General features: G+C 41.8%; 1 protein-coding gene across 1 annotated transcript; it reads left to right on the forward strand.

Annotated features, from left to right (window-relative positions):
• Positions 1 to 11,099: 11,099 nt before the first annotated feature.
• On the forward strand, positions 11,100 to 85,958 carry PDE6D (phosphodiesterase 6D). The gene is made up of 5 exons (XM_063442849.1): positions 11,100 to 11,230; positions 71,790 to 71,878; positions 74,610 to 74,735; positions 77,108 to 77,213; positions 83,040 to 85,958. The coding sequence occupies exons 1-5, from the start codon at positions 11,184 to 11,186 to the stop codon at positions 83,119 to 83,121; spliced, it is 450 nt and encodes a 149-aa protein (XP_063298919.1). The 5' UTR covers positions 11,100 to 11,183; the 3' UTR covers positions 83,122 to 85,958.
• Positions 85,959 to 144,179: the final 58,221 nt, after the last annotated feature.

Raw genomic sequence — 144,179 nt, forward strand, 5'->3', positions numbered from 1 at the left:
CTATGTTTACATTGCAGGGTTAATCCAGTCTCTAGTGGCTGTCTCCCTGACAGCCGCTAGAGGTGCTTCTGCGACGCTGGATGCGAAATTCGCATCCAGCGTGCAGAACGTCCATAGGAAAGCTTTGAGAAATGCTTTCATATGGACTGTAGTAAGGCGCGTGGCTCTTACCGCGCATTCTGCTCCACTCGGGAGCTGATGTCAACGGGGTAGGAGAGGTCACCAGCGCAGAAGGAGCCCGGCACTGGATTAACCCCTTAAGGACCAAACTTCTGGAATAAAAGGGAATCATGACATGTCAGACATGTCATGTGTCCTTAAGGGGTTAAGGGTAAGCGGCTGAAGGGGTTTTAATCACTTCAGCCAGGAGGGAGGGGGACCATGAGGGTGAGGGTCCCTCAAGGATTTTATAGTGATCCTTTAATGTCTGCCCTATTGCGCAATATGTTTGAAAAAAATTTTTTTTCTTCAACTATATATTTTAGCTACACACACTACACAAGTTGTACAGAAGCAGTTTTATTTTCACTTAACTGTGAATGTTGGTGTATAAAACCCAAATTGCAAAACACAGGGTTAGCCATAAAAGTAACTCAATAGCATTAGGAATTTAAACCTGTATTCCTAACACTATAGTGTCCCTGTCCTTTTCCAATTTATTGCCCACACCATTTGCCAAGAAATTAAAGGTTTCACCTTTTTCCAGCGCACAAGCATTGCTCAGCTTCGCTTGCCTCCCCATCTTCTGCAACGTAATCGGGGAAGCATGGCCTCCTCCAGCGATGGTCCAGTCTCCTCATAGTGGGAACCATATGCGCATGAGAAGCGAGTACCACTCGCATCCATTGCTAGTCATAGGGAAGCATTGAATTCAATGCTTCCCTATGAGCTGCCATGTCACATGACTGGGTTTTAATTGGTCAGTGCAGTGCCTCTCAGCAAGACAGCCACTAAAGGGGTGTTTAAGCCAGCAATGCAAACATTGCAGAGCTGTAAAACTGCAAATGTTTTATATTGAAGGGGTAAAATGACAGGACCACTGCAACCAGACAGACAACTTAGTTAAAGGACCACTCTAGTGCCAGGAAAGCATACTCGTTTTCCTGGCACTAGAGTGCCCTGAGGGTGCCCCCACCCTCAGGGACCCCCTCCCGCCCGGCTCTGGAAAGGGGAAAAGGGTTAAAACTTACCTTTTTCCAGCGCTGGGCGGAGAGATCTCCTCCTGCTCTCCTCCTCCGATCCTCCTCTTCTCCTCCCAGTCGGCTGAATGCGCACGCGCGGCAAGAGCTGCGCGCGCATTCAGCCGGTCACATAGGAAAGCATTCATAATGCTTTCCTATGGACGCTGGCGTGCTCTCACTGTGAAAATCACAGTGAGAAGCACGCAAGCGCCTCTAGCGGCCGTCAATGAGACAGCCACTGGAGGACATAGGGGGAAGGCTTAACCCATTCATAAACATAGCAGTTTCTCTGAAACTGCTATGTTTATGAAAAAATGGGTTAACCCTAGAAGGACCTGGCACCCAGACCACCTCATTAAGCTGAAGTGGTCTGGGTGCCTAGAGTGGTCCTTTAAGATGAAGTGGTATGGGTCCATAAAGTGGTCCTTTAAACTCTGATTTGAGTGAATTGAAAACTGAATTGCAAATTTTAGGATAAAATAACCAAGCTGTTAATACAGCTGAAATTAAGAATTTTTCCCAAATCATCTATTACAGCCCCAGCTTTGCCAATTGGATATGGGGGAAGTTTATCAAGGCAAAACAGGTGCTAATCTGGGACAAAGTACTTTATAAGTCACCTTGGAAACCATTAGAATATCTTTCCGCATTTACCACTTTGTACCAAAATTAGTTAGGGTTTTCATATCGGCCATGCTTTCTTGGACACACATAATGTCATCATGTTGATTGGCAGCAGATGATAATGCTGCCCTGTATTATGGATAATGTATACACTGCAGAATGTATTACCTGATTTACTACCTGTATCATTTAACTGCTACATACTGCAGGGCAGTACTATCTGTATGATGCCCATCAATTTGTATAAATCATATGTGTCCTGGAAAACATGGTGGATATGGTATCCCTAAAACTAGTACCTGGTTTACTTTTGATAAATCACTTAAAGGGACACTCCAGGCACCCAGACCACTTCTGCTCATTGGAGTGGTCTGGGTGCCAACTCTCACTACCCTTAACCCTGCAAGTGTAATTATTGCAGTTTTTTTTAAACTGCAATAATTACCTTGCAGGGTTAAGTCCTCCCCTAGTGGCTGTCTATTAGACAGCCACTAGAGGGAACTTCCTGCTCTTTAGCACAGGTTTTCTGTGCTAGAGCGTCGCTGGACGTCCTCACGCTGTGTGAGGACCTCCAGCGTCGCTCTATTCCCCATAGGGAAGCATTGAAATTAATTTTCAATGCTTTCCTATGGGGTGCGCTAATGCTCATGCGCGGCATTGCCGCGCATGCGCATTAGGTCTCCTCGGCCGGCGGGCGGGATCAGTCTCGCCCACCGGCCGACGTAAGCAGAAGGAGGATCGGCGGGGGAGGAGGAAGCAGCGACGTGGGACATGTCGCTGCCTCTGGTAAGTCACTGAAGGGGTTTTCACCCCTTCAGCAACTGGGGATTGGGGGGTGGGAGGGAGAGGGACCCTCCAGTGCCAGGAAAACGGATCGTTTTCCTGGCACTGGAGTTTCCCTTTAAAGGAACACTATAGGATCAGGAACACAAAAATGTATTCCTGACACTATAGTGTTAAAACCACCATCTAGCCTCCCCTGGCACACTTTGCCTACATAAATTTAGTAAAATCTGATTTGTATGCAAGTCTGCAGCTGCTGCCTCTGCCCCTACCCCTGATCTGCCTGCTTAGCTGACATTATCAGAAGTGATTCTCTGAGCCAATCACAATGCTTTCACCTAGAATTGTCTGAGACTGTCAAGGAGACAGATCAGGGGCAGAGCCAGCACATGTCAAACACAGCCCTTGCCAATCAGCATCTCCTCATAGAGGTGCATTGAATCAATGCATCTCTATCAGGAAAATTCACTATCTCCCTGCAGAGGGTGGAGACACTAAATAGCAGCACTGCCCCATGAAGCACCTCTAGCAGCCATCTGAGGAGTGGCCAGTGGAGGTATCCCTAAGCTGTATTGTAAAATAGATTGTTTACTGCAAAAAGCCTAAAGGGAATGATTCTACTCACCAGAACAAATACAATAAGCTGTAGCTGTTCTGGTGAGTATAGTGTCCCTTTAATTAACTTATTATCTAAAATGTGTCGTTTACTGAATAACCCTGATTATATGTGTTTGCAGCGGGTATGCGAGTTGTGCATAGGCACATGAAAATGTAGGGATAAATTATAATTACTCTCCCCTCTGTCAGTTTCTATTGGAACTTTTGTGTGAGTTTTGATAAGCAACTTAAATTTCTAAAGCAAACCTATATATACAAATCGTTATCACTAAAGCAAAAATGAGAATGTTCTACTTTTTGTTAAATTAGTTGTTTTATTTTATTACAGTTTAGATAGTCGTCTTCTGAATGCAATGTATTTCACACACCTATGACATTGTTAGGGTTATTCACCTGACTCCAAATTGAACTGAGGTCCAAATAGCAAAATGTAGGCATTGTATACAATGTACACACACATTTCTCACACACAAAACAGCTCTGTATCCATCTGCAGTCTTTGTATTATTTGTAAAGACCCTCGACGATGACATCACTGCTGCGTGTCCAGGGCCTGAGGGGGCAGGGCAAGGTGAGAGGGTATGGGACACATGGCAGGGCTGTTGGGAAGAAGGGTATGGGACACATGAAGGGACTGGGGGGAGAAGGTTATGGGACACATGGAGGGGCTGGGGGGACGAGACACATAGAGGGGCTGGGGGCAAGGAAATGAGACACATGGAGGAGTTGGCCCAGGCCAATTTTCGCACCGGGGCCCGGTGGTTTGTAGTTACGCCTCTGCCTGAACCTGTGCCTCATGGGTGCTCCCATGCTCTTAGGTACAGTTCTATTCAGCTCCTGGCACTTCAGCTGCCAGGAGCCAATGTCAGCGCAGTACTCTTGCGCATGTGCGAAAACATAACTGTAAAAATATGTATATGTTAAGAGTGATTGGAGTAAATCTTTTTATGTATACATATTCTTCTATCAAATGCTCCCTGTAAAAAACTTCTATATCACCCAAAATATATTAATACGCAATCTGATATTCTTTATAAAAAAATATATATTTATTCTACTCCAAATGTAAAAAGCAATACATACACAAAACGTAACAGATGGTACAGCTTAACTGATGTTACAGATAGAGAGATCTTTGATGGAGAGTCTTTGTCCAGATAGTCAGGTGAATGTTCCTTTCTCTACTGTTCTATTATAGACATTATTTAAACTCTGGCTATATAAGGACACAAATGAAGACCCTTGACCCTCTCATTATACATCAACATTCCAAACTTCTCATGGTACAGCATAGCAACTTACCATTAGTTCTATTTAACCCATTAGACATCCATTCCCAATATGCATATAAATAGGAACATAGCATATGTAATATTCTACAACACTGAGGTCTATGGTGGGTCAGGTGGGATCCTTCATAAACATAGCCTTTTCCCCTTGACCGTCACTGGTTGACAAAGCTTGATTCCACCTTTTTGTCAAATGGAGGAAAAATACTAAGACAAAGAAGTCCTTGCTTTGTCTTAATATATAATTTGACTGGGTGAAATTCTGACACTGTCAATGTAAGTATACCATAAAGATTTTTAGAAATATTAGGTGACTTACTAGTAACAATTATTTATTGAACATGTAATTTAGAATAAGAACAAAATATTATTATTTACAAGGTATGATTTTTAAACTCATGTATCACAGTTTAAACACACATTACTGGGAGTAATGTGCCTGCCCCTGCAGGCTATCTAATGCTGCACTTGCACTGTGCTGCTAATATCACCAGATGCGTGACTTCATAGAACTGAAGCGGGATTACGGGGCAAGACCTCTTTGAAATGTTGGGACAACCTCTAGTGCGTACCTACCTAGTGTCCATATTTAGAAGGGACAATCTATATTTTGGGCTCAAAAATCTATCTGTCCTTCTTTTCTATTTTAACCCCTTAAGGACACATGACATGTGTGACATGTCATGATTCCCTTTTATTCCAGAAGTTTGGTCCTTAAGGGGTCAAAGTCCCTCTTTTCTAGGAGCCCCAGACAATAATTAAAAAGGGTATTTAACTCACCTTTTTTCCAGTGGGGCACGGGTCTTTGCTCAGCTGGCTCCACCCCCACTCTGCCTCCTTGGCTGAGATATTCAGATTCGATGATCTCAGCCAATCCGATGTTTCCCGGATGAAAGCATTGGGATGCTATTGTGCATGCGAGGCAAAATGCTGCTCCAATCAACTTCTCCCCATAGAGATGCATTGAATTTCTGTGTTTGGCATCTCCATGCAGAGTGTGTAGATGTTGAACGTCAGTGCTGCCCAGAATGCACCTCTAGTGGCCATCTAAATGACTGCCACTAGAGATGATCCTAGGAAGTAATGTAAACACTACCTCTTCTCTGAAAAGGCAGTACTTACATTCAGGGCTGGCCTTAGGCATTTGGGCGCCCTGTGCAAAAAATCTTCACAGCGCCCCCCCCTCCCCCACTCCTTACCCCTTCCCACACACCCTGTCACACACACACACAGGCAGGCAGACAGCCATACACACACACACAAACACACTCAGGCAGTCATACACAGACAGCCACACACAAACACACACACAGACATAGAATGTGACGGCAGATAAGAACCATTCGGCCCATCTAGTCTGCCCAGACAGTCACACATAGGCAGTCACACACAAACACACGCACACACAGGCAGACAGCCACACACACAGCCACACACAAACACACAGGCAGACAGCCAAACACACAGAGGCAAACAGCCACACTCACAGTCACACGCACACAGACAAACACACACACACACACACACACAGACAAACAGTCAAACACACACAGACAAACAGTCAAACACACACTGTCAGACAGCCACACACACACAGTCATACACAGACAGACAGACACACACACACACACGCAGACAGTCACACACACACACACATGCAGACAGTCACACACACACATGCAGACAGTCTCACACACACATGCAGACAGTCTCACACACACATGCAGACAGTCTCACACACACACACACATAGGCAAACAGTCACACACACACAGGCAGACAGCCACACACACACAGTCAGACACACACACACAGTCAGACACACACACTCACTAACAGACAAACACACTCACAGACACACACACACTAACATACACAGACACACACTAACATACACACACACACACTAACATACACAGACACACACTAACATTTACACATTTTTTTAAATTTATTTAGACACCCCCCCCCCCCCAGCCTCCTTACCTTTGGGGATGCTGGGGGGGGGTCTCTTCCTCCCTGGTGGTCCAGTGGCTGCTGGGCTGGGCGGGCGGCTGGCGAGGGAGCACTTCCTCTGAGCTGTTTGCTCAGCTCCCTCGCGCGCCGCAGAGTGAGGCTGGGAGCCGGAATATGACGTCATATTCCGGCTCCCAGCCTCACTCTGCGGCGCGCGAGGGAGCTGAGCATACAGCTCAGAGGAAGTGCTCCCTCGCCAGCCGCCCGCCAGCGCCGCCCGACCGCCCAGCAGCCCGGCATGTCTGTTAGCCGCAAGGCTAACAAGACATTTGCCTTGGGCATTTGGGGGCGGCTTTTTTTGCCGCCCCCTGGAAAATGCCGCCCAAGGCAAATGCCTTGTTAAGATTGCGGCTAACAGACATGCCGTGTGAGCTATGCGGCCGCAGGGCGCCCCCTGCACCATGGCGCCCTGTGCGGCCGCACAGCTTGCACACCCCTAAGGCCGGCCCTGCTTACATTAAAAAGCCTGCAGGGACACACTATACACACCAGAACAACTACATTAAAGGGACACTCCAGGCACCCAGACCACTTCTGCCCATTGGAGTGGTCTGGGTGCCAACTCCCACTACTCCTAACCCTGCAACTGTAATTATTGCAGTTTTTTATAAACTGCAATAATTACCTTGCAGGGTTAACTCCACCTCTAGTGGCTGTCTAATTCCTGGATTATAGCAAGGATTTTCCTTGCTAGAGCGTCGCTGGACGTCCTCATGCTGTGTGAGGGCCTCCAGCGTTGCTCATTTCCCCATAGGAAAGCATTGCAATTTGTTTTCAATGCTTTCCTATGGGGAGACCTAATGTGCATGCGCATTAGGTCTCTTCGGCCGGTGGGTGGGATCAGTCTCACCCACCGGCCGACGGAATCACAGGGAGGAGCGGCGCGGAGGAGGAGGCAGCGACGAGGGACATCGCCGCTGTCTCAGGTAAGTGACTGAAGAGGTTTTCACCCCTTCAGTAACCAGGGATTGGGGGTTGGGAGGGAGAGGGAACCTGCAGTGCCAGGAAAACTGCAGTGCCAGGAAACTACAGTGTCCCTTTAAGGACCAAAGCAGTTTTTGCATTATTGGTATGTGTGTTCAACTGCAATTTCTATCTTTCTTATTTATTGCACCAACACATAGGATAAAAAAGTGTTTTAAATTGATGTGACAAATACATATACATAAAAAAATACAAAAGTAATTCAGAATAAATGTACGTATCTGTCCTGATTTACAGAGCATATATCGTGGGTCTAGGATTTCAGTTTATTTTTAGTTGTTACAGGTCACAAAATACAAGTAAAATACAATTTCAAAATGGCACAATTTTTAAATTAGGTATGTTTCTTCTAAGTTTAAAAGCCGTAACAGAAAAAACATTGCCAATTGCCACACAAAATACATATTTATATAAAGTACATTTCACAAACTATTTATATAACCCCTTAAGGACCAAGGCGTTTTTGAGCTACAAAGTGTTTTTGAGCAAGGCCTTTTTGGCACTTTTGGTATGCATTTGTTCTCTCACACTTCCTCCTTTTCCTTTTAAGTGTACCCATGCATAGTACACATCATTGTTTAAAGGAGAAATGTGGCTCTCTTTTGATACCCTACATGTATAACGCAATATTAAATAGGAAATAATATGTAAATAAATGGGGGGAAATAGAAAAACAACAACACTTTTTCTCATTTTAACATTTAATAATCTCTACTCATGAAGTAAAAATAAAGAAAACTAACATAAAATAGATTCACCAATTAGTCCAGAGTGTTAAAATGCTCAATAATTTCAATTAATTTTTAAAAGTTATACGGTTTTGAAGCTAAAACTTTGCAAAATGTAGCATGCTGAGATTACAAATTTTATTGTAGCCACATAATCCAAAACTGCTACACAAAAATACAAGGTCTGTCTGGAAAGTATCCAGCCATGTAATATGAAAAATAGAGACATTTATTGAAGAACATACAAGAAACCTTGTACATAGGACAATGACGTCTCAGTCCCCTTCAAAGTAGGCATCTTGGAACCTCACAGGCCTCCCAGCATCTTCCACTGTTCAAAATACTCTGTAAAGTGCTTTGTTGGAATCGCCATCAGCTGCCTCATTGTATTTACTTGAATCTTATCGACGGTCTGAAATCTCTTTACTTTCAAAAGTGATTTTAGTTTTGGGAAAAGCAAGAAGTCCCAGGGCGCCAAATCTTTCAACAGATTTCCGATCAACTTTAATGAGTTTGTGCCACACTTTTATCTGTTCTGCACTCATTGCATTGTCCCTGAAAGTATTCTGAATCATCCGAATACTTTCCACAAAGGAGTGCTCTAGCTTAATTCAAAATTGTATGCAGATTCACTGCTCTACTCACTCAGCCACACAGTACACATGCTCACTCAGCGGGATCTAGTACAGTCTAGTACAGAGAAGTTGTCATTGTTCAAGCATGCGCATCACAGTCCATTCTCCTTGGCTATCATGTTATATTGATGTCACGCAAACCATTCTTGTTATATTAACAGTGACTGGACTTTTGCCTCATATATATTTGTAGAAAGTACATCCTCCAGGCTATGTAACTAAGAGCATTTTGGCACTTTTCATTTAACCATATTAATCACTTACCTAGATCAAATTAGTTTGCTTTTTTTCTTTGTGCTTTTTCCACACATTGTGTTTTGTGGAAATTCACAGACCACACATGTCCCACTCCAGCAAACACCCATATTTGTACTACTATTCTGGAGTATGATATCCTACATATACTGTATACCGTTTGCCCTAATCCTACCCCTAATATTGCCCCTAATACAACCTATAATCCTACCCATAATCTAACCGCTCATCCTACCCCTAATTCAACCTCTAAGCCTACCAATAATCCAACCTATAATCTCAATCCTAATCATACCCTCTAATCCCATCCCTCAAGGGATTCCCTCTGCTGATGTCAAAACTGACATCAGCAGAGGGATTTCTTAGAACACACAATGCAGTGGGTTTTGTGAGCCCTTCGTATAGTGTGATTGCAGCATGAGAAGTAAAGCAAAGCCAGCTGCACGTCAGGTGGTGGCATAAGGGAGGTTGTATTGATTCATTTATTTATTTATTTTTTTAATTTTAAACTTTTGTAATGTGGCGGCTGGCTAGCAGGTGTTGGCCAGCGTCCACATTATTGACCTTTGCCCCACCAAGTTTTTTTTTTTAATTTTAAACTATTACCCATTGGCTGCTACCTTCGTGAGCGTGTAACTAGTTTAGAATTTATTTGAATAAATTTGAATATTCGGGTTCAGATTTAAAGAAGCACCCAGGCCCGGATTTTAAAAACATTTCAGTGGTCGAGCAGCATTCAGTCATGGGTGAAATCTGAACCACATTGAGGCTCATTTGGAGCATTCTCTGCGAAACGGAGACCATGTTGGATTTTGCACTCTGGATTTTGCCCTGTACCAGTAGGATGGTTTTGCCCCTTTCAGAGTTTAGCGAGTTACCCTCTATGATGGCTAGAACTGCCTGACAGAGGTATCTGGTTTTAGGGCAGAGATCCCAAATGGAAACTGCTATTTCTGAGGAAATACTGAAAGTTAAACAGTAACTAGTTTATTTTTTCATATTCCTTTAAGCATAATACGTCTATAACATAACAAATCCTAATAAAACAAATCCTATCTACGGTTATAAACGATATATTCACAATAAAAACCCCCACAGTTTCCACACTTTCCGCGTTTAGCTGCATGTCTGTGTAGTTTGTCCCCTCTGGCCACCAATAGCGCTAGTTACCGTTTCTATGCAACGTCAGGTTGCTGGGCAGAGTGACGCGCTTACCTTCAACCAAACTTTTGCTGTATGCCCCACCCACCGCGAAGGGATTTCAGCCCGATTCGTGAGCGCTGATGTCAATCATGCAAGCTTCGAAATCTGATTGGTTGATGTTAAAGTCTGGTTTTATCTTTGAGGGTGTTACGGATAGAGATAGGAGGAGTTACAGTGGCTTCAGTTAATCCGCTTATCCGGACCCTAAACTGATGTCCTGAGGATCAGCGGCCTTTGGAGGGGAATACCTGGGACCTCCGACATTACTGTCACAGTAACTGTGTTGTCACTGGCTCCGGCCTCTACCGCAAGGCGAGAATCTGGTCGGACCGTGGCAGAGGCCTGTGTTACCTACCTACCTGTCCTGCAGCCGGACACCGACCGCTGACTGACATGCAGACCCCGCTCTAGACCTGGCGACTCAATAAGGTGCTTGTTGTGACCTCTCTCACCTACCTGAGCTGGTAGTCACCACACGGCCAGGTGCCAAATCACTCTCAGCCAGCACAGAGAGTGCATCAGCTTCCTCATTACTCTCAGCCAGCACAGAGTGTGCATCAGCTTCCTCATTACTCTCAGCCAGCACAGAGTGTGCATCAGCTTCCTCATTACTCTCAGCCAGCACAGAGTGTGCATCAGCTTCCTCATTACTCTCAGCCAGCACTGAGTGTGCATCTGCCTCCTCATTACTCTCAGCCAGCACTGACTGTGTACCAGTTTCCCTGCCACTCTCAGCCTGCACAGACTGTACATAGAGGTCTACAGTAAGCAGACCCCAAGTATTTATAAAGGCAAATCTATCTTAACATAACTCTCGGGAACTTCACACAGACACTTTTGTGCATAAGAATTGAAGAATCCGTCAGAATGTCAAAGGATGAGCGAGCCATGGAGATCCTGAAAGGATTTAAACTGTATCCTGCTTTGGGTAACATGAGCAGATAGAGGCATATGTCAAGGGGAGCTTGTTAAAACCGTTGCACATGTTAATAGTATTGAAAAGCCATGAAGGGAGGTTGGTGGGTAATTTTGTTTTTATTTGGCAGATCAATATACAAATGGCATGGCATCTTACCAATGTAAGTTTCTAAGTCACTCATTTGCAGAGTTGGACGTAAAATTTAGTTTGTAACGAACAATATTGTATTTTGAAAGTATATGGTGGGGGAACTCTTGAAGAATTATTTATGAAGATAATCATAACACTATTTCTAGTTAAAATAACTGATTTCCATCATACCTAGTTTACTTTCTTTGACCATTTAATACCAGTTTGCCTGGTGGTATGTGGAAATTACCATGTTCCTCTATATATTTGTTAATAGGAATGTTCACACAGAAGGCATGGATCATAATCAAATAGGAACTTATATAAATACCACATGTAATGCAGAAACAGGGTATTGTAATCTTCATTTTGACATAGGCCTTTATTTAAAAGTCCACAGAGGAAAATCAAATTGTGAATTTACATGCATCAGGTAGGCCATGATGCAGTATAAATGCCATACAGAAGCAATTTAAAAAAAAAAAAAAAGCTTTTATTTTGATAAATCCCAAGCCCCAGATGTTTGGGTTGAACTAGCAAAGTGAGAAGGTCTGTTGTATTGAGGATTTTGACCCAACATTTAACACGTTGATTGTTATACCAGCACAATTTTCTATCTGATGAATAGATCCCTTAGTTTGCTGCTGGATTAATTCCGTATCTTTTACGCTTAAATGGTGTACACGTTCATGAAAATAGACTTTTTGAGACTTCTACGTAAACCTTCCCATCACAAAAACTGATATGTATTCACTAAACTGCGAGTTTTGGTGACTTGATAAGGACTGCAATATACAGGCATTCTCCATCCTAGTTATTTTAAACACCAATATATTGTCATAAAATGTACAGTCTTGTTTAGTGAATAATCCCATGAGATTGATGCAAGTTTTGGATGTAAAAAAAACACCCCCATGCTGTGCATAGATTTGCTTTCTACTTAAAAATAATAATAATAATAAAAAAAAATAGCAGAGACTATCAGTATTTTTCATAGATGTTTGATCACAGGCACTTGATTTTTATTAAATGAAATCTGAACAGCAAAACATTAGCTAAAATTGCCAAGTTGTGACCTACAAATGATTTTAAAATCTAGGAAAAAAGGCAAATGTATTATTCTGTATGTGTGTGTGTGTGTATATATATATATATATATATATATATATATATATATATATTACACACACATTCTTACATAGGACAAAGAAAGTACACCCTCTTTATTCTATGGTTTTACATATCATGACATTATAACAATCATCTGTTCTTTAAACTAGGTAAATACAACCTCAGATGAACAACAACATATGTCATATATTACATCGTATCATGATTTAACAAAAATGGTGCCTTGTGTGAAAAACTGAGTACACCTTGTGATTCAATAGCTTGTAGAACCACCTTTTATCAGCAATAACTTAAGTAATTTGTTTTCTGTATGACTATCAGTTTTTTTACATCATTGTGGAGGAATTTTGACCCACTCTTATTTAAAACGTTGCTTCAGTTAATTGAGGTTTGCTGGCCAATTTTTACTTTTTATTTTTTATACAAAGCTCTCTTAACGTACCACCACAGTATTTCAATTGGGTTAATGTCTGGATTCTGAATGGGCCATTGCAACACCCTGATTCTTTTCTTTTTCAGCCATTCTGTTGTAGAATTGCTGGTGTGCTTGTGATCATTGTCCTGCTGCATGACCCAATTTTGGCAAAGTATTGGTTTTCGGACAGATGGCCTCACATTTCACTCCAGAATACTTTGATATACAAAGAGTTCATGGTCAACTCTATGGCTGCTCAATGCTCCATACAGTAAACTAGTAAAACTTGGCTTTTATAGAGGTAGTCACACTTGCTGATGACCAATTAATCAAGGGCATATGATCAGCACCTGTCAGCTACTTAACCTCTTAATTCCTATGGAAGCAGTAAGGGTCTTTTTCACACATAGCTTCTCTATTTTGGTTTGATTTGTGTTAAAAAAATATGACAGTGTATTATGTCATGCATTTTTGTTCATATGAGGTTGCATTTACCTCATTTTAAGACCTGCTATGGAACAGATGCTTGTTATGTTCTGATGTAAAACCATGGAATTCAAAGATGGTGTACTTTTTTTAAATGTATTTATTTTTTTATTTATTTTTATTGTGCTGTGAGGGAAAAGAAAAACATACAAGCTCTTGGAGCCCCAATAGCATTCCTCGAGCACATTTTCAGACATAACATTTGGAGCATAAGATTGACGGCACATTTTTTTTTTTTTTTTTTTTTTTTTTTAAACGTTAGAACATTAGAGTAATGCTGAGTAGATCAGGATATTAGTGTTAGCGGGTTACTCTAGCAAAATTTGTGGTTACAAAAAATTAATTTACATGACTGGTGGTGTGTGGCGTCTGAATCGGCGTGGACTGCGTGGCCCGTCTCCAGCGGCCTGTGGGATAGTTGCAGCACGTTTGGTCATTTTGTTGAGGCCACATGGTAGTCATTGGCGGTCAGCGCTGAGTCACCCGGGATCGCCTTAAGGGTGTTTGCTTGCCTGGTGGGGACCGGTATAACCCCCACCGGTCCAAAGGGGGTGTGAACGGGGCCGGGAGGGCTCCAGTCGCGTTGTGGTTCACTGTAGCCAGGATGGAAAGCGAGGCAGCGGCCGTCTGCTCCACTCCCCTCCCGGGTAGGCCTCAGTCCCCAATCTCCAGAGCATCTCACCGCGACCCAGATCCACACGATTTCAGGTACTCTAGCTGCACCGGAACACTCCAGGAGCTTGTGCCACAAATTTCCAGGGTGTTTCAGGATGCGTTTAGTGGGTATTTGCCCAATATTAGCTGATTTCCTCAGGAGCGCTGGCGACTTGCAGCCTGCTAGCATGGTCGCCTGGCCCCGCCCGGTGTACTTTCTTTTGTGTGTGTTTTATTTTTTGCTAAAGTGAGAAATGAAAGTGAAATTTTAAAGGGACACTATAGTCATCAAAACAACTTTAGCTTAATGAAGCAGTTTTGGTGTATAGATCATGTCCCTGCAGTCTCACTGCTTAATTCTCTGCCATTTAGGAGTTCAATCACTTTGTTTATGAACCCTAGTCACACCTCCCTGGATGTGACTTGCACAGTCTTCCTAAACATCTAAAGTTTATCCTTCCTTTATTGCAAGTTCTATTTAATTTAGATTTTCTTATTCCCTGCTATGTTAATAGTTTGCTAGACCCTGCACGAGCCTCCTGTATATGATTAAAGTTCGATTTACAGAGAAAGCGATTCAATTGTTTAAGGTAAATTACATCTGATTTGAAAGTGAAACCAGTTTTTTTTTTTTTTTTTTTTTTTTTCATGCAGGCTGTGTCAATCAGAGTCACGGGATGTGTGACAAGGGCTGCATAAACAGAAATAAAATAATTTAACTCCTAAATGGCAATGAAACCTGAGAAGCATTAACTATACACTAAAACTGCTTCATTAAGCTCATTAAGCTAACATTGTTTAGGTGATTATAGTGTTCCTTTAAATTTAGGGCCAGAAAAGCCTGAGTTGGGGAAAATAAAATCTGTCAGCTCTCCTTCATGTTTAGCTACTTTGGCCTAAAATGTAAATTCACTTTGAGTTCATGTTGAATTCCCACTTTAGTAAATAACTCTGACAGTGTGAATAGTAAGGAATTCAAGCTGTCTGCTGTGAGTTTATTGTGGCTACTTTGGTCTTAACTTTAGAATTCAGTTTTTATTGAATAACCGTTATGGTTTCGCTGTTAATTTGTTTTGTAATTGTGGCAGTCTGTCTAGCGCATTTGGCTTTCAAGTGTTATAAGAGCTTTTACTGGATCAGGATTTAGTTATTTACCGACAGACTCCCTGACTATTTTCCTGCCTTTTATACACTTGCTATATAAGCATATGACTTCTCAAATGATGATGGGAAACTAGATATGTAAGGGCATATTTAATGATTCACCTAATCTTAATTTCTTTCATTCATTTTGAATGAAGGATACAAATCAGCATGTGTCTATTGTAACATGCTCATCTAGAGAAATCTTATAGGTCAGCAACGGAGGACGTGTTAATTACAACAGATGGCTGACCTTCAGCTCCATAGTCTTTTAAATTACAATGGATTTCTCTGGATTTCTTTTAAATAACCTGCTAATCCAAATGCCTGGGTAGTTGACAAATAAGTGCTATATGATAAATGGAAATGTTTTGTTTAGCAGTTGTTTGTAATAATTCATATTGGAAGCATTCCCTGGGATGGCTGCCATCACCAACTATTGTATCTTTTCTTTTATATTCGTGTCAATTTGAAAGATAAGTAGCTTCATAAAGTTTTGAATTGTAAATATATCGTCATACACAATTGTCTTGTAGGATTACAGTAAACCTACAATTTCTGCTTTAAATATCTTTACCAGTAAAAAAAAAAAAAAAAAGATGTGCCTGTTCAATAGACAAACCATTTGCTTTTGCAAAATGCATTTTGGTTCTGTTTGCCTTAAGTTGGCTATTAAAATTAACCCATGGTTAACTGCATTCAACAACTGAATGGTAAATTAATTTATCCAAATGGAGCTCACTGCCGAAGTGAGATCAGAGCGGAATCGGGACTGAATGGTAGCCAACTAAAGTTAGGGAATTGCTTTTAGATGAAAAAAAAAAACTGTGTGTATATATATAATGGAAAATTCCTTCATACTTACCGTAATTTTCATTTCCTGATAATTATACATGGCAGCATTTACTCTTGGGGTAGCTCCTCCCCTCACAGCAGAAAGGACAGGAAACAGAACTCTGAAACTGGTATATATAGATCCTCCCCCTACCCATCAGGCAGTCTTTGTAACTAGCTTCACCTCCTATAGTATATGGGTGGGACCGTAATGCTGCCATGTATAATTATCAGGAAATGAAAATTACGGTAAGTATGAAGGAATTTTCCATTTTCCTGACCAATTCTACATGGCAGCATTTACTCTTGGGGAATACCCAAGCAATACACAGAGGGAGGGACAGAGTTCAAAAACAGCCAATAGCTATAAAACCATTATTGAGCTGTATAAATCGTAGAAGACTTTACAAAGCCAAACAAGAATCAATAGGAAATTGTCATAAAAATCTGCTCAGACAAGACAAATTTCCCCTAGAGGCTGCAAGGTCAGCAACCTCCTGGCATTCAATACCAGAAATATCCTGAATAGATATAGAGTCAGATAGGAATTAAGGCCATAAAAGCACAAACTAGAGAAGAAAAATGTTACTGATATAAAACCGAATTGATATCATCAAATCAAAAACTCAACAAAGGCATAACTTCCAGTGATCATACTGTAACACGCAGATAAATGTTGGATGAGAACGGAGACCCCATGCTATTAAACATGGGGAGAATAACATTGAGAATCTTACTACTTTCTGGATGTATTTAATAAAGACGATTCACACCGCTTCCTCTTGCCTTGTGAACTACTTACCTGAAGCAACAGGAACAAATCAATACCTGCCTGTCAGAAAGGGGCAGAGCCTAGTAGAGAAATAAGAGTCGGTCATTAAAACACTGCAACAATTACCCGATGTTGCAAAATTCAGATTCACAACCTCACACAGTGGACGAATTGATACAGCAATGATCAGCCACAGGAGATAAACTAAATCACATTACTAGGCAAAAGGCAAGAAGAACCATATACAGATTAGTTGAGGAAAATAAAGAAATATCGGTATGAACCATAGAATTTGTGGCAACTAATAATCAATAAGGAGGCTAACCATGTCAGTACCTATATTTGTAAAATAGTACAGGTTATGCCAAACAGTTTAATCACATTTACTAGAGACTGTTGTGCAACATAAGTAAGATATACATGGTAATAGAAAATATACACACACATATTAGGCAAGATACTGATGGGAAGGTGGTAACCAGAGGCACATTATACATTGTGGCAACAGACACAATAAGCAGGGCAGTAGAAGATATTCAATTATCCCTAGGAGAACAACCACATACTTCCTCTTACCTTATCCTCAGACAGTGAAGAAGGACTTATGGCAGAGCCTATGGTGATAATAAGCAGCTTGTTATATCTGCAAGATATCAACCCCAATCCAAACATATAATCCACAGGTTGGTCGCAATTACAGAACCTGTTTAGGGATTTCCACTATTGTTCAGGTAGCAGGTGAATTTTTACCTAAAATAGAAAACCTGGTAGGAAGGACTGGGGACTGGAAAGACCTTAAAATACGTGCAATCCACAGCATCAAAGTTACCTGAGCATATGAGCCTAAAATAATACCATTATTGCAGAAAGGAATTTATAATGTTCCCCTTCACAACAGGGGAATTGGTCAGAAGATTCTGATCATTAACACATTAAGAACCAGAAGCATGACACTCCTGACATATACGAAAGGGATTGCCAATCTTTCAGGAGCCCAAGGGATAAAAGATAATAAGATTTATGCTTTAAGGAAATGAATTCAGATTTAAAGACTAAAAGGTTATGACCAGGTGAGAGAAAAAAACAATATTAACAGCTTTTAAATCAGGTAATGGCTTCAGCGTTACCTACTTGTGAGATCAATTATTAGCCCAATTTGTACTCTTGCAACTAGTATGATCTACTTAGCTGTGAATTAGTAATCAGCATATATCTAAAGGTAAAACACTGTCACCAATTAAAAAAAAAACATTCCCTATCTTGGACAGAGAGGAGAGGATACCTGGTAATAGAAAGTCTATTGTCTCATGAATAATTACATAGATGTGCACCCAAAAAAAAAAAATAATTAACATTGATTCTGTGAAACAGTACCATGCTTCATTTTGGAAAATCAGGTCTCCTTCTCTCCTGGGAGAGGCACTCAGACAGGTTCAGTAACACCTGCACTCTACCTGAAGTGATAAAAATGTGTTAATTGCTTATCCTGAAACACCTGTGGGAGAAGGAATCTAATACAAAGCCAACAGCAGTATGTTCCCTTATTTACTTCATTTAAAAAACTGAAATAGAAAATCCACAGTAGGCAATAATTACTTATCCAGTTACTAGTGCATTAGTATTTGCTAGAACTGGGCAGTGCTACATTTCAGCGCAAAACAGACCTTAGATCATTCGTATATACTAAATCTACCAATGCCGTATATAAATTGGGGTTATATAATAATACCAACCTGCATACAGATTATATGAATCACATACATTGTGAGAGTTACTAACAGCACCTTATGCACAGATATATCAGTTACATATACGGAGTCTGTTTAAACAGAAATCATACATAGCCTACCTCTGCTATATATAGTGACACTATGCCTGTACACATATTAAGATTATATGAATGAGCTAAATTGAGGCTGTGTTCTAACCGAACTTCATGCACATATTACACCAGTCATATATACTGAGGTTGCGACTCACAACCGACATAGAACCAGTATTAGCTTGGATTCATATAGCGGATGTGCCCTTTATCATTCACACATATTGTGTTTCCACTAATACATCAATCACATAGGGAACAGATACACTGAAGCAATGTCTCATATAGAGCATGTAGAGGACATATACTGAGGCTGAGTTTTCACAGCGACTTAGAGCATATAAAGAACACACACTGAGGCAGAGTCTTCAGATCAACTCATACACAGCCAATATAGTGGGTACAAATACTAAGGCTGTGTCCCCACAGCAACTCACACACAGAGCATCTTTATAGTAACTCACACAGAGCCTATAGTGGGTACATATACCTAGGCTGTGCTCGCACAGCAACTAACACATAGAGCAGGCATAGGCAACCCCCGGCACCCCAGCCATCCCGGACCACACCCTCCACGATGCTCTGCCAGCCTTATGGGTGTAAGAGCACTATGGGGGATGCAGTCCACAACACCCGGAGCGCCGAAGGCCGCCTACCCCTGACATAGAGCATATAGTGGATACATACACTGATGCCGTGCCTATACTGAGGCTGTGTACACACAGTAACTCATACATAGAGCATATACTTAGGCTGTGTTCTAATAGTAACTCATACATAGAGCATATAGAGGATACATATACTTAGGCTGTGTTCTAATAGTAACTCATACATAGAGCATATAGAGGATACATACACTGAGGCCGTGTTCTCATAGTAACTCATACATAGAGCATATAGTGGATACATACACTGAGGCTGTGTTCTCACAGTAACTCATACATAGAGCATATAGTGGATACATACACTGAGGCTGTGTTCTCACAGTAACTCATACATAGAGCATATAGTGGATACATACACTGAGGCTGTGTTCTCATAGTAACTCCTATAGAGAGCATATAGTGGATAAATATACTGAGAGTGTCCTCACAGTAACTCATACATAGAGCATATAGTGGATAAATATACTGAGGCAGTGTCCTCACAGTAACTCATACATAGAGCATATAGTGGATAAACTGTTCATACATTAGAGCATGTAGTGGAAACATACCGATGCTGTATCACCACCAGTTCATGTACAGATACTGAGGCCTGGTGGTCTCCTGTGCAGCATATTCTTCCAATGTCTGCAAAAGCCTGCTTATTTGTGATAATGCACAGATAACAGCAATCAATGCCACATACCTTGATAGAAACAAGTGTGTGTGTGGCCTTGGAGCTAGGTTTTTCAAAACCGGTCATATACATATGTGTACTTCAAACAGACACCCAGGAAGGTTCTCTTACCTTGGATATTCCTCTGACCCCAGGCTGTGGAATTCCAGCAGACTTTGTACAGCCAGGATATCCATTATTAGCACTCTTTATCATAGCGTCTCATTGCATTATCAGCACTCCTTTGCACAATGCCTCCTTGTATTATCAGCACTCTTTTTGCATTATCAGCACTACTTTGCCCAATGCATACTTGTATCATCAGCACTCTTTTGGGTACATATACCTGCACCAAACAATATAAACTTACCTAAAATGCTCACCACACAAATCTCCTAAATGTGACCTATTTGTTAGAAGGAAGCCTAAAATAAGCAGCTGGGAGGGACTGAAAGAACAGAGACCCAGGTGCCTATACTAGTTTTAATCCAAACTACTAATGCACTCACCTGAACCGTTGCAGGACTGAGTTTCAGCTGAAAAAATGGGGATTTGAACAACTGACAGCCTAAACTGTTTAAACTATAGGCTTCCATCTGTACCCCATATGCCATTCATCATCACCATACAAGGTGGAACACAAATAATAGGTATACCCCGGCAGTCACAACTCTGTTGGGCCTCATGTAAGCAGTGTACCGCTGTCAACCCTTCAGGGAGAGTTATGGGTTAGACTCCTGATTGCTGAAGGAGGTACCCAGGCTGGTAACTCCTACACATGTACCGTTTGCTGGGTCTTCAGGGATAAAGTCTTAGACTCAACTGGGCCACATATATGCAGTGGACAACTGTCATTACTTCCAAGAGAGATAGGACAGACCCCTGGATGCTGAAGCAAGTACCCAGGCTGGAAACTCTTACCGGTATGCTGTTTGCTGGGCTTCATGTATACAGTAGATCACATACATCCCTTTAGGGGGTACCCAAGCTGGCCTGCTGCTGGTTCTTCAGGGATAAGAGGCTGAACCCTGGCATGCAGTGGACCATTTTCATCCCCTTCAGGGAGAGTTTGGGTCCAACCCCCGGTCACTAAAGGGGGTACCCAGGGTAGCAGCTTTTCATCTTAGTGCATATTGCTGGGTCTTCAGGGCTTAGAGGCTGAACCCTGGCATGGCTACAAAAATATAGCCTGGTGAGCATAAAAGAAAACCTTGGCCTGCATAAGCAGACTCCTTCCAAACTGCTTGTGAAGGACAGGAAAAAAGACTGCCTGATGGGTAGGGGGAGGATCTATATATACCAGTTTCAGAGTTCTGTTTCCTGTCCTTTCTGCTGTGAGGGGAGGAGCTACCCCAAGAGTAAATGCTGCCATGTAGAATTGGTCAGGAAATATATATATATATCATAATCTCTGGAGTCAATAAAACACGCCCTAAATAAATGTGTAGATATATTAAATCCTCTTTTTTCGCGGGGAAATGAGCAGGTTCTGCTAATAACATGAAGCTTTACTGAGAGGGTAGTGGATGCATAGAATAGCCTTCAAGCTAAAGTGGTAGAGGTTAACACAATGAGGGAGTTTAAACATGCGTAGGATATGCCTAAGACTATCCGAGGTATAAGAGACTAATGAAAGTATTTAGAGAATTGGGCAAATTATATGGGCTGAATGGTTCTTATCTCCTGCCACATTCTATGACTCCGATGAAGTACTGGTAAAGTTATGGAACAAATCAGTTAATCCATTGCTTCCCCCTGCATGTCTCAGCCATGATAAGAAACTGTTCTAAAACAATCTAGACAGATAACATGTCAAACTGTTCATAAACAAGCTATAGTGATTGAAGAGCTGCATTTTTGGCGATGCACTGTTTTCTGAAAGAAATGGTCTGAAAGGCAAATGTGAAACCACATATTTAGGAACAGTAACCAACAATAAGGAAGTAAGACACAGTAAGCCGAATCAAGATACAGAGTGCTTCAAAACATTTATGTAAAAATTTATTTTGAATTTAAAAAACAAATGATAATCCCCTGATCATTAATGGAAAAGGCTATAACATGGAAAAAAGCTGTCTGTGCTTGGAGTGTCCCTTAAAAGGGTCCGTATTGTATAGATAAATTGAGACCCTGGTTCTTCACCTAAGCTACATGTTACACACACTAAAGCCAAGAGTGTATTCCCACTGCCAGTAGGGAGATAAAGATATATCTAACTGGCCCACCCCAGCCTCGATTATAATGGGTTTGGCTGCACCTCCAGCAGGTGTACACACAGAGGCAAAACACTTACACACAATCTGGGAATACACATGGATTGTGTGAAAAGAGAAACTGACATATAAATAGTGGGAAAGAGACAGGAAGTTTGATAGCAGACTTGACATATGAATTGTATTGACAGATATCAGAAAAAAACAAAAACTGAAGAGAGACTGGTTAGTCACCCAATTGACTTATGAGATTCTGAAACTTATCCACCAACAAAAACATAAACTAGTCTAAAATTAGTCAAAGATGTGTGATCTGTGAGTTTAGACGCATGTTCTATTACACAGAACTCTGTTGTGCATAAAATAAGCTAAAACAAACCCAAAGCATGATTTCATCAGCCATAAAAAACAAAACACCAAATAATGAGTCTATGGCAAGGGACTAAGACTCAGTGGATCAATTAACCATAAACCAGTAACCATGTATGTATAATGCCATAGGGAAAATTATATGCATGAACTTGGAAGTTCTATGATTAATTACTAAATGATTGTTTCTTCAAAGAAAAAAAAGCCAGCGAGAGCAAAAATGAAATTGTGATGTATGGTTCCTTTATACCCCATATAATCATGTGAGGTATAATAGTCTTGTTTTATTAATTGACTGCGTATAAATATATAAATAAAAATAATGAGGAAGGGGGAAAAAATTATTTATTTTTATATATATATATATATATATATATATAATTAATTTTTAATAGTACATTTACATAACAGACTGTCTGTGAATAATAATTACAATGATAATCTGAAAACCAGTCTTGGACTTTTTTTTATTTTTTTAACTAAATGGAGGACTCTTATTGAATTTCATTTTTTTTTGTTTTCCAGTTAGCCTACTTTTAAATTCACTTTGAATTCTTACTTTAGCAAATAACCTTCTTAGTGAGCATGCCTTTTTTTTTAAATTTATTTCTTATTATCTCACATGTAGTTGGTCTTTAATCATGCAAAAATAGTAATGGAAATGCTGGGACACATATAAGCTATCCTTACCAGTGGCAGGTCTAATGCCTGGTGCAAAAGACTTTTTCCATTTGACCATTTTTGCAGGGTTGTTTTTGTGAGCAGTGTTTGTGCGTTTGAATGTCAGCCAGTCACAGCTGCCCATTGCTGTACAGCAAGCATGTCAAACCCGCGGCCCGCTGCTAGTTTGCCATGCTTACTGTTAAAGCAGAGTAGGCACCTGCTCGTCCCACATTGCAGGTGCCTACTCTGCCAAAATTACCTGGCTGTGAAGGAGAAGTCCCTGGTGGCAGCAATGGAGCTCAGACTCTGCTCCCTCGTGCGTGCCCTCTGTAGTGATGCCGGAATATGACGTCATTCCGACACCCAGCATCACTAAACTGCGCGCGTAAGGGAGATCAGGGAGAGGCCCCACACCAACTCCCAAAGGTAGGGAGCAATAAGTGTGTGTGTGTGTGTGTCTCTAAAGTAGAAGAACACAGGCAGCACTCCAGGATAATGAAGATAAGTTTTATTCGTGGGTTCACCACCTCACCAAAAAATAAGTGTGATGTTATATATATATATATATATATATATATATATATATATATATATATATATATATATATATATATATATATATATATAATAAAAAAAAAATTCTTTTTTTTTTTTTCATTAATTATTCCCCTCACAAAAAACTGTATCTGGATTTATAAAAACAAATTGAGTTTTTTTTTGTCATATAGATTGCATGGACATAATGTGTAAAAATGTGTTCCTTTAAATTTACTGAGTATTGCCACTAAACATTTTTTATGAAGTTGTCATTTTCTGATTTATGGACAACAAAAAAGTTTACTTGAAGCAGAGATGATTTTTTTTGGTTAGATTACAGTTGAAGGTACTGTTAAAGAAACACTGTAGGCACCCAGACCACTTCAGCCCATTGAAGTGGCCTGGCTGCAATGTCCCTTAACCCTGCAATAGTAATTATACAGTTATTGAGAAACTACAGTAGTGGGCGGAGCCTATAGTGTCAGCATCGCGGGAGGGGGGCACTGCTGGAGCCTGTAGTGCCAGGTAAACGTCTTTGTTTTCCTGATACTATAGAATCCCTTTAACCCCTTAAGACCGGAGGGCGTACTATTACGTTCTTTTTAAAGCTGCTCTAAACGCCGCAGGACGTAATAGTACGCCCTCCGTTTTTTTGTTACTTACCCGGTCGCCGGCGATCCCACGCCGGCAATCGCGGTTGGGGGGACTCCCAGGGAGCCCCCCGCGGCACGTCTGCCCTCTTCAGTCCCCCCGGGCCATGTGAGAGTGAGGTCCTTGCGAGGACCTCACAATCACGTGGCCGGGATAGCTGGCTGTAGCAATGCCAGCAGGGGGACTAACTGTAATGACAGTTAGTCCCCCTGCTGGCTGGAAATAAAAAAAAAATAATAATATACTTAATTATATATATATATATATATATATATATATATATATATATATATATATATATATATATATATATATATATATATAAACAAGGCACTCCTCCTGTATAAACTCTAATAAATCAACAGCCTAGGTGCAATCCCGCGTTCCAAATATATAACAATCAATGAAGGGAGCACTCCAGGTCTTCAGTTTAGTGGAAAAAATATATTTACTGTATCAAAACATGGTACAGGTTCTGTGCAAAACGAAATCAACGTTTCGACCCTGCTGGGGTCTTTATCAAGATCTTGATAAAGACCCCAGCAGGGTCGAAACGTTGATTTTGTTTTGCACAGAACCTGTACCATGTTTTGATACAGTAAATATATTTTTTCCACTAAACTGAAGACCTGGAGTGCTCCCTTCATTGATTGTTTTATTTATTTATTTATATGTATATGTATATGTATATGTATGTATTAAGGCCGTTTGGCCTGTATTTGTGGGAGGGGCTTAAATTAATTCACTCCCCTATATAAGGGACACCCCTTACCTGACTCATATCGCTTGAGGTCAGCATCAGAATGATTTCCACTTCCGGGTCATCCAGACGCCATTTTACCTGATTACTCCATGAGGTTTTCTAAGCAGAGCTGTGTCAGGAATCCAGCCACAGGCTTTTCCGGCCTACCACCTTCTTAATTCAATCCATCGCCGTGGATGGTGCCCAAGTGACTCACAAACTGTAAGTCGACCTACCCGTTACGCCAGGCATCAGTCCCACGGCACCATTCACGGGTCAGGTCCTCACTTTACGGCTGCATTTTGTCTAAGTCTGTTCTAAAACTATTGCATGTTCATGCATATCATTTGTTTAAACCCCCTACCAGTCTTTGGGTGTACTACAGGCTTCTTAGACATAATCACATTTCATGTACAAACCAATGAACCACTGCATTTTCGCCTACACACTGACCCCTACCGACCATTAGGTGTACTACAGGCTTCTCAGACATTATTGCATTTCATGTACAAACCATCAAACCACTGCATTTTCGTCTGCACACTGACCCCTACCGGTCATTCAGTGTACTACAGGCTTCTCAGACATTATTGCATTTCATGTAAAAACCAACCAACCACCACATTTTTCACCTACACACTGACCCCTATCGGTCATTCGAGGTACTACAGGCGTCTTAGACGTTTTTTGCATTTTCATATACAAACCAATAAACCACTGCATTTTCACCTACACACTGACCCCTACCGCTTTTTGGTGTACTACAGGCTTCTTAGATATTATTGCATTTCATGTACAAATCAACGAACAACTATTTTTTCGCCTACACACTGACCCCTACTGGTCTTTTGGTGTACTACAGGCTTCTCAGACATTATTGCATTTCATGTACAAACCAACAAAACGCTGCATGTTTCACCTACACACTGACCCCTATCAGTCATTCGGTGTACTACAGGCTTCTTAGACGTTTTTGCTTTTCATGTACAAAACAATAAACCACTGCATTTTAACCTACACACTGACCCGTACCAGTCATTCAGTGTACTACAGGCTTCTGACATTATTGCATTTCATGTACAAACCAACGAACCACTGCATTTGCGCCTACACACTGACCCCTACCGGTCATTCAGTGTACTACAGGCTTCTCAGACATTATTGCACTTCATGTACAAACCAACTAACCACAGCATTTTCGCCTACATGCTGACCCCTACCGGTCAATCGGTATACTATAGGCTTCTCAGACTTTATTTCACTTCATAAGCAAACAAACTAACTACAGCATTTTCGCTTTTATACTGACTCCTATCTGTCAAACGGTAGGATTAACCCCTTAAGGACACATGATATGTGTGACATGTAATGATCCCCTTTTATTCCAGAAGTTTGGTCCTTAAGGGGTTACAGGGTATTTTAACATACAATCATCATTTCTGACCCCTACTGGTCAACAGCAAAACAGTCTTCACATGTCATATACAATTTACCAGCCAATATAAATTACACATAAGATTGTTTTAAACATAAACCATAAACCATAAATTAAACTCCAGCACGGGCTCAACTTCAGGTTTAATTCACAATAATTTACATTTCACATCAAGACCACCAGTGGTTCTATCAACACTGCCACCTACAGGTCTGTCAAGTACATTGACAATTTTCATGGGGTTTTACAAACACCAAAACACTGACACCTATAGGTCAACAGGCAAACAACATTTCACATACCAATCAGTATCCAACTACACTGCCACCTATAGGGCACTCGGCAGATCTCCAGTGCACTTGCATTTTGCAACACCATGTTCACTGACCCCTACCATTCAATAAGACATCCAACAATTCACATAGCAAGCACTATATCAACATCTGGTATAAATACATATATTATTACACAATAGCAGACGCATCTGTATATACGTAACTGGTAATATAGTTCACATACATTTTTCACAGCACGCTGCTCACGCAACAGACTTTCCCCTAGCAAGGGGACATACAACATACAAGGTGGAGACAGACCACATTTTCACTTGTACATACGGCACTTAATGGGTTAAGATTGATACATATTTAACCAGTATGGCTACGATGTTTAATATTTACACATCACGGCACTTTACTTTTCACATATACTGTACGTATTAAGATAAGCTTGGTCTATGCCATATTTCCTTATGCCATACAGTTTTATCCATTCAGGTTACAGTTACTACTAAAAAACCTATAGGGATTGTCAGGTTCAATACCATACTACCAAGTACATAGACCTGCTCACGTAGTTATTCATTTCTTACCTTCCCTGGAATAGTAATAGTATACTGGCAATTAGGGTTCTAGGGCCCAATAGGTATTACCCCCTTTTTTCTCTGCATTATGCTTCGGTTAGTGGTCCCGCGAGGCCAACACCCCGCCTCACACTCTGAGGCATACACCCCTCGGGCCACTCATGAGCTAGCCGCCTCGCATTGTATCATAGAGAGGGCCTCACCTGTCACTCCCCTTCCTATTTTCTGGTTACTGTCACCGAGAGGCCAACATCCTGCCACAACGTTCGGTGGCCACTCAAAATCCCCTCGCGCCAAGCATAGATAGAGCCTCTCAAGCCACTTGGCAACTAGCAGGGCCTCACCAGTCACCAAAAAACACCAAGCCTAATCGTTTCGCCTTACGGCTTAGCTAGCAAGCCAGTACAAGAACTCTGGGTACAAATAATAATTGTAGTCTTTATTGTTATTTAAGTATTTCTCAAAAAGATGGTGAAGAATCACCTCTTCCTAGCACCCCGGCTAGAATTGATACACCTTCAAGCAGAGGAGATGTTGCTTGTCCAGCAGCAATCCGATCCTGGACGATCCCACACATTACCACCGACCTAAGGAGGTGACAAATCCCCTACCCTGCTACAGCAAGGAAAGCAGAGTTATTCAAACTCCTCCATACATCAATGGACAACACGGAGGCAGGGGAAGGCCCAGCTACATCAACTCAGGTGACACCCAGGCTATACTAGCCTCACTCATAAACTCATGAGCCAAAAAATTTATGACAGACTGGCAATCTCGAGTTGGTCACCACAGCCCTCACAAGGCTGGGCCTCACGCTACTGTACAACCAGCACCAACCAAAACTCTGTTACCTGGTACAATCAATTCTTATGACACACAAGACGTTAACCCTGCACGTATGATGTCCGCACATTGGGGAAGCAAGGCATATATATATATGTATGATGATGTATCTGTGGTGGTCAGATCCAGGGATTCCAGGTAAATCGGGAACTGACCATCCCTTTGTTGGGTTGGCAATTGGAATATGTAGAGATGTTTATTTTTGCAGGTACCCATACAGAAGGGATTTTGTCCCAAACAAATGGACGAGCGCTCTCAGGCTCCAGGTACCAGCACCTCTGAACTACCAGAGACCATTGATATGAGTAGTTGCATTGCATATAGACTTTTGCATATATGTTCAAATGGTTCAGGGCACATGACAAACCATGTGTCCCAATACAACTTACAAATAACGTACTCACCATCTGTACACACCAATGCATTTTCAACACTACTGACTCATCACCCTTCCAGACTTGTAGTAGATTTACTAAAGCTCTGGAGCTTCAAAGGGCTCCCATACAAGTATCATAAACACACCTTCAAGGAATATAGCATGCCCTCACTTACAGTCAGCACAACAAAACCATTGGCTGTAAACACACTCATAGCCAAGATTTGCAGAGGGGTCTTCCAATCTCCACCATTTACAGCAGGGCACCAAACACAAACACATTGGTATTGTCACAAGGAATCTTCCCTTAAACAAAGACTAACCATAGACTTATTGGCACCACACACCTCCGCTACCCCAAGTCTCAACTCCCTCATACCCTCCGAGGAGTTTTCGTACTATACAACACCATTGATCTACCTTTACAGCTATCACTCAAGCATGGGTTGAAGCTTGGTTAAGTAAGACCAATATCATCAACGCAGTAAACGGCTACCATCCATCTACCCTACACACTGGCACTTACATGGCATAAATTGGGCAATCCTTTCCCCGCTCAACTTTCGAGCTACAGATTAGCCTACTATCGATATTCGCAGATACTCTGTGCTGGTTATGACAACATATCCAGAGGTCTTACAGTCATACACTATCTAGAAGACTTCTTGTTGATCAAAGATAACATATTTTTCACTAGAAGCCTCACGGCAGCTTAGTCTGGTTGACCACTTGGGCGTCCCAGTACCCCATAAGAAACAGAAGGCCCAGACACTATCATCACATTACTGGGCATATGACTTGAGTCGGCATCCATACACGCAAGTTACCACAAGACAAATAGGGAACATTCTCATCTACATCAATCACTACCTCCTGCTTAGTACTTACAACTGCAAGGAACTACAATCCCTACCAGGTTCCTTAATTTTGCCATGCCAATCATACCACAAGACCACGCTTTCATATCCAGAGTACTTTCCCCTTTTTTCCACACTTCCAACATGATGATCAGAGGATGTCCCTAGACACCTCAGCAACAGCAGACCTGCACATGGGGGGAAATTTCTTAACCACTTGGCATGGTAAAAGCATGTTCCTTCCAGGATTGTCTGACACTTCTCCAACCAGATGGTCAGACGCGGCGTCTACCACGGGTTTGGCAGTGGGAACGATTGCTTTGGAGCTGTTGGCCATGGCATCCAGGTTTGGAAATTTTTCCACCACCTCAGCCCCTTTGGGAGATCTACCCCATTGTAGCAGCTGCTGTGGCATGGGGTAAATCATGGTCAGGATCATCAATCCGTTATTACTCTGACAACTAGGCACATGTCATATCATCAACAATCGCCACTGCTCATCCATAAGGTCATGATATTTCTGGGGAACTCACTTGGTTGGCCACTTATCACATTTCACTTTCATGTACCAGACGGGGGTATACATCCCTGCCGATAATTGTCTCATTTATATTCCAGGCATGTTCATCATACGCTTCCTACAGCCGCCCATACAGTCACAGCCACGCTTTCGTTCCAGAGACAAAATCATGGATTAGACATACTCATGCAGCATAGCATGCACTATCCCACCTTGCACTTTCGTCCCATACTTGTAGAACACATAACACAGCTTTTCACCTGGCTTAAAGAATCTCATTGGAACACGACATAGCTCAACCTGTGTCATAACATTTCTCCTAGGTTTTGCTTCTTTTTGCCACCTTAAACTTAAACTATCTCACACACCATTAATTATATAGTTTACAGGCATTCAACAACACAGGATAACCTATGGCCAAAACTACCATAACTTCATGCTATCATACCAGACAAGAATATACTCAGAGGTTTTCAGGAATCCATTCACCCACGTTCCTCTCAGAGATTACCAATAGCCATCCAACTTTTCATCCTTATCGGACCTATTAGATCTACAACCATTCAATTATACTACCAAGTCGGCCATTATCAGCCATGCACATTGCCTTTTATGCCTTTCTCAGGCCAGAGAATTCACTACCATCACCACCACTCAGACAGATCATTGTCTTTAATGATCCCACGTACGTAAACACATATTTCATTACCTATTGGCTCTACCACATTCCGAAACGAGTCAACACGGACCAACAGTAGAGATAACATACTATCCTACCCACAACAAATGGTGTTCACTTTCGGTCCTAGATTCCTACCTTCAAAATTCTTCCAGGAATTAAATACTGTAATGCATTTAAGGAAATGTCTGGTTAATTTGTATATATTTGTTGACTGTATTAAATCTTTGATTATTCATTTTTGCCCTCTTTATTTACAGGCCTACCGTATCGTCGGTCTCGGCACACCACAACCGACTTGCTCCCTTTATACTATCCTACGCTTATGCTGGATCCTTACTCCATATACGGCTATTTGCCCCTTACACAAGTATTAAGGCCGTTTGGCCTGTATTTGTGGGAGGGGCTTAAATTAATTCACTCCCCTATATAAGGGACACCCCTTACCTGACTCATATCGCTTGAGGTCAGCATCAGAATGACCCTCCCACCCACTCCTCATTTCAACACTTTCTCTTTTCTTTCCATTTACTTTACTTTCTTACTCCTTGGTGGGCCCTCTTTATTTACAGGCCTACCGTATCGTCGGTCTCGGCACACCACAACCGACTTGCTCCCTTTATACTATCCTACGCTTATGCTGGAACCTTACTCCATATACGGCTATTTGCCCCTTACACAAATATATATATATATATATATATATATATATATATATCTAAATATCAAATTACACGTAGACTGATACTGATTAAATATATATATATATATAATTATTGTTATATATATATATAATATAAAAAAATATGTAAATACGTAAAAAAAAAATTAAAAATAAAATATTAAAAAATATATAGATGTGTTTTATTTCGTTCTAACTGTATTGTGATATTAATATATATATTTTTATATCAAAATATACGTAGAACGAAATAATATATATATCTATATACATAAATATATACGTAATATATATAAATAAAAATATTAAAAAAAATATATATATATATACACAGGACCATTTTACATTATGTAAGAACTACTACATATATATATTCTACACATATATTTATGTAATAATTTTACATAATTAGGTATCATAATTAATTACAATTAGCGGGACCTGCCTGACAACCCATGCCGAAAGTATAGGGAATTTAATTTGCTAGCACTATATTTAACCCTATAACTTTCCAAGACACCATAAAACCTGTACATGGGGGGTACTGTTTTACTCGTGAGACTTCGCTGAACACAAATATTAGTGTTTCAAAACAGTAAAATGTATTACAACGATGATATCGCCAGTAAAAGTGATGTTTTTTGCATTTTTCACGCACAAACAGCACTTACACGGACGATATTATTGCTGCAATACTTTTTACTGTTTTGAAACACAAATATTTGTGTTCAGCGAAGTCTCCCGAGTACAACAGTACCCCTCATGTACAGGTTTTATGGTGTTTTCAAAAATTACAGCGTCAAATATAAGGCTTGTGTTTCATTTTTTTCACATTAAAATTCGCCAGATTGCTTACGTTGCCTTTATGACCCTATGGTAGCCCAAGAATGAAAATTCCCCCTATGATGGCATACTATTTGCAATAGTAGACAACCCAAGGTATTGCAAATGGGGTATGTCCAGTCTTTTTTAGTAGCCACTTAGTCAGAAACACTGGCCAAAATTGGCGTTTTTTGCATTTTTCACACACAAACAAATACTAACGCTAACTTTGGCCAGTGTTTGTGACCAAATGGCTACTAAAAAAGACTGGATATACCCCATTTGCAATACCTTGGGTTGTCTACTATTGCAAATGGTATGCCATTAGGGGTGTAAATTTATTTCCTGGGCTACTATACAGTCTCAAAGGCAACTTAACCAATCTGGCGAATTTCAATTTCAAATGTAGCACGCTATATTTGACCCTGTAACTTCCCAAAACACCATAAAACCTGTACATAGGGGGTACTGTTTTACACGTGAGACTTTGCTGAATACAAATATGTGTATTTGATTGCAGTAAAAGCAAACAGTATTATGACATTGACAGTTAAAATGTCATGTAGAACTAAAAAAATAAAAAATAAATCTTATTTTCTCCCATTTTTTTCATATTAAATTATGTTTCATAGCTAAATATTTGATATTAAATGAAAGCCCTGTTTCCCCTGAATAAAATGATATATAATAAGGGGGGGGGGGTGCATTTAATATGAAAGAGGTGAATTACGGTTGGACAGACATATAGCGCAAATGCCAGGTTTTGTTTACGTTTTGTTTCGTTCACAACTTGTACATTTGGCTCCGTCCTTAAGGGGTTAAGGTTGAATCTGCTGTTAAAGGGTTACTCCAGCAGTAATTTAATAAAACACCTATATTTTTTTTAGAGTAACTTTTTTGCTGGCATGCTCCCCCCCCCCCCCCCCCCCAAAAAAAAAAAGAATAAAATTGCCTGCATGTTTATGCTGAAGCAAAGTTTTCCCTGCAGCCTGATCTTCTTCCAGTGATGTCTATCCCTTTGCTGCAGGGATAGGGATTTCTCAGAGAACAGGCTGAGGGAAGGACTTTGGTGTCTCATCGTGGTGGGGTGTTTGTTTCACTCACTAGCATGCTATTGGTGCTGAATACAGTCGTCCAATATGCACAGATTTAACATAAGCTAGCTCAGATCCATCTAATGATGCTTCCAGAGATGGAGTTACATCAACCTCATATAGCCTATATCTTTCAAATGGAAATGCTGCACATACAGATCCCGAGTACCATGAGTACTTCAAAACTGAAGTGAAGATGTTGCTTGGAATAACCCTTTTAATTTCATTACTTTTAGACCCAGCCACACTCTTAAAACTCTGCTGACTTCTATTTTTCCCTAGATAGTCCCATGCTTGGTACCTAAGAAAATGTGTATATGTGGATGTATATTTAGATATATATTTAAATATAAATTTGGAGTATATAAAAGTCTTTTTAATACTGTTTTTTTATTTCACTAACCGTTTTGTTTCCCGAACTGTAATAATTGAAAATCTGAATTATTAGGAGATCAACACACTAAAATGTGTTTATGTTTGAGACTTCAGTATTTGGCAATATTTGCTAAGACTGTGATGTTACAAGAAAACTTACTGATTGAGGATTCATAAAATATCTTGGTGGTTCTCAGCGTAAAAAATTCTGTGTAGGTCATCATTCTTTCAGATATATTTTAGTGCAGTACAGTATAGGTAGATGCTTCTTATGTACCAGATCGTAAGTGAGGAATACACATGGTAATTTGTGTACTGAACTACTGACAAAGGAGTCTTGCTTATTATGCATTTTGTTCCTATTGACTGTGTTCCTCTAAATAGATTGTCTTCTGGAACCATCATGCAAGGCCCATTCTTTAAAATGTGTATCTTTCTTTAACCCCTTAAGGACGGAGGACGGTTCAGGACCGTCATCGGCATTTTTGCGTTGCCGACCGGTGACGGTCCTGAACCGTCCTAACCGTCCAATGTACTTAGCCGATCGCCGGCGGTGCTCCCGGTGTGGGGAGACTGCCTGCAGCCCAGACAGTCTCCCCATGGCGGTTTAGGACCCCTGTGGCCATGTGATCGCCCAACAGGGTGACCACATGGTCACAATAGGTGTCATAGTCTCTGCCTGCAGGGGGACTGTCTGTGCTGACAGGCAGTCTCCCTGCAACTGTAAAATCAAAAAAAAAATTAAAGTTATAGTTAATAAAAAAAAAAAATTATTATATATGTGTGTATATATATGATATATAGACATATATTATACCTATATAATATATGTCTATATATCATATATATATAATGTCATGCTAAGTGTATTTTTATATTAATATGTACATATATTAATATAAAAATACACTTATAATTAATTTACACACATATATATAATAACTATATATATATTATATTATTATAAAATACGAATAATAAATAATTTAAATTAAATTTAAAAAATTAAAAATAATAAAAATTAAAAAAAAATTATATCTATACGAAATTTTATTCTAACTGTATTTTGATATTAATATATATTTATATCAAAATACACTTAGAATGAAATTGTGTATATATATATCTATGTATATATAAATAAATAAAAAGAATGCGAACTATTCATATGTCCATATACAAAATTACATAAATGATTATATAAATATACACGTAGACTTCAAATATATAAATATGCATATATATTTAAATTCTACGTGCGTATTTATGTAATATTTTTACATAATTAAGTTATTTTATTGATTGCAATTTAAGGGACCTGCCTGCCAACCCAGGCCGAAAGTACAGAGAATTTAATTTGCTATCACTGTATTTTACCCTGTAACGTTCTACGACACCCTAAAACCTGTACATGGGGGGTACTGTTTTACTCGGGAGACTTCGCTGAACACAAATATTAGTGATTCAAAACAGTAAAACATATCACAGCGATGATATTGTCAGTGAAAGTGACTTTTTTTTGCATTTTTCACACACAAACAGCACTTTTACTGATGATATAATTGTTGTGATACATTTTCCAGTTTTGAAACACTAATATTTGTGTTCAGCAAAGTCTCCTGAGTAGAACAGGACCCCCCATGTACAGGTTTTATAGCGTTTTTGAAAGTTACAGGGTCAAATATATGGGTCAAATATTTTTACATTGAAAATGGCCAGGTTGGTTACGTTGCCTTTGAGAGCGTATGGTAGCCCAGGAATGAGAATTACCCCCATGATGGCATACCATTTGCAAAAGAAGACAACCCAAGGTATTGCAAATGGGGTGTGTCCAGTCTTTTTTAGTAACCACTTAGTCACAAACACTGGCCAAAATTAGCGTTCAATTTAGTTTTTTACTTTTTTCACACACAAACAAATATGAACGCTAACTTTGGCCAGTGTTTGCGACTAAGTGGCTACTAAAAAAGTCTGGACATACCCCATATTGAATTCCCTGGGTTGTCTACTTTTAAAAAAATATGTACATGTGGGGTGTTATTTAGCAATTTATGACAGATAATAGTGTTACAATGTCACTATTGATACATTTTAAAAATGTATGTTTTGAAACCGCAATATCCTACTTGTACTTATAGCCCTATAACATGCAAAAAGCATGTAAACACTGGGTATTTTTGAACTCAGGACAACATTTTGAATCTATTTAGCAGTTTTTTTCATTCGCTTTTGTAGATGAGTAAAAGATTTTTCACATAAAATTCAAAAAACGTGTATTTTTTTTAAATTAAATTACATGAGATTATATAAATAATGGTATGTAAAGAAAGCCCGTTTTGTCCTGAAAAAAACAATATATAATTTGTATGGGAACAGTAAATGAGAGAGCGGAAAATTACAGCTAAACACAAACACCACAAAAGTGTCAAAAAGATGCCTGGTCGCAAATGTACAACATCGCAAAAAAAGTCCGGTCCTTAAGGGATTAAAACTTGTATCTGCTGACTATTTGTTTTGGCGTTATTGGCAAAGTGATAGAAGGAAGCCTGCATCATGCAGAGACTGGGGAAAAGGGATTAGTACACTAAGTAACTGCTGTATGTCTTAGCCTTCCATTTACTACTCCCATTGCACCGAGCCTGGGAGAACTAGACAAGTCGGGATGTGGTATTGTCAATATGGCACTGAAAGAAAAGGGATTTTTATAATATATAATTATATATAAAAATCCCTTTTCTTTCAGTGCCATATTGACAATACCACATCCCGACTTGTCTAGTTCTCCTATGTATATGTGTATATATGTATGTGTGTGTGTGTGTGTGTGTGTGTATGTATATGTATGTATGTATATGTGTATATATATATATATATATAAACAAAATACCAAAGCCAGGCACTCCTCCGTGTATGTAGTTTAGGTATTCTGAGCCTAGGTGCAATCCCGCGTTATATATATCAAAAGGTAGTAAAGGGAGCACACTAGGTCTTGAAAATTGTGCAAAAAGTATTTATTGCATTCAAAAGGAATACAACGCTGTGGTACAGCAAATCAACGTTTCGACCCTGCTGGGTCTTTATCAAGATCACAGTGCAAAACATAAAATACTGACAATTTATACATAAACATATGTGGAGCTTACCAATTAGGATGATCGGACAGCCTGTAGACTGAAACCCGGAAGTGAGGAACCACCACGTGATAGTGTGCGTATGACGTGTTGCGTATTGCGTGGATAGCGTAGATGCTAGGTACTTACGTCAAAAGAGTGAAAATTGTGTTACATGTTACGTAAATGGCGTGGTCACCGAGTACCTACGTCCAAGAGTTAAAAACAAATGCCCGGACAGGGCAAATTGAAAATACAGAGGCTACATCAGCCTGCCAGCTTGTATACATGAAGCCCTTAAGCCCCTTTCATGAAAATCCCCTTATGTGCATCTATGTGTGTATTAAAGTAAAGTGCCGTGAATAAGTGAAAAAAATACATAGAAAAGCTTACAGTGCGTCAACCGTGTACATATACTCACACAAGAGGTTGGGAGCGGGGCTGGACCATATAGCAAACAATAAAGTAGTAAGTACTATTGTATCATCTACCCCTATGAGGTATATGGGCTTTGTACTAACTGCCCCTGAAGGGGTATACGAATTAGTCTTAGTTGCTATGCCAAACTGCAGGTATTGAGCTGGGGAAAAGATGGCTACCTAGATATTAGTCTTATCGTATACATAAACGGATAAAGATATATCTACATAAAAAATTGATCAATAAAGAAATTGGTACATAAAAAAATTAATTAATTAATAAATAAATTTATATCTGATCCTCTCTCTAACTATCTAAACTGGCCCTCTGCGTTAGGGGCTGTATTGCCAATGTACATTAGACTCCATTTATATATATATATAACTAATGAGAATCAAGTTCTACTAATTAAGGTGTTTATGGTAAGAAAAAAATTGGGTGGGATCTTTTCTTTATAGACTAATAGGTAGTTCCATCCAATGGGGAGTGGGTAATATCACTTGTTTATCAAGTGGGCACTGTACTATAAGGTTGCAGCGATAATTTTTGACGTACTAAATACTGTAATGTATAAACCTAATACAGATTATAGCAATAGAGGTTCTGTTTCAAAGGAACATGGACAATGCAAGGTGTTCATTCAATCCATTCGGAGTCACTGTGTTGAGATGATAAATCCAGTAGGCCTCGCGTTGTAGAAGTAGCTTGGATCTGTCACCTCCTCTCGGTTGTACCGGGACATGGTCAATGGCGATGAATCGTAGTAAGGGTAGATGATGGTTGTTAGCTAAGAAATGTTTTGCAACGGGTTTTTCGGTCCGTTTGTCTCTAAATGCCGTCATTATTCCTGACCGGTGTCCCCTGATCCGGTCCCTCAGAGTCATATCGGTTTTGCCGACGTACGAGAGTCCACAGGGGCATGTGATCATGTATATGACATGTGTGGTCATGCACGTAATGTAGTGTTTGATTGCCATTCTTTTGCCACTGTGGGGATGAGCGAATGTTGATCCCGTAAGCATATGGCTGCAGGTAACACATCCGCTACATTTAAAGCAGCCTTTTTTGTGAATGAGAGGTGGTTTCGCATAGCAGTGCCGAGGGTCGTTTCGAACCAATAGGTCCCTTAGGTTTCGGCCCCGTCTATAGCTGATCATAGGACTCTGTTTAAATTTTTTAGGAAGGTTTTGATCCGCGTGGAGTATGCTCCAGTTTTTAAATATAGATTTTTTGAGTGATGCAGTTGCGGTGTTGTAAGTTAGAGGAAGAAACAGTCTGTCCTTTGTGTTGGATTTAGTAGTTTTAACTTGTTTGGATTTGCTTCGAGCTTTATCCAATGCAATATCCAATATCCTGGGATGGAATCCCCTTGCTAGGAAGCGGTCACGGACTTCGTGCAATTGCTCTTCGCATTTACTTAGGTCGCTATTAAATCGTAGCACTCTTAGAAACTGTGATATGGGTAAAGAGTCCTTGATGTGTTGAGGATGGAAACTGGTAGCCGATAGGAGAGTGTTACGGTCAGTCACCTTTCTGTATAGGGTGAACCCCAGCTGACCCTTTTCCTTAAAGATCGAGACATCTAAAAATTCAATGTTGGTATTATGCCAACTAAGTGTCAGCGTTACTGGTATTGGTAGACTATTGATATTCTCCACCATTTCCTCAAGTGTAATCGTAGTCCCTTTCCAGATCATGAAGATATCGTCAACATATCTTAAGTATTTAATTATCTGATGTTGGTATATAGGGAGAATGTACGTATTTTCAAACCAGTACATGAATCCATTGGCGTATGCCGGTGCCATGGCCGCCCCCATGGCCGTACCGGAGGTCTGCAGATAGAAGTGCTCCTCGAATTTAAAGTAGTTGCAGGTTAGAGCAATATCGAGCCATTCCATTAAATATGGGATCGGAGGACCTTGGTATGCTTCATCTTGCTGTAAAATTTCACTGATGGCTTCCATACCTTCCTTCTTTGGTATTATCGTATAAAGGCTTTTAACGTCCATAGTGGCTAGAATGGTATCTGTGTTGGTTAGCTCTATGTTTTCTATCTGACTAATGAAGTGCTGGGTGTCAAGTAAACATGTCGGTAGCTTCCTTATGCTGCTGTTGATGTGGAAGTCGATGAATTGAGCAATGGGCTCTATTAACCCTTCTTTTGCTGACACAATCGGTCTGCCCGGTGGACGATCAGCATCTTTGTGTATTTTTGGTAGGGTGTACATCACCGGATGTTTGGGATGTTTCACAAATAAAAATTCAGCAGTGCGTTCATCCAGGTAGCGGTGTGCTAATCCTTCCTCAATCACGGATGTGATCCTTTTCTGGAATTTTGAAACTGGATCAAACGTGAGTTTTAAGTATGTTGATTCCTCCTGTAGTTGTTGTAAAATTTCGGTTCTATAATCATCATAGGCTTGGATTACCACAGCACCACCCTTGTCCGCAGGTCTAATTATTATATTGGGATCCTGCATAAGATCTTTGAGTGCTGTGTGTTCCTCTGGTGACAGATTATCACGATGGGCTGGTGGTATGGTACATGACGTTGTGGTTTCATGGCGTATCGTTTGCATGAAGGTTTTGATTGAAGGGTTCGGTGTATATATGTCTTTTTTGTTCCGTGTAGGGAACCTATATGTTTTGGTTGTAGGTGTCTCTTTTATGATCTCATTGCTGTAGAGGGTTCTTTGAAGTTTGTACAAATCGATTGCCATCTCGAATGGTTTCGGATGGGTAACCGGTATAAATGTGAGCCCTTTTTGTAGAACCGAAAGATGGTTATGGTCCAATACTTTCTGGGATAAATTAAATATCGGTATTATCTCCGTTGTCTGGGAGGTTTTCCCATGTTGCCTGTATTTCTTGTGACCCTTTTGTCCACGTCTGGGGTGTCTCTTGCGTCTCTTCCATCCCGTCTGTTGGTATTGTATACTCGTGGTGGATCGTTTAAATGTTCTCCCGTTTTTAAAAAAGTAACCTGTTTCGCAGATTGTTGATCGGTACGAGTGTCACCATCGGAGACAGATTCCCCTGAACTGACGTCTACAGTTTGTAATGAAGGCTTCCTAATGCGTGTGCGGAATCGTGGAGGCGGGTTGCGCGTGTTAGAGTCTGAGCCGCTGAGCCAGCGGTACACCTGGTGGAACTTATAATCATGATTTACCTTTTCCAGTTTTACTTTCTTGAAGCGAATCAACTCATCCTGATATCTTTGTATATCGTCCTGGAGTTTTAGCATAAAATCTGTAGATGGTATGGACTGTAAAGCGCTTACATGTGCAAGTTCAAAATCCTGTATCGACTTTTTAACTTGCACCAATTCTGTTCCAACCTCTTCAATAACGATCACCAGCCAGTCTAAGGAACATTTATTAGAAATGTTCATCCACTTTTTGCAGAACTCAGGGTTTTGTCTCCCTATAGTGGGAGCATTTTTGATGCGGAAGCCCCTCGGGATCCGCTTGGATCTGTAATAGTCCGATAGGAACACACCGTGCAGGTCAAGGTCCACCTCTCGTTTTTTAAGTCTGGATAGGTCATTGTAAAGATCTTTTGCTGTGTGTCTATGTGGTAGATCCTGTGAGCTGCGTGGCCATAGTACAGATTGAGCCTTTTCATCCGTAATAGATAGTGTTTCTGCTACCTCTGTTAGAGCCCCAGCTCTTTGTAAGAAATCCTCCATATTGAAACGATCTTGATGGCTATGTCCAAATCACCGTTTAGATAATAAATCCAATTTCAATCGTGGGGGTGCTCAAGCAAGTGCTCCGCCAGCACTTCCATATATAAACAAAATACCAAAGCCAGGCACTCCTCCGTGTATGTAGTTTAGGTATTCTGAGCCTAGGTGCAATCCCGCGTTATATATATCAAAAGGTAGTAAAGGGAGCACACTAGGTCTTGAAAATTGTGCAAAAAGTATTTATTGCATTCAAAAGGAATACAACGCTGTGGTACAGCAAATCAACGTTTCGACCCTGCTGGGTCTTTATCAAGATCACAGTGCAAAACATAAAATACTGACAATTTATACATAAACATATGTGGAGCTTACCAATTAGGATGATCGGACAGCCTGTAGACTGAAACCCGGAAGTGAGGAACCACCATGTGATAGTGTGCGTATGACGTGTTGCGTATTGCGTGGATAGCGTAGATGCTAGGTACTTACGTCAAAAGAGTGAAAATTGTGTTACATGTTACGTAAATGGCGTGGTCACCGAGTACCTACGTCCAAGAGTTAAAAACAAATGCCCGGACAGGGCAAATTGAAAATACAGAGGCTACATCAGCCTGCCAGCTTGTATACATGAAGCCCTTAAGCCCCTTTCATGAAAATCCCCTTATGTGCATCTATGTGTGTATTAAAGTAAAGTGCCGTGAATAAGTGAAAAAAATACATAGAAAAGCTTACAGTGCGTCAACCGTGTACATATACTCACACAAGAGGTTGGGAGCGGGGCTGGACCATATAGCAAACAATAAAGTAGTAAGTACTATTGTATCATCTACCCCTATGAGGTATATGGGCTTTGTACTAACTGCCCCTGAAGGGGTATACGAATTAGTCTTAGTTGCTATGCCAAACTGCAGGTATTGAGCTGGGGAAAAGATGGCTACCTAGATATAGGGGTAGATGATACAATAGTACTTACTACTTTATTGTTTGCTATATGGTCCAGCCCCGCTCCCAACCTCTTGTGTGAGTATATGTACACGGTTGACGCACTGTAAGCTTTTCTATGTATTTTTTTCACTTATTCACGGCACTTTACTTTAATACACACATAGATGCACATAAGGGGATTTTCATGAAAGGGGCTTAAGGGCTTCATGTATACAAGCTGGCAGGCTGATGTAGCCTCTGTATTTTCAATTTGCCCTGTCCGGGCATTTGTTTTTAACTCTTGGACGTAGGTACTCGGTGACCACGCCATTTACGTAACATGTAACACAATTTTCACTCTTTTGACGTAAGTACCTAGCATCTACGCTATCCACGCAATACGCAACACGTCATACGCACACTATCACGTGGTGGTTCCTCACTTCCGGGTTTCAGTCTACAGGCTGTCCGATCATCCTAATTGGTAAGCTCCACATATGTTTATGTATAAATTGTCAGTATTTTATGTTTTGCACTGTGATCTTGATAAAGACCCAGCAGGGTCGAAACGTTGATTTGCTGTACCACAGCGTTGTATTCCTTTTGAATGCAATAAATACTTTTTGCACAATTTTCAAGACCTAGTGTGCTCCCTTTACTACCTTTTGATATATATATATATATATATATATATATATTTAATTTTTTTTCAGCATTATTTTGTAATATACGTTTTTCCTTCATTATAGAGACTGGCTACATAACAAAACCACTACATTTTGGTGCATAGATGTCCACACTTTTCTTACATAATGTAAAACGGTCCTGTTCTTTTTTACATTTGACTGAAAACGACTCAGTGAGAAGCATTTGAATGGTAGCTGAGTGGTTCCCAAACTTTTTAGGTTAAAGGCCCCCTTTTTATATTTCAATATTTTTTTCAAAGAGCCCCAAGTCAAAACAAATTTCTAGGTAGTATGTATGTACAGCGCTGTGGCATATACTGGGCCCCTGTTCAGCAGAAATGTTTCCCGGTCAGTGGCGGATCCAGAACCTAATCTTGGGAGGGGCACTGGTAGATTATTTAAAGAGACAATCCAGGCACAATAACTACTACAGCACTCTGTAGTGGTTATGGTGCTAGGAGTGTCGTGGTGCCCTCCCAGGGTAAGTAGTCAAACTGTTTAAAAACAGTTAACTTACCTAGGATCTGCCGGGATAGGGGCTGTAGTATGGGAAAGGGGCAGTAGTGTGTGTGTGTGTGTATGGGGGTGCATTGTGTTTGTGACGGATGTAGCGTGTGTGAGAGAAGGATGTAGTGTGGTGCAGTGTGTGTATTTGGGGGGCATATCGTGTGTGTGTGTGGGGGGGGGGGGCATTATGTGTATGTATAGGGGGATTTATGTGGGAGGGCAGATAAATAAATATATATTTATATATATATATATATATATATATATACCGTGTGTGTGTATATATATATTTATTTAAAAACAAAAAACAAAAAAAAACTAATTTTCATACCTTCCCTTCTTACTGTTGCTTGGGAGGCGTGACAGTACTAATCCCTTTTGGTCCCAGTGGTGAGAGTGAACTCTAGCCTGCAGCTCAGTCTAGAGTTCACTTTCGCGAGATTCAGAGCGTTGCTGTGGTAACCGCGGGAACGCTCCAAGCTCGCGAGAGGAGAACCTGGTGGAGCTGCAAGTTAGAGCTCCCCCAGGTTCTCTCTCCCCTGCCGGCTGTGAGCATTGCCAATTCCCCGTGCTATGATCATAGCACTGGGAATATATCTTGCGGCACCCCTATGTGCACACAGTTTGTGAACCGCTGTGGTAGCTTGTGCTATGGATCCTCAATGAGAGACATCTATACTTGCCAGCAATGGGAGAATGGAATCAGGCCTGTCTGGAAAACGGGTAGGCTCTCACAATGAATGGCTCAAGTCCCTTGAGACAGCCAGTCTTTAGGAACATGCTGCAGCACTCCCTGCTCTCGCATTAGCATTAGTGCCTGCTGCCCAGGGACAGTTTGGGACACAAGTACTGAAGCACTGGGACTGTTGGGAGGCCTGAACACTTGATTGGACTGTGATCATCAGGACTACTGATCTCACTGCGTGTGGATGGAGCTGCATAAAGAAATGAGTCTTGATGCAGGATTACAGACACTTTTTAGTTTTTTTTTTTTTTTTTTTTTTTTTTTTTATTGCTACCTGAAGATTTTATACTTCTCATTCCAATGGTGCTTGAAGCAATGATTTATTTAATGTATATTTTTAGCTTACCGTTTTGAACATTCAAAATGAAAGACCTTTGTAATCCGATAACTTTTGCCACAATTAGAGAGACTTGCACTTTGTAAGTAACTGTAGTTTTCTGGCCCATGTAAAGGTACTTGTCCAGCGTCTATCATCTGTGGGAGCGTTGATGTGGAATTTATGTAGCACTTAGACACTAACCATGGTGTGGAGTGTTCATGACAGGCACACATTCTCGCTATAGTTTCTTACTATGCAGGTGTACATCGTGTTGTCATTTATAGCTGGAGTGAATAGCGCCAGGTCTGATCTCTGCAAAGCCAGGGCCAAATTTTATTTGGACTTTTAATGCTCTCAGGAAGATTGCTAATACATGCTGTCATTCTAGGATAGATGGAGAAAGACAGATAATATTCCAATAAATTGGGCTGAACCTTGTGTTGAGTCTCTGTCAACTGTTTGGATTTATATATTCAAAATGTATAATCCTTTAAACATGTCGGAAAAAAATCAGCTACATCTGGTTTTGTTTTTATTTAACTTTTTTCTTCTTCTGGGGCCGTGTCCAGTGCAGATTAACTTTGAAAGGGAAAAACCATCCCATTGTTGATCACTTGAGAGAGTCTGCGCTGTAGAGGATTTAAATTTTACAGCATCTCCGACATGGGTTTGTTAACTACTTCTTCACTATATGAAGTTCTACGTTTTGCTATATGTTTACTTATTTTTATTGTTTTTGACAAGGTATAGCAAAAACGTTCATTACCTGAGAGTGATAACTGAAACTCTCTACAAAATATATCATATATATTGCTGTATTTGTTGAGTGTCACATGCGTCTATAAAATATATTGGAAAATATGGAAAGAAATCCCTCCTCTAGACTGGAAAAGTGGTTGAAACCCACAAATCCGAAGGTTTAGTTTTCAGTCCACTGCTGTAAGCTTAAAACATGTTTACATTATATGAATTATGTGCATTAGTGCAAGACCAAAAAAGTTGTAAAAATAATGAATAACAGAAATGTGACCACCGTATGTGTTGCTAACTTTAAAGGGACACTATAGTCTCAAAAACAACTTTAGCTTAATCAAGCACTTTTGATGTATAGATCATCACCCTGCAGTCTCACTGCTGAATTCTCTGCCATATAGGTTAAATCACTTTGTTTATACAGCCCTAGTCACACACCCCTGCATGTAATTTACACAACCTTCCCAAACATTTCTTGTAAAGCAAGCATGTCAAACATGCGGCCCAGTGCCAGATTGGCCTACTGGGATACCAGGAAATTTCCCGGGAAGGCCACCTGCCCTGGGGCCACTTTGTGCTGTGGGCCGCGGCCAGTCGAGTGCTCCTGCTGGCGGCCGCAAGAGCACAAAGCAATCTTCGATGCCGGATATGCGCATACAACGTATGGAGTAATATCCGACGGCGCTACAATGCGCAGAGTGACTGGCTGCGTGCAGAGCAGGCCAGCCACTCCCCCTTTTCCTGTTGCTTGAGCAGAGAAGATCATGTAGGGCTGGACTGGAAAACAGCTTAAGGTAGGGGAAGAGGGGATTGAGGGGGGCAGTGTATATTAAATTGGGGAAAGTGAGGCGAAGGGCAGTGTATTAGAGTGGTGTGGGGATGGAGGGGAGGAAGTGTATTAAAATGAAGTGGGGACAATGTATTAAATTAGAGTGGAGGGAGTAGGGGCAGTGTATTAAAGTGGGGGCTGGGCCGCGGGAGGCTGTGCATTAGATTAGGAGGGTATAGTAAGTAACTTCAAGTGAAGCTTTTGAGTAAATTATACATATGTACTCAGGATTAAATATTGTTTGCATGAGAATGATACAAGTAATTGTAGTTTGTGTTGATCCAGGTTGAACTCTTTATTTGTGGGGGGGGGGGTTGTTTTTGTTTTTTGCATCCCACATAAACTTAAACCTTGTTTATTTAGCCCTTGTTAGCCTTTGAGTTTGACATGCTGGCTGTAAAGTGAGATCTAATGTTTACACTTATTTTATTGAACATTCTGTTTAAATTATAATTTTGTATCTCCTGCTCTGTTAATAGCTTGCTAGACCCTGCAGGAGCCTCCTATATGTACTTAAAGCGGCACTATCATGCTGAACCTACCTTTCTTTAAAGGACCACTCTAGTGCCAGGAAAGCATACTCGTTTTCCTGGCACTAGAGTGCCCTGAGGGTGCCCCCACCCTCAGGGACCCCCTCCCCCCCGGCTCTGGAAAGGGGAAAAGGGTTAAAACTTACCTTTTTCCAGCGCTGGGCGGGGAGCTCTCCTCCTCCTCTCCGCCTCCGTTCCTCCCCGTCGGCTGAATGCGCACGCGCGGCAAGAGCTGCGCGCGCATTCAGCCGGTCACATAGGAAAGCATTCATAATGCTTTCCTATGGACGCTTGCGTGCTCTCACTGTGATTTTCACAGTGAGAATCACGCAAGCGGCTGTCAGTGAGACAGCCACTAGAGGAAATAGGGGAAGGCTTAACTAATTGATAAACATATGTTTATAAGAAAATTAGTTAACCCTAGCTGGACCTGGCACCCAGACCACTTCATTAAGCTGAAGTGGTCTGGGTGCCTAGAGTGGTCCTTTAATCGATTCCTCTTCTCTTCCTCTGTCAGGATCTGTTCTTCATTTCTTCCTGTCTACTCTAGTTTTCTTTAAAACATAAGACTATTTGTCTTATGGAGGTTTCCTACGCCTGACCATCTCTGACCAGCGGAGGAGCAAAGTGTGCTTCATTTCCGGTGGTCAGAAAAATTTCCCCACAATTCTTACCTTTCCTCCATGTTCCCACGATGCTTCCTTTCACTTTTCCTGAACGTCCTGTCATTTAGACAGAACTCCGGCGAAACTACCGAATTGCGTCTTAACAGAATGAGAACAGTTTCTCCATTAGTGTTGGGATGCAATTCGGGACTTTGTTCGTATTGGAACCTCATTTAAATGGTATTCAGGAGCTATCTACCAAAAGGCTGAAAGACCTAAATTGGTCTTTTAGCCAAATTTACTAATACGAAGTAAAGATTACTTAGTATTAGTAAATTCTGTCCCTACTCGCTATACCGTGAGTTGGGGCATGTCTATTAAACAGTGAGCATCCTGTGGCTGCTCACTGTTTAAAAACAAAACAAAACTCCAGTACCCCCCTCCCAAGCCCCCACCCGTGCCACGCGAGTGGGGGCTATTAAACTGAAGGGGGGGGGCCAAGAGCCCACCCCTGAACGCCGGGTAGGGGCCCTAAATAGCAATGAGGTGGGGGAACCAATTGTCCTCCCCCCTGGCCCCCACCCCTGAGTGCTGGGTGGGGACCCTAAATGAGAATGGTGGATCTATTGTCCTCCTCCCGGCCCCCACCCCTGAGTAGTGGGTGGGGGCCATAAATAACAATAAGGGGGGACCTATTGTCCTCCCCTCCCCCTGGCCCCCACCCCTGAGCGGCAGGTGGGGGCCCTAAATGAGAACAGACCGGTTTGAAATTTCATACCGTTAAGGACCAGGGCTGTTTTTACATTTCTGCGGTGTTTGTGTTTAGCTGTAATTTTCCTCTTATTCATTTACTGTACCCACACATATTGTATACTGTTATTCTTGCCGTTAAATGGTCTTTCTAAAGATACCATTATTTTCATCATATCAAATAACATACTATAACAAAAATTATAAAATATGATGAAAGAATTAAAAAACAAACACTTTTTCTAACTTTGACCCCCCAAATCTGTTAAGCAGCTACAACCGCCAAAAAACAGCCGTGCTGAGGGGGTGGAGCCAGCTCTCAGCGAGATCAGTCGGATGCAAGCGGCGCCCCTACAATCGAAGCCCACTACTGCTTCAAATATAGCCCCACAAAGCACCTTACAGCACCACAGACAAACTGCATACGTACCTGCAACGATGGGGAGGAAAACTAAAACGCAGCGTCCAGATCGGCCCTGGTACACAGCTGATATAGCCGACCTGCTGCGGAGACCGCTTGGCGCATCTGGGCCTAACTTGGCAGCCGAAATGGAGGTATACTCCGGCAGTTCAGAAGACATCCCCCTCCAAAGCCCTGAGACTCTGTCGTATAAGGGGCCTCCCAGGCCCACACAGCGGACAGTGGGGCACCTGGTCACCACGGAGATTCTCACCACTCTCCTGACAGATCTCCGCCAGTTATTCTCCCTGGAGATAACCCAGGTGAGGGAGGATGTGAAGGGGTTCACAGATTGCCTTACGACGTTGGAGCACACCACTCAATTGCATGAACCACAGGTGACAGAGCTCCAGGAGCAGGTCAAGGACCTTCCCTCCGCTCACACTACACTCATAGCCTACTCCATAGCCACCAACAGCTATGGAGGACATGCGAAGTTGGAAGCAGGTAAAAATTTGCGGCTTCTCTGACAGTCACCCCAGCCGAAATGCCCTAAGCAAGTGAAGTGAATGCAGCTTGATGGCATATTCCCACTGCCCAAACCATCACTGCTTACAGACACTACTACAGGTGACCTCTAGGTCAAATTTCAAAATGGGCAGGATAAGCCAGCCTTCATAAGCGCCATTACAGGGACAAACCCCTACTGATTTGAAGATGTGGACCTAATGATCTTTTCTGACATTTCTTGCAATACACTACAGTGACGAAAGTCCCTCCGACCGCTGACATCAGTACTAACAGCTAAAGGGGTAAAATATCAATGGGGACCATCGCACGTACTCCTCATATATCATCAGGGCATCGACTACAAGGTCGCAGAGATGGACACTGTCCTGGAGGCTCTGGGCCTCAACGCCCCATCCACCACCACCGCTTGGGACCCAGCCAACATTGTCCCGTTTGTTCCCGCCTCTAGTGGCGCAGTGCGGAAAAAGAACACCTGAACCATGGACATTTATGGTTTTTCATGTTATTTTGCTATTTTTCTTCCAAATTCGTGTTGTTTTACCCCTAGTGTTAATCCCACTGAAATAGAATATTACATTGTTTCAGTATTCCCACATACTCACAACGTGCTCGTTGGCGAGAGAGAGAGAGTCATGTAACTAAGTAGAGTTAAAGGGACACTCGAGTGCAAGGTTTTCCTGGCACTGCAGGTACCCTCTCCCTCCCACCACCCATCCCATGTTGCTGTAGGGGTGAAAACCCCTTCAGTGACTTACCTGAGACCCCCGCCGATGTCCCTCGGTGGTGGTTTCGGGTCCGCCCATGCTCCTCCCCCGCCGACGTCATCTGGGGGGAGACTGATCGCGCATGCGCGCCTGCCGGCGGGGTAGATCTAATGCGCATGTGCGGCAATGGCGTGCACGTGCATTAGACCTCTCCATAGGAAAGCATTGAAAATGCTTTCCTATGGGGAATTGAGCAACGCTGGAGGTCCTCACACAGCGTGAGGACGTCCAGCAACGCTCTAGCACAGAAAACCTGTGCTAGAAACCAGGAAGAGCCCTCTAGTGGGTGTCCAGCCACTAGAGGAGGAGCTAACCCTGCAATGTAATTATTGCAGTTTATAAAAACTGCAATATTTACAGCTGCAAGGTTAAGGGTAGTGGGAGTTGGCACCCAGACCACTCCAATAGGCAGAAGTGGTCTGGGTGCCTGGAGTGTCCCTTTAAACATTTTGACCTAAAGGAAAAGCAGAGCGTAAGAGAACAAGCTGAAAGGAAACATTTCCACTATTTTACGCATTCTAGAAAAACAAGGCATGAAATGTAAAGTTACTTGCCGCTTTATTCTCCCAGGAGGCCCCCCGTCACGGTCGTTATGTACACTCTGAGGATATAAAAAATGATTTGAACCAGCAAACTCACAAATGAAAACTAAAATAACCAAAAAGAAATTGTTGTCGGGGATGCAAAAATCAAAGACCTGTTACTTTCAGTTAATAAAAAAACAGGATGTGAGAAAATAAACAATCATGAGTCCCAGAGAGTCCTATCACATATTCCCATTCAGCCTACTTCTTCAAGAGGTAGAGCACAATCCAGCGCCATGCAGAGGGACTTCAGGCCCCACACTATAGGTACTTGCAGCCCGTGCCAAAAGCATGTTGCGCTTGATAGTTTCACACTGTGTCATCCGCGATCTTCGAGTCATGCCACAGCAGACCAAGATCAAGTGGCCAATTTCTTGTGGTGAAATCTAGCTGTATTCGGATTCCACTCTTTTCCCACTAGTATTCTCGAGAAAAATCAGCATAGTTCCTGAAGGCTCCTGCAATATGTGTCTGTTCTAGTCAGGCTCCAACCCCCCAACCAGAGTGTTTTTTTCTTTTTTTTGTTCCGGACTGCCTAATGTGTATTCTGTGCATATTTATGTCTGTTATTGGCAAACACTACACGCTGGCAACAGGCGTAATCTGCTTCTCCTTAATCTGAGTCTCCCCTTGCAGTTAGACCATCCCCACTGCAGCCCTCTAACTTCCCTAACCCTTTTGTTAAATTTTTGTCCGGCTCCCTCCCTATCTCTTCCCCACTCCCTCTCCTGACTCAGAGCGCACACATGCACTCAGAGCCAGCTGAATGCCAGTCAGCTCTATGAGTAGCATTTGGACTGCGCTACATCATGCATGACATCACGAGAGGTTCATAGAAAGCTACACTGGGATTCCAGGTAGGTAAACTTTTTATTTTGTAACGTTCAAAATTAATTATTAAAAAAATACTAATTTTGACTGTGTTGTAATTTCACTGAGATCCACAGAGACAAAGTAAGGGCTACTTGTCTCTATTTCTCATCCACCTGCCTTTCTTAGACTCAGGACGGAGTCTTAAGAGTCAATCCTACAAGCCATCACCAGGATCCTGTGAGACGAAGCATGCAAGCACAGCAGTGACATAATCTCACCTTTACCTGCCCCCTGTGGCTAGTGGAACCACAGTGGCGATGTCACTGTGGAGGGACTTTGCCATTTTGGCAAAGTCCCCAGACAGTGACAGTGCTGCCTTAAGTGTTTAAATTATACATATAAACAATTCTATACATGTTCCTGTCAGCAGCATATGAAATTACAATTATGTTAAGTGTCCAGAGCTCATTGTTTCTCATTAAACTTCACAAATTCTCCCAAGACTTCTCCATTAGTTATATGTTTTGTTTTTAAGTAATGGATTTATTTTGTACAAATAATACAAAGCCTCTCAGTTTCCCTACTGGAGTGGTCATTGTATAGCTAATAGGACTAAGAATCAGTGTTTTTTTGTGTGTTTTTTTTTGTTTTTTTAAATCATGTTTTTATTAGAATTTTTAAGCAGTTCAATCTTCATTATAAAGAATGCCACAATAATTTAATTACAGGGCAGAGCTACGTACACAAAGCATGTCAAATTCAAAGGCTAGCATGGACCAAATAAGCAAGGTTTAAGCTCAGTGGGCTGCAAGAAAACTCCCCAAAACTTAAATTTTCATACAAACGTAGGTTTATTTTGAAAAGTACAGTAAAAAAAAAAAAAAACGCATTTACCTCTTCTAAACCCCAGCACCCTCCTCTACTAAACCCCAGCCCCTTTTTAATAAATCCAAGTCCCCCCCTCTATTACAACCCGGCCCCTGTTTAAAAAACTCCTTGAAACACTGCGAAGGTGGAGCACGTCGATCTCATGTCTGAATGTGAAGTGTCCACTGACCAGCCGCGGCCATCGCAACACTGACACACTCACTGACAGACATAAACACTTACTGACATACACAGACACAGTCACTCACTCACACAGACACAGTCACTCACTCACACAGACACAGTCACTCACTCACACAGACACAGTCACTCACTGACACAGTCACTCACTGACACAGTCACTCACTGACACAGTCACTCACTGACACAGTCACTCACTGACACAGTCACTCACTGACACAGTCACTCACTCACACAGACACAGTCACTCACTCACACAGACACAGTCACTCACACAGTCACTCACACAGTCACTCACACAGTCACTCACACAGTCACTCACACAGTCACTCACACAGTCACTCACACAGACAGTCACTCACACAGACAGTCACTCACACAGACAGTCACTCACACAGACAGTCACTCACACAGACAGTCACTCACACAGACAGTCACTCACACAGACAGTCACTCTCACAGTCACTCTCACAGTTACTCTCACAGTCACTCTCACAGTCACTCTCACAGTCACTCTCACAGTCACACACTCACTCTCACAGTCACACACTCACTCTCACAGTCACACACTCACTCTCACAGTCACACACTCACTCTCACAGTCACACACTCACTCTCACAGTCACACACACACTCACTCAGACTCACTCACTCACAGACTCACTCACTCACTCACTCACTGACAGACTCACTCACTCACTCACTCACTGACAGACTCACTCACTCACTCACTGACAGACTCACTCACTCACTCACTCACTGACAGACTCACTCACTCACTCACTCACTGACAGACTCACTCACTCACAGACTCACTCACTCACTCACTCACAGACTCACTCACTCACTCACTCACAGACTCACTCACTCACTCACAGACTCACTCACAGACTCACTCACTCACAGACTCACTCACTCACAGACTCACTCACTCACAGACTCACTCACTCACAGACTCACTCACTCACAGACTCACTCACTCACAGACTCACTCACAGACTCACTCACTCACAGACTCACTCACTCACAGACTCACTCACTCACTCACTCACAGACTCACTCACTCACTCACAGACTCACTCACTCACTCACTCACTGACAGACTCACTCACTCACTCACTCACTGACAGACTCACTCACTCACTCACTCACTGACAGACTCACTCACTCACAGACTCACTCACTCACTCACAGACTCACTCACTCACTCACAGACTCACTCACTCACTCACAGACTCACTCACTCACAGACTCACTCACTCACAGACTCACTCACAGACTCACTCACTCACTCACAGACTCACTCACTCACTCACTGACAGACTCACTCACTCACTGACAGACTCACTCACTCACTGACAGACTCACTCACTCACTGACAGACTCACTCACTCACTGACAGACTCACTCACTCACTCACTGACAGACTCACTCACTCACTCACTGACAGACTCACTCACTCACAGACTCACTCACAGACTCACTCACTCACTCACAGACTCACTCACTCACAGACTCACTCACAGACTCACTCACTCACAGACTCACTCACTCACAGACTCACTCACTCACAGACTCACTCACTCACAGACTCACTCACTCACTCACTCACTGACAGACTCACTCACTCACTGACAGACTCACTCACTCACTGACAGACTCACTCACTCACTGACAGACTCACTCACTCACTCACTGACAGACTCACTCACTCACTCACTGACAGACTCACTCACTCACTCACTCACAGACTCACTCACTCACTCACTCACAGACTCACTCACTCACTCACAGACTCACTCACTCACAGACTCACTCACTCACTCACTCACAGACTCACTCACTCACTCACTCACTGACAGACTCACTCACTCACTCACTGACAGACTCACTCACTCACTCACTCACTGACAGACTCACTCACTCACAGACTCACTCACTCACTCACTCACAGACTCACTCACTCACTCACAGACTCACTCACTCACTCACAGACTCACTCACTCACAGACTCACTCACTCACAGACTCACTCACTCACAGACTCACTCACTCACTCACTGACAGACTCACTCACTCACTGACAGACTCACTCACTCACTGACAGACTCACTCACTCACTCACTGACAGACTCACTCACTCACTCACTGACAGACTCACTCACTCACTCACTGACAGACTCACTCACTCACTCACTGACAGACTCACTCACTCACTCACTGACAGACTCACTCACTCACTGACAGACTCACTCACTCACTCACTCACAGACTCACTCACTCACTGACAGACTCACTCACTCACAGACTCACTCACTGACAGACTCACTCACTCACTCACTCACAGACTCACTCACTCACTCACTCACTCACAGACTCACAGACTCACTCACTCACAGACTCACTCACTCACAGACTCACTCACTCACAGACTCACTCACTCACAGACTCACTCACTCACAGACTCACTCACTCACAGACTCACTCACTCACAGACTCACTCACTCACAGACTCACTCACTCACAGACTCACTCACTCACAGACTCACTCACTCACTCACTCACTGACAGACTCACTCACTCACTCACTGACAGACTCACTCACTCACTCACAGACTCACTCACTCACTCACTCACAGACTCACTCACAGACTCACTCACAGACTCACTCACAGACTCACTCACTCACTCACTGAGCTACACATTTACACATTCTTGCACACTTGCAAATCTTTTTATTTTTTTGCTCCCTAACCTTGGAGTTCTTCCTTCCTGCTCCTCACGCACACAGTTTAGTGATGCCATGCTGGAATGACGTCATATAATGGCACCCGGCATCACCACAGAGGCCAGCGTCCTCTCCTCCCTGGCCGGGTACATTTTTAGCAGAGTAGGCACCTGCAATGTGGGGAGAGCAGGTGCCTTCTCTGCCTTAACATGTCAAACTCGCGGCTCGCTGGGCCGCAAAGATACTAATTGTGGGCCGCGAGTTTGACATGCTTGACGTACACTATTTAGCTCGAGGTGAGTGGGGTTAAAGAAACATTGTAGTCCCTTGACCACTTAATCTCAATGCAGTGGCCCTTTAGTTTTAATCCTGCAAAAATTGTTCTTCTTGGGACTGTAGGTTTCCTTTCAAAACCATGAGAAGTTGTAATGAGATAATGCAGGAGGGCTGGGGTTTGGTAGCCAAGGGTGCTTGTGTCTGGGAGCAATAGGTTTATCTCATCCAGGTTATTGGGCATGTTTGATGCTTGTCAAATGCAGAGAGAACAAATTCCTTCCTCTAGTGCAGGGGTTCCCAATTAATTTTTCCTGTGGAACCCTTTGACATAGTCTACCAACATCGTGGAACCCCCCCCCAAAAAGATTTTTTTGCCGTAGCGCAAACCTTTTAATGAGTTTCTTTTTCATGATCATTTTTAAATATTTTGCTCATAAACAGTTTAGTCTTATGATACTCCTGAACTTTTGATTAAAAAAGGCAGTGTCTTTATCTTTGTACTTTGGGTGGTTTTGCTCAAAATGATGACACAATTTAGCAGGTGCTAACAAACTGTTTGGCAATATTTTCTAGCAAAGTAAGCACTGTGCTTGAGGAATATTTTATTTCTGGCACTTGGGAATCCAAATTTTTAAGTAGCGGTCATCATATTGGCTTTATCTTTGTTTTGAGAAGATTGACTTGTCACTTGTCTCCTTTATTTGCGGAACAGTAGATTCAACTATTTCAGATCTGTTTTCTTAATTTCTTGTTGTATCGTCTTTCTCAGTTTCCATAAGTGTCGAACACTTAGAAGTAGTAAAAAAATTTATCTTGATAGATCCTTGTTTTAGGTATCCAAATTTATGGTTGTTGGTTGGTAAAAAAAAAAAAAAAAAAAAAAAAACAACAAAAAAACACTTCTCTAACCTGAAAAAAATACAGATCTCACTACCTAACTGCAATGGATACTGTTTTATAGTGCTCTTAGAAAGAACTTAATGTAAGAAGGATTTTAAATCAGTCTTGGAGCAAAAAGATTAGAACACTTTTAAACAGGTCTCACTAACTGACAGCAAATGATGCTGTTTTTTTTATAAAGCGCTTAGAAAGAAATGAACATAAGTAGGATTTTGCCTCAGTCTTGGAGTAAAGAGAACACTTTACTACAGATTTCTCTACCTGTCTGCCAAGGACACTGTTTTGTTAACAGCTCTTAGAAAGAATTTTTTTTTTTTGGTATATCACAGATTTCTACTGATAGTATGCAGAAAAAAATAATTAAATTATATATATATATGTGTGTGTGTGTGTGTGTGTGTGTGTATATATATGTAGAAAATGTGAAAAGCAAAACCCAAATAACTTATTTTCAGCCGCAGACCTTTAACCCCTTAAGGACGGAGGACGGTTCAGGACTGTCATCGGCATTTTTGCATTGCCGACCGGTGACGGTCCTGAACCGTCCTAACCGTCCAATGTACTTACCAGATCGCCGTCGTTCCCCCGGCGGCGATCGGCGGTGCTCCCGGTGTGGGGAGACTGCCTGCAGCCCAGACAGTCTCCCCATGGCGGTTTAGGACCCCTGTGGCCATGTGATCGCCCAAAATAAAAAAAAAATTAAAGTGAAAGTTAATAAAAAAAAATATTATTATTATATATGTGTATATATGTGATATATAGACATATATTATATCTATATAATATATGTCTATATATCATATATATACATATATATATATAATGTCATGCGAAGTGTATTTTTATATTAATATGTACATATATTAATATAAAAATACACTTATAATTAATTTACACACGTATATATAATATATATAATAACTATATATATTATAAAATACAAATAATAAATAATTTAAATTAAATTAAAAAAATTAAAAATAATAATAAAAATTTTAAAAAAATTATATCTATACGAAATTTTATTCTAACTGTATTTTGATATTAATATATATTTATATCAAAATACACTTAGAATGAAATTGTATATATATCTATGTATATATACATAAATAAAAAGAATGCGAACTATTCATATGTCCATATACAAAATTACATAAATAATTATATAAATATACACGTAGACTTCAAATATATAAATATGCATATATATTTAAATTCTACGTGCGTATTTATGTAATATTTTTACATAATTAAGTTATTTTATTGATTGCAATTTAAGGGACCTGCCTGACAACCCAGGCCAAAAGTACAGAGAATTTAATTTGCTATCACTGTATTTTACCCTGTAACGTTCTACGACACCCTAAAACCTGTACATGGGGGGTACTGTTTTACTCGGGAGACTTCGCTGAACACAAATATTAGTGATTCAAAACAGTAAAACATATCACAGCGATGATATTGTCAGTGAAAGTGACTTTTTTTTGCATTTTTCACACACAAACAGCACTTTTACTGATGATATAATTGTTGTGATACATTTTCCAGTTTTGAAACACTAATATTTGTGTTCAGCAAAGTCTCCTGAGTAGAACAGGACCCCCCCATGTACAGGTTTTATAGCGTTTTTGAAAGTTACAGGGTCAAATATATGGGTCAAATATTTTTACATTGAAAATGGCCAGGTTGGTTACGTTGCCTTTGAGAGCGTATGGTAGCCCAGGAATGAGAATTACCCCCATGATGGCATACCATTTGCAATAGTAGACAACCCAAGGTATTGCAAATGGGGTATGTCCAGTCTTTTTTAGTAGCCACTTAGTCAAAAACACTGGCCAAAATTTGCGTTTTTTGCATTTTTCACACACAAACAAATACTAACGCTAACTTTGGCCAGTGTTTGTGACCAAATGGCTACTAAAAAAGTCTGGACATACCCCATATTGAATACCCTGGGTTGTCTACTTTTAAAAAAACATGTACATGTGGGGTGTTATTTAGCAATTTATGACAGATAATAGTGTTACAATGTCACTATTGATACATTTTGAAAATGTATGTTTTGAAACCCCAATATCCTACTTGTACTTATAGCCCTATAACATGCAAAAAGCATGTAAACACTGGGTATTTTTGAACTCAGGACAACATTTTGAATCTATTTAGCAGTTTTTTTTCATTCGCTTTTGTAGATGAGTAAAAGATTTTTCACTTAAAATTCAAAAAACGTGTATTTTTTTCAATTTTTCATCATATTTTTTCATTTTTTTTTAAATTCTTTATTTTAGTGTGCAACACAGAAATAACATACAGGCTGGTAGCGCCACAACAGCATCTACCAGCTTAATGCGTTCAAACATTCGTAAACAGCGTCCTGGCATGAGAGACAGTTGCACTTTTTTCTTTTTTAAGTGAAAGAAACAGGCTTCATTATAGATAATAGTATAACACTTGAATAATAGTAATGCAGGCTCTGGTAACGGACGTAAAGTGAAATAAAAAAGAGTAATTGATGCTTAACAGTAAGCTGCGTATATCAAGCTGTATCTCGATGACATAGTGCGTTCTATATCTGCCTTAGGCAGTTGGTCGAGTATCCTTATGCTGCTCTAGTCTATCGTGTATGTAGTGTGGGTACAGATCGCTAGTCAGTTAAATATGCTAGTGTGATTAGTTTAGGTGGTCGCTTAAGTTAAACAGTGTGTCTAAACTGCTATCCAAGACATGCTATGGTCCTGTGTGCGGGTCACTCTTTACTGTCTTCTGACGTTGTCAGTTGGTATCGACTGCAAAAGTAGCCACCGTGGTTTGGATCTGCAAATACTATTTGAACGCTATGCATAGTTATAGACATTTGTAGGCAAGTAAAAATAACATAAAATAACAGAAGATTAATTATATAGGTAATCTAAAACATTGCTTCTCTGTCGTATAGTGCCAACACTGCTAGGACAATTAGTCAGTCTAACAAGTGGGTGTATTAAGTATGTGAGCTAAACATAACTTTGTGTTTAAGTAATAACAATATGGTTACCAACAGTAGGTAAGGTTGTAGTAATAACAGACAAGGTATAATAAACATTAAGAGTCATGGAGCAGAAATTTTAAGCTGGTGATAAAAATAAACAAGATGTGTCACTACATCCTCAGATACATGAGGCATGAGTCCACCAGGTGGCAATACGTGGAACAGGTTACGTAACATCGCCAGTGTGACAAAAAAAATAAAAAAATTCTTGTAGTAAAAATAAAAGTAAATAATGCAAGCCAAATGGGAGCTATGGCTTGCCTGTAGGGAGATTGTCAGCCTATGCCTGTGTCAGGCCTCAGTAGTGGATACTTGCTGTGTCCATGACTGGGAGCTGCTTTGGTCATCTGCTTTCTGGGCAGTATGGACTCTTTGGTGAGTGTTCTTAATAGTTAACAAGTCAGCCTTGGCCCGCCACGACAGAATTAGAGTGCATCACAGGTATCTGGGCGCCTTTTAGCCGGTTGTCAGGCGGCTCAAGTTCTTGGGTGAGTCAGTAGGTATGGTGCCCGGGGGCGAGTGGCACAGACGTCCAATGCTCCGGCTAGGCATGTCCGTACGGTTCCCGGGAGAGTCTCGCCTGGAAATATAAGGTTGTGGTGCGTGGACAGTCCTTACCCCGTCTTAGCGTTAGAGCCTCCAGTGAGGTCTAGGTCATGCTGTCGTTCAAATTTGGCGCTGACTTCGGCTTCCAGGCTGAATAGATCTTCCTTGTGAGTAAGTCAGTTCGGAGTCCGCTTCGAGTGGCTTGGGGTAATGGTAGTTGCTGTCGTGTGTCCATAAGGTGAGTGTACGTAAGTCGCCTAGTCGCTTAGGGGAGATGTCATCTCGGTCCGATGAGTAGAGGTTGTCAGGTTCTCAGGGGAGGCAAGATCCCCAGCGGGTGTAGAGCTGTGATTAGGTGCGGGTTGGTTGTGAGGTGGTTTGGGGTCGGAATGGAGGCCCAGCCTAGGTTGTGACCGATGCGTAGGTGATCGGGGTTGCGTTCCTTGGTATAAATGGAGCGCTCCTCTCCGGATCCCAGGGGTACGCCGGCGTGGAGGGAGCTTGGGGGTCTGCTTGTGTGGGTGAGGCCTGCGGCAGGCCCAGGGTCAGTAAAAGGGTCGCTGCCTCCTGCGGGTCGCGGATCTGGTAAGTCGATGTGCCCTGCATCACAAGGAGTGTATGGGAGGACCGCCACCGGTATTGGATATGGTGTCGCTGAAGTGTGGCGGTGAAAGGTCGGAGCGTTCTGCGCCAGGCCAAAGTACCAGCGGACAGGTCGTTGTAGAAGGTTATCTGAGTGTTTTCAATTTGCATGGGGGTTTTACCTCGGAGAGCGGTGAGAACTGCGGCTTTGTCCGACCCATTTTTGAACTTGAGGATAGTGTCCCTTGTGGCTTTGTCCGGTGCCCCAGCGGATTTCGGGATCCTGAATAGATCCACGGGTGCAATAGGTTTAGATTGGCCTGGGGGTAGTGCGGTAGCCAGCAGGTTCTTGATCGTATGTGACAGTTCAGTCTCTGGGAGCCCCTCCGGTATCCCTCTGACTTTTATGTTGCACCTTCTCCGCATGTCTTCCTGTACATCCAGTCGCCGTTCGAGTGTTCTGTTATTGTGGTTCAAGTCTCGAATTTCTTTCTGCATCGTGATGATAGTCTGCTGGTATGTTTGAGAGGAGCCCTCCAGTACCGCAATACGGCCTGTCAGGCCCTGCAGCTCTCCTCGTAGTGCAGTTACATCCGCAAGGATGTTAGTCTGCAGATCCGCTAGGAGGGTTTTGAGCACCCCGGTGGTAACCAGGTCGGCATCAGGGTTATTCTTGGGCTTGCCGGGTTTTGTCACCGGTTTTGGGTCTGGGGTGTACTGGTAGTCCTCGTCGACGTCTTCCGAGTAGTCTTCGGAAAAGTCTGAGCAGCCTCCGTGAAGCGCCGCCATCTTGGATTCACTTGGGCCTCGTGCCTGCCGTCACATTTCCCCGATTGTGAGACCCGGGGCAGGTCTGTCCGGCAGTTGTTTTTTATTTTTGCGACCCATGGCGTGTTAGATGTTCTTGCTTGTGGTTTGTGGTTAAAATGGGGTAATATTTTCTATGTTTCAGCCTTGTTATCGTCGATTTCGGCCCGGAGCTCTTGTGCTGTGCGTCTGCTTGCCTCGGCAGTTAGGCTCCGCCCATTTTTAAAAAAATTAAATTACATGAGATTATATAAATAATGGTATGTAAAGAAAGCCCCTTTTGTCCTGAAAAAAACAATATATAATTTGTATGGGAACAGTAAATGAGAGAGCGGAAAATTACAGCTAAACACAAACACCCCAAAAGTGTCAAAAAGATGCCTGGTCGCAAATGTACAACATCGCAAAAAAAGTCCGGTCCTTAAGGGGTTAATAGTCTCTACATGACAATAAAAATAAATAAACCTACCTCATATGCCAAAAAAGGGCAGTAATCTATAGGGCAGTAATCTCCAAATGGCAGTAAAATAAATCATTTTTCTTGTGGCCAATATTGTGAGCTGAATACCTAACAGAGGCTTTGAATGCTTCCACTCTATCAGAAGCAATGTTGTGTTTTTTTCTTTCTTTGGTATGATTTTATACAGACAGTAGACATAAATCATATTTTTTTTTTTTTAAATACAATTATTTGTAAATAAGTTTAACAAAAAAAGTATGAGAATCCCAACTAAAATAACTAGGTTTCTAATGCAGACTTTTAACACAGTCACAAAAACATATCCACGGAGGGTGAGCTGACACCAGGCAGGCTGACGGTAGGCATGCATAATTGTGCTGCAATCTCGCAATCACTTAATAAGATCGCGGCCACACTATCTCTGCTGTTTCCAACCTTCTGGGTACCGCTGGGAGCAGCCGCGATCTTGGATGTGGCGATTCACGGCAGAACCCCAGTTTTTTTCTCGGTTCCGCGGAACACAAATTGGGAAACTCTGATCTAGTGAATTTTCTTAGCACTTGAAGACATACCATTGTTCAGATTGAGAAGTCTGCTTGTAGAGGAGGAGGCTGCTTGTAGATCTCAAATGTTACATAGCAACCTATACAAATGAATTAGTGAAGTGGATCTTTGAATTCAGCATTTTTATGGATTTTAATTGTATAAGGGAAACTGGGGGGTGTACCTCGTTACAGGACAAAATGGAACGTGTCCGTGTACTGTAGTGACCGACTCCCAGGGGCTCAGACCATAATTTGTGTATGTGCAGTAAATGAGAAACATTTTGGGCAAATTACAATATTTTTTTTCTCATGGGGAAGCATAGCCAATTCTTACCTATGTGAACACTCACTAGGATAGAACTGCAAGTTCTCTCTTACTGAGAGAGGAAGCACTGCTGGCTGTGTGCTTGGCAGCCAAAAGGTAGATCACACCCTGTTTTATTAAAGTGACTTATCATTAAATAGGCACTTTAACAAAACAGGACTAAGTGGGGCTTTCTCTGTTTAGTACCATGAGTCAGTAAGAGGATTAGAGGAGACAAAGTCATGTTCTTAGGTTTCTCATGTTGAGGGTTTCTTTGTTTTTTCATTGTTTGGGGGTTGCAGGTTGTCTGTTCTCATGTACTGGTAAAAGTGGTTTCTTATGATTCATGTTTTTTTTTTTTTTTTTACTGTACTTTTATTTCAAGCATACTTGCTTTTTTACACACAGCATTGTATGTTCCCAGTGTACCACAATGATCCTCAATTCGTAAGAATTCTCTACATTTATTTATTTAAATTTTCTGGGAAAAAAAATCTGTTTTATTTTTTCCTGGAACATACAACACAGGGAAAGTTATTTTCTATGGCTTAAACATTTGTGGAATCCTACAACTTTAGGTCCCTCCCATGTGTTTTTCATTCAGATTGAGGAAAATCAAAAAATTTGTGCTGAAAGCCAGATTTAAAATATAGTCTCTGGGTCATATCTCAAGTTGGTCACAGAAACTTGAAAATTCATACTTCCACAGCTTTCCCAGGGTTACCAGCTTGACATAAAAATGATCACAGATTGGGATAGTGTTTTGATTCCACTCTGCATTTCTGCAGGTACCTTTGGCAATAGATGCTGTTTTTAAGATACCAGCCATAGAATGCATAGTTTTGACCCTATGGGTCTCATCAACATGGTGCCAGTTATGATTTGGAAGTTGAAGTCTCTCTGAGAGCATATTGCTTGGTAGCAGAAAGTTTGTGTTGAGACAAAACATGATAAAACTCCAAGCAGTGCAAATAGAGAAATTACTACTGCACATCAAATGCATATCTCACACGCAACATTGACGATTAGTGACCCAGAAGAATAATTACCTGTCCTGTAGCGCCCTCTTTATTAAAGTAAAAAGGTATGTACATTTCTGATGAATAGAGAGCTACTGATTGGTTTAGAGTTTTAGCTGACCGCTCTAGCCATTCAGAAGCGCCCCTGCCCAGCAGCACTCTAGGCTTCCTGAAACTCTGTCAGACGGCTGATGCTGTCTGGGGGACCTGGAGATCTAGCGCTGGAGGTAGCCTTTTTTGGTTATCCCCTTAAAGTAAGATAATTTAGATAAAGTTAAGTTGACCGGCGTGCTCCTTCAATGTAGGTATAGTTCTCACATACTTTTTTCAAGGTATGAAGATGGGCTTAGCCCTGTGATGAGCCTCTGTGTTATTTCTTAACAAATTTACACACATGGGTATTGTATTTCTGTTGTATGGTGCTGTGCAATTTGCTGGCCATTTTGAAGCTCAATATTGATGTTAAACAAATAATTTTATTTTAAATATGTAGATTACTTCTGCATCATGTCAGAAGAGTGTTTTAAATGTACAATTCAACAGCTGAAAAATGTGTGCAATTACCAAATAACAGTGCTGGTTAAAGAATTTTAGATACGTTGTAGTAAAAAGTAGTGGTTATGTATATGTATATGAGTTGCAGTTAGCACCAATAATGGTTACAATAAAAGGACTGATAGCACATTGGCCAGAAGACTTTTGGGTAATTGAAACAAATTTATTTTTCACTTCCACTTTACTGCTTGGCTGTATGTCCGATTAAGCATTTATTCCAAGAACACTACAGTGTGCAGTTCTGTCAGACACTTTGACATTATCCTTGTGTTAACCATTTTTCCGTGTAAGCTGCCTTTTTTTTTTGTTTTGTTTTTTGTTTGTTTTTTTTCTCCTGTTATGTTTAAATCTCATCTCTTAACAGACATTTGGGAAGAAAGCTACTTATGTTGAAGTTGGTTTTTAAAAATAAGTTTTTATTCAGTATTTCAAACATATGTATTCCATAAACCCCACGCACATAATCCTCACACTGTGGAAAAATGCTAATCTGTTCTGGTTTACCAGTTTTCCATCTCGGCAACAAGTCAGAATTGTTTGGCTGTTGGCTCCTCAAAGTCCTTCAAATTCCAGCATCTGGGAATGCTATTGCTACCTTACAAATGGTGTAGCCCATGAAGCATTAATGGTTTTATACAATATTTAATGGTTTAAGCAGTCCAGCTTAACTTTTATTGTCAGCTTTCATGAGACAGTTTGGTTTAACTAAGGTCATCAGAAAATGTTTTAACATCTTAAGCACCTGCAACATTTTGGTATTTTTGCAATGTGTCATTATTTTTTTAGCATGTGTACATTTTTTTTATTCTTTATTTTTCACTCAGCAGGCATAGCAAGTAGACAATAACATTTGGGCTTGCGCAGAAGCCAACGTGTATTTCACTCTTGATAACAATATGCAACTTAAAGTGGTACAAGCCAATTCTTTAACCCATTGGGTACATATTTTTTCTTAACCCCTTAAGGACCAAACTTCTGGAATAAAAGGGAATCGTGACATGTCACGCATGTCATGTGTCCTTAAGGGGTTAAGGGCATCCATAGGTTTCTTGTGTTTTATCAAATTTTTTCATGTATTTTTTTTTTTTAATAAAACTATTTAAAATTTAGATTTTCTTTCACAGTATATTTTATTTTTTGGACGCTAAGTGATAAATGTTACCATAAACCCCACTATGAAGACTCACAGAAAACAAAAAACAAAACATTCCTTGAAAGGCCCATTTATAAGAAATAATAGTGTATACATGGCATGATCTGACAATGATAGAGGCAAAGACAAACACATAAAGAAGAATCTTTGCAACTGATAGGGTGAAAGCGAAAATAAATCCTAGAGAAATATTGAACGCTGTCCAAAGGCAGACATTTTATCATGACCCTATACGTGCAGCATATCAAACATATACAGATCTTTGCACTTTCATGCTGTAGGCTAGTTTCATTGTGGCACACATAACTTTGGCAGTCTTTAACTCTGTTCCTGGCTGCCTGATGTAATTTTTTTGTACATTTATGTGTCGTCGGCATACACTGCATGCTGGAGGCAGACAACGTAAGATTCTCTGAAAGTGCACCTGCAAGAGGATACCTACATCTCCCTCCCTCTGTGCACTCCCTCTAGTGACTCTATATATTTTTTTTCTTGTCAGTCAATTGTTTAATTGTTTTTTTTATAATACAATTACATAGCAAGTGACAGTTTGATAGTGCTGTACATATGATTTTACAATCACTTGCTTAAAGGACCACTCTAGGCACCCAGACCACTTCAGCTTAATGAAGTGGTCTGGGTGCCAGGTCCCTCTAGGATTAACCCTTTTTTTTTTTTTAGAAACTGCTATGTTTATACTGAGGGTTAATCCAGCCTCCAAATCCTCTAGTGGCTGTCTCATTGAAAATCACAGTGAGAGCACGCAAGCGTCCATAGGAAAGCATTGTAAATGCTTTCCTATGCGACCGGCTGAATGCGAGCGCGGCTCCTGCCGCGCATGCGCATTCAGCCGATGACGTCGCAAGGAAGAAGGAGAGGAGGAGTAGAGCTCCCCGCCCGGCGCTGGAGAAAGAGGTAAGTTTAACCCCTTCCTCCCCCCAGAGCCCGGCGGGAGTGGGTCCCTGAGGGTGGGGGCACCCTCAGGGCACTCTAGTGCCAGGAAAACGAGTATGTTTTCCTGGCACTAGAGTGGTCCTTTAATACAAGTCATCACTAACGTTGAATTACTCTTACATGTGCGAACATTTAACTGCAATCGTAAGGTGGGACATTTAGTAGGTTAGCTTGTGCCCCACTAATAATTCAAGGGAAAATAACATTTTGTCATGATATGCCAACTCACATGCTGAGAGTAGTACTTCATACAGGGTTGATTATACCTCGGTGTGAAAACAGTGTATCTGGTACCCCTGATGGTTTTATACGGGCCTTGGCCGTAATTACCTCCTCGGAAATTGCCTTATTCCTTGAACTACCCATAGACCCGTATCCGGGCATGTTATGTTTTAAGTCAGCACATCGTGGTGTTGTAATTATTTGACCCCAGAGGACTGTACTAAATTTGGCATCATATTGCTATCGGTCCCCTCTAGTTCGTCTGTGCTTCAAGTATATAGTCTGTTTGTGTCTCGGGTCCCGTTTGTGTCCCCCATATTCAATGTTTACTGTGAGTTGTGCTTGTCCACTTGTATGAGCTCGATGATTAGAACAAGTAAGAGAGAGATAAGGGTAGTTTGGAGACAGGGAGAAGGGGGTGAGGGGGGGCACCTCCCACACAACCGTTGATGGTGTCTCAGGATGGATGTTCTCTGAGAAATATTGGGCGAGGGACTCTTTGATGAATACGCTTCTTCCTCCACCAGTAGTGATTTGTTCAATCGCCAAGTCCTTTGGCTGGGCTTGAATAAGGGGGATAATATGCAGATTCCTACTGGGGAATAATCCGACCAAGTGATATTTTCTACCTACTTTTGAGTCTTGAAGCGTCAAGAAGGGCTGTGAGAGGAACATATAGTCAATCCTGGAATCAGACTTGTGTACTGCCGAGTAGTGCGGGAAGTCCTTGCTGTCGGGGTTCAGCGATTTCCAGTAGTCTATCAGGTGTAGTCTCTGCAGGGCTTTTTTTTTTTTTACTAGACGAAGAAATGGCATGGTGCTATGACTTTGTGACGTATCCATTTTGAGATCCAGTGGCATGTTGAAATTGCCTCCCAATACCAGGACTCCGGCTGCGAAGTTGGCCAGTTCTTTCAGTGTGGATTGTAGGAAGACGTGTTGCCTGTTATTTGGCGTGCGGGTTGAGATTTAATCTGTCCCTTTACAAATAGGAAGCAGCCTTCTGGTTCTTTCTTCTGCTCTATGAGGATAAACAGAGTCGTGTGTGATAAGAGTATCGCCACTCCAGCCCTTTTACTCATCGCATTGGAGGCAAAGTATTCATTGGGATATCTCCGGTCCGTAGGGGTGGTTCTTCGCTCTGTTGGAAGTGCGTTTCATGGATCATTGTCACTGATGTGCTTAACGCCCAGAGTTCCATAAGGAGCTGAGCTCTGGGGAAAACCTTTGTTTTTTTTCCCATCGTGTTCCGGCCCTTGGTGCTATGGAAAAATTAGACTATGGAGAAGTATTGTTGAGATAATGAGGGGAAAGGGAAGAAGAGTGAGATTTGAGTGCCATAGTGGTAATCCATTTAATTGTTCCTAGCCCAGGTCCCTGCCTCCCAAATCAAGAAAGGAGTCCCACCCCCCCCCCCACCCCCCGTTCTTGAAACTAAACGTGTGGGGCTCGGAGGTATCAGAGCGACTGTGGTTGTTCCCTGTCTTTATTATCGAGGTCTTCCACTTGTCTTCGGAGATCAAGCAGCATATTCCCCTGTCTGGTAGCTGCTATCTCGGCTGCCACATGTTGGGCGTTTGATCGTGCCGTCTCCGGTCCGCGATCTTTTGCTGCAGGACCGAGACATCCTGACGTATCGCGGTCAGTTCCGCCTTGATGGTAAGTTTCAGCGACAACTACAGGTTGCCGGCATCAGTCTTTGTGAACATGGAGGTGGTGATCTCCCAGAGGTCCATCCTGATCTGTTCCATCTGGCTGTATGTGCGGGCCGCCATGACCTTGGGCGTTGAGAGGAAACCATCCATGGGATCCTGTCTCTGTGCATTCAGCTGGTGTCGGGGTGTGCCAGCTTGCTTGGTCCTACCCATTGGACCCACAGAATTGCTTTATAGGGGATAAGGTGGCGGGAGCCTTCGTTCTGTGTGACCATCTTGTCCGAGCACCAGGACACGCCCCTCGACAATATTTACTTATTTATATATTTTAAGTTATCCCCTCACTGTGCTGGTGAAACGGTCTAAACAAATGCTGTAAGTTCATATAAAAGCAAGAAGGAAGGCTGGGGGGACCTGTCTTTCTTGCTTTTATACGTAGACTATAGTGTCCCTTTAACATATCGCCTGTTGCTTTTCGTCCTATGAACATACACCCCTTCTCGTTAACATAACAGATTTATCCATCGTTCCATCAATACTACTACAGCGCCCTCCAGTCGCTACAGCCACTGTGGTTGGTTTTTACCCTTGACTTGCAGCTTACATCATTATTATGTCTCAGTGGGTAGATGCCAAGTAAGGTACTAGGGGAGATGGATATATTGGATATACGGTGTCTCTTTTTTTTTTTTTTCCTCCCTAACATTTCCCTGTAATATCAATAACTGGAGAGAGACAAATTGCAGTTTCAGTCCTGTGATGTGACTCCCATTAATCTATATTATAGCCATGTTTTATGCTTATCACAGACCTCATTCTCTATTGTAAATGTTACATTGATTATAGCCGTGGTTTCTTGCAAAATGCCTCTAGTTTATATCTCTCTTCCTTGCAGGATGAAAATTCTAATTATAGTGACCCTGTGCCCATAGTGGAGATAAAACTATACTAAGCTGTTTAATCCCATTATGAGAACTCCTAATGACAGAGTTACATATTGTGGTGGTGCATATTGTTTATTTACATTATTAGCAACGTAAAGGTAGTTTATTTTATTTTATGTAGCTATTAATGTATGATTGTGCCATACCTCTCTGAAGCAAGGAATTGATGGTGGCACACCATCCATTGTGGGTTACCATGCCTGACATTCTATGGTGGGTGGATTCTTACTGAGCCAATACAATACAATTCCATTGTCAAATTTAGAGGAGGTAAATATTGGTTTTAGTACATATCTTTTGTTGTTATGATGAAATATACTTTTACTGATAAAAGGTCAGTCTCCCTAAATGTTTGACAACATTCTTTAGTCTATATTATATAGCCCTTCTTCTGATGGAGTAATGCAAGTTATAACTGTTCCATTTTTTTCTGATGTGATTTGTGTAGACTCAAACAGCATGTACACTTGTTAAGCCACAAGTAAAACATGTAAAGGACAGCTATCTTGAAATTTTCACTTCTCATTTCTAAAAACATATTATTTTTAATAAAACTTAAAGGGGCACTATAGACACGAAAACATTAAAACTAAAACTTTAGTTTTAATTTTGGTGTATAGCTCATGCCCCTGCAGTTTCCCTTCTCAATTCTCTGACATTTACGAGTTAAATTACTTTGTTTATACAGCAAAACACTTTCTGTAAAGAGACATCTAATGTTTAAACTTCCTTTATTGCACATTCTGTTTAATTTATGTTTTTTTTTTTTTGTTTGTTTGTTTTTTCATCTGCTGCTCTGTTAATAACCTGGCTGCAGGAGCCTTGTGTGTGTGATTAAAGTTCAATTTACACAGAAAGAGATCCAAATTTCTAGAACAACTTAACATCTTGAAAAATTGAAAATTAAACCATTAAACCATTTTAATGCAGGTTGTGTCAGTCACCGCAAAGAGGGGTGGGGCTATGGCTTCATAAACAGAACAAAAGTTATTTAACGCCTAAATGGCAGAGAATTGAGCAGTGACATAATCTATACACAAAAACTGCTTCATTAGGCTAAAGTTGTTTTGATGCCTATAGTGTCCCTTTTATATAGATTTTTTGTAATGACTTAATATAGATTAAAAAAAAAATATATATATATATATATATTACAATGTTAAACAAAAATCTGCACACCAGTTAAGCCATAATACTTGCTTTTTCCACAGGAATCACAAAAAATATAATATATAATTAGAATTTTTTTTATTTTTTTAAATCTGTCTAAACAGCCATGTTGGTCAGACTCTACTATTATCTGGCTGACGGCTACTAATCCTAACCTACCTGCTGCTGCAGTTTCACACAGAGCAATCACAAGGATCTTTGTCATACATCTAATTGTAAAGCTTCAGATTTGACTTGTGTAAATAAACAAAACTAAGCATAACTGTACTTTAATTTACAGTGAATTATTTTATATGTGCACCTAATAAGCACCTTTATTTGTTTCTTGAGAAATATGTTTTATTACTGCTTTGTCACTTGACTTCCAGATTTGCAATGATAGAAGTAACACTCTTTGTGTATAGTTTATGCCCCTTTTTTTCCGGTCTTGTGTATAGAACGTTCTGCTTCTGTATTCTGCTCTCTCTTTGTTTCATCATACTCCTTTTCTCTTCCTTTTAAGGGGAATAGTCACTTCTCTGGGAATTACACCATTTAATAAACATTGGAAATCCCCATATCCTTTTGTCATCTGGATAATCCAAATGTAGCAATTGATACCAGAGCAATTTTATGAATGCTGGATTAACACACCCATAGTGGCTGACTTCCAGCCACTAGGAGACACTTCCCTGTGAGAAAAGAGTTAGACTTTGTTTTCAATCAAATGCTGCTTCTGGAGAACATTTGATTGTCACAGAACGGTGTGCGTGTCCTTTAGCCTCCCAGTGCTTCCCTATGGGAAAGCATTGGGTTGGCTGAGATCATCAATCTTGATGATCTCAGCAAAGGAAAGTTCAAAGAAAGCACCGGCACATCCATTAGCTTTCTCATGTAGGTAGGCTTTATTTAGGAAAAATGCACAACAATGTTTTGGCCCTAAAATGGGCCTAGTACAATAAAAGAACACCACAGTCTATATAGCTTTATGACATTAAATTAATAATCATTGGGAAGTTCAAAATTATACTTGCCCTATTAGGAAGAGAGCACAAAAGGTGATTACAATTGCCCTTGAGAGCGAGACATTGAGATGCCCGACATAATGCGTATTGGCGCCATGAACACCAAAAAACTAAATTAAGAATAAATTCACAATAAAAACATGGGGAGCAGGGGGAGTAATGTTGTTATGACACTATAGCTTTAGGAATACAAGTTTGTATTCCTAATGCTATAGTATTCTTTTAAACGTCAACATAAATTACCATTCCCTTTTAAAGTGAACTTGTTATTTTTTATTTTTGTTTAATTAAAAATTTAGTTTAAAAGATAGATCTATCCCTTGTTTTGAAAGTTGACAAAGGATTGAACTTTGGTCAAGCTCTGCAGCCCGTGTCAACTTTTTATTGACTTTACTCACTTGGCAGGTCACTGGCATACTTTGTTAACTTTAGTGTGATTTATTAGATTCAACACAGGGTTATTGGATGCCTCGAGAAGGAAGGACAGGGCAGCCATCTTAGGAACACAAGATGGTGGTGTTGCGAGTGAAGACCTGGCAGGATCGGCAAAACACTGGAAAACATAAGTTGCACTGTTCCTTGGGCATAAAATGTTGGTGTGGTAGGGGGCAACAGGAAGTCTACGGCCAGACCTTTTTTTTATTTTTCTTGTACATGAGAAAATAAAGCATAGACTACTTAGATTTACATATAGGTTTTTCAATGCATGTGGAAGGCACAGAAGATAATTATGCTTGGGTACATAATATCTCTCTCTCTCTCTCTCTCTCTCTCTCTCTCTCTCTCTCTCACACTATAGGGTCAGAAACACAAACGGTATTCCTGACTAGTGTTAAACTATCTAGCCCCGCCCATGCCTTCCCGTGCCCCCCTTAAAGCTAGTAAAAAAAAAAAAAACTCACCTTATTTCCAGCGCCTCACAGGACTGCCGGCGCATGCTCTGCCCCCAGTCCGCCTCTTTGGTTGACATCATCAGAATTGATGTTCTCAGCCAGTCACAGTGCTTTACCTTCGGAAATGCCACTCTGGCCAATAAGCATCTCCTCTTAGAGGTGCATTGAATCTATGCATCTCTATGGGGAATTTTCAGCGTCTCCATGCAGAGCGTGTCCCTTTAAGACATTATTATACGTTTATATCTTGTGAATATTATTGACATGTTGTTTGTAAACGTTGAACTAAATCGGTGGTTATATGTAGAAACCTACATGTGCTCTTGAAGTTTGCTTTCCTTAGCTTTAACAGAAATTGGATGAATCTCCGAGATGCAGAGACTGGAAAAATCCTGTGGCAGGGAACAGAAGATCTGTCCATACCAGATGTTGAACATGAAGGTAATGGCTAATACTCTGGACCTATTAAGAAACTAAATTTATAAAAAACAAACAATTTTATTGAGGATACATGAGAGGGTCAAGATGTTGTACAATTCTTCCTGGATCTTTATTACAGGATAAGGGTATTGGTTCTGTTAAGGGAGACCTCATGCAGATTAAGCCTTTGGATGAATTTGCTTCTTGAACTTGGCTGATAAGTGCAGGAAAATATATAGTTAGACGGGGCTTGTTCAGGTAGTTAAGTCTGGAACAGAGCAGGGCAGCAGCTGCATGCGCAGATATGGATCAAGAAATATCAAACCAGCAACTAGCTACATCCCTTATACTAGCCACAGTAAAGTGAAGGTGTACACTACACAGAAATGCTAACATGCACACATCATGTAATTTACTGGCGGACTGGATTTATTCCTCCACTGCTTAAAAAATGTAAAGTGCCTCTGCAATACCAGCACCGGCCAGTACGGGTCGCAGAGTGTGTGGAGAGAGGCAGGGATAGGAAGTTACAGCATATACCTGCATCTCTCTACTCACTGATCCGCAGGGGAGCAGCTACACAGAACAGAAAGTGTAGACAGCAGTGTCCCTAGCGTCTGTGTCCCTATGTCTCCTAGTGTCTGTGTCTCCCAGTGTCCCCTAGTGACATGGGGACAGAGACACTAGGGGAGACTTGATGACATGGGGAGACCGGGAGCAATCCATCTATACAGCAGAATCAAACTATAAGTTGTTTTTGGTGATTTTACTGAATTTTCTCTTATGTGACTCCTTGTGATTTACACACATACAGAATTAGTTATGCAAATTAGTAAGGCCTGTATTCTTAACGACCAAAAACACTAAAACGGTCATACCTCTCAAGCGTTATCTATCTGGTGGAGATGTTGCTGGAGGGAAACATAGGATGCAGCTAAAAGAAAACGCAGACTCTATTAAAATATGCTAATCTCGCTCTAATTAATGCTTTCATCTTTCAAGTAAATCCATACCCCCTAACAGCAGTGTTCAGTGAAGCAGGAAGTCAATGGGCCGTGTAAAAGGATGGGCCACTGACGCGGATCACGTAACCAGAACTTCAGAAAGGGACGAACATGCCCAAAAAGGAGGCATGTCTGCCCAAAGAATTGGAAGCCTGGCCTGGCATGAATGCATGTCAGGCTGCCTTCCAATCATGCATGCTGACCAGCATCCAGAGTTTGGCATAAATGCGTCTAATGATGCGCTCGCTCCATGCTTTCTAAGGACTGTCCCCTAGCACTCACATGTCCACTTGTCTCCTTACCTTCTTACTAGCAGGTAGAAGCTCCTGGTATACAGCCTAAGACAGAGAAAAGGTGGATGTAGTGAGTGTAGAAGAAAGGGAACACGCCACAGTGTTAGAGAGACCAAAGTCAGCATTACCTTAACTAATTTAATTTCAGCCTGTCCACACAAGTTTTGTTTCCATATATCCCTCTTAGGTTTCCATACTTAAGCAAGAGTATGTGAGAGTTAGAGTTGAGCACCTTACTTGGGGGGAAAAAAATTACAGGCTTTACTAATTTGCATAACTAATTATGTATGTGTGACATCAGAAGGAGTGACCACAAGAGAAAATTCTGTAAAATCACCAAAAAACTACTTACAGTTTGATTCTGCTGTATAGATGGATTGCTCCCTGTGTCTTACTGTCTCCCAGTGTCCCCATGTCACCAGGGGACACTGGGAGACTTGGGGACACTGAGACTATGTATCAGTGTCCCCATCTTGCTCTGTGTCCCCATGTCACAAGGGGGCACTGGAAGAAACATGGGGACACACACAAGGAGACATGGGCACACAGACACTTTGGACACTGTGAGACATGGGAACACTGAGACACTGGCTGGGAGACATGGACACACACACACTTTGGGACATTGTGTCCCTAGGGTCCCAATGTGTCTATGTGTCTCAGTGTCCTCATGTCTCCCTGCAGCCTTTACCCCATCCCTCACTTCCCTGAGCTGTAGACTGTCTCTGCAGGCTGGGTGCTGCTGTCTGGACTCTCTCGGTGCTGGTATTGCAGAGTAATCTCTGTTAATACTGAGAAATATACAGGCATTTGTATTGCCGGTAATACTGCACTGACCAGGCAGCCTAAAAAAAAAAATACCGGGAAGGGGGCAACCCTAAGAGTAGTGTGTGAAATTATATTTTTTTTAAAAAAAATATTATTTTTTTAAATCAATGGGCCTATTTCTTGGGCCTGGAGCTACAGCTCCATCAGCCCCTATGTTAATCCGGCCCTGTTCATACCAACAGGGCAGGGTAATTTCCTGCATGATGGTCTCTAGGGCGTTAAAGAACCTGCACGGCATGACAGTATAGACAGTCATGTGGTCTTTAAGTGGTTGAGGAATAGACCCTCAATGCTCAGTGTTCTGAGATGATGTTCCCTTTCTTTGTTTTACCTTACGCTATTCCATTTTGTTTGAAGAGTTAGATACTTGTTCTCAAACTGATATTACAAAGTATCAGATTACTATGAGCCATTCTTTTTACTAAACTTAACTTATTAATATTATTGAAAAATATCTAAATGACTGATTTTGTGTTGTTAAAACCTTAGTGCTTAGGAAATATTTATTAAAATTATTTGAAAGAAATGGAATTGTATGGAATTTGCTTCTATTCTACACCTCAAAATAATCTATTTGTCTCTATTTTATAAACATTTCTGAACAACTGGTGTGATATTATCTTTCAGCACGTGTACCCAAGAAAATCTTAAAATGCAAGGCCGTGTCAAGGGAGCTAAATTTCTCATCTGCAGAACAGATGGAGAAATTCAGGCTAGAACAAAAAGTATACTTCAAAGGCCAGTGTCTAGAAGGTAAGTGCCGTTTCTTTTGCTGTATTCTTTGTGTACTTTGCATTAAATGCAATTGGCTTTATGGTGTTATCAATTTTGTTAAAGGGACACTGTACTCACCCAGACCACTTCAGCTAATTGAAATAGTCTGGGTGCAGTGACCATTTTGCACTTAGAGCTGCAATGTAAAACATTGCAATTCCAGAGAACTGCAATGTTTACATTGCAACTCTAAGTCTGCAATCTGTGGCTGTCTAACAGACCGCCAATGGCTTCTGGAATCCAAACGGACTTTTGGTCCGTTATCTTCACTGACCTCCGGCGTCAGTTTTTTAACCATTGGAAAGCATTGAATAATGCTTTCTTATGGGAAGGTCTAATGCGCAAGCGCATTAGGCCTCCCCCGCCGGCTGACATGGGTGGGGCCTGATCCAGCGCCAAGGGACATCGTTGCTGGAGGGGGCACTCCACCAGCCTATAGTGCCAGGAAAACCGGTTTGTTTTCGTGACACTATAGGATCCCTTTAACTAGGAATGTAAATTTCCTGATATTTTTGTACTTTTTGGAGTGCTTTTGGAGTATTTCTGTACTGAATAAATTGGAGTGTTTCTTCATATCTTGTATGATATGTCTAAAATCAGCTCATACTCTCAGCCTATGCAGTGCAGGACTTGGCTCTGGTGAACTAATGAAGCTCCTGAGCAGTAGAGGCAGGGAGCACAGTGCACAGAGCAGTCCACACCAGACATCAGAGAAAGTATTTGGTTCCACTCCAGCTCTCCTAGGTAGCGAGACTTGGTGGATCTAAGAAAAACAACAAAACGGCATTACTAAAAATATTTTGAGTTTGTATGTGTGTTAGTATTTCTGTTTGTGTGTGAGATTGTCTCTGATTGTTTGTCTTTTTGAGTGTTTTGACTGTGTGTATGTGTCCACACAATAAAGTCCCTATGCAACCACGATACTGCCCCTAGCCCCAGACACGAAGCACCTATATCATCCACAATACTGCACTATCTCCTCCAAAATGCTGCACCTACTTCTTCACAATATTGCCACTATCCACAGACCCAAAAGCACCCATATCCCCCACAATACTGTACCTATTATCTGCACATTAAAGCATCTATCTTACCCTCAATGCGGCCCCTATTACCCAACAATACTAGCACTAACCACAGGCACTAAATCGCCTATATTTCCTACAATGCTGTCCCTATCCCACCACAGTAAAGCCCCCTATCCTTCCCACAATGCTTGCCCATAGTCCCCCCACAATACTGATGTTGCCCCTATCCCCAGACACTAGAGCACCTGTATCCACCACAATACTATGCATATCCCCCCTCACACTAAACCTTTATTATTTTTTTTAACATATGGTTTTTAACATGACTGACATTACAGCCCTTATCCCATCACACTAAAGCTCCTATCCCCACCATACACAATACACCCTATATTCCCACCCTACACTACCTCCATTATTCCCACACACTAATACACCTATACCCACACACACACAGGACTTAACCCCTGCTTTTGAGGTACATTCTAAGCTCCATAACCAAAACAACATCAGAATTTATGGTGCCTGGAGGCCCCTCTGAGGCTAAGTAGAGACAGGATTTGGGGTAGAGCTGTACAGTGGGACCTCGGTTTACAAATGTAATTCGTTCTCTGGGTCGTTTTTATTGCGAAAAATTTGTAAACCGAAACGCAGTTTCCCATAGGAATGCATTGAAAACCAATGAATCCGTTCTGGAGGTCAGAAAAAAGTCAAAATGAGTTGGCATGGAAACCAACCCACAATGCAGAAAACACAATAAAAGGCATGCAAACGACGAAGCTCAGCTCCCTACCTTTCCACAACTTGAGAAATGCACCAAAAAGTCCCAAAACAACTGCAAACAATTTCCAGAATGGCTCCAAAACTCGATGCAAAAGCCGCTCCAACACCTCCACACTCTATGCCACGGGCTAACCACAGGCTCCAGCATGCACAGGGGCGGCGCTATAATCCTCCCAGGTGCAATGCATCCTGGGGAAATTTGCTTTGTATTGCGAAAAAAAATTGTAAACCGAGGCATTATTTTTTATGGATTTTCATTTGTAAACCGAAAATTATGTTAACAGAGTCATTTGTAAGCCGAGGTCCCACTGTATATACCTTTTGGATGGGTATATGTATACAAAGTGCTAGATATTTAGTGTGGAATGCAACAGTTTATATTTGTATCCTGATTTCAAAAACCGGTTACATTTTAATCCATTATGAAGCTGTTTGGATTTTTAAAGGTGAGGAAGAGGTTATTTTCTTGACTGTCACTTTCAGCAGATTTGACTACTTAACCAAACCTTGTTCTTAATAATTCTCTCTTCTACATTACAGAATGGTTCTTTGAGTTTGGCTTTGTGATTCCCAATTCCATGAACACCTGGCAGTCCCTAATAGAGGCTGCCCCTGAATCCCAAATGATGCCAGCTAATGTTTTAACGTAAGTCTCTGAGAAGAGAAACTTTGTTGGTACTAAAATTGAGAGTGACACATGGCCCAGATAAACAGAGTATGCTTTATGAGAAAATGCCTTTAATCTGGCACAATGATGGATAATCATATCCCTACAAATGTATTTACACAGTGTGGTTTTCCTTTTTTAGTACAGTTATACTTTCATGCAGTGGTATAATGTTATAATACTGGCACCTAATTTTTCCTAAGAAAAAATATTATTTGTAGATTAAAAGAGCAAACCTCTTTAACCCCTTAAGGACACATGACGTGTGTGACATGTCATGATTCTCTTTTATTCCAGAAGTTTGGTCCTTAAGGGGTTAATGTAACTATGTGAAAGCAAATGCAAAAAACATAACCGGGTACTAGCAGTGTGGAGCCCAGACATATGTCCCTTGTGAAACATTTTATAAGATGGAACTCCTTTTAAAGCAGGGCCTGACAAACCTAAGCTGCTATTCCTGCCAAACAAATTTACAGCTGGCTCATAATATTTATCCATCTGACTCACAAATTCTTAAATATTAGTTAATCCCTAGTCTTTGACTGCTCAACAGCAGCTATAGAGATGTAGAGAAAATTAATATATGCCAGTAGTTCTAATTAAAACAAGAATTTTAGGAAACACAGTGGTCTAACAATACGTGCACTTATTTGAATGTACCGGTGCAAACCAGGGTGGATTTAATATTTTAATATCTTATGTACTCTACAGTTAAAGGAACACTCTGTTGCAAAAATGTTTTGTTTTGTTTTTTTTGTGGGGTTTTTTTTTTGTTTAACACTAGTAGATATACCCCTAATGAAAACATGCATTCGTTAATAATGAAGTTCTTAATTTTGGGTATATCTAGAAACCACTTGTAAAAGCTGCAGCTTTCTTGTTTGCAACATTTGCAAGCCCTCCCCTTTTTACTAGCACAGTCTGTGCCAATGAATACTCCAATCAGAGTTATCTCTTTAAGAAGCCTCTATGCTGGAGCAATTAGCTCATTGAGAAGGGCCAACAACAGGAGCGTGCCAGCACATTGTGCCTGCCACAACTGTTCGCTCCACATAGCTAACGGAAGTGAAAGAAAGCCTCCCTGGCTGTTATTCTGTTCTATTTCTATTGAAATCGGTAATTTTAGAAATGTGAAAGTATCCAGACACATAAAGAACTTCTGCAAGCTAAAATGCTTTGTGTTTCATGTGTTCCTTTAATGAATGGCTTGTAAGATGACTTTTATCCAGCAAATTAGAGGCTGTACAGACCATAGGTATATTCTCCTTCCTGTGGAAGGACATGCAGGCTACTAAAATATGGGGACATTTGTACCACTCCTTAATAATTCCATTAGCGCCATGATGCTCTACTTCTCTTCTGCATCCTCAGCAGGATAGAGTAGACTAAGTACTTACATTTTTATTTTACCAAGGTAAGTGGGCTCTGTCCAGCTTGTGAAAGACCTGTTTTGTATATGAGCTTATCCTTCATTGTGACTTTGCTATGGAATGCACACTGAATGCCTTTGTTCTATTATTTTATAACCTCCGCCCAGTCCATGGCGGGTGCCGAAAGTGGCAATGGTACTTTTTCATATGCTTGGCTAGGAGGTTCCTCAGATGAGTTTACAGTATGCTATGCACATGTGCAATGAGATCTTGACACTTTTTGTCAAACTCAAATCTGGAACCTGTTCACAGGTTTTTTAAACACAGCAGTAACTAACTGGCCGCCGGGTAAATGCAGTTTTGTTACCAGTTGTGCTCTTGGCTTTTGGCTTTTACCTTATTGGGCTCTTTCTTCCTTTTTCCCTAGTATAATTTTATTTTCTATTGTTTAATATGTTCAACTCAGAAATGCCTGACAGGCCAGTGAAAAGGAGCAAGATCTTGTCCAAGTGCTTGCATCTGGTGCATGCAGGTTGCAGTCAACCACTGCTGGATGATTTTCAGACATTATGCAGCCAGTGTTCCAGAGATACCACAAAGGAGTCAAAGGCAGAAATTACTTGGTTGAATAGGCTCCAGTCCAGTTTTCATCAGCTTTGCCTGGGCATTTGATCAGAGGCCTCTCAATCTGTACAGTTGAACCAGCCCTCTACATTTTCTGGTTTGGTGGTACAGAAGTGGAAAAGATATGAAGAATCTGTTTCCAGTTTGGATACTCATTCTCTGATTCATCTGATGATGCTAGTTTCCAGATGAATCTATCCACAGATTGGTCAGAGAATCTGTAGTAGTCATGGAACACCAAGAACACCGAGACTCAAGCAAATCTAACAAAGCTAAGGCTTGTTTTTTTTTTTGTCCCTAATTATTATTTAATTATATTTTTTTGTGATGGCAAGAAAACTTATGACCCCTCCCACTGAGAGAAAACATGACCACTGCAATTACACAACTACAACATCAGCAGTATCTATATGGGGCAAAATTGGCTCTTATAGCAGACCAGTTCTGACAACAGAATGTTGGGATACAAGGCCTACCTGGGTGAGATTTCATGGCACACAACAGCACCTCGGATCAACGATCGGATCCTTGCACCATTCTTCCCTGCATGATCACTGCCTTTTGCTTAAATGGCTAACAGCTGCAGCACTAACCCGAGCAGGGTGGAATAGAATGCATATTTATAGCCACTAGCCCTACTCTTAGTTTGTTTTTACTCTTTAGTTAAATTGCTTTTACTTATCTTTTCTCGTACTGTTGATGACCACAAGGATGGGAATATACTAATAGGAAAGATCTCATCCTTCTTGTATAGCTTATTCCTGCTTCTTCTTCTGGAGAACTCCCCCCCCCCCCCCCCCCCCCCCCTCTCCCCCATACTCCCCAGCACAGCCTTAATTGCTTAGGTATGAAGATAACACTTACTATTTTAATGAGTAAGCTACTGGTTCTTGGGTCTAGCTTAGTATAATATTGCTAGCATTTTTACTTTAGCCTTTCTGTTAAGATTCTTCATTTTGTCAAACTTAAAAATATGGTGCATATCTCCTATGTGTAAGATTTTATTGCATATGAGTATGAGGAAGTCTGCCTATTTGTTCTTGACCATGGACCTTACAAAGGACAAATGACTGGATCAAATAAGCGATTTCCCTGGCATACAAGGCTATATGCTAATATTGTTCTCCTCCTCTTTATTAGAGCAGTGTCTGCTTTGTGGGCTTCCAAAACTTCTACTACTCCAGAACAGATTTGTAAAGCATTCATATGGTGCTTCATACACACCTTCTCAAAACACTAAAAGTTGGACATACAGGCCTCTGAAAAATCCAGCTTTGGGCACATGGTGCTTCAGGTGGTAGGGAATTGATCACCCTTTGGTATAGCTTTTATAAGCCCCATGTTCTGTACTGCCACTAACATGCAGGGGGGAACCTAATTTTTCTTAACATAAGGCCCCCTCCCTGCCTCTTACTGTTGCCTGGGTGGCCCAGTGGCATTGTGCAGGCTGCCAGCTACTGTATAGTGAAGAGGGAGCCCAGCAAACTGCATCTCCCAGGTCTTCTTCCTGACTTGTGATCCTGGCATGCAAGCCATGTCAGAGCGTTACTATGGTAACCCGTCAAAACTCTGACAGCCAGACTAGTGAGACGGGGAGATGGCATATGCTGGGCTCCCTCTTCAACATACATGTAGTCAAAGGCCCACCCCGTACAGTTGGATCTGCTGTACCTCTCTGATGGGAGTCCTTAAAATAGCTTTCCAAGTATCTCTAGTGTTACCAAGAGGTAAGAAAAACATATTGAAAAGAAAACTTTTTAGGAAATGCATTTACATGTGTGCTTACTTAATGTTTTTTTTTATTTTTTTTATATTCCTTGCATGTGTACTGTAAATATAGGGTGACATCTAGTGGTCAAATTCCATGTAGCATCTATCTCTGCCTCACAGGGCTTCAATATTAATTTTCAGACCAGCTGTCTGTTTTTTTTGTTGTTTTTTTAACTAACATCAATTCTGATATTAGAAATGTGTTTTTACTGTATTTAACACAGTAGATGGTTGTATGTTGCCACCATCTACTGACTGGATCTTTTTATAATTGCACTTAGTGTAATTTTGAATGAGCCTGGTTCCCAGCCAAATATACAGAGATCAGTGGTGGGACCCTGGCTAAGCACATCACTGGTTCCAAATTGCTGGGGACAGGATGTGGATGACCCTGGAGGGTCCCCACAAAGCTACCTGCACATACGAAAACCCACAGCTGAGTGCAATCTTGCTCAGATGTGGTTCTATGAATTGGTTAAAGGGCTTTGTGCACAGAGCTCATCGGTCAGTCTGGGATTGCTAAAAATTGCCCCAGCTGACTAACAGAAGCCCCAGGTTTCCATTTATCACTGAGATTAATGGTGTGAGCAGCGATTTAACTCTGCTCATACTGCGGTCTCTTTGAAGGCAGTCAAATGCCTATTTAAAGAGCCACTTGCAGTGCTGGCTTCCAGCACTGCAAGCAGCTCATCAAAAAGTCTGCGCCATGAAAATTGGCCCCAGCAAACTCAGGGTTTCCACTGATACCTGGGGTAAGTGTTGTGAGCAGAGAATTAACCCTGCTCACACCGCAATCTTTTAATATGTATTTAAATGTCTATTTAAAGAGCGTTTTGCAGCACTGGCTTTCTGCGCTGCAAACTCCTAATTTAAAAGTCTGGTGTCACTAAAAATGGCCCCAACAGACAGAGGGGAGCCCCAGATATCAATTGATACCTTGAGTTCCCTGGTGTGAGCAAGGATTTAACCCTGCACACAATAAATCTGCAGGACGTGTCATTACGTCCTAAAATCATTAAAGCCCATTATACTTGGGGCGTAATTACTCGCCCTATTGGCATTAAGGGGTTAAATTAATTGACTCCTTTTTCATTTTGGCTGATTGTAAACCAATGATAAATGCTTTTAAATTATTTTCTCTGCTTCTGTTTCTATAATTGTATAATTATATATAATTGTAAAATCATAAAAAAGGGCCTTACCTGATTGATAAACATGATAAATCTGATACTGGCTGCACCACGGTGCTATCAGCTCTAAGCAACTCTTGACATTTATTTAACACTTGCTATGATGCAGCTATGTTGCTTTTCTCAAACCCAAGAATCTGGTTATGGCTCACAATATATGTCAACAAACAGATTAGTAGGCAGGTGACAAGACATTCTATAGCATTTAAGAGAATATTTCCAATATACATCGAAAAACAGACATTAGGAAGAGGGTAGGACATCCTTCAGCCATTAAGACACAGTGTCTAGATGCTAACAGAATTTTAAAGAGCTCTTTGCTCTGTTGGACAAAGTGTCTAGTGCACAAGACAAAAAATAAAATGCAGAGACATTTCACTCTTGATGTGTCGCACCCTATTCACTAATGTCAGCTCTTTTTGATATTTAATTTAAGTCTTATAAACTCCTTGTCTTTCATTAATGAGCACTTACTTGCGTTCCATGTGCTATATCCTTGATATTTTGGATACTCTTTAATAAAATAATTTAATTACAAAAGTAATGTCCACAGATCCAAGTCAATTAGGTTTTGAATAACCCCTTCTGTCAATGCCTTCACAGACACCCAGGGTGCAATTAGACCTGGGCATTCCCAAAACATACGCTATAAGAAGCCTTTTATACCACAATTTTTCCAGCACAGAACCATTGGCAGATTTTCTATTTTGCATAGGACAGCTTAAGTAGTATACCAGCAAAATAATTTTGTTTGTTTTTAATAATTGTTTTTATTGTACTGTATATAACATTATTTATTATAATTATGTTTTACATCCTTGTCCTAATAAAATTATTTTTTTCATTTCTAGTGGCAATGTCGTGATAGAAACAAAGTTCTACGATGATGATCTCCTTGTTAGTACTTCCAAAGTCAGGCTCTTCTACGTTTAAAGGAGAAGTTGCTGTATATTGGTTTCTTTTTTAATTTTCTATTTTTACATATTTTATCTTTTATCTTTTCTTTCTTTTTTTTTTTTTTTTTTTAAAGACAATTCCTTAGCTGGTAAGGACATATTTCTAATTAGTTCGACATATTTCTGTTTAAAAAAAAAAAAAAAAAAGAGTGAAAGCAGTCCCTGAAATTCACTGCAAATCACTCCAACCTGTTTTATGATCCTAGTCATGGAAGCAATGTGCACCTGATCTGCAGTCCAGAGAAGAAGTTGACATTAAAATATGAGTTATTGTGCTCACCTACTGCCCTTATTCATTGAAAAGTGCACTGTTTGCTTGTATCGATCTGAGATTCTCCCCAGACCATTTTTGTACATTACAAATTTTACATGGCAGTCACATGAAGAGGAGCAAACCACGTTCTAGCAAATGTGTGCATATTTTAATTTTCCTGCAACACAATCTATCCAGTTACAGAACCAGTTTACACAAAATGTTAACATCTACTCAGAATGCTGTTCTTTTCTTCTGCTCAGTTCCCCCCCCTCCTCCTTCTTCAAAACTGGTACCATTTGAAGCATTTACCTTTTAAGAAAATATTATTGAATATTTACACTAGAAATTCTGCTACTAGAATGTGAATACTTATCTTTCTATTTATGCTGTGATGGTATAAGCATTTAGCTTTTGATGATCATTCCATGCTGTGCAATCCCCTTTTTTGTTAAGTGGTTTCAAGACACATCATTGGAGCAGAGAAAAAAAAGATGTTAAGCTCTTCAAATACGTATACTAATTTAAAGGAAGGCAAGGAAATATGCAGAAACGGCAAATTATGTCTCATTTCTTTATGGATTCCAAATATTGTAATTTATATCCCAAGTTCAGCGTTTCATAGTCATTGTATGAAATTGAATGTAACTTTTAAACATATGTTTTCCCTTTAATCTGCATACAATGTATACCCATAACACTTTTATTTAAGGTCCAAACTCTAGATTTGTTTTCTCCAGATTACTTACTATTAAGTATTACTTGCACAAATGTTATCGCAGTTTTGTTGCAGACTAAATAAACCTTCATTCCTCTCAGCTCCAGTCTTTTAGTTTAGATTAGGAAAAAGTTTTTTAATGGGTCAACAGGTTAAGGAATATAACCTTTATAAAGACTCAATGTGCAATGTGATAGGGTTTGATTTATCTTTATTTATTAAAATGTACAATTCTTGTAGCTTTTGGACTCAAACGTGTTGAATACATGAACATGGAATCAAACGCCCAGCTAATTTCACAATAAACTAAAACAGTCCTTGCATTTTCACAACCGATAGGAAACCTACATATAATTAAAACAAATTCTGTCGATTTGAAAATGTGTATTTTAAACCAATCTGCTAAACTATAAATTGGATGTTGGGTTTTTGTTTCTGTAAACCTGAAGGTTTCATTCTTCTAATTAGCAAAAAGTATGTCATTTTAAAATAAACCTTTTTATTTTCTGAATGAAATCGAATTGTATTTAATGAGCCTTTTAAGGCATAAATCAGTGAAGTTAGCCTTACAACTTGCAGGTTGTCCAACTACATTTTCACTGATGCTTTGCCAACATTCAGATTGACTGAGATCATGGGAAGTGTAGTTGACAAGGTTAGCTATCTGCAATACAATTCTACGTATGGTATAATTTTATTTTTTTTCTTCACTGAAACACATTAATATGCATTGTATTTAGACAAAGGCTCTGCCCGATATGTTTACATGATAAACATTTTGTCGCTTTTGCTTGCCTCGTCTTTAATGGCTGTCATAGTATGATTTGTATTGTTGCCAGATACAAACAATTCTCAGGTTTATTTGTCCAGCTATATAATTTTTAATTACAAGGTCTTTTGTGTTTTTTGTTTATGTGTCCAATATTAGACTAACCGTTAATTAATTCTTATGTCTAATAGACATGTAGATTTTGTCAGGATGCATTCTTCTGCCCATGTCTATAGCAACTGGCAGGACTTGTTAGTTCCATTATGCTTATATTCTATGGCATATTAGATTTGAGGTGTTGAGTCCATAAATAGGAGAAGTGGAAGTAGTAAGAGATCCAATTACTGAACTCCAAACTTTGGCACTTATGAACTTGGCCATAGTTCTCCAGAAATCAGTTGACCACTACTGGATCTTTCAGAATAAGCGTTGCTTGGCATATTTTAATTTAATTTTTTAACACACACAATCTGGCCCTTTTAAAATTTATATTTTTCATATACATTTTTTCCCTTTTGCTTTTGCAAGAATAATTTTCAGCTGGTTGCTTCACTTTTGGAGACTTGCCACACAGTTAATCTTTCTACATAATCCTCATAATTTCCCTAGTAACATCTATCTCTGAAGCCACCCTTAACTAACGGAAACTACACTTCTGTTTTAGGAGAGCTTGAACACACAAAGAGACTAGCCTGTGAGAACCCTCCATTCAGCCTAAATGACAACCAAAATAATAACACAATATCATTCAAAGGAACTGGTATCACAGAAAGTGCAATACCAAATACTTTGTAGACCATAGCTAATTGTTTGGTATTTACATATTTTTAAGTCAGACATTGGTTTTCAAATATATAATATATGCACACACAATTACTGCTGTAAATTATTTATAGGAAATTGAGGCAAATCCTGCTCACATTTTTCACTAGGAGAAAAATAAAAAAGCAATGTTTTAATTTTCACTATTCCTTTTAATGTTACTTGTATTTCATTCTGTTACTATAGTACACTTACAACCTGTTAGTTATCATCTTGACACCAGCTGTAATAATTAAAATTTATTATCTGAAAGCCATCTGACCTGTGACTTTATTCACTTTTGTTTTGTTGAGATTATTACATTATTTTTAGACAAATGTGTACTGCTTTTCTTCATCTGCTGTTCTAGGGTGTGATTTGTCCTGTAATAACTGAAATAAATCCCAATCATCAAACTGAACACACCATTAAGACATTGCTTATATATACACAGCCTTCTTTGCCATAAGCATTAGCCCTAAAAGTCTAAGACCCAGCTAAATAGTATTAATTTGTAAGCTCATAATTAATAGGGTTGTTCACTAAAGTGAGAATTGTCATAAATGAAAAAGTGAATTTTAAATTTAAGGCCAAAATAGCAATACTGGAAGCATAGCTGACTTGCAGATTTTTCCAGTTTAGGTATTTAGGCCTTAAATTTGACATTTGTGTTCTTAAAAATTCCCACTTAAAAATTTTTATAATAAATTCTTATTTATTAAATAATTCATATTTTCTGTCAGCCAAGCTTAACTTCTCCAAAATGCAGTTTTGCCTAGATTTTAGACTAGAGTTCTACAGGTATTATATGAATTGGTCATTCAAGAAAAGTCTAAAAATCTGATTAAAGTATTCACTCCTTTACTGGTTATTTCAGTAATTATCTTCAGTTTACCGAGATAAGGCCAGTAGTAATTATAAGACAGGTCTTTCAGACCATTATCAAGTACAGGACCAAAGGCCAAAGGATTAAAAGCTTCTTGGGCCTGGTGTTCACACTTATAATGGGCCTAATTACAAAATATAAGAGACTGAAAACACTAAAGTAGCCATACCTTATATGTGGTAGAGGTGGTGCTGGAAGGTAAATTGCAGATTGTATTTTAGGCATACACTTACACTACGTCAATGTCTCTCCACCTCTCAACACAGTCTGTCCATCATACAAGCCCCACAGCTCTCCTCTCTCTCTCTCTGGTCACAGACTTTGAATCCTCTCTCCCCAGGACTCACTTGTTCAGTCCTTTTCTTGCCTTCTTGCTATTAGGCAGATGTCTCCAGGTATATAGCCAGGCACTTTGAAATAGTGAGTGTAGTAGGAAGGGTGACAAGCCACATGGTGGCAGGAAGAGGTTTGGCTATTAAAAAGAAGCGGCAAAACTCCTGAAGCCCAACAAATGTCTGGGACCTGACTGCTTTTCTGGACTGTACTACAAGACATACTGAGCTACACTAAGTCCATACTTTATGCAAGTTCTATAACTCCCTCCTAGCAGGGGACACCCTCCCACAAGACATACTACAAGCCAACATATGCTTAATCCCCAAACCCAACAAGGACCATACAGACCAAGGCCATTTCCACCCCATCTCACTCTTAAACATAGACATCAAAATATTTACCAAACTTCTGGCAGAACGCCTGAATCCATTTCTTCCCAAACTAATTCACCCAGACCAAGTGGGCTTCATACCCCCGAGACAAGCAGGGGACAACACCAGGAGAGCTTTCGACCTAATCTGGACAGCCAACGCCTGTAAGGTTCCCACCCCAATCCTCTCACTGGACATCGAGAAGGCATTTGATCGCCTACTCTGGCCCTTTCTATTTGCCACGCTTACCAAAGTGGGACTCCCACCCCCCCTTCATAGCAGCCTTAAAGGTGATATACTCCAACCCTACGGCCAACTTCCTTATTTCCCATACTGAATCACCAAGGTTCGCCATCCACAACGGCACAAGACAGGGCTGCCCACTATGACCAATCCTGTTTGCCATAGCCCTCGAACCATTGCTACAAACGCTGAGGGCCGACAAAAGGATTTAAAGGTCTAAAAGTACGCCGAGATGACTACCTAGTAGCCGCATATGTGGACGATATACGAATAACCCTGACAGACCCCGTGGATTCTCTACCGCTTGATAGCCTGTCTACGTGAATACGGAGATGTATCGAGCTACAAACTTAAAGGGACACTATAGTCACCTGAACAACTTCAGCTTAATTAGGTTGTTCAGGTGAGAACTATTTCTCCCTGCAGCCTTTCTCATGTAAACACTGTATTTTCTGAGAAAATACAGTGTTTACATTGAAAGCTAGGAACATCTCCAGTTGCAGTCACTCAGAGTGAACCAGAGGGACTTCTGAGTCCATCCACTCAGATCTGCTGTGCACGAGCATCCTGTGATTCAGTATCTCCTCCCACTGCATGCAGACACCAAACTTTTCTCATAGAGATTCATTGATTCAATTCATCTCTATGAGGAGATGCTGATTGGCAAGGGCTGTGTTCGAATCATGCTGGCTCTGCCCCGATCTTCCTCCTTTTCAGTCTCAGCCAATCTTATGGGGAAGCACTGTGATTGGATCAGGCTATCACATGTCAGCAGACTGCTTGTTTTTCCTGAGTCTAACAGCATGCAGATTTACAGCTTCTGGCTTGAATACAGTTGTGTTAACACTATAGGGTCAGGAATACATGTAGTTGCACTGGTGACTATAGTGTCCCTTTAACATGGGAAAAAAACAGAAATACTATCTCTTAATATCCCAGATACCTCACTAGTGTCCCTCAAAAAATCCTATCCATTTAACTTTGAGGCACCCAGTATCCACTACCTAGGCATCCACCTCTCGGCAGACCTGAATTTAATTACACACCACTTCTACACGCAGCTCTACGAGATCTGGATACCTGGCACGGACTATCCATCTCCTGGCTGGGCAGGCTTGCATCCATCAAAATTAATCTTCTATCTCGCTTTCTGTACTTATTCCAAGCTATCCCAACACTAATTTCCTCGGCGGACTTTAAGTCACTACAACCCCAAATTGACAAATTCATATGGGCAAACAAGAAGGCGAGAATCAAGAGAACAACAATGTACATCCCAAATAAATCAGGTGGCCTCGGCCTGCCTCAGTTCCTGCACTATTTCCACGCAGCCCAATTGGCCAAAAGTCCAACATCTTCACGCCCCCTCAGGAACCAAACGATGGATGGATCTTGAACACACCCTTTTCTGCAGAGACTTCCCCTCCCTCTACATATGGCTTTCGAAATCAGCAAGACCCATTACAACACCAGCCCTAACCACCTCAGAGTCTGGGACAGGACGACCACCAAATCCTCACTAATCTCAAACGAGACACTGGGCAAACATACAGAGATAAGCCTTATTGCAGACCCCACGCACCATGAGGGTGGAATCCAACAGCTTTTTGGGAGGGGGACGGGACGCATAGCTCAACTCTACAGAACGGACATACATGGGGGGGACGCTGGAGCAAGGGGGAGGGGGGGGATGGCAGACCCGGGAGGGGGCAGGGGAGGCAAGAGGGGTTACCAGGACACTCTCCCCAGGACTGCCATGGAAGGGATACTAATGGGAGAATCGAAGGCTCAACACCTGCATGATCCTCGCTGATACCTATATGCACACGCTAATTGCCCAGTACACACAGCCTAAAGGCCCCAATTTGACACAATAGCCCGAACCCTTCATGTTGTTTTGAAGTTTAAGCACGCAAAGGGGGGGGGGAATGGGAGGAGGGAGGGACTCCAGATTGGATTAAGGCCCCCTAGTACACCACCGCTCAAGACACAACCACACGGCGAACAGCTAGGTCCCACCATTGTCGAATACTGATATCACACAGCTGTGGGTAAAGTGCTATTCCAGTGCCCAACTACTTACGCAGAAACAGCAACTACAAAGAGTCGAATACACAATTGCCCAGCCGCACGACACCACACAGACAGTGGGGGTTGAGACTGGCCCTAGCGGACAGAGGGGTGGGAATGGGCGCACAAGCCTCAGACGACAAGCCTGTTCCGCGGCAACATACACCGCATATTCATCAGGGACGCACACGCCGACTTGAGACCACCACTGCACACGACATACCATTTCCGAACGCACCCATACGACACTACCAACTCCCACAATACACAAGGCCAGCCACCAATGGGACCCCCTACCCCACATAGACCCATCACATACAGCACGCCGAAACTAATGTAGGAGCTAGAATTTAACACCCACCCCAAACACGAGGTCGACGGCCCAAACCCCGAAACCAGACATGGGAACCCCAAGAGACCTAGACACAGACACCGCCAAGGCAGGCGAACACATACCAAACTAGACCCGCTGCCGTGAAACAGACCACATGCAGCAGACGACCCACGCATGCACCACTACGAAAGGTGCAGCAGACTAATTAAACCCAAGCAGAACAGGGCACACAGAGAGGATAGAAAGTGAAAGAAATCGTCTCCACTCCGTGCAATTTAAGTGCAGCGCTAATTTAGAGTAAAATCGACTCACCCTATTGATATTGATTGCGTGGTTCAACTTAGTTGGACATATATAGAAAAAAACACAAATAGAGAATATATAGTGCAGGGTTGTTTGAACCACAAATAGGAGTTGTCTGCTTAATGGCACACTCACGTGGTAACGAGCCTTTTTAGAAACAGGCTCTAAACTTTCCGGCTGGTATGTTATAGGGTAACATGCACCCCCCTTTTCCTGGATCTCCTCTCCGATCACACTTCCAATATATATGGTGGAGAAAGGGAGAAAAAGGATCTCTAAGTGAGATCTGCAGGTGTAAAACACAATTTTAGATATTATAAAATTTGCTCACCTGGCTCAGAGCCTTCCAAACTGGCTCTGAGTTTCAGAAGTTTGTGTCAAATAAAGGGTGACAACCCCCTCTTGAACCTGGGCAACACCAAAGACTGGATCCGCTTTTTAAACGAAATGCACAAAAAAGTGCTTTTTAATGAAATTAAAATTGAATGCAATTCAAGTGCAAATAAAAGTACAAATAAAATGCAAATAAAAAATATGTATAGGGGCGGGGCCGGACCGCCGAGCTGGATGGCCGCAAGTGAGACCAGCTCCTGCAACCTGAGGCCTGACAGGCACTATATTTAAGTTTCCCTGGCACAAAACTGAGCGGCAACGGTGGCCCCCAACGGACAGAGAGCCCTGGACCCAGGGTGAGGCTGGCCCAACAGGCTTCAGTCCCCTGGGGGAGGAATCCTACCCGACACGTTTGAGGCCTACTCCGGAGGCGAGCGGGGCGGACGGCCGCTGCCCTGCCGCACGCCGTTCAGCGCTCAGTCGGACCCGCGGGGAACCGGCCCCGTACCCCCCCCCCCTCTGGACCGGGGGGGTGATCCCGGTCCCCACTCTCAAGACCCAACCGCCACAAGCACGGCAGGCGAAACTACAGGGCCGCCAAGACTCAAACCCCAGACACAGCCACCAAGATGGCGGAGGCCACATGCACAGGCGGTAGGGCCAGTGCCTCCACAGGACGCTTCCTGGCAAAAGCAGAATGCCGAGCAGCTGGGAGTTGATAAAGGCACGGACAGGACTCCAGCCCGAATTACCGGTACACACACTCAGCAAGCATTCCGCACGTACCTGTCACGGCCGCAACGACTCCCGCCCGACAGTGACCACAAGATGGCGCCGACAGAGGAGCCCCTCCACACACGCACACAGCCTAGGCGAACGACCCGACAGGCGAGACTGAGGGGCGAGAGACCCAAGAAAGCACCTGCACCCAAAAGCACAGGGCTTTGCTCCAGCTCCAGGCATGAGAAACCAGCGCAACAAGCAGCCACATCGCCGCACAACACAGGAGCCCTGAGCCCACACACACTGGAAGGGTGCACCCAGCTAAGAAGAGGCATCGGTTAAGGCAAGGCAAGCACCCACGGACACTCTCTTTCACTGTATCTCAAGTGACTCAACGTTAAATCTAGTCCACAATATTGCAGTGTATGGCTTAAAACGACACACAGCCTTTAACCTTGGCCTACTACTTGAGCCTTGCTTCAATACCCTGCTGCAACTCAGCTATTATAGCCTATTCTGTGTCAGATTTGTGAAACTTGCTTTAATTATTTACTTTAACCTGTTTATATGCATATCTAGAGCGTTAATCCTTTGCAAACTTATGTCGGAAGCATAGCTTAGATGTGTACTTTAGGCATGTTTATATAATCTTGATTCCAGTAATGCGTTCAGTAATATATGTACAAAAAAAAAAAAAAAAAAGTGCATTGTCTATCTACCCCCTACTGTAACTAAAGTCTTGAAACCTGCATATGGAATGCCGTTGGGGTACCATATGTATGCCTGTGATTAATATATGCACTACAAAAATAAAGAATTAAAAATGTTTATATTATGTAGGGAGAACGAAACAACCGTTATATATAAGGATAAACGAACACGTTCGTAACATTAAAAAAGGATTTATGCAACATAGTGTTTCGTCTCATTTCAAAGAACATCATGGTTGCGATCCCCAATATTTGACTTTTTTTGCTATCCAAAAAGTCTATCCCAATTGGAGGGGTGACGACATAATTAAGAAATTGGGTCAGGCGGAGATGCGGTGGATCTTTGATTTGGACACTCAGGTCCCACACTGTCTCAATGTGGACTTTGAGTTGTACCATTTCTTGTGATCCGCTGTGCCTCTGCCTGATCAAATTAAGGTTAGAAGTGACCTATTGTATCTTTGTTAGACCTATACCTAGTTAGGAAAGGTTTACCACATCTTTGTCAGATCCATACTCTATTAGAAGTTATTAGTCCCCTTTTCTGATTCAATATCAGGGATTTCTGTATTGTATATAGTTGTATATCAGGGATTTTTAGATTGTATATAGTGAGGTACCATATATATATTTGTGGTTTTTGGAGTCACATTTCTTCAATATTTTATATGGATCTGATTTAGCTCTTCACCCAATTGATGTTGTAAAAATCTTTCTCTCCCCTCTTCTCTTTAAATGTGAGCGAAATTCGCTATAGTATGGCTAAGTATGATGGGATTGTCATTTCTGCCGTACCGGAAGTGACAAAATAGTGCGACCGCAATGCATTTCGGGATATGTAGTCCCGTCTATCTATAGATGACCTAATGAAGCAATATCATTGAGTTAAGCTGTGAAAGGGAGGAGCCAGACACAAGGATGCATTCCGATAGGATTAGAGTTGAAGAGGAAGTCTCAGACTGATTATGTAAATACCGGAACCAGGAAGCAACACCATGCCGATTGAAAAAGCCTACAGGATAGGTGAAACGCGTTTCGGAGGATCCAAACGGACATTTTATACATATTTTTTATTTACATTTTATTTGTACTTTTATTTGCACTTGAATTGCATTAAATTTTAATTTCATTAAAAAGCACTTTTTTGTACATTTCGTTTAAAAAGCGGATCCAGTCTTTGGTGTTGCCCAGGTTCAAGAGGGGGTTGTCACCCTTTATTTGACACAAACTTCTGAAACTCAGAGCCAGTTTGGAAGGCTCTGAGCCAGGTGAGCAAATTTTATAATATCTAAAATTGTGTTTTACACCTGCAGATCTCACTTAGAGATCCTTTTTCTCCCTTTCTCCACCATATATATTGGAAGTGTGATCGGAGAGGAGATCCAGGAAAAGGGGGGTGTATGTTACCCTACAACATACCAGCCGGAAAGTTTAGAGCCTGTTTCTAAAAAGGCTCGTTACCATGTGAGTGTGCCATTAAGCAGACAACTCCTATTTGTGGTTCAAACAACCCTGCACTATATATTCTCTATTTGTGTTTTTTTCTATATATGTCCAACTAAGTTGAACCACTCAATCAATATCAATAGGGTGAGTCGATTTTACTCTAAATTAGCGCTGCACTTAAATTGCACGGAGTGGAGACGATTTCTTTCACTTTCTATCCTCTCTGTGTGCCCTGTTCTGCTTTCTAAACAGTGGGTGATTTTTGGAGCATCCACAAAGTGTTCAAGCTGCTATTATCTAAAATAATCACTAAATAATAAGCGCCTGAAATTCACACATTTGTTTTTCTTGTAATTAAACCCAAGGCCACATAGGAGACGGATAACCACGTACTACAAACAACAGACAAACTTTCCTGACGAGCCCACGACTCAGCGGACTATACCACAACAGAATAGGGCGGGATCCATCAACCCGACCACCAGCCGCCCCCACCGGAACAGGACATAACGATACCCCGCATCGGGGGTGAGACTCCACTCTCGGATCAGACCCAACCCCGGCACACAGCGGGTGTAGAGAACCTGACACACTTGGACACATCCATTATCCTTTACTGTACTAGGTTCCGACGTTACAGTAAGAACCACGTCTAACTTGGCTACACGCATCGGTACAACTACAACAGCATACAAAACACACATACCCACCACCCCTAGCCAGACAAATCCACCCTCCCCCCTTCCTCACGTTATACCGCACAGCGCCCCCTGGCCGCTCCGGAGATGCAGGCCCCGGGGTCGGACCGATTCGCCCGAGAGGACCTCTCCGTCGTCTCCTACGACGTACACGGCCTCAACATACGAGAGAAGCGCTCCTAGCTCCTGCGGGACCTTAAACACTATAAGGCATCCATAGCTTTCCTCCAGGAAACACATTTCCAAGAAGGCAGAGCTCCAGCACTGAAAGACCGCCATTATCGACAGGGATACTTCAGCAACAACCCAGACCGACGTACGCTAGGAGTTGGCATTCTCTTCTCTAGCCGGATCCCGTACATTGAACAAGCCACGCTCAGATGCAAACAGGGCAGATATATCTTCACGGAAGGCACCATTTTGGACCAGACCTACACCTTCGCCAACCTCTATTCCCCAAACTCAAAGCAACACCAATTCGTACGCACTGTGCTGAACATACTAATGAAATTCACGGAAGGCACCCTGATCATCAGCGGCGACCTAAACCTGACGCTACACCCCGGGCAAGATTCGACAACCAAACAAGGATCCACACCAGACAATAGAAACGCCAAAAACTTGATGAGATCCAGCGATACTTTGACACAGCAAACGGAACCAGACTGGAAAACGCAGACCGGGAGAACTTAAAAACACCCATCACGACTAAAGAACTGGCACACGCCATCAAAAGGGCAAAGACAGGCAAGGCACCGGGCCCTGATGGCTTCCCCTTCACATACTACAAGACCTTCTCAACAGACCTCTTCCCGAAACTGCAAACGGCCCTCAACTCCATCCTGGAAGGGGCCGCGCCAACAGCCAATTCACAGCCTCAAACATCACCCTACTACCTAAGGAAGGTAAAGACCCTACACTATGCCCAAGCTACCGCCCGATCTCCGTACTGAACACAGACCTCAAACTCCTGGCAAGTGTCCTGGCATCGCGCCTTGCTCCTCTACTACCCACAACAGTACACCCGGACCAAACGGGATTCATCCCAGGGAGAGAAGTACGGGACAACACCATCAGAGCCCTGAACATCATCGCCCATGCCAGATCGCTGAAGACCCCAACACTCCTCCTGTCCACAGACGCAGAAAAAGCGTTTGACCAGGTGGAATGGGACCTCATGTTCGGCACACTCCAGAATCTCGGCGTCGGACCGCACTACCTCTCCTGGGTGAAGGCACTGTACACGCGGCCGACAACCCGCATCCGGATCAACGGAGCACTAACGGACCCATTCCAGATCCATAATGGGACCAGACAGGGCTGCCCGCTATCACCCCTGCTATTTGCACTGACACTGGAACCCTTCCTAAATAGAATTAGACAAAATGACGGCATACAAGGGATGAAAATAGGACGGACTCACCACAAAACCCTGGCCTACGCAGACGACCTCCTATTCATAGTCACGACCCCAGAATCGACCTTGCAAGCCATCCTGTCGGAATTCGAAGCATACGGCCGAGTTTCGAACCTCCAAATCAATTTTACGAAGTCAGAAATCCTAGGTCTATCTATCGACCACATGCTCAGACAGACACTCCAGCGACAATACCTATATCGCTGGTGCGGCCAACACATGCGATACCTGGGAGTCTGGCTAACACCGAACCCGGCAGATCTATATACCCATAACTACATCCCCATCCTAAAGAAGGAGATTGAAGAACTACACACATGAAACCCACTCTATATCTCCTGGCTAGGCAGGGTGAACGCGATCAAGATGACGCTGCTACCCAAACTCCTCTTCATATTCCAGACAGTGCCAATACTGGCCCCTGATTCATTCTTCTCGACCCTGAAATTGGAGGTTCGCAAGTTTGTATGGAAGGGCAGATCCCCACACATAGCCCATTCCCAATTGACACTGCCCAATCTCCGAGGGAAACTGGCGCTCCCCGATTTTGGAAAATATTACCAGGCGACGCACCTTAATAGAACAACAAGAAGTTAACCGTCAATACTATATAGCACACAGTACCCTAGGTTTATAAGTGTACCCTTATAAACACTCAAAAAACAACTGTGACAAGAAAAAAGAGAAAACCAAAGGTACAAAATAATGTGAAAGATACAAAATAACGTGAAAATAATGTGAATCACCAAAGTGATAATATGTAAATAAATATAATACCAACTGAAGATTTGTAGAAATGTAAAAACTCAAAATGGTATCTGCAAAAAATATGAACAATACATAGGGTAATATTGCTAAAGACCACTGAGCAGTATGGGTGGTAGAAAACTCACAAACGTAAGATGAATTCAGGCATATCTCCCTTTGTATTAGGGAACTGGATAGTATGAGAGACCTCCAGCGATGAATCTCAGTGGAAGATGGTAATAAATCTTCTAATGCAAGTGTATCAAAGTAGCAGCACCAAACAAATTACAAATAAAAGTTCGGTTTAACCCCTTAAGGACCGGACTGTTTTTGCGATGTTGTACATTTGCGACCAGGCATCTTTTTACACTTTTGTGGTGTTTGTGTTTAGCTGTAATTTTCCGCTCTCTCATTTACTGTTCCCATACAAATTATATATTGTTTTTTTCAGGACAAAAGGGGCTTTCTTTACATACCATTATTTATATAATCTCATGTAATTTAATTTTTTTTAAATGAAAAAATATGATGAAAATTTGAAAAAAATACATGTTTTTTGACTTTTATGTGAAAAATCTTTTGCTCATCTACAAAAGCGAATGAAAAAAACTGCTAAATAGATAAAAAATTTTGTCCTGAGTTTAAAAATACCCAGTGTTTACATGCTTTTTGCTATTTTTTTGCATGTTATAGGGCTATAAGTACAAGTAGGATATTGCGGTTTCAAAACATACATTTTTAAAATGTATCAATAGTGACATTGTAACACTATTATCTGTCATAAATCGCTGAATAACACCCCACATGTACATATTTTTTTTAAAGTAGACAACCCAGGGTATTCAATATGGGGTATGTCCAGACTTTTTTAGTAGCCAGTTAGTCGCAAACACTGGCCAAAGTTAGCGTTCATATTTGTTTGTGTGTGAAAAAAGTAAAAAACTAAATTGAACGCTAATTTTGGCCAGTGTTTGTGACTAAGTGGTTACTAAAAAAGACTGGACATACCCCATTTGCAATACCTTGGGTTGTCTTATTTTGCAAATGGTATGCCATCATGGGGGTAATTATCATTCCTGGGCTACCATACGCTCTCAAAGGCAACGTAACCAACCTGGCCATTTTCAATGTAAAAATATTTGACCCATATATTTGACCCTGTAACTTTCAAAAACACTATAAAACCTGTACATGGGGGGTACTGTTATACTCAGGAGACTTTGCTGAACACAAATATTAGTGTTTCAAAACTGTAAAATGTATCACAACAATTATATCATCAGTAAAAGTGCTGTTTGTGTGTGAAAAATGCAAAAAAAGTCACTTTCACTGACAATATCATCGCTGTGATATGTTTTACTGTTTTGAATCACTAATATTTGTGTTCAGCGAAGTCTCCCGAGTAAAACAGTACCCCCCATGTACAGGTTTTAGGGTATCGTAGAACGTTACAGGGTAAAATACAGTGATAGCAAATTAAATTCTCTGGACTTTCGGCCTGGGTTGGCAGGCAGGTCCCTTAAATTGCAATCAATAAAATAACTTAATTATGTAAAAATATAACATAAATACGCACGTAGAATTTAAATATATATGCATATTTATATATTTGAAGTCTACGTGTATATTTATATAATTATTTATGTAATTTTGTATATGGACATATGAATAATTCGTATTCTTTTTATTTATTTATATATACATAGATATATATACAATTTCATTCTAAGTGTATTTTGATATAAATATATATATATTAATATCAAAATACAGTTAGAATAAAATTTCGTATAGATATATAATTTTTTTTTAATTTTTATTATTATTTTTACATGTTTAATTTAATTTAAATTACTTATTATTTGTATTTTATAATAATATATATATATATATATAATATATATAGTTATTATATATATTATATATATACGTGTGTAATTTAATTATAAGTGTATTTTTATATTAATATATGTACATATTAATATAAAAATACACTTAGCATGACATTATATATATGATATGTATTAAGGCCTTTTGGCCTGTAATTGTGGGAGGGGCGTATGACTCACCTTCTACCTACTTAAGGGACACCCCTTACCTGGCTCCATACCGTCCGAGGTCAGCGCTGCATCATGAATCCACTTCCGGTTCACGGACGGCGCCATCTTGCTTTCGGGAACTCTGCGTTTCGTTGGTGTTAGCTGTGTCCAGGAACTCCTTTCAGGTCTTTCCTCCCGGCCAGCCACGCACAAAAACCCGGTCTTCATTGTTGATTGAGTCCTCAGGACTTCAAAAACGTAAGTCCGTCGCCCGGATCACTTCCCACGGCGTCGCGATTTTTCACGGCCTTACTTTACGGCCGCACGCTTTACGGCCAAGTCACAGGCGAATTAACCCTCTGGTTTCCGGAAACCTATGTACCGTGTATGTAGCAATCGTATGCATCCTTATTCAGTATTCACAGTATGTTACCATGTTTCTATTTATCCTTATAAAATTTTCTGTACTTGGCAATTATCCTGGTAAATAAGCTTAATTATAGTCTTTTATTAAGTACCTCTGTATATATATTTTCATCTTGATACTTCATCTATTTTATACATACACACACACAGACTGTATTTTATATACATATGATGTTTAAAGCATATCCTCCCTATTCATGTGTTATAAATTATACTTAAGTTAGGGCTCAAGATATATTATTAAATTGGGATATATTAGTATAACATCCTGTTATACAACAGTTATGGTTAGCCTACATTACGGCTCCTTTTTCTGTCATGCTCGTACAACATACCACGAGCTCAAGGACACGGTCCTATTTTCTAAGAGTATAATGGAGATATGATGTTATTACAACCATGTACATTACGATTACATGGCACTAACTATTCAGGCCATTTCTTATCATACTCATACGAAATACCACGAGTATATAAGAACACGGTCCTACCTTCCACAGAGGGTTTCGGGTTGAATCACACGCATTGGTTCAACCACTCATACGTCACAACATTTTCTGCATAGATTGTCATTTCACATAATTTCACATGGCATTTACAAACTCAGGCCTTTTCTTGACACACTCAGACGACGTAACACGAGTATTCAAGAACACGGCATATACGTCTCACAAGACTTTCGGTTTTGAATGACACGTTCTGGTTCATACATTCATACGTCACTTTACAGCAACATCTATGATTCTGCATATTGTCATTTTCACATTAAAAAGTCCCTTACATTCCCAGATCAGTTTAGTGACATGCATATCATCTGATCACCTTCCATATATACACATTACACGGCCAATCCCCTGCTGCCAGGTATCGGACTCAGCGTAACGCTTGTCACCAAGCATGGGCAGTCATGTCACTATCCTACTCATAGACTTTTACACCTCCCACACATACTGCTAGAAGCCCTAATCCCAGCCTATACAGATTACACAGGTCTCACGGGATCCATTCTCACTCTACCCCTTTTTAGGTTTATCCAGGTTTTCATACCTGTCGATTCTCAAAACTTTATACATACTACCAGGTACGTAAGCCTGCTCACGTTGTAATTCACATACGTTTCATTCTTCTAGGCCATAGAGTACTGGCAAGTTAGGGGTATAGGCCCAAATAGGTATCTCCCTTCTTGGCATTTCTGCCTATCGTTTAGTGGTCCGCGAGGCCAACACCCCGCCTCAACGTTTCGGAGGCAAACGCCATCGGGCCACACGTGAGTTAGCCGCCTCGTAATATTTATAGAGAGGGCCTCACCTGTCACTCCCTCCCCCTGTTTTCTTTTACTATCACCGAGAGGCCTACGATTCCTGCCACTACGACGGGTGGCCTCAATAACCCCTCGCGCCAACTCATAGACAGAGCCTCTCATAGCCACTTGGCAACTAGCAGGGCCTCACCTGTCACCAAAGAACAAGATTAATGGTTTCGCCTTACCCGGCATAATTAGCCTGCCAGTACATCCCCTAGGATTTTTCCAAAGTGTCTGGCGCATTCTCACAGTACGGGACAAGGTCCAACTGGAGCAAGATTGATACAGTCATTTTCTGCACTTTGCAGGTCTGAGAACACCGGCCCGTGCATACTGCTCCTCCATGGCCATACTGCCAATTTTTGTCCTACCACTGCAAACGAACCTACTACCTCACAGGGCACTGGTTCCGCTGGTTCAGCAGAGGAAACGCCCAAAGATAAACTGGGTCGTCCTATCAAGTTTTTGGGGAAATCCCAAATATGTAATAATTTCAATGTCTGTGCATGTAATTACAGTGCATGTAGGTTATTGCATATATGTTCAAACATGCTTTAGAGCACAGGCGAAAACCATGTGTCCGAATAAAATGTACCCTAAGCAATACTTAAAGGATATAAACATTTCTGTACTCACGGCATTACTGTCACAACATCCATCTAGACATCTGGTAGACTTCATCATCACTGGTCTATCACAAGGATTCCATACTGGTCTAATACACATGCCTACAGAAATCATTGAATGCCCTAATTTGCAATCTGCCCAACAAAACCCTACAGCGGTTAGCACACTTATTGCCAAAGAAGTGGCAGAGGGCTTCTTATCAGGACCCTTTCAGTCCCCTCCTTTTTCCACATGGAGGACAAATCCCATTGGTATTTTCACAGGGAAATCTTCCCACAAACAAAGACTTATCATCGATCTGTCTGCACCTCACACCTCTGCCACACCGAGTCTGAACTCCCTTATCCCCTCTGAGGAATTTTCTCTTCACTACTCCACCATAGATCACGCCATTACGGCTATCATGCAGGCAGGTGTCGGAGCACGGCTCAGCAAGACTGACATAACACATGCTTTCAAATTATTGCCTATCCACCCTACACTATGGCACCTGCATGGCATTAAGTGGGCCGGTCACTACTACTTTTTCTCACGTTTAACGTTTGGTTCAAAAGTAGTCCGCCCATTTTCGACGTATTCGCCGAAACACTATGCTGGTTATTGTTAAATGTAGCCAGATGCCCTACAGTTATACACTACTGGATGATTTCTTACTGATCGAAGAGAATATTTCTCCACCCAGTAGCCTCATAGAAACCATCAGTTTTTTTAAACAGGTGGGCGTCCCAGTTTCCCCCACCAAAACCGAAGGACCAGATACAGTTATCACTTTCCTAGGAATCATACTAGACTCAGCCACAGCCAGCAAGCCAGCCTGCCACACACCAAGATAGAGAACATTCTTACCAACATCAACCTTTACTTACACCTCGGTACTTGCAACCGCAAGAATTACAATCTCTACTTGGGTCACTAAATTTTGCCATGCGCATTATACCCCAAGGCCGGGCTTTCATCTCATGACTCCTAAACATGTTCCCACTGTTTAGCATGATGCACACAGGTTACCCCTGGATACCCAGGCCACGGCAGACCTACTTATGTGGAGAAACTTTTAACCACCTGGAATGGGAAAAGCATGTTCCCCCCTGAATTGTCTGACTCTTCACCTACCATCTGGTCAGACGCGGGTCTACCACAGGTTTCGCAGTAATTTACGGGAATGAATGGCTTTGGGGTAGTTGGCCTCCAGAGGTTCAGGACCTGGAGAGTTTTTCAACTACTTCAGCTCTATTTGAGATATATCCCATTGTGGCAGCTTCCGTGACATGGGGGCATCTATGGGCAGGTTCGTCAGTACGTTGCTACTCAGACAACCAAGCAACGTACCACATCATAAACAAAGGTCGATACAAATCACTGACCATTATGAGGTTCTTGAGGAAACTCACCTAGCTGGCCGCGTGTCACAATTTCTTCTTGTTTTGTGTGCATGTCCCAGGTGTATGCAACACGGCTGCTGACCATTTGTCTCGTTTCAATTTACAGGCTTTTCGACAAATACTTCCGTCAGCTGCACGCACAGCCACGACCACTCCACCTTTCCACCAACTAGTCATGGACTAGACGCTAATGCAACATAGCAGGACATTGTCACAATTAGCGCTATCCGCCAATAGCCGGAAGACCTATGACAGGGCTTTCCTTCTATTCAAAAGATTTCTGTCCTCACACAATATCGCACAACCTTTCATTATGACATCCTTGTTTGGTTTTGCTTCCTTTTTGCCACCTCAAACTCAAATTATCATACAACACAATCAAGCTATGTCTAACAGGCATACAACATCACATGTTAACATTACAACCAAACAACACAAGTTTCATGTCCTCCTACCAGATCAAAAATATCCTTAGGGGTATTCAGAGATCCGAACCTCCACGTACTGCGCAAAGGCTACCCATAGACGTCAATATTTTCAAAGATCTATCCAAACTACTAGATTTAAAACCCTTTGCCAACAACACAACCTTGTTATTAAAACCGCCATCTATATGGCTTTTTATGGGTTTTAAGACCAAGAGAATTTACCGCCATCAACACAACCCAGTCCACTCACATTCTGCTTCACTCACACTTAACAAAACTCATGGAGTACTATATCTTGCCTCTGCATCACTCCAAAACCAATCTACACGCACCTCCGGTAGAGGTTAGATACTATCCTACCCACAACGAGTGGTGCCCCGTCACATTACTGGACACATATACCCAGGTTTTACAAGCATCACCATCTCAACCATTTTTGTCTACAAGGTTCGGTACTCACTACCACCACCTTCATGACCCACGTCGGGTCATTGCTTACACAACTAGGCCTAAAAGCAACTAACTATTCGGGCCACTCCTTCCGCATAGGAGCAGCCACTACAGCGTCCAGTGCAAACATTCCAGTACATGTTATCAAGTCACTAGGGCGCTGGAAGTCCTCTGCATACTCTAGATACACACCTAACCCAGTACAAGAAGTTAGAAATGCCTTTCAAGATATGTCTGGTTAAAGTATGTATATTGCTCGTTTCGTAATAAATTTTGATTTTCTACTTTTGCCCTCTTTATTTACAGGTCTACCTCATCGTCGGTTCTGGCACACCACAACCGACTTGCTCTTGTAATACCATCCCACACCTAACAGTGTTTGTATCTTCTGTACTATCAGGAGCCCTTAACACAAGTATTAAGGCCTTTTGGCCTGTAATTGTGGGAGGGGCGTATGACTCACCTTCTACCTACTTAAGGGACACCCCTTACCTGGCTCCATACCGTCCGAGGTCAGCGCTGCATCACCCTCCCACCCACTCCTCTTTATCTACTCCTTTTTCTTACATTTCTTCTTGGTGGGCCCTCTTTATTTACAGGTCTACCTCATCGTCGGTTCCTGCACACCACAACCGACTTGCTCTTGTAATACCATCCCACACCTAACAGTGTTTGTATCTTCTGTACTATCAGGAGCCCTTAACACAAATAGACATATATTATATAGGTATAATACATGTCTATATATCATATATATATATATACACATATATCATAATAATTTTTTTTTATTAACTATAACTTAATTTTTTTTTCTGATTTTACACTGGTAGGGAGAATGCCTGTTAGCACAGACAATCCCCCTGCAGGCAGAGACTAGGACACCTATTGTGACCATGTGGTCGCCCTGTTGGGCGATCACATGGCCACAGGGGTCCTAATTCGCCATGGGGAGACTGTCTGGGCTGCAGGCAGTCTCCCCACAACGGGAGCACCGCCAATCGCCGCCGGGGGAACGACGGCGATCTGGTAAGTACATCTTAAATTTAGGACGGTTCAGGACCGTCGTCGGTCGGCAATGAAAAATGCCGATGACGGTCCTGAACCGTCCTACGTCCTTAAGGGGTTAAAAACGAAAGTTCGGTTTAAAAACGAAAATAAAATAATTCCTGGGAATTCTTTTATTTTCGTTTTTAAACCGAACTTTTATTTGTAATTTGTTTGGTGCTGCTACTGCTGTTCCTGATTCTGTACCCTGATTGGTCCAGTTGCTGCTTATGAATACCACCCAGTGTGGAGACATGCTGTTTTTACTTTGATACACTTGCATTAGAAGATTTATTACCATCTTCCACTGAGATTCATCGCTGGAGGTCTCTCATACTATCCAGTTCCCTAATACAAAGGGAGATATGTCTGAATTCATCTTACTTTTGTGAGTTTTCTACCACCCATACTGCTCAGTGGTCTTTAGCAATATTACCCCGTGTATTGTTCATATTTTTTGCAGATACCATTTTGAGTTTTTACATTTCTACATATCTTCAGTTGGTATTATATTTATTTACATATTATCACTTTGGTGATTCACATTATTTTCACATTATTTTGTATCTTTCACATTATTTTGTACCTTTGGTTTTCTCTTTTTTCTTGACGCACCTTAATAGGCTCATGAGCTGGTCAGTGGAGGGCTGCACGAAAATATGGGCCCAGCTGGAATCAGATATTACCAACTGCAACCTACGTACCCTGCCATGGATTACGAAAGCCGCATACCGCCGTATACGAATACTGAACCCATTTGTGACGGCGACCATGCAGATCTGGCGCAGACAGGGCACGAAACAATACTTAACAACGGATCCAGGCCCGCTACTCCCACTGACGGGCAACCCAGATTTCCCGGCGGGGGATCAGGGCCAGCTGCCCGGCCTGACCAAACACATCCCAACCCTGCGCATCAAAGACGTACTCCGACGACCATTTGCAGTCCGCCCGACGACCGAACTCTTTCCAGACCAGCCACACACATTCACACACACCCTAGCAAGAGCGCAGATCGTGCAATACACCCGATCAATTCCCCAAAGGCCATGCCTACTACGAGAACTGACACAGTTTGAACAGCTGTGCATGCAGGACCAGGAACCAGCCCGGGCCATATCACAAATCTACTCAGCCATCATAGTAAACAGATACATCTTGGCTCCACCATGCATCAGACGCTGGGAGGAGGACCTCAACGAGTCCCTAACGGACGCAGACTGGGACAAGATCATCACCCATGTACAAAAAACGCCGGGCTCGGCAGGACTACAAGAAAATTCATACAAACTCCTTACCAGGTGGTACATAACCCCATCGAGCCTCCATGCCAGAGACCCTCAGATCCCAGATACGTGCTGGCGATGCGAAACAGCAGCAGGCACCTTTAAACATATCTGGTGGGAATGCGCCCGAATCCGACCCTTCTGGGAGACGATCCGAAAAAGTGATACGAGACGTAACGGACGAGACCCTACCGCGGACACCAGCCGCATTCCTCCTCCATCATACCACCATGCCGACACCGGCGTACACCAGATCTGTCATCCCGAGACTCCTTAACGCGGCCAAGGCTACGGTCCCCATGTTTTGGAAACAGACAAGCACACCGCCCATGAGACGTTGGGTGGAGGAAGTAGAGGACATTAGAAGATACGAAGACATGAAAGCAACCACCCCAAAACAGAGAGATAACTACACAAAACGCTGGTTCTACTGGTTACGTCACCTTAATTCGGACGACTTCCTACAACACATTGCCGAACCATAAGCAGGAACGAGATGGGAGACACGGGTGGACCCAGAGGGTATCGGAAAGCAGCCCTGGGAGGTGACGGACCTGGAGCGGCGACGGAGGACGTAACCCCCCCCCAGACCCACAGAACCCTTCCCCCCCCCTACCCGGATGGACGCACTACATAAAGGACAATAACCACGACTACCCACTATAACCCAGATACACCACTGCACTACCCTAACCGCCCGGGATCCGAGCCGGGAGGACACACACCACCCACAGACGTTCCACAGGCTACTGCTACCGCGACACATACACCCAAGACCCACGGTCGACCACACCACCACACATACGCCTATTACCGACCAATCCCAAGATCCGAACCAGACAACCCACACATCCACAAAAGAACCGGGTCGGCATAGGACCCAGTAGGGTAACGGACAACACCCTGCCGCTCGGACCCGGTGATACGGACACATAATGCCCACAATGCCCATGCTTTCCACATGACTCGGGAGCAAACACATGGCCAGCCCCGGAACAGCTACATCCCTGCATGGCGCTCGAGACACAACTCAACACGCACGGATGGCACCCACTTCTTCAGCGATAGGACAATGCCACATAGTTACGCCTGATATCACACCGGGCGCCATCCCCCACAGACACCGAAACGCGGGGAAGCGGGGTAACCACACACACAAACAAGCACCAAAAACTACACGGCACCCACTACAGGAACCCATAGAGAGGGCCAAGCAATAGGCTAGCCTTACACTACATAGTTATGTACAGGGCCACGGGCCCTGTACACCGACCGACGCCAAACCAACCAAACGACACACCGGGACGCACGACGTCACAAGTCCTCAGACTGCCCGGGTAAACCACGCCAATTAACGACCCTGATGACATCGACACCTCGGAATGCTATATTACACCCGACAGGAGTACTCGAAAGGGATCAAACCCACTGGACCAAACACCTAATCATAGGGATCCCGAGGACGAATACTCTTAACACCACAGACCTCCTAAACACCACAAACCAACCCACATATAACTATATAAGAGTCAACCACAGTACGTACTGACATAGGCCAATGTTGCAAATAACCGAGCCAATACGCGGATAACACATACAACACTACGAAACTGTGAAGTATTACTAAAAGTTAGCCTCTGCGTAGGGGCATTTTCGACTACCTTTGTTATACAAGCAGAGCCTCTGCGTAGGCAATGATGCAATAAAAGTTTTCTATGCTGTATGTACGCTTAACATATGTAAACGTATTAAAAACAATTCAACACAAATCTCTACTAGTGTCAAGAATACTACACGTTGACATTCCCCTAGACCCATGGAAATGGTTACTTTCCAAACCCCAGGGAAACATCACTTGGGCCCTAAACAAACTTGTATCGAAGTTTAGCAACCAGAAGAGCCATTGCAGAACAGTGGGGCAACCAAAATATCCCACTATGTGAGGCAGTGATCTATAGAGTTACAGAGGCCGTGGAGATGTACAGACTCTCAGCAATCACATGATACCGCTAAACACTTTCAGAAAATATGGGACCTCAGGATTAATGAACAGATGGGATAAAAAGACATAATGAAAATGAGATAAGGTGGGCACACTCACTAAACGACAAACTGGCCCCAAAGAAGAGGCTAAACTAAGCAAGTACTGGGTGCTCACCCACATAAGAGCCCAGAATACATAACAATATGAATAGAGTAAGGAGCACAACCAAATCTTAATATATACAAGAAATCTTTATTAATATGGGTATATGCTGTAGGAATGTATCTATAGGTATTCACAACAAGAATACAAAGTTATATTATTATAAAGTAAATAACTGAAAACAATTATGAGCATATATAAACACGCAATGCGTGGTATATAGATGAAAGAAATGACAATCAGCTTCTTGTGAAACAATCCGTCTAACACGTAGTAGTTGACTAAAAGGAAGACTTCGAATCATGCTGGTAGGATGAAACGAGTTTGCCTGTAGAAATGCAACCTTATCAGTAGGCTTTTGAAACAGATCAAAACATAGACCATCATCAACTTTACTCACCAGGACATCCAAGAAATGTACACTGTTGGTGTCGTGTTCCAAAGTAAATTTGATGCTTGATACACATTGGTCCAGATCCGTTTTAAAGTAAAGAAGATGTGCTTCTGAGCCATTCCAAAGAAAGAAAACATCATCGATGTATCGAAACCACACCGATACAAATTTGAATAAAGGATGTGTGTAAACGAAGTCTTCCTCAAACTTGGCCATGTACAGGTTGGCGTATGATGGAGCCATATTGGCCCCCATCGCCGTCCCCTGTATCTGCAGAAAAAAATTAATTTCCAAAAGTTAAGTCATTGCATGACAGTACCATGTCCAATAACTGCAAAATGAATGCCTGTGGGTATATAAGGGGAGAACTCAGTTTCTCAACATGCTCCCTTGACAAAGGCTTCCTAGCCAAAACGTTGTTTTTTTTTTGATTGACTCTGTCCCTGCTTCTCACTGAACTTGGTATGCTTTTTTGTATTTTGTTATATGTTTGGGGTTTGCTTATACTAGGATTACAGTGGTCTGTTTGCTTGTCATTTCTTTCATCTATATACCACGCATTGCGTGTTTATATATGCTCATAATTGTTTTCAGTTATTTACTTTATAATAATATGACTTTGTATTCTTGTTGTGAATACCTATAGAGACATTCCTATAGTATATACCCATATTAATAAAGATTTCTTGTATCTATTAAGATTTGGTTGTGCTCCTTACTCTATTCATATTGGGATAAAAAGACATGACACATCCAGCACACCACACACTACAATTACTCAACCCTTCCACCACCCGCTCCCTCCCAACCCCCCACCCAAATGACTCACACATAACTGCGAGTGGCAGACAGACCCTCACCGCCAACCCACCCTCATTTTATCTATTTATGTTTTAATTTTTTTCTCTCTGTTCCTTCTTTTCTTCTTTTCCCCCTATCCCGCTGCTTACTTACTTTCTCTTTCTAACCTCTGTCCTCACAATCCAACCCCTGACCCTCCCACGACAAACTACCAGAAACCCTGACGCTGGATCTGACAACCCAACACATCCACCCGATTCCCCCCCAAACAGGATACCCATTCAGAAGCCCCTCATGCCCTAAAACCGCTGGGGCAGACCAGACACCCCAAGTCAGAAACGGACATACCTATACACACACAACCGAATTCCAATTGGGGTACTAGAAAACCCAATTTAACCAGCCTCCCCAGAATCAGGGCCGGGTCAATACCTTACCCCTACAGGTTCCAAGAAAACTTAGTCACAGACAGCTTGTCATATTGCACAAAGTATGCGTTAAAATGTTACTCCATATTGGTTAATCCTGTATCACAAAATCTTAACACCTTGACAGATGGGGAACTAACCAACCACCAATTGAAGCCATCAAACATGTATTAACAGCATAATTTTTCTTTTCTGTAAAGCATGACCATGAATGAATGTAATACAAAGTGGCCTTTGCATCAGCCCAGTTATTGATGTAGACCCGCAACCTCTGTCAAGACAAAATAAAGAATTTAATAAATAAATAAATAAGCAACATGAGCATTTACACAGTGCACAAAGTCAGCTTTAAGTTAATTATTATACAGTTAACCAGTCTGCATACCTCCTAAATTCTCCATTCCCGCTTCACTAGTTAAATATATATATTTTTATTTTCAGGATCAATGAGCATCTGTAGCTCCATCTGTAGCTCCATTAACAGCTATGTTAATCAGAACCTGACAAAAAGTGAGTCCACATATATTATTTGCATCTGTGGAATCACTTATACAGGGAGTGCAGAATTATTAGGCAAGTTGTATTTTTGAGGATTAATTTTATTATTGAACAACAACCATGTTCTCAATGAACCCAAAAAACTAATTAATATCAAAGCTGAATATTTTTGGAAGTAGTTTTTAGTTTGTTTTTAGTTTTAGCTATTTTAGGGGGATATCTGTGTGTGTAGGTGACTATTACTGTGCATAATTATTAGGCAACTTAACAAAAAACAAATATATACCCATTTCAATTATTTATTTTTACCAGTGAAACCAATATAACATCTCAACATTCACAAATATACATTTCTGACATTCAAAAACAAAACAAAAACAAATCAGTGACCAATATAGCCACCTTTCTTTGCAAGGACACTCAAAAGCCTGCCATCCATGGATTCTGTCAGTGTTTTGATCTGTTCACCATCAACATTGCGTGCAGAAGCAACCACAGCCTCCCAGACACTGTTCAGAGAGGTGTACTGTTTTCCCTCCTTGTAAATCTCACATTTGATGATGGACCACAGGTTCTCAATGGGGTTCAGATCAGGTGAACAAGGAGGCCATGTCATTAGATTTTCTTCTTTTATACCCTTTCTTGCCAGCCACGCTGTGGAGTACTTGGACGCGTGTGATGGAGCATTGTCCTGCATGAAAATCATGTTTTTCTTGAAGGATGCAGACTTCTTCCTGTACCACTGCTTGAAGAAGGTGTCTTCCAGAAACTGGCAGTAGGACTGGGAGTTGAGCTTGACTCCATCCTCAACCCGAAAAGGCCCCACAAGCTCATCTTTGATGATACCAGCCCAAACCAGTACTCCACCTCCACCTTGCTTGCGTCTGAGTCGGACTGGAGCTCTCTGCCCTTTACCAATCCAGCCACGGGCCCATCCATCTGGCCCATCAAGACTCACTCTCATTTCATCAGTCCATAAAACCTTAGAAAAATCAGTCTTGAGATATTTCTTGGCCCAGTCTTGACGTTTCAGCTTGTGTGTCTTGTTCAGTGGTGGTCGTCTTTCAGCCTTTCTTACCTTGGCCATGTCTCTGAGTATTGCACACCTTGTGCTTTTGGGCACTCCAGTGATGTTGCAGCTCTGAAATATGGCCAAACTGGTGGCAAGTGGCATCTTGGCAGCTGCACGCTTGACTTTTCTCAGTTCATGGGCAGTTATTTTGCGCCTTGGTTTTTCCACACGCTTCTTGCGACCCTGTTAACTATTTTGAATGAAACGCTTGATTGTTCGATGATCACGCTTCAGAAGCTTTGCAATTTTAAGAGTGCTGCATCCCTCTGCAAGATATCTCACTATTTTTGACTTTTCTGAGCCTGTTAAGTCCTTCTTTTGACCCATTTTGCCAAAGGAAAGGAAGTTGCCTAATAATTATGCACACCTGATATAGGGTGTTGATGTCATTAGACCACACCCCTTCTCATTGCAGAGATGCTCATCACCTAATATGCTTAATTGGTAGTAGGCTTTCGAGCCTATACAGCTTGGAGTAAGACAACATGCATAAAGAGGATGATGTGGTCAAAATACTCATTTGCCTAATAATTCTGCACTCCCTGTAATGGAGTATAATGGAGGTAGAATTGTGGTAGTTCATTTGCATAATCTTTATCATTTAATAAGTCAATTAAAGGACAAAAGCACATGGGTAGTATTTTTTCACTTTGATCTTTAGTTATCGCACTTGGGAAGCATAATTTGTTATGTAGGTAATTGAATCACGTCAAATGCTAATACACTTAAGGTTACCTGTTATGAACAAAACATCATCTCTTAAAATAATGTGGAATATCTTTAAAACCAGCATCCTATCATTTTAATTTTTTTTTTAAATTTCTAACACAAATTGCATAAAAACCTACAGAACCATCAGAAAGACCTATTATCAGTGGCATATATTTTATAACAGCACATGTATCAGAATTCATTGATCACAAGCTTTAAAAAAAATGCACAATAAGAACCTTCTTATTTAAAGAATTCATCTCACATTTTAAAAATAGTTAAATAAATAAATTGGGGAAAGAATTTTATTTGGGTCACAATAGATGTAACCTCTTTGTATACAATTGTTAAACACGATATGGGCACTTTAGCAGTGGAGAAAAGTATGAAGGAAGACAAACATTCTGAATTTTTTAGTAGAAAATATTTTGTTCATTTTGAAACATAAATATTTTTTGATGACACTTTATTTACAAACCACTGGTAGTGCAATGGGGATCAGGTTCACCCCTGCCAACATCTATATGAAAGACTTGGAATCCAACTCTTTGTGGAAGGGGCATGGCTGGACTTTGAACCTGGTCGTATGGAATCATTTTATAGATTATATTTTATTAATTTGGCGAGGCTCCCAAGATGAATTATATTTATTTCTGAACTATATAAATACAAATAATTATGGTCTCAAATTTACATATACATTAGATTTTAATAACAGATTTACTGGATATTACTTTTTATGGTGAAAACAAAATTGCCCATTTAAAATAAGGAACATGTAATGCATGTTACTTGTAATTTTTGTTTCTTGGCTATTTATCATGACAGCATTACTTATGGGTAACTCCGCGCACTGGTCAGACCAGGGCAGGAATTGACCAATAAAAAGGAGACTGTATGCATAAAAAGTCACTCCTACCATACACCAGCTGGACTATAATGAAAACATAGGGTGGGAGATCGATGCTGTCATGATAAATAGCCAGGAAAAGAAAATTACAGGTAAGTATGTATTAAATTGTCCTTATTTCTCATGGCAGTATCACTTATGGGTTATACCCTAGCTGTAATCTAAGGAAAGGATAATAAATACAAAGAAGTAAATGACATCACATATGATGCAACAGGAAAATATAATTTTTTATTATGCGCGTTAACTAAAGTTAAGACTCCCTTGACAAAAGAAGAGGATGAAGCGGACAACAAATCCAGCTTATAGTGAATAATACATGTTGTAGAAAAAGACCAAGTGGCTGTCTTAACCCAAGAGGTAGCCAAGGACCTGGTAGATTATGTTTTAGATAAACATCAGAAATGACTGCTGCAATACAGCGTTTTAATGTAGCTGCCTCTCCTTTGCGAGATCCGGAAGAGAGGACGAAGAGTTTGATTTCCCGAATTGTGATGTGATAAGTACTTGATGATACACTCCCTAGCGTCCAATTCATGAAGCTTGAACTCTTCTAGGATGGAACTAGGAAAATGGTTTTATGGTTGAGTTATTGAACCGAGATGTTTGTAGCTGGAGCATAAGGAAGTTCAGTTAATGAATCTAGGACCATAGGTGTAAATTACAACTTGGAGTAAAATTTCTGGATGGTGGGTGTATTCTCATGGCAGCCTTGAAGAATCGGGATATCAGAGTGTTAGAAGCCTGTGAAATATTACAGAGGCTAATGGTTTGGACTTTCAAGGTACTTAAGCTAAGGCCTTTGTCCAGGCTTGCTTTGGAAGGCTTTCTTGCTTTAAGCAGTGTGTATTTTACTGCTTCCAAGAGACTTTGATTTGATAGTGGCCTCCTCTCAAAAGCCATGCCCCTAATTTCCAGCTGGATTGGGTGGGGGGAATTGGGTCTTAAATCAAAAGATCTGGTATATGTGGCAGTCTCCAAGAAGGTGCTTCAGCCATTTTCAGTAGAAGTGGATACAATGTTCTTCTGAGCAAATGGGAATGATGGCTATAATTCTCATTCTTTCCATGTTTTTCTTAGTACTCTCATGATTAGAGGTAGAGGAGGGAACACATACCATAGATCGAAATGCAAAGTTTGTGATAGAGAATCCTGTTCCAGGGCTTGCAGGTCCTGTGTTAGTGAGAAGAAGCTAAAGTCCATGCCCTTCAAAAGACACTATACTGGTGTTAATGTGCAAAAACAGGGTAGGACATAGGAAACTCTGTTGCAATATGCTGTCCCTTATCAGGTCGCAACTCATCATAACCCATTGCAGCGTAGAATGCAGTGGCGCTGCGCCGCTGCATCTCTTACATTGTGCTGGCTGGCAGATGTGCTATAATGTTTAACACTCTCTGAAAACACTAAATGAAAATTAAAGATTGTAAAAAAAGACGACAATAGAAACTATTTTTTTCACAGCATTCTTTGAACATTTACCAAGGATGCCAATATTAGTGGAGGGCACTGTATTATCACCAATGCAGATTGTGCCTATGATACCCAGGCATCCAGTCTGCATATATGTCATTTAAAGGAGGCTGCCAGCACTCATTTAAAATGCTGCTATTTTGATCACTACATCCAACTCACATGTCTGCAAAAACTTTGGTTGGCTACTGGGTTGAAGTACGACATTTTTTAAATCTGAAAAATTCTTCAGAATTAAGAGAGTCTGCTTTTCCTGCGTTCCGCATTATGGTTTCTTTATCCACCACTTAGCAGAGATGGATAATAACATACCACATAATATCCACTGGGGCTGTAGTTACTTGGCATACTTGGTACTCTTTGCATGTCTGGCCCTGGAGCAAATGGATCTTAGTAGATTCCCTACATAGGCTGTTAAGGCCTCACGGTCAGTCTGTTCAGGGATACGTTTGACCATCAAGTATAGGATTTGGTGCATACAGTCCTGCCCCTATCATTGTGTCACAGCTTACAAAGTGGGCCCTGAAAAGCACAGAGTAAGATTTCTCCTTTATATTGTCATCCCCCATACCTATTGTTAGGTGTGCCAGCTGGGAAGCTGTATTTCGTCTTTCATTTTGCCCTCGTAAATGCTGCACTGTCACAGTTTGGAGAAGGAACCATGCCAACAATGCGCACTATACTGTCCTGTACTCCGTGCCAGAGGCAGAACTAATGTAGAGAGGGTCCTGGTGCAAGAAATTATTTTGCCCCCTCCAGCACAAATTCACATGTGTTGCATATATTACGATGAATTGCCAGATGAGTACCTACCACTTCCTCATTCTAGCAGGGTTTTACTTGTGAGCAGCTTTTGTGGTTTTGAATGTAAATATATTTATGTATAGAGTACATGTGTGTGTGAACATATGTATGTGCAGTGTTGGCATTTGAATGCAGTTGTGTATGTGCTGTTGCAACTTGAAAGCCCATAAAAATACATGGGTTGCCTATGCATGAATGTGTTTCTGTTGATGCAAATGTGTACTTGAGTTGTGTTGTATGAGTAATTATTGTGTTATATGAATGCTTTCCTTTTTTTATATTTGTGCCGCATGGGGGATATTTGGCGTTAGTGTGCTTAAAAGGACACTATAGAGACGAAAATTATTACAGTTTAATGTAGTGGTTCTGATTAGGCATGAGCATGGGGAAAATTTTCGGTTTGGTTCGGCATTCCGAAATTCTGGATTTTCGTAATTTGGAACTTCGGCACTTCGGAAATTCGGCAACTTCGACACTTCGGAATTTCGGGACTTCGGCACTTCAGGACTTCTATTGCAGCCGCTTAGTAGATAACTCCCTAATTCCCACGGTATTAGGGAGTTATCTACCTAAAGGCTGAAAGACCTAAATTGGTCTTTAAGCCAAATCTACTAATACTAAGTAAAAATTACTTAGTATTAGTAACTGTTGCCCCTACGCGCTATACTGCATGTAGGGGCATGTCTGATAAACAGTGAGCAGCCTGTGGCTGCTCACGGTTTAAAAAAATAAAATAAAAATAGGGTCCCTCCTCACGAGTGGGGGCTTTTAAACTAAAGGGGGACCTATTGCCCCCCCGGCCCCCACCCTTGAGCAGCGGGTGGGGGCCCTAAAGGAAAATGATGGGGGGTACCTATTGTCCCCCACCTGACCCCCACCCCTGAGCGGTGGGTGGGGGCCCTAAATACTAATAAGGGGGGACCTAATGTCCTCCCCCCTAGCCCCAAACCCTGAGCGGTGGGTGGGGGCCCTAAATACTAATAAGGGGGGGCTGCTCACTGTTTAATAGACATGCCCCTACTCGCGGTATAGTGAGTAGGGGCAGAATTTACTAATACTAAATAATCTTTACTTAGTATTAGTAAATTTGGCTGAAAGACAATACCGTGGGAATTAGGGAGTTATCTACTTATTCATTCCTGTCATTACATTGACTGGCCAAGTAACTTACATTTTATATGAATGTATGTTACTTGATTGTTGTAAGTGTTGCAAATGCTTACAGCTGAATCCTGGCTATGTTTGTATACTTTTTATTTAAAATTGTATGCAATGTAACATTCTTCTTCTTTCACTGGGTAAGTATATTAGTACTTAGGCAATACTGTGCTTCGGAACTTTGGCACTTTGACATTTCGGAACTTCGGCAACTTCGGAACTTGAGCACTTCAGCACTTTGGAACTTCGGTGTAACGGACACCTTCCGTTGACCGATGCTCCCAGCGCTTCCTGAGGACTCCCAGCACTGCAGACGACACCACAACCACCGCAGACTCCACAACCGCCGTAGCTTAACTGGAGCCGCGCCGTCTTCCTTCCACCCTGTATGAACCTCCATCATCCAGGACCATGTGGGGAAGACCTCTCCTCCAAGGAGAGCGTAACAGGATCAAGCTCTCAAAAGAGCTAAGTGATTAAAGCTCAAGGGAATATGCAGCGGATAGCAGTCCCCAGTGTGAATATAGCTGTCCCCTCCAATCACGAGACAAAACTATGTGTTGAGGGTCAAGAAGAACTCTGGTTTAATTACACACACTCTGCTTTTATGCAATTCTCCCCTGCAAGGGAGACGCCCACAAACAATTATGCATTACCCAATCACACAATGGTTACATCCCACAGATTCCCTCCCCTTAGCCTGAGAGGTAACACAATTATACATACAATTTAAACATAAATTTTACCCAACTTTCATAACTCTAAAACCATACATCCAATATTAATAACAGTTACATATTATTAATCAGCACATTCCAAATACAAACATACCCAAAAATCATACGAATCCGTTCAGCCGTTCGGGAGATAGGTATAAGTCACTTTTGACCTATTTTACACCGAGAAAACGACTAAGTCCCATTCGAACGAGCGTTCGAATCTTCGAACGGGACTTAGTCTCCAGCCGCAGTGTCGAAGTAGGTACGGGTCAGCGGTGTTTGTGCAATTGGGTAGCCGCAAACAGTTCCATAGATTTGGCTGCACACACCGCTGACCGCGTTCGAACAAGTTAAAATGGCTGCCGCCACGTGTTCGTTTGTCGAATGGCGGCCACTTCGACGACTTCGGCACTTCGACGGCTTCGGCACTACGACTGCATTCGAAGTGCCAGTTTAAAAGTTGTAACCCTGCTCCAAAGCATTTAGAGGGCCAGGAACAGCATACAAAAATCCATTATGCCCAAATGTAAGTCTTAAAGGGCAATACATTCCAGGGCCATAGTAGCAGGGAAGGAGGCTAGCGATAAGTCCTCTCCAATGCCAAGTGGCAAATGGCAGTTTGTCACATTCGGCACTTCGGAAATTCAGTAATTTCGGAACTTCAGCACCTCGGCAATTCGGCACCTCGGCAATTCGGACATTCGGAAGTACCCGAATGTCCGAATTGCCCGAAATTCGTCCGAATTCATATTCGGACCGAAATGAATTGCACATGTCTAGTTCTGATGTGTAAAGCCTGTCTCTGCAGTCTTATCAATGTAAACGCTGCCTTTTCATGCGCATAACTAAGCAATTTCTGTTTGTTATCTGTATCTCTTACTTTCCATACCTGGCAAAATTGGTTAACAGTGATATCTTGTGTGATATGTTAGCCTCTGCTGGTGTTTGTGTGTATATAATATCTTATTTAAAGGATCACTATAGGGTCAGGAACACAAACATATATTCCTGACCCTATAGTGTTAACAACAACAGCTAGCCCCCCTGGGCCCCTCATGCCTCCATAAATATAGCAAAATCTTACTGTATTCAAGCCTGAAGCTGTAACTCTGCATGCTGTTAAACTCAGAAAAACAAGCAGTCTGCTGACCTCATCATAAGTGGTAGCCTGATCCAATCACAGTGCTTCCCCATAGGATTGGCTAAGACTGACAAAGAGGCAGATCAAGGGCAGAGCCAGCATGATTCAAACACAGCCCTGGCCAATCAGCATCTCCTTATAGAGATTAATTGAATCAATTAATCTCTATGAGGAAAGTTCAGTGTCTGCATGCAGAGGGAGATACTGAATGTTTGGATGCATTTTAGGCAGCCATGACCCAGGAAGGATCTCTAACAGCCATCTGAGGAGTGGCCAGTGAAGTTATCACTAGGCTGTAATCTAAACACTGCATTTTCTCTGAAAAGACAGTGTTTAGAGCAAAAAGCCTGAAGGTAATGATTCTACTCACCAAAACAAATTCAATAAGCTGTAGTTGTACTGGTGAAAAGACAGTGTTTAGAGCAAAAAGCCTGAAGGTAATGATTCTACTCACCAAAACAAATTCAATAAGCTGTAGTTGTACTGGTGACTATAGTGTCCCTTTAATGTGGGTTCTCAGGATTAGCATTGCTGAGATTTTCTTTGGGCTTAAGCACCTGATATTTTAAGAACTTAGCGATCCCCCTGATACAGAAGTTTATAGGTGTAGCAATGCATAACAAATGCTGTAACTATAGGACTTGCTTCTTGGACAGTGATGTCAAAGGAGGAAGCTTACTTCCAAGATCTCATTCTTGATTTCATTTTTTTTCCAAGATTTTGACCTCAAAAGAATTTGATTATATTAATACACTATACCCTAAGATCCCTGTAATATATTTTCTACCTAAGATCCACAAAGACCCCATCAACCCACCCGGAAGGCCTATCGTCTCCGGCATAGATTCAATTCTGGCAAATCTTTCAGAATATATTGACATTATGCTCCAGCCATATGTGAAATTAAGCAAATCCTATTTAAAAGACACCATAGATCTCCTTAACACACTAAATAATATTACCTGGAAAGAAAATTACATTCTCATTACTAGTGATGTAAAATCACTATATACAATCATCCCACATGAAAAAGGGATCTCAGCGGTTAAATCAATTTTAGAAAAATATAAAGATATGGATTCTGCTCAAATCGAATTTATTTTAAAGGGAATTGATCTTATTTTACACCACAACTATTTTTGGTTCGCAGACGCTTTTTACCTTCAGATAACAGGGACAGCCATGGGGACCAGGTTTGCGCCCAGCTATGCCAACCTATTCATGACGGAATGGGAAAATAGATGGATATGGGAGGGGCATAGCTGGTGCGCGAACCTGGTCTCATATCATCGCTATTTCGATGATCTCCTCTTTATATGGGAAGGACCCATGTCTTCAGCAGAATCCTTCATAAATTACTTAAACCAGAATAATGAAGATATAATTTTAACTTCCAATTTTAGTAACCATACAGTAACCTTTTTAGATTTAGAGCTTTATGTTAAAGAGAACACACTTTGCACTAAAACACATTTTAAGGAAGTACATACTAACACTTTTATCAGCTATGACAGCTGCCACAACCCCATATGGCTTAATGGAATACCCAAAAGCCAATTTCTCAGACTGAAAAGAAACTGCTCAGAAGCATCAGTATTCCACACTCAAGCAACTAACATGAAACAAAAGTTCATACAAAAAGGCTACAACCCCAAAACAATAGACAAAACTATAATATCAATAGATGAGACACAAAGGGAATCACTATTGCTTCAAAAACCACCTAAGGACCCTCAAACCAACAGATTCACCCTTCCTCTGATATTCGACTATAATAACAAAAACAAACATATCAAAAAGATTATTAACAAAAATTGGCATCTACTTAAAGAGGATCCAATACAAAGTAAAGCCCTACCAGATAAACCCACTATAATATATAGAGGTGCACCTAATCTAAAACTACAACTTACAAATAATTTCACTAGAAATCAAAACATACAAAAAAACATTTTTTTAACTATTAATAAAGGATTTTTTAGATGTAACACGTGCATATCATGTAGAAAAACACACAAAATGGAAAAATGCACATCAGAGTTTAAGTCTAACAGAAACAAAAAGCTCTTTAACATTAATGAAATTTTAACATGCAATAGTAATAACGTAATCTACATGTTAGAGTGTCCATGTGGACTACAATACGTCGGCAGAACAATAAGGCCATTAAAAGTAAGAATTAGTGAACACTGCCGTAATATTGAAAAAGGCTACAAAAATCACTCTGTATCTGCGCACTTTTTACAGCACAACAAAGACCCCAGCCTATTAAAATTCTTGGGTATTGCTAAATATAAACCACATTGGGGAGGGGGCGATACCATCAGAGACATAGGCAAGTTAGAAATGGAGTGGGTCTATCGTTTAGATACCCTCCACCCAAATAGACTTAATATAGAATTCGATTTGGTTCATTTTTTATAACTCATTTTGTAAAATTCATTTTTTATAACTCATGTTCTATAATCCACTTTCAATGGGTGTTTATAAATTCTTTTACACCCTTTTCATGCAGAGACTACTGTGTTTTTATACTATTTACATTTCCCCTAGCTGTATATGCATGTCCCCTTTCCATTTAACCCCTTAAGGACCAAACTTCTGGAATAAAAGGGAATCATGACGTGTCACACACGTCATGTGTCCTTAAGGGGTTAAAGTATGCCCTTTTCCAATATGGCATCCTTTGAGCTCAATTTCTGTCACTAGCCCACATCCAAAATGGCGGCCGGAACAGTTTCGTTTATGACACTATTAAGTAATTAATTATTATATATTTTATGTCACTTATATGCTCTATGTGTATCCATTTCTGTAATTGTTTAAGTTATTAGCTGATCCGATATGTTATTATGTTATGGTACACCTCTGATCTCTATTTTTGAACTTTCCAATAAATCGCCCACATCCAAGATGGCATCTGGAGAACTTCCGTCCATGCTATCTTGCCGAAAACCGGAAATGAGGAAATACACATAGTAGAACCGATTTTCACTATCATATACTCCATGTGTGCTCACATCTGTAATTATTCAAGTTTTTATCTGATCCAATATGTTATTATGTTATTGTATACCTTTGATTCCTATTTTTGAACTTTCCCACAAATTGCCCACGTCCAAGATGGCGTCCGGAGAACTTCCTGTCTATGCTATCTTGCTGAAAACCGGAAATGAGGAAATATGCACAGCAGAATCGATTTTCATCATCAGAGAAGGTATATAATCTCAAGGACCCCAAGCAGCAAGCATTCACTTTTGAGAAAGCTTCGGCGAAACGCGTCAAGTGAGGAAGAATTTTGGACTTTTATACAGGACTGGTTTTATAGTGTATTATTCACTTTTTACTTATTGTATTAAAGTATATATATTTTTTAAACTATCCAGTCATTTCTCTTGTCCTCCTTCCTATTTAATACTGCTTTGCTGCTATACCTGGGTCCACTATATCCCGAGGTAGGGATTATTCCACCTGAAATTCTACAAACTAGAGTAGGTCGTTGCTCTAGTATATGTAAGTAGGATCATCTACTTTTACTACAATATTTTATATTTACGTACTATACCATGTGGCGTATTTTACTCTTGTTTTTCATATAACGAATACTTACACCTATAAATTCACCAACGATCTTGAACCTCAAGAAATCCAGAGACGGGGATTATTCCGTCCAAGCTCTTAACACCGAGCTGATATAGCTCCTGAAAGTGTGAGTGTGAATATAACACCTTTGTTCTTGTGGAATTATATCGTTCATACATACTGTACCATTATTTGTATTTTTGTTTCTCTTTTTTTAAGTTACTCCGCTGGCCAGTATTTCTACTAAACGTATGTACATTTTCTGATCTTTAGCGCTGTTCACCTTTCTATTTTATCTGTCCATTTATCACAAGGTAGAGGGAACACCTTGTTGGTGAACTGCTGCTCACCCTTGAGACGAGAGCGCTTATTACCCTTTTGCATTTGATACTTCCAAGATCTCGTCTGGAGACAGCAAAGGAATACAGAAAAAGAGCTGTGAAAATTTTCCAACTTGACTACAGTCACAATTTTAAATTTTGAAATTTGTTTTAAATTTATTACGAATCAGTATTTAGTGTATAAACTCTTGTATGCATGAATAAACCTTCTCTGAATCCAGTAGAATACCTGAAATTAAAAAAATAATAATAATAAAATATATATATATATATATATATAATCTCTGCACCACCCTCAACCATACCCCCTGACATTGGAAGGCATTACATCAAACTGGGTTGGCAGGCCCTTAGGTGGTGTCACCTTGTTGCACAGGCAGACTCAGAAATGGGTTGGACTCACACACTGAGGGGGTGTGTCAGACTTGTGTTTAGCATGGCAGGCTCCCAACAGGACCATGCAGTGAACTTTGAAGCACTCTCTGCTTGGTGCTAGTGCCGCCACACACCACTTGCGAGTCTAATAATGCACTTAAGTTTTGCTGCATGGGGACAGTTCCAAAATTGAGCCAGCAAATCAAGAACCTAAAACAGGCACGGTCCTGCCAAAATCAGAACTACTGGGAGGCCTGTCCGCACTCATGTCCACTAACCTAATTATTATCTTGTGTTACTCTTCTTACATCAACTACCCCATCATTTTCTCTGTGACAAACATTTCTTCCCACGAACATTTGTCACAAACTCCTGGAGTAGTGTGGAAGCTGGCCTCCTGCCCATCGACTATGGTCCAGGTTAGAGACATCGTTCGAGAGTTACCCTGCCCAGCCGCCATTAGCAGCTTTCCCTGGGTGCCCCTGGTTCGGCACTTTCCCTTCATTCGAATGGAACAGAACACTAGTTTCCTGGTGGCCATTAGCATGAACCAAACCCACATATGGTTCTCAGCAGGACTTAGCCACAACTGCTATGGAACTAATTTCGGCATGAGGACTTTGTGGTTCCCTGGTCACCTCAGTGGGACTTAGCCACGAATGTTATGCAACTGTTTTCGGCTTGAGGTGACCACGCGGTTCCCGGACAACTTGATCCGGGGTTTTTGAAATCTGCCAGGAGAGCGCTTTTTTGGAGGGAGGGTGTCTGAGACTAAGGGGAACAAACGCTACCTGAGAACTAGGTGGAGCAGCCATATTGTGGTTGCTGAAGCTCCCGAAAGTTGACCGGCAACAGCACCAAACACCATGGAACTATTTTGGCATAGGACCATGTGTCCACCTGGTCAGAACTTTGACACCGTGGTGTTTCTTCTACACTGCATGGATTTGAGCACCATTTGAAGAACTTGGGCACTTAAATCAGGGCTATTTGGGGATGTATTATTTGTGGAGTTATTGTATGTTTTTATGATGTCAGGGGGCTCCGCTACTTTTCTTAATTACACCCTTGTGTATTTGACTTACCCAAATTACACCATTGTGTGTTTATCTGGCCCTATATTTTATTGTAATGTAAAGGGACGGCAGCTGTGTCTCTGCATTGTTTCTCTGCTGGTCTGCCATCGTAGCTCCAGGCTCTATATGCAAGGTCAGTGGAGACAGCACAGGAAATAATGTTCAGCCAAATACTGTTCCTACTTCACTCACACTGCAGCTCAGAGTCTAGAACTGTACTGACATACCAGGTAGAGGCACATGCAGAGACTGTTGTGGGTATGCTCCACCAATATATATTGACTGTGTGCCGTACCGTACTTACAGGTGGGCAATGCCAGACACAGCAGACACCTGACTAGCTGTGCATTGCTGGTGGGGTTACCAAGCAGCAGGAGCCTTCTCTTCTGATGTCCTGGACCTAAGTGCAGCGAGGAGGCTGCCCATGAGTAAAGGCAGAGGGGATTTTAGGTCCCCTCCCTAGTTATAATAAAATTAACAGCCCCCACCTGCCACTTATAGTTGGAGGGGTGGCAACACTAAGTTCTCCCTGATTTAGTTTCATTATTAGCTAGGGTTTTTACTATTGCTGCTAGTGGGGCAGACTGCATCCTCTTAGTCATTCCTGAATACAAGATTACCACAATTGCTGGAAAAAAGTCTATATACTTTTATGTACATGCAATAAAAAGGACAGAGATTGAAGCAGTAAATAGAGTAGTTTGAAAGACCATATCCATTCTATTGAGCTAGGAATTTATTAACTAAAGTCTGAATTGTAAACTGAATGGCAAAAATATCCCAAGCTGTAACTATAGCGGAGTTATAGCAAAATTAGTTTTTTGGGGGCCTAGATTTGGGTTTCAATTTGCTAGAAAGAATAGATTAGTGAATAAACCACTAAATTTTACTTTTCCCCATAATTCACACATTAGTAAATAACTTGTTTAAATACCCCAAAATAGCAGTAAGAGCCTCCAAAGCACACACAGAAGAGAAAATAGCACAGTCAGTAAAAAAGGGGGATCATTTTTTTTTAAATACATAAATGAGAAAAGGAAAGTAAAACAAGGATTAGTTAGATTAAAACCAAAAGAAGAAATGTATGTAGAAGAGGATAAAGGTCTAGCTGATTGCCTCAATGAATATTTTTGTTCAGTATTTACAGATGAAAATGAAGGAAAGGGGCCTCAGTTAGGTAAAAGGCCGGATGAGTCATTTGTTACATGTGAGTTTACAGAGGAAGAGGTTCTATTTCAACTGTCAAAAGTAAAGACAAATAAGCCAATGGGGCCTGATGCAATACACCCAAACTTAGTGGTGTACTAGCAAAACCATTAACGGATTTATTTAACCAATCACTGTTAACAGGATTAGTCCCAGAAGATTGGAAATTAGCGAATGTTGTACCCATTCACAAGAAAGGTAGTAGGGAGGAGTCGGGCAACTATAGGCCAGTAAGCTTTACTTCAGTAGTTGGGAAAGTGATGGAAACCATGTTAAAGGATAGGATTGTTGGACATCTAAAATCACATGGATTTCAAGATCAGAGACAACATGGGTTTACTGTGTGTATAATACCCCAGGGCAGTCAGTGCTCCCTGTATGGTGCTGTTCTCTGTATAATAAAGGTCTGTGTCTGTATAATATCCCAGAATAGTCAGTGCTTCCTGCATAGTGCTTCTCTCTGTATAGTACAGGTCCGTGTGTATAATATCCTGGGACAGTCAGTGCTCCCTGTATAGTGCTGCTCTTTGTATAATACCCGCAGACTCCAGGAACTAGAAGAATCAGAAGCAGTGCAGTGGTGACTGAAGCCTCAATCTGAGACATTCAATATGTTGAATTGGGGGCATGAAAATCAAATCATCCTACATAAGATAATAATAATGCTTGCAAAGGGCAATTAAAGTGCCCTTTGCAAGCAATTACAGTGCCCTTTGCAAGAATACAGCTTGCAAAGGGCAATTAAAGTGGCTAAACTAGAAAATGAGAAAAGCAAAACCAACCCCAACATTTTTTTTCCAAGTACAACAATTAAAAAAAAAAAAATGAAAGTGTGGGTACACAGAAAACATAAATGGGAGTGTTAGTTAATGGAGACCAAGAAATTTTAATTGTGACAAAATCCCTGTTTTATGAATACCCAGCCTTTTGTATTTTGTCTGCTGTTCGTGTAGTTAGCCCTGTTTGTGTAGTTAGCCCTATTTTGTTCTTTTCATAAAAAACTAACAAACTATCGAGCAGCCAGACCACCAGCACTGGGAGTGTGCAGCTCATTAATTGCCCAGAAGCTGTGGTTAACCACAGCGATTTGACGAAAGGCTCGGTGGTCGCCGTTCGTTTGAATGAACACGTGGCAGCGGCCATTTTAAATTGTCGATTGCCCAGCTCTGTTTGGGCGTCAACCACATGGATCTATTTTCGGCCACATTTTCACACGAACACCGCTGGTACGATCTCACTTCCACCTCGTTCGTTTCTACTTACACGAACGCCGTGCCTTTCGGTACATTAAACACCCGAAGGAGACCGACCCCAGGTAGCTCAATCCATGGAACTAATGTTGGACATATTTCAAACGAACAGCCGGGGAACAGACTCTTTAGCTCCATTGCGATTTGACTGTGTTCATAGGATCTGAGCGCTGTTCGACTATATTGAGCGTTCAGACCCAAGCTATCTGGGGATATGTCGAATAAGGGAGTACCTTCGGGAAAAGCAGAGTTATATATTTTAATGTATTTTTGTTACTTTTGTAAAATGAACATATTTTCTCTACCTGGAGATAATTAATTTTGCTCAGGCCACTTACCCCAATTATCTCCAGGATAGAGAGGAGGGATTTCAGTGTTCATGTGGGAGTGTGTTATATTTTACTGTAAAATGATTGGTCACTGTATTTTGTGTTCCTGTCCTCCACAAGGTCCCTGTGGGAGTAAACCTTGCTGAAGGACCTCCATAAAAGGCCGAGTTGTGGCCATCAATAAAGCAGATCGTTTTACTCCTTCATGAAGTCTTGGCTCATGTTTGGGGGATTGGGAGCTATAATTCACAAAACCTTTGGATTTACTTGGATTTGGACAGACGCTGCACGGATATACTCAGCTGGAGTGTAAGATATCAGTAACACTGGTGGTAGCCATGGGATGGATGATGGGAGTGGATGATATGGATGATGGGAGTGGATGGATTTGTGGGTGGATTTGGATGATGGGAGTGAATGGATGATATGGATTATGTGAGTGGATGGATTTGGATGATTGGAGTGGATGGATTTGGATGATGGGAGTGGATGGATGATGGGAGTGGATGCATTTGGATGATGGGAGTGGATGGATGATGGGAGTGGATGGATTTGGATGATGGGAGTGGATGGATTTGGCTGATGGGAATGGATGGATGATGGGAGTGGATGTATTTGGATGATGGGAGTGGATGGATGATATAAATATCTAATATCTATCTATTAGATAGATAGAAATAGATAGATATATATAGATAGAAAGAATTAGATAGAAATAGATATATAGAAAGAATTAGATAGAAAGATAGATAGATATAGATAGATAGATAGAAAGATATAGATAGATAGAAAGAAATATATATATATAGATAGATAGAAAGGAAAAGATAGAAAGAAAGAAACAGATAGATAGAAAGAAATATATATAAATAATTAGATAGAAAGAAATAGATAGATATAGACAGATAGATAGAATTAGGTAGATATAGATAGATAGAAAGAATTAGGTAGATATAGATAGAAAGAATTAGGTAGATAGAAAGGAATAGATAGAAATAGATAGAAAGAATTAGATAGAAAAAGATAGGTAGAAAGAAATAGATAAATAGAAAGAAGTAGAAATAGAGTGTGAGTGTGTATGTGTTTAACAATATTTATTTAAAGTGTGTGTGTATGTTTAACAATATGTGTGTTTGTATGCAAACACTATATATAGAGAAATCTCTATATATAGTATTTGCATGCAAAGTTTGGAGTAGAAGGGGGGCAGGCACACAGCGAGCTGAGCTGTCACTCAGCTCAGCTCGCGAACGCGCATTCCGCGCACATGCGCGGTAAAGCGCTGAGTGTCTTCATAGGGCGGCAGTCAGTGCCGCTCTATGAAGAGCGCGATTGGTGCAGCGCGAAGCAGCGCATGCGCACCACATCGCGATGACGCTTCTCTCAGAGAAGCGTCCTATTGGGCCCCGCGATTTCGTCATTTTCACGAAAAAGGGGGCGCGGCATGGCTGGGAGCTCGGCGCTGGAACGGAGATAAGTTTTTAATATAAAAAAAGCCTCAAAAATATTTTTTTTTGGCTGCAAGTACAAATAAAAGCAAGAAGGAAGGCTGGGGGACCTGTCTTTCTTGCTTTTATATGTAGACTATAGAGTCCCTTTAACTTCTGTGGCTGGTAAGGTATTTTAAGGGTTATTAAAGGGATAATATTCAGGAACTCATTGGGAAGAACTTTATTAGCCATAATCAGCATGGTTTTTATGAAATATGAGCCATGTCAAACTAACTTGATTGCATTCTATGAACAAGTAAGTAGAAGTATAGATCAGGGTGTTGCAGTGGATGTGATCTACTTGAATTTTGCCGAGGTGTTTGATACGGTTCATCACAACAGGCTAGTGTTCAACCTAAAAGAAATTGGTCTAGATGAAAATTCTTGTTCTTTGATAGAACATTGTCTTAAGGATAGAGTACAACGAGTTGTCATTAATGGTACATTTTCAAGCTGAACAAAAGTGGTAAGTGGTGTCCCTCAGGGTTCTTTTTTGGAACCGCCTCTATTTAATATATTTATAAATGATCTTGAAATAGGCATTGAAAGCCATGTATTAGTGTTTGCAGATGATACAAAACTCTGTAAAGTAATAAAATGTGAGCAGGATATTGCTTTGCTGCAGAGGGATTTAGATTGATTGGAGTCTGGGCACTAAAATGGCAGATGAAATTTAATGTAGAGAAATGCAAAGTTATGCACTTCAGGGTAAAAAATGCACTAGCAACTTACACCCAAAGTTGCCGCGACGCCACTTCCGCCCACAAGATAATGAGGAATGTAAGAGACCAGTGGGCTATTAACCCCTTAAGGACCAAACTTCTGGAATAAAAGGGAATCATGACATGTCACACATGTCATGTGTCCGTAAGGGGTTTTAAGGAAGTGACGTACTGTGAGTACCACATACATCACCAATAACTGTCGATCAGCACACATGATTGGCATGCAATCCTAATCACGGATTAAGCCTTTCTATTGGACGGGAACACTCCATGTGACAGGAAATTAATCCAGCGCTAACATTTAAAAAGATCACAGAAGTCTACAGGATACAGCCGACTGAGGAAGCTTAATTCTTAAACGAAACACGTTTTGGCAACAGGAGCTGCACTTATTGGATTATTCTCAACTTAGTTTTTATACTTTATATTGTTTGTTTTTATATATATATTTTTAGTATTAAATAATAAATCACTGTTGGAATCATCCGGTGTCCAGACCTGACCTGGAGACTTCTGCACATCATAGGGGGAGTGTCACCCCATAATTTGACACCTAGTTTTTCTACCTCAGAGCCATCTATATATATATTAACTCATTATTTCAAAATCAAAATATATATATATTCAATATATATTCAAATTCAAAATATATATATTAACTCATTATTTCAAAATCTCTGCACTACTGTATGCTCTTTATTCCCTTTTATGTCCGGAGAATACTCAACTATAATCTACCACTGGTGTGATGCTGCCCTAAGAGCATAAAAGTTTCATCTACCAAGCCAGTTATTATACAGGCTCATGTCCATGTAAGTTGACACATCACTAATATACTGGGCAATTAACACTTTATACCATCTGCACTATAAATAGAAGGTGTATGCCTGAAGTTGTGGGAGGGATTTAAGCCCTATATAAACCCAGCAAACCCCTTGCTTACCTGTATTCGTCGATTCCGGAAATTCCTCTTCCGGGTAGCGCAGACCTCTGACGTAATTTCCGCCCCGACACGAGTACGCGATTACACAGCGTTTGGCAAATTCTGGTTTCAATCGTTAGTAGTTTCGGCTATAAAAACGCTACCATGTGATACTCGGTTCACATATCGTTCTAAAAAACTGTCAATTCAGGTTTCACTAAAGTACCTATTCGCCAGTTTACTCACATACTCTACTGGCATTTCATTCGTATGGGGAATTAACCAACAAGAGAATACAGAGTTATAATTCGTGCAAATATACTGATAACATTTCGGCTATGTTACCGCTGTTCGCATGTCTTAATACCTGGTCATAAGTTTAAATTCACGTATTTTGTTCGGCTATTTATTCATTTTAAAGTTACATTTCGTGCATTACATGGTATATACAGCAAGCAATGTTAAGCATTTTTGCGCCAATTTACAGGTTAATTCAGGTATATGTTAATCACAATTCGCAAGTCTGTTTTTGTTTTTTTTCATTGATACTTAGATGTTAAATCATGGAATTTACCTTTGAAATCACTCTCCTTTCAATTCTAGGGATAAACTTTCAGAATACATTACTTTCAAATACGCTGAATTACATAATTACTTTTCGGTTAGTAATAATTCCTTTTTTAAGACTCTATTTTACTCCTCTCTGTTACATTCCTAAACTAGTAAACTCAGTAAACTTAATCGTTTTAATGTAGGCATAATTTAGCCTCAAACATTATACTTTAATAGTTTAAAGTAAACAATTTCAGGTAACAAACGGATAATTTAATACTACAATTAATCTAATTTATATACGGACTGGCCAGAGTTACAAACTAACAAACTGCTACCTATTTTTTTTTTCCCCTCTTTCTATTTTCTGTCTCTCTCACTTCCTCCTGCGTCCATTCTCTGTAAATTGGGGCATCAGCCTGGGTAAAGCTGCTCAGCTAAACCAGACATAAATAGCTCCTTAGGTCATCTCAAGTACTCGTCACAAATTCACGTACAGGTAAGGATAACGACCGTCTTAAAAAATAAGTTCAGTCTCGCTTTTATTCTCCCAGTTAGACATGGCTGGCTGTCAGGGTCTTAGGAGCCCAATACCGGTAGTCTCCTCCCAGCTTCTTCGCCTTAGGTTAGTGGTCCCGCGAGGCCAACACTCATCTTTAATTCGGAAGTACTACGCCCCTCGGGCCAAATCATAGTTAGCCGCCTCGCATGTGGTATAGAGAGGGCCTCACTTGTCACCCCCATTCTATCTTATGATTACTATTCACCGAGAGGCCAACACCCCGCCACAACGCTCGGTGGCCACAAAATCCCCTCGCGCCAACTCATAGGTAGAGCCTCTCAAGCCGCTTGGCACCTAGCAGGGCCTCACCAGTCACCAACCTAGCGTAATTGCTTCGCCGCGGAACGGCACTAGCTAGTCAGCCAGCACACACATAAAAATATCTTCTTTTCTCCTTTCAGGCCTATAGCAGTACCAGACGACGAACTATCACTTGCCAGCACTCCGTCCAGACCTGGCACTCAGCCAAGACAACCCAGTACGACATCCAGCTACAGATCTTGGACTGTTCCAAAAATCACAGCCGAACTGAATAGAAGGAACATTCCCTTTCCGGCTACTGCCAGGAAAGCCGAACTCTTCCATTTACTTATCACCCAAAACATGGATGAGTTACCAGGCCCTAGTTCTGATTTTACAATACAGAACAGTTTGGCAGAACTATGGAGTAAGATGACCTCTCTGGTAGCTTCTGTAGCTACTATAAACAACAGGTTAGATAACCTGGAAGCCACTGGTCAAACTAGCATTCCGGAAGTTCAAATTCCACTAGGACAACCAGAAACCGGCTCAGGATGTAACTCCACTCCTATTCCTGCCAAAACAACTAATATTATTAATCCAGTACATTTAATTCCACAAAATCTAAAACGGGACATACTAGAAGGGAAAAATGTTAATCTAGCTTCCCTCCTCATTGCCTCACAGGATATAATCGAGAACAGATCTTATACTTTCGAAGATATATCTGTGGTAATGAAAGCCAGAGACCCTAGGCTCAATAAGAAGCTAAATATTCCTGAGTTCGTCTTAGCTTTTGGGTTATATAGGGATGTAATTTGCTCTTCTTTCCCACACCGTAGAGAAGAGCTGGATCTATATCTGCACAAACTGGTGGAACTAGCTTACAAATATGGCGGTTACGCGTTCTACGACTACCATAAGTCCTTTTCGGCCAGATCAGCCGCGTCACTGGCTCAGTACAACACTCCCACTGATTGGAGTCAGTTGGACACAGAATTGTTCTGTAGACCTTTCGCGGGGCTCAAAACACCAGCATGTGCAATATGTTCTTCAGCCTCTCATACAGCAAACTTTTCTCCTAGTACTGTAGGTGGTCCGTCTACTAGTAACACCAACCCAGACTATTTTGCAAATCAAAGGGAGATGAAAGACAAATTAGGGAGACCTATAGTGTTTCTTGGGAAAAGACAAGTCTGTAATAACTTTAATGCGGGGGGATGTAGCTATAGCGCTTGTAGATTACTCCATGTTTGCTCAATCGGTTTCAGGGCTCACGCAAAAACAATGTGCCCAAACAAACTGTTCCCTAAGAAAGCAATAACTCCAATAAACGTACCTAATTTACAATGTTACATCCTTCTTCACAGCTGGCTGACTTTCTCATCTCAGGTTTCACTAGAGGCTTTCACACAGGTTTAGTAGCACTCCCTTCAGGCATACTAGAACGCCCCAATCTACAGTCTGCAATAACTGACCCAGCCAGTCTAAAAGATCTTCTCAACAAAGAAGTAGAATATGGTTTTATGATAGGACCCTTCACCACACCACCTTTCACTTCCTGGAGAACAAGCCCACTAGGTATAGCCACGGGCAAATTTAATAACAAAAAGAGGTTAATAATCGACTTCTCAGCACCTCACTCTTCCACCTCCCCAACTTTAAATTCCCTTATACCCTCAGAAGACTTCTCACTACAATATGCTAAAATAGACGATGCCATTCAAGCCGTCGTCAACTTTGGTAAGGCAGCCTGGTTAAGCAAAACGGATATCTCAAATGCTTTCAAACTTCTACCAATTAAGCAGTCGCTCTGGCACCTACATGGCGTTAAGTGGGAAGAGAAATACTATTTTGCAATTGGGCTGACCTTCGGCTCTAAAAGTAGCCCACAAATTTTCAACATATTCGCAGAAACTTTGAATTGGCTACTACTTAACAAGTCCAAGTCCAGGTGCCCAGTAGTAATCCACTACCTTGATGATTTTCTGTATGTTGAACCTCACTACTACATACCACGCAGTCTAAAAAGGGCACTCTCCCTATTTGAGGAATTAGGAGTCCCGATAGCTCCAAATAAGACAGAAGGTCCCAGTACAGAAATAACTTTTTAGGTATCACACTCAATTCTGTAACCATGCAAGCTAGCCTCCCTCAAGTCAAAGTAGACAGGATTCTAAATCACATTCACACCTGCACCAATCACAGGTCATGCACCAGGAAGGAGTTACAGTCTCTTTTGGGTTCTCTTAACTTCGCCATGAGAATTATCCCTCAAGGCAGGTCTTTCATCTCTAGGTTACTTTTTCTCCTACACGGCCTCCCTGACGACGACACTGAGATTAATCTAGACGATCCTGCAAGGGCTGACCTAAAAATGTGGAATCTATTGTTATCCTCATGGAATGGTAGGTCATTATTAATTCCCCCCATCTCTGACGATTCCCCGGTTATCTGGACAGACGCTGCAGCTACTGTCGGGTACGCTGCAATATTTGTGGACGAATGGGTATTTGACAGTTGGCCACCTAAAACAGCTACACTAGAGAACTTTGACAAAACCTCGGCGTTGTTCAAGATCTTCCCCATAGTGGCAGCAGCACACATTTGGGGAGAAAATTGGAGGGGTAAAGCAGTTAGGTGTTATTCTGATACTTCACACACTACACACACTGCCCCAGAAACACTGCCCCCCATACACACACTACACACACTGCCCCAGAAACACTGCCCCCATACACACACTGCAAACACTGCCCCCATACACACACTACACATACTGCCCCATAAACACTGCCCCCCATACACACACTACACACACTGCCCCCATACACACACTACACATACTGCCCCAGAAACACTGCCCCCATACACACACTACACACACTGCCCCAGAAACACTGCCCCCATACACACACTACACACACTGCCCCCATACACACACTACACACAATGTCCCAGAAACACTGCCCCATACATACACTACACACAATGCCCCAGAAACACTGCCCCCATACATACACTACACACAATGCCCCAGAAACACTGCCCCCCATACACACACTACACACACTGCCCTCATACACACACTACACACACTGCCCCAGAAACACTGCCCCCATACACACACTACACACACTGCCGCATACACACACTACACACACTGCCCCAGAAACACTGCCCCCCATACACACACTACACACACTGCCCCCATACACACACTACACACAATGCCCCAGAAACACTGCCCCATACACACACTACACACACTGCCCCAGAAACACTGCCCCCCATACACACACTACACACACTGCCCCATACACACACTACACACACTGCCCCAGAAACACTGCCCCCATACACACACTACACACACTGCCCCATACACACACTACACACACTGCCCCAGAAACACTGCCCCCATACACACACTACACACACTGCCCCCATACACACACACTACACATACTGCCCCAGAAGCACTTCCCCCCCTACACACACTACACATACTGCCCCATACACACACTACACACACTGCCCCAGAAACACTGCCCCCCCACACACACTACACACACTTCCCCCATACACACACTACACACAATGCCCCAGAAACACTGCTCCCCATACACACACTACCCCCATACATACACTACACACACTGCCCCAGAAACACTGCCCCCATACAAACACTACACACACAACCCCCATACACACACTACACACACTGCCCCAGAAACACTGCCCCCATACACACACTACACACACTACCCCATACACTCACTACACACACTGCCCCCATACACACACTACACACACTACCTCCATACACACACTACACACAATGCCCCAGAAACACTGCTCCCCATACACACACTACACACACTACCCCCATACACACTACACACAATGCCCCAGAAACACTGCCCCCATACACACACTACACACACTACCCCCATACACACTACACACAATGCCCCAGAAACACTGCTCTCCATACACACACTACATACACTAACCCCATACATACACTACACACACTGCCCCAGAAACACTGCTCCCCATACACACACTACACACACTACCCCCATAAACACACTACACACACTGCCCCATACACACACTACACACACTGCCCCCCATACACACACTACACACACTACCCCATACACACACTACACACACTGCCCCCCATACACACACTACACACACTACCTCCATACACACACTACACACAATGCCCCAGAAACACTGCTCCCCATACATACACTACACACATTGCCCCAGAAACACTGCCCCCCATACACACACTACACACACTACCCCCATACACACACTACACACACTGCCCCAGAAACACTGCCCCCCATACACACACTACCCCATACACACACTACACACACTGCCCCCCATACACACACTACACACACTACCTCCATACACACACTACACACAATACCCCAGAAACACTGCCCCCCCATACACACACTACACACACTACAACATACACACACTGCACCCATACACACACTACACACACTGCCTCCATACACACACTACACACAATGCCCCAGAAACACTGCCCCACATACACACACTACATACACTACCCCCATACATACACTACACACACTGCCCCAGAAACACTGCCCCCCATGCACACACTACACACACTGCCCCAGAAACACTGCCCCCCATACACACATTACCCCCATACACACACTACACACACTGCCCCACAAACACTGCCCCCATACACACACTACACACACTTCCCCATAAACACTGCCCCCATACACACACTGCACACACTGCCCCACAAACACTGCCCCATACACACACTGCACACACTGCCCCACAAACACTGCCCCCCATACACACAGCGCCCCCAAACACACACACACTGCAACTCTCACAAACACTGCCACCCTCACATACACACTGCACCGCTCACACACACACACACACTGCCCCACACATACACTGCCCCCTAACACACACACACTGCAACCCTGACATACACTGCCGCCCTCACACACTCGCACTTCACCACTCACACACACACTTCACCCCTAACACATACCACTGCTCCTATGCCCAATATCCCAGCAGACCCCAGGTAAGTTGTCAAACTGTTCTTAAACGGTTTGACTACTTACTCTGGGATGGGATCCTGGCACTACTGGCGCCATAACTACTACACTGAGCTGTAGTGGTTATTGTGCCTGGATTATTTCTTTAAATAATCTACAAGTGATCAGGTTCTGGATCCACCACTGCTCAGGACATTCATTCCGTATTGGGGCCGCCACTGCAGCCTCAAGTAGTCAAGTTCCAACACATATCATAAAGAAAATGGGACGCTGGAAATCTTCAGCATACAACCGGTACATTCCAAATCCAGAGAAAAAAATCAGACTCGCTTTCTACAATATGACTAAATAAGGTTTTATTGTTGTAATAAATAAATGTTACATACTTTTTGGCCCTCTTTTTTGCAGGCCTAACCTCTCGTCGGTTTCGGCACACCTCAACCGACTCTTATTTATCAAAACTACACTCACTTTAAATGTGCGCCCCCTTCCATAATCCTGTACACAAATAGAAGGCGTATGCCTGAAGTTGTGGGAGGAATTTAAGCCCTATATAAACCCAGCAAACCCCCTTGCTTACCTGTCTTCGTCGATTCCGGAAATTCCCCTCCCACCACACCCTCTTTACATATTATTATATCCAGGTGGGCCCTCTTTTTTTGCAGGCCTAACCTCTCGTCTGTTTCGGCACACCTCAACCGACTCTTATTTATCAAAACTACACTCACTTTAAATGTGCGCCCCCTTCCATAATCCCGTACACAATCTATATATATTTTTCCATGTATTTCATCTGACACCACACTTCCCCATATTTACCTCAAGGGGTAAGCATTATCAATTATGCACGCTTTTTTCACCTGGTGCTCCACTCCCATATAGATCTAGGATCTATATGTCCCCTTTTTAAACCTCCACTCCCACATGCCAATGCTGATCCACCATTGCAGTCTGCCGATCAGGCACATGGGGGCCCAATCTGAGCTCCATTTTATCCAACGTCCGATTTCCCCAGAGGGCTGTCTGCTATCCATAGTTCCCGAGGGTCTGCGATCCAGCCATACGGTGCAGAAGGATGCCTGGACAAAGTGGACAGGCTCTTGTTATGGCCTGGGCCCCCGGGTGCTGTGGGGAGGCAACACTGTGTACTACCGTGGGCCGCCAGCAATACCTTCCCAGGTTGAAGGCCACAGGGAATCAGATTCCGAGGCACCGACCACACCGCCGGAGGCCTGCCCGGCGGCAGAACACCCAGGCCTCACATGGCGCCCGACGAAGGGTCGACCCGGCCTCTATGAGCAACCGAGTCGGTGGATCACGGGTGCAGGCCTTTGTGGAGACCTGGGGCCGGAGGGCGGCCGCCATCAACCCGCACCATGCTGCAGCCTTGAGGAATCCCCAAGACGACGGTGCCGTACATTCCATTCTGCCGGCCCTACCCAGCAGCGGCATAGGCTAAACTAACCTCTTGGATTGACAGTCCGGTTGCCAACACGCACAACCGATGACTTTAGGGGTCCTGGCCCGGATGGCAGGCACAAAACCCCCTAGCTGGACTTCCTCCCACGGACACACGTAACACAAGGCTTAGGGGTATCGTCTAATGATGGTATTCAGCTAGTATATGACACCCATATGTATAACGACTTGCATTTATCTGCTGCCCTTGCACCTGCCAATGTTGCTAATCCACTGTATTTTTATGCTGTATTGTTTAGCTTGCTGCCTATCTTGTTACCTGGTGCTGCATACCAGGGACCTGGCCGACTACAGTCGACTTCGCCTGCATAACTGCTAACAAGCAAGTAGACCGTTTAGTATGGGGGTCACCTTGTTCACGATATGTTAACCTGTCCATAACGCCACCTATGCATGCGGGCCCTGGGATCAGAATTGCACTTACCCCGCTACTGTTTAATGGTCCACTCTCATAGCCTCGCTGCCTCAGCTCATGACACCACATTCTTGTTAAGCACCAACTAGTGGGTCTAAGCATATTATAACCCCATCTACCACATCTCATCTCAGACTTGGCTAACCGCTGAAGTATAATCTTGTTTTACAAGTTCCTAAACATGCCATTATTCTACAAGCATGTCTAACCTTAAAGTACACTAGGGGTTAAAAACGTGGTCACTCTTAAACAGGCTAGTATTGTTTGGATGAATCTGCCTATTTCATAAAAACTGTTAAGCAACAACTATTTTCTTTAATTTAACCTAACTCATTATAGTTACCAAGCTTGTATCATTATAATGTTCCCATGATGTTTTAAAATACAAAAAATATGGCAATCTTTCTTCGGAGTGCACTAAATGCCCTCTTGTTATCATTCACCTCTGTTACCCCACATTGCCTCCTTTCTTTATTCTGTACCCCATAACGCATGTGCCATAATAAAAGAAAGATTTACAAAAAAAAAAGAATAACAGATTTGAATACACTGTAGATTGGATTTGAAGAAACAGAGTGCTGGTAAGGAGATTATATATATATATATATATATATATATACACACGTAATCCAGGATGCACTCGCAAGTCTTAGACTTGAATGATGTTATTTATTATATAGAAATTACATTCAGTAAATTGATCGACGTTTCAACCCTCAGTTCATCGCCTGTGTTTTTCCAAATAAGAAGGATGTCGTCCACAAAGTGAAAATATTTAAATATTTCAGTACTGTATGTGGAGAGTATATATTTTTGTTTGAAGACATAAAGATGTTAACAAAGGAGGGAGCCATGACCGCCCCCATGGCAGTTCCAGTCATATCTGCAAATAAAAATTATCTTTGAACTTGAAGTAATTAAAGGATAGGCAAAACAATATTTTATTATTTTTTATTTGTCTACTATTTTAAGTTGGTCATTTAAACCACCTAGATAGACACAGCCACTATTATCCAGTAGACCTATGACTTATTTGTTAGCAGGAGGATAGAGATAGATATAGATATAGATCCCCTAACAGTACATAACGCTTAGCCTATTCACAGTTTTGTCTGGATTTGATTGGGTAGTAGTAAGACTAGTATGTATAGATACACTAGGCTATACGTGAGTGCCCAATGATATACACTTGGATTTTGGTATAGTACGGACAGTGCTAGTGGACCCCATTTTTGTTTAGACCCCTTTGCATTGGTTACTCATTTATAGAATAGATATAATGCACGTCTTTGGTAGTGATGTCGCGAACACAAAATTTTCGGTTCGCGAACGGCGAACGGGAACTTCCGCAAACGTTCGCGAACTGGCGAACCGGGCGAACCGCCATTGACGTCAATGGGCAGGCGAATTTTAAAACCCACAGGGACTCTTTCTGGCCACAAAAGTGATGGAAAAGTTGTTTCAAGGGGACTAACACCTGGACTGTGGCATGCCGGAGGGGGATCTATAGCAAAACTCCCATGGAAAATTACACAGTTGATGCAGAGTCTGGTTTTAATCCATAAAGGGCATAAATCACTTAACATTCCTAAATCACAATGGATATGGATTGACACCTGACATATGACATATTGACACCTTGACATATGGATTGACACCTGTCCTCAGAGCCCCTGATACACACTGACACAGAGCAGAATAGGGACTGTTCCCCCTACATAGGGTCACTTGGCAGGTATGGATTGACACCTGTCCTCAGAGACCATGATACACACTGACACAGAGCAGAATAGAGAATGTTCCCCCTACATAGGGTCACTTGGCAGATATGGATTGACACCTGTCCTCAGAGCCCCTGATACACACTGACACAGAGCAGAATAGAGACTGTTTTCCCTCTACATAGGGTCACTTGGCAGGTATGGATTGACACCTGTCCTCAGAGACCATGATACACACTGACACAGAGCAGAATAGAGACTGTTCCCCCTACATAGGGTCACTTGGCAGATATGGATTGACACCTGTCCTACGAGCCCCTGATACACACTGACACAGAGCAGAATAGAGACTGTTCCCCCTACATAGGGTCACTTGGCAGATATGGATTGACACCTGTCCTCAGAGACCATGATACACACTGACACAGAGTAGAATAGAGACTGTTCCCCCTACATAGGGTCACTTGGCAGATATGGATTGACACCTGTCCTCAGAGACCATGATACACACTGACACAGAGCAGAATAGAGACTGTTCCCCCTACATAGGGTCACTTGGCAGATATGGATTGACACCTGTCCTCAGAGACCTAATTGTGTAATAAAGGTAATACTATTACCTATTATATAATATTGGCAGGGGCAAGGAAATTCCCTCTAAATAGATGGGTATAGGCAGAGAGTATGGAGACCGTAGTGATAAAGTGTCAATAAGGTGATATAAAGTTAAACGTATCACAGACACACAGCCACCCTTTCTCTTAGCTAGTTTCCAGAAATGCTGGATAGGTAGAAGGGCTATAAAGACTCAGAGAGGTCTAAGAAGAATCCTCTAAACTAGCCCTAATCTCCTTAAACACCTTCAAGGGTGTTCTAAGCTAAAGCTCAATCTAAACGTTTAGATGACTGCCTGATTTCCCATCACAGATGCTGGCTAGGAATAACAGTGTGCAAGACAAAGAGTGGGTCTAAGTGCCCATAGTGCAGTAAAGTGTCCCTAGTGAAGTGAAAAAGAGAATAACGAGCTGGCGCCCAAGAGAATAGCGAGCTGGCGCCCTATCAGGGGACGTGTATATGGCATCGATTTTAGGAACCGGGAGATGGAAAAAGATGCTTGGTCGGTCCTCCTACTTCAAATTTGGGGCACTGCGCGTGCAATCTAATGTGCCACCAGATAGGAGTGGTGTGTTAAGTAGTACTATTCCTATTAGTTTAATCCCTGTTATGTGCCTTTTTTTGGGTTTGGTTTTTGAAGCCACAGTGCAGCACCAGAGGGCCGAAAAATTAGGCATGTACACATGCCTGAAAAATTAGGTATTGTTGCAGCCGCTGCTGTAGCAGCGGCCATAAAAATTGATGTTTGTTTCCCAGGCAGAAAGTGCCCTAAAACATTGCGGCTTGAACCCTAGTTGGTGGCGGATAAGTCACGCAAGTCAACCGGCATTCAGAGCTAAAATACAACAGCGTGTGGACCATTTTTAGCCGAAGGCAGCTCATCTCATCAGGCCTTTTTTAGTCAAATGTATCGCCCACTGTCAGTCCCTTCGGGATCCATCCCTCATTCATCTTAATAAAGGTGAGGTAATCTAGACTTTTTTTAACCTAGGCGACTTCTCTTCTCAGTGACAATACCTCCTGCTGCACTGAAGGTCCTTTCTGACAGGACACTTGAAGCGGGGCAGGCCAGAAGTTCTATCGCAAATTGGGATAGCTCAGGCCACAGGTCAAGCCTGCACACCCAGTAGTCAAGGGGTTCATTGCTCCTCAGAGTGTCGATATCTGCAGTTAAGGCGAGGTAGTCTGCTACCCGTCGGTCGAGTCGTTCTCTGAGGGTGGATCCCGAAGGGCTGTGGCGATGCGTAGGACTTAAAAAGCTCCGCATGTCCTCCATCAACAACACGTCTTTGAAGCGTCCTGTCCTTGCCAGCGTGGTCGTGGGAGGAGGAGGATGACTTTCACCTCTTCCCCTGTTAGATTCCCATTGTGCTGTGACATCACCCTTATACGCTGTGTAAAGCATACTTTTTAATTTATTTAGCAAATGCTGCATCCTTTCCGACTTGTTATAATTCGGTAACATTTCCGCCACTTTCTGCTTATACCGGGGGTCTAGTAGCGTGGTCACCCAGTACAGGTCGTTCTCCTTCAGCCTTTTTAGACGAGGGTCCCTCAACAGGCACGACAGCATGAAAGACCCCATTTGCACAAGGTTGGATGCCGAGCTACTCATTTCCCGTTCCTCCTCCTCAGTGATCTCAATGAAGGTATGTTCTTCCCCCCAGCCACGTACAACACCACGGGTACCAGATAGGTGACAACGAGCACCCTGGGATGCCTGTTGTGGTTGGTCTTCCTCCTCCTCCTCCTCAAAGCCACATTCCTCCTCTGACTCCTCTTCCTCCCAATCCTCTTCCAGCGTTGCCGCAGGTCCAGCAAGCGATGCTGATAAGGCTGTTTCTGGTGGTGATGGTGACCACAACTCTTCCTCTTCCTCTTCACGCTCATCTACGGCCTGATCCAGCACTCTTCGCAGGGCACGCTCCAGGAAGAAAACAAATGGTATGATGTCGCTGATGGTGCCTTCGGTGCGACTGACTAGGTTTGTCACCTCCTCAAAAGGACGCATGAGCCTACAGGCAAAAAAATTCCCAGCTCCCCAGAGGCTGTCCTAGCACCCCGGTCATACAAATATTAATTAACGGCTTTTTCTTGTTGGAGCAGGCGGTCGAACATTAGAAGTGTTGAATTCCAACATGTCGGGCTTTCGCAAATCAAGCGCCTCACTGGCATGTTGTTTCGCCGCTGGATATCTGCAAAGTGCGCCATGGCCGTGTAGGAACGGCTGAAATGGCCACACACCTTCCTGGCCTGCTTCAGGACGTCCTGTAAGCCTGTGTACTTATGCACAAAGCGTTGTACGATCAGATTACACACATGTGCCATCAGGGCCGGACTGGGAGAAAAATTCGGCCCAGGCATTTTTCTATCACAGCGGCCCACTAAGGGGGCGGGGCAGAGAAGGTGTGTTTTGTCATCACCAATGACAAGCACACCCCCTCTCAAAGTGAGCATGTTGGTTCAATGCTCTTCCAGGGCAGACCATGCACAGAGCTCTGCTGAAGAGCTCTAGCATGAGAAAAAAAACCTGTATTTGTTCTGCACAGCGCAAGCAAATTTAATAACATGCTTGCACTGTCTCTCCTTGCAATTTGTCTCTGGTGTCTCTATAAATGGATATCAGGAGACAAAAATGCCAGGAAAGAGTACTGTGCATGTGTTTGGAGCCTGCTTGTGGTATTGCGTGTGTGTAGAGTGAGCTGATTGTGGTGTGGTATTGTGTAATAAGGTTGGTTTTAGTAATGTTGTGTTTGTGGTGTTATGTGATGCATATGTGGCTAGGGGCTATAGAGAATGTGTGTATAGGGGATATAGCAAGTGTGTGCATACAGGCTATAGTGTGTGTGTGTGTATAGGTGATGTAGTGTTTGTAGAAAGTGTGTGTGTTTAGGGGTGTAGTATGTGTTTGCTTACAAGGAATCTAGTGGGTGTATAGGGGATCCAGAGTGTGTGTGTGTTAAGAGTGTAGTGTGTGTGTGTGTGTGTATGTATATGTTTATGTGTATATATATATATATATATATATACATTTGGAAGTATTGTGTATGTGTGTGGTGCAGTGTGTTGGGGGGGTTCTGTGTGTATGTAAGGGGTGCAGTATGTGTGTGTGAGGGGTGCTGTGTGTGACAGTGCTGTGTGTGATGTGTGTGACAGTGCTGTGTGTAAGAGTGCTGTGTATGCTGTGTGCGAAAGTGCTGTGTATGAGTGCTGTGTGTGAGAGTGCTGTGTGTGATGTGTGTGAGTGCTGTGTGTGAGTGCTGTGTGTGAGTGCTGTGTGTGAGAGTGCTGTGTGTGAGTGCTGTGTGTGAGAGTGCTGAGTGGGATGTGTGTGACTGCTGTGTGTGAGAGTGCTGTGTATGATGTGTGTAAGAGTGCTGTGTGTGAGAGTGCTGAGTGTGATGTGTGTGAGAGTGCTGTGTATGATGTGTGTGAGAGTGCTGTGTGTGACAGTGCTGTGTGTGACAGTGCTGTGTGTGACAGTGCTGTGTATGATGTGTGTGAGAGTGCTGAGTGTGAGAGTGCTGAGTGGGATGTGTGTGACTGCTGTGTGTGAGAGTGCTGTGTATGATGTGTGTAAGAGTGCTGTGTGTGAGAGTGCTGAGTGTGATAGGTGTGAGAGTGCTGTGTGTGAGAGTGCTGTGTATGATGTGTGTGAGAGTGCTGAGTGGGATGTGTGTGACTGCTGTGTGTGAGAGTGCTGTGTGTGAGAGTGCTGAGTGTGATGGGTGTGAGAGTGATGTGTATGATGTGTGAGAGTGCTGTGTATGATGTGTGTGAGAGTGCTGAGTGTGATGGGTGTGACAGTGCTGTGTGTGAGAGTTCTGTGTGTGATGTATGCGAGAGTGCTGTGTATGATGTGTGTGAAAGTGCTGTGTGTGAGAGTGCTGAGTGTGATGTGTGTGAGAGTGCTGAGTGTGATGTGTGTGAGAGTGCTGAGTGTGAGAATGCTGAGTGGGATGTGTGTGACAGCTGTGTGTGAGAGTGCTGTGTATGATGTGTGTAAGAGTGCTGTGTGTGAGAGTGCTGAGTGTGAGAGTGCTGAGTGGGATGTGTGTGACGGCTGTGTGTGAGAATGCTGTGTATGATGTGTGTAAGAGTGCTGTGTGTGAGAGTGCTGAGTGTGAGAGTGATACCGGAGAAACTGACGGAAGCCAAGCACAGAGAGATGGACACAGGTTCCGAACGGGACTCAGAGGGACTAATGTCACCAAAATACAACAAGATCTGAGCCCCGGACAATAGTGTAGGTTCCTTATATAGGCATGTAACTCCACCCATAATTAGCTCCACCTACACATACTCTTACCCAATCAATCGAACAAGAACTAACTTCCTGTTTGACCACATGGCTTGCCCAGCACAATGGAGGAGGGGAATACTACATCCGGTATTCTCGCACATGCTCCGTACACTACTGATTGTATCTTTGCCACGTGCAACCAACCGACCGATACACCAGTATATGCACGTACACATGCCACGTGGTAATCTCGGCCTACTAAATTTATTTTTACCAAGATTCCTCCACAATAGGTGTGAGAGTGTGATAGGTGTGAGAGTGCTGTGTATGATGTGTGTGACTGATGTGTGTAAGAGTGCTGTGTGAGAGTGCTGAGTGTGATGGGTGTGAGAGTGCTGTGTATGATGTGTGTGAGAGTGCT

Source organism: Pelobates fuscus, chromosome 2 (genome assembly GCF_036172605.1).
Source record: "Pelobates fuscus isolate aPelFus1 chromosome 2, aPelFus1.pri, whole genome shotgun sequence".
Lineage (NCBI taxonomy): Eukaryota > Metazoa > Chordata > Amphibia > Anura > Pelobatidae > Pelobates > Pelobates fuscus.

What these genes read in the sequence shown, in the direction of transcription:
- PDE6D (XM_063442849.1), top strand. Translation starts at nt 11,184, where the DNA reads ATGTCAAAGGATGAGCGAGCCATGGAGATCCTGAAAGGATTTAAACT. An exon ending in CAAAGGCCAGTGTCTAGAAG is followed by an intron (nt 74,736 to 77,107) that starts GTAAGTGCCGTT and finishes TCTACATTACAG; the next exon opens with AATGGTTCTTTGAGTTTGGC. An exon ending in ATGCCAGCTAATGTTTTAAC is followed by an intron (nt 77,214 to 83,039) that starts GTAAGTCTCTGA and finishes TTTCATTTCTAG; the next exon opens with TGGCAATGTCGTGATAGAAA.